Here is a 128,792-nt window from a genome sequence, read left to right on the forward strand (position 1 = left end):
AAAATTCTCTTGTTCATAGTCTTTCTTACAAATATCAATTTTAATTATATTGGAATACCACAAACTCTATTTAAAGCATTTGAAAATAATAATTGAAATATTTTCATAACGAGATGAACGCTCTTTAAGAAAATCACTTAAGAGGTTATTGAACTACCAAAAATGACGAAAACAATAGGATGAAAATAAAATTTTTCTATAAAATATAGAAAGATTGATAAGTAGCCAAAATATATATTGAATCCTATAGAATTGACTTACAAGAAATTTCTGCTGTTATTATGAAAATGAATACAATACATAACCTTGATTACTCTTACAATCAATTATGGATGATTTATGCAATAATATAATATAAAGAACACTTTCCTACATGGTGTGTTGAAAAAATCTATAGTAATCCGCCTCCTAAATTTAATAGTTTTTCACAAAGAAAAAAGTGTTCAAATTAAGAGATGAATTCTATGGCTTCAAATAATTTCGTAGAGCATTATTTAATATTTTCTCAAAAGTCACAAAAAAAAACAAGATACAAACAACCAAATGAGATTATACCCTCTTCATGAAACAATCCACTAATAGTAAAATCTCAATTCTCATTTAGATATGTTGACATAATTATCACGGGTGATGATAAAAGAGTAAAATTTTAAAAATATATCATGAATCTACGAAAAAAAAAAAGAAAAATAGAAAATTAAAAACCTTGTGAAACCCCAAATAAATCAGATTAAAAATATGACACAAATGAACAATGAAAAGCAAACATGGGACAATATCAAAGATTAGTTGAAAAATTGATCTATCTCACATATGTCCAAACAACACATTTGCACTGAGTCTCACCAACTGAACAAAGAACTCTGAAACCCCGCATTCAAAAATTTGTATAGATAAATTTGAAATGATAGATTTATACTATTGAGTTTGAGAAGTATTAAAAAATTGTGAGACCCATAAATCAACAAATCATAATAAGGATCCTTCAGTACAAAGATTAAGGATTCTGGCCTTTGGATAAAGACTCTTATGGCCCTTGGATTACACTCCACATGCTTCCTCTTCCTATTATCATCGCCGGCTCCACTTGCGCACCCATTTTTTCTTTTTTTTTAAATTACTTTGATTTATGTCTATTGTCTATATACTAACACACTTTGTATAGAGTTATAAACAATAGAAGCCAAATATTTTTTCTACTTTCTACAACAATTATGATGGTGTATACAGGAGATATGAGATATATAAGGAATGAAGTAATGCCTTTATTCAATAAACGTAGTAAAGCTAAACAATATTCTGGACAAGAATCCTAGACATAATACCCGAATAGAAAAGAATATGTACAATAACTACAAAAGTCTGCAATTAACAGCTCAAACAACCTTAGTTCATAATGGATATGGATATAATTAAATATTAAAAGATATTAATATAATAGTAAAATATTTTGATTTAAAACAGGAATTCTTCAGCAAAAAGAATCTGACTATAATGAAAGGGATTATTTAAAGTTCAATTTTGGTATAGCAAAACCAGCAAATAAACCAAAAAAGTCAATAACTTGCAAAGACAATTATAGGAATCGTAAATATTTACTGTTTGCAATCAAAACAAATGAAATGCAATAAAAATTTAAAAGACATATCTGAGGACCATCGATCATTGCAAATCAGAATTTAATGATTACATGAGATATAGAGAAAACCTCGGAAATTTGTATGCCCGCAATGGAACTAGGATGGCACGGTTATGAAAGCCAGTCGAGTCTCTCGAAGGCAAGACAGTTTTTTTCACAGCAAATACTATGTATTTGGAACTTTAATTGAAGAAAATAATATTAAAATTTTCCATGCAAATTGTTTTTAAGCCTCATTTGATTGCTTCAAGTCTAAAGCATGTTTCCAAAATAATAAATAGAGAAATAGCTCAAAATAGTCCCCCCCCCCACAAACTATTCATATGTGGCCAATTTAATCCCAAAGCATTACATTTCTTCACTTTAACACCTCGAATATACAAAATCAACCCCAAATGATCCCTCTAATAGAAATTGATGAAAATGGGATATAAAATTGATGCCGATTTAGACGCTTGACTATTGAATATTGATCCCAATTTAGGTTCTAAGGGAAGTTTTGTGATCAAATTCTACGACCGATGAACTAAAATTTGATAAATGTAACACTTTAGGAGCAAATTGACCACATGGATAGTCCGGGATAATTTTGAACTTCTTCCCATAATAAATATTGCCATATTAATAATTGGGTTGGAAACAATTTGCTACTATTGATGATTTCAAACTTCACAATCCTATCAAAAATGAATTCCAATTTCATGTTCAAAATAAATGAAAAAAATTCATTATTTTCTAAAACATATTTTAATCTATAAGCTACTAAAGGAACCCTTGCTCAATAGAGGGCTGATATTTATCCCAATATTAAATTACTTAGTCATAAGATGAGAAATGCTCTTATAGCTTACGCCAAAACTAGGTATAACTCACTCTTACGTAATAAAAAACAAAAAAAAGGAATTATTAACTTTTAAGTATAATAAACATTGTTATTACACATGATATCGTATATAGCTTAATCAATATAATAAAAAGTACTGTAAATCATCTAAACTAAAAATTTCAGCGTTATAAGATAAAGGACATGATCTGCAATAAAACTAGATTTACGAAAATGTCTAATCACCTCTATTTTATGCATATGGATTAGAATCAGATGACATGTTTCTGACAAAAAGTCCAGAACACAAACAAAAGAAACAAGGAAAGAAAAAGTTATGAGATTTCAATATTATTATTCAGCAAAAAGGTTCAGCTTAAAGTGCAAACAAAGGTTTAGTTAAAATTGGCTAAACTAAATCTGGCAAAACTGCAAATAAACTAAATAACTGACCAGAAAATATAAACATATAGATCATGTATACCTAAAAGATGTAGAAAATTGATGGGGGATAAAAAGAGATCGCTGAGTTCAAGGGAAACTCTAGCAATGACGGTATAAGTGGGAAGTTGAAAAGAATTGGTTGAAGAAAATAATAGTGAAACGGGAAATTCAGAGGTAGAAGATAGCTACTGCTTTGTTATTAACCTCTCTGTGCTTCCTTAAATCCAATGTATTACGACTAATCATTGCTATCACTATTTGATGCAAATGTTTTTAGCACCAACATAACCTTAACCAATTCAACAAATAAAGACAGAGAGTATAACTAAGCAATATATTAAAGGAGCTTATAATTTATTAAACCAATGTTCTCCCACTTCAAGGCTTCATCAGGGTGAAAGTCCTTTCTATGCTTCCTTACATCCAATATATAACCCTTAACGAATAATCATTGCTATCACTATGTGATGACAAATGTTTTTAGTACCAACACAACCTCAACCAATTCAACAGATAAAAACATAGAGTATAACTAGGAAAAAATACTAAAGGAGCATACAATTTAATAACCCAATGTTCACCGACTTCTAGCATTCATCAGGGAGGTAGTCCTTTAACCATGTTGGAGCTTGACGATCCCAACGTGGTCTAGGCAGCGCAATAACCTGGAGAATCTATGCCATTGAGATTGACATCAATTCCCGGACCACTTGGGAGAGCGACCATGTCCTCAAAGGTCGAGTTTGGGGTAGGCTTGTCACAGCTTGTTTTCATAAACCCACATGGATTCCCTAAATGGAAGGCCCTACCTCTTAATGAGGTATTGCTATGTTATGTTTTCATTGCAGGAGATCAATCTGAAATTCAGTATGTGCTCTAGCTTTAGAATCATGTGTCATCCGCATTTTTTGTGGCAACCAAATTGGATGCAAGTTCTGATAAAGTTTGTATGATTTTTATGGATATAAGTGAAATGTCAAGTGTATGCATGAGTGAGGTGGTAAGTTTAATTTGTATGCTACTTGCCCAATTCGCTCCAAGATTTTAAATAGCTCAATGTATCATTAGTTGAGTTTAGATAAGTTCTCTAAGTGAAGTGATCGCTAGTAATATAGCTATAGTTTGACAAGGCCGAGGTCATTGACTACAAAATCAAGGTCCCATGGATGTTTACCAACTTGATGTTTCATCCTTTGTTGGGCGCAAATGTTGGAGATTGTGCAGCATCACTATCAAGCTATTAGAGCTAATGAAGAAGAACTTCTTCAATGGTGGATGTCTAACACATACATGAAAATAGTCAAAAATAGCGCACACTATGGCGCACGGCACAGCACACATACTGCTCTATTAGCTTGGTGCGGCATGTGTTCAAAATAACACACGCTATTTGTGCCATATATGAGCAATAGCACATAGCGCAATGTGCAAATAGGGCGCATAATTTTCTACATAGTGCATAATTACAAATTATAATTAAATATATCGACATTTATATATTAATATCATAATTAATTATTAATTAATTAATATCAAACTAATGAAGTATTAAAATTATTATTTAATCTCTAATCTTTAAATAAATGCCTAAGCTAATATAATAAATTGAATTACTTCTTATCCAATCGGTTGGTTCTCCATTAAAAAAAAAACTAATATGAGCAACGATGGAGTTCAAAAAGAAGTGAAAATGGTGTTCGGCTAGTTCTTCTCTGCAATTGCCTATATATTTCTACAATTTTTCTTCTCTTTGGCCTTTCCCTATGCTCTTCTTAGAGCCATCGAACCTTCTAGGGTTTGCTTCATTGCTAATTCCGCTTCACGTGAAGCCAAATTTTGAAAGAGCTGTTCAAGGAAGCTATTTCGCTTTATTTGAAGATGACGTTCCATTTCGATTGAAAGTCATGACAAGAGCTCGCTGCAAAGGTAACAATTTTCTTCTCTTTTGTGCACTTCAACTAAATCTCATAAAACCACTTAATTACAAGATTTATTAAATTTTGGATTTAAAGCAAATTAGAGAAGGAACAAGAGTTAATTTCCTATAGGATTAAAGTTGTCATTTTTTGCTTGTCAAAATTTAGGCTAAATCTAGCTTAAATATACATTCAAACAGCCATTTAACCTAAACAAAATACACAAACAACCTCTCCCATAATCTACCCAAAGAAACCATTCAAATAATCTAAATTTGATAGCATAAACATATATATTTATATATATAACATAATTTTTATAAACATATATATTGTATGCCATGTTTAATATAATTATTTTATATTGTATGCCATGTTCAAGAGTTAATTACTTTATATATATAACATAATTTTTATAATTATTTTATAATTATTTTATATTGTATTACCAACAATGCCTTGAAAGGGGTTTGACCATCATTCTTAGGATGATACTGTTTACAATAGATTGTTATTGTTATGGCCTCGTACTTTATATATTGTCGAGATGATATGTTCTCAACTCTAACAGAGTGAGGTAGAGACGCACCTCACAATTGAGTTCCACAAAATTAGCAAGCTATTCTTCAACAATGGAGGTATTTTCATTCATTTTGATGGCAACGAACCTTCAACCATACACATAGGCAATCAACAACACCAAATGATAGGGGATAAGCAGCAATTGATGAGTTCTACGGCAAGTCCAACATCATCAGGATAAGAGGGTAAGGTACATGTATAAAGCATTATTAACTTAGCAAAATATAAAGGACCCTTATAATCTGTTAACCCATTTTTTACTCACTTCAAGCCTTCCTCAAGGTGATAGCCTTTAGCTAGGTTTGAGCTCGACGAACCCCGTGTGGTCTTGGCAGTACGATGTGATATGGAGAGCCGGTCATTGAGGCTCGTATCAAATATTCTAATAAGATAAGCTTATCATGATGTTGATGTTCATTCTAATGAAAACGAAATAAGTGTTCCAAATATTCAAGCTTCGATATTCTTTTTCTTCATCTTGGAGCACTGGATTTAGTGTAAAATTTGAATGTTGAAGAGAATCTCCGGCAGACTGGGCACGGCCTGTTCAAAGTAATCAACATCGTGTAACCCTCCTATACCTCTAAAACATTGGCCAAAGTTTGAAATAGCAGTCTGATCTAAGCCATCCTAAGTAGTAGCTCATACAATATCGGTCCAACCCTAAAAAAAGGAAATAAAATTTACTCAAATAGTATCATTCCAGATCACCTTCAAAGCATAATTTGCTCGAATATCAATCGCGATAAACAATCTGCATTAGCTTAGTTCTTGCAAAGCTGCAGAGAGAAGAGGGAGCATTAGATAGAAGACGAAAAACCTGAGTAGGGTAGCGTAGTGACTTGCTCGAAGCGAACAAATGAAAAAAAATAAAGACAGCGGCGGAGACCAGGGAGAAGAAGCAGCGGCGGGGGTACCGACGGAGGAAAAATCCCTAAATGGCTACGTTGACGAAGAAGACGACAGCATGTTCAAGCCGACTAGCTGTAAGAGAAAGGTGCAGCTTGGCTGCTTGAGAAGTGAAAGCGAGAGACTGCGCGAGGAAGACATAGGGTAAGGTTATTTTATAGGACCGCACGTGTAATATAGACCATTCGATAAAGATCTAACGGTGCAGGAAATAAGATAAAAACCCGGTATGTTTTTTTTCCCGGAAAAAATAGGGGCATGCCCAATTCATTCCAAAAAAAATGAAAGTTAACAAAAAATTACAATTTTGTAAAAAAATAAAGAAAAACTTACAAATTAAAAACCTCCTTCAAAAAGGAGACGAAAAAACAACAAAGACTTTAAACCTAGCCAAAAGAAATATAGACAACCAAACAACAAGAACTAAACCTCAAACATACCGGCCCAAAATAAGAATTTATACTAAACAGCAATTAGATCACAAACCATCCTTCAAAATCTGCATCTAAATAGCATAACCAGCTCCAAATCATAATAATAGCCAACAAACTTCTGAAATGGCCTCCAAAAAAGCCAACAACAGCACTCCGACCAACAAAAACCATTTTTAAATCTGGAACAAGCCAAAAACAACCACTAAACTCCTGAGAAAAAATACCATGACACCACCAAACAGCAACCAAAATAAACTACCAAACTCCAGAAACAACCTGCCACCAACAGTACTAGGAAAAAAGGGACTTAACAGAACCCAACAGGACATAAGAAAACTCATAAAATAGTCCCAACCTCCAGAACTCAGCATAAAGGGAAAATCTTCAAAACCAACCCCCAATAGATCACTCCTTTGGTTGTTGAATCAACCCTATCAGATATTCTAATTGCCAAATCAACCATCCAAAAATAGAACTAGAAGGCGTCCAAACATCAAAGTCCAACCAAAAAACAAATCCAACAAGAAGAAAAAAACCCATTAATCAACAAGATGTTGAATATGAGGAAAAGCTGTCCAATTAAAGACTTTAGTACGAACAATAAACTTAATATTCTTACAAGTATAGTCCAGGCTTTCAAATTTATTCTCCATCTTTCTGCAGTTTCTCTCTTTCCAAATATAATAAATGGAGCAGCAAGTATAAACCTGAAAAAAATATTTAACATCTTTTGGACCAATCTAAATTCCAAATATGCTCCAAAAATTACTTAATATTCGGCCTGAGCGAAAATAAATTTAAACTAGGAACAAATTTTGAAATGATATAGAAAGAAAAATCACATTCAAAAAATAAATATCTATGATAATCATCCCCAATATTATAAAGAATACAATTTAAAGGCATAATAATATTCCTTTTGACTAACAAACCAGCCATTTTCAACCCATCAATCATAGCCATCTAAGCAAAACAAGATTATCTTAAAGCATGTCTCTTATGCCGAATATAAGAATATCAATCCACCCTAGAAAAATCCTTATAATAAGCATTATAAAAAATCTTGAAATTAGAAAACTTTACCTTATTCAAAGAGTTAACAAAAGAAACCTGATTCTGAATAGAGATACATGAAATGGCCATCGCAATGTCTTTAAGCAAATGCACTAGTAGAACCCTGTAACCATTATTAATCCAATCCCCAACACAATTATTATTATACAAAGAATCATCGTAATTAACAAGAATATCATGAAGAGCTTTCCCTTTAAATCAAGGATCCCAAAACAAAGATAAAAAAGAATTTTCTATAATATTAAAAGAAATATTACTCTGAATTTCCTTTGGCAATCCCACACAGCTCTTTCCAAAATTTCAAGTCCTTCTAAGAGTAAGGTTGCCAACAAGAAATATATTTGAATTTAACCCAAGTAGCTAAAAGACCCAAATTATTCACTATACGCCAAATAATAGAACAACGAAAAGCAAATCTTAAGGCATTAAGATCAAGAATCCCTAGCCCACCAACATTTTTTTGTTAGCAAACCTCCTTCCATGCTATCATATGAATCCACCTAACATCCACTTCACTAAAAAATAAGAAATTGGAACATATTTTCTTGATATATTTAAATCAAGTTTTAGGTAAAGAAAACCCCCTAATCTAGTAAGAGACAACATTTGAAATAGTGAAATTAATAAATTGAATTCGCCCTGCAAAAGATAAAAGCCTCACTTTCCAACTAGCTAGAAGATCAGAGATCTTATTAATTAATTGTTGGAAATAAGAAATTAAAAGCTTTTTACAAGAGATAGGCAAACCAAGATAATAGAAATTATTATGAGTAATAGGAACGCCTAATACATGACTAATACCATTATCCAACAAACAAACTTTAGAAAACATGATAGCGCTCTTATCATGATTAATTCTTAAACATACACTTTATAAAAATAATATAATATATTCTTTAACTTTTCTTCATTCAAGATAGAAGCTTTTTGAAATAGAAGAACATCATCTGCATATAATAAATGAGAAATAGAAAGCTCACCAACTTGAATACCAACAAAATTATCCCCTTGTTCCTTATCATCAATCAAATTAGAAAAAAAAAAAACATTCATAATAATACAGAAAAGATAAGGTGAAAGAGGACAACTTTGATGAAGCCTGGCTAAAGAATTAAAGAAACTATGAAGAGAACCATTAAGCATAATAGAGAAGAAAGTATCATTAATGCAACATTTAATCCAGGAAATAAAAAACTTGAGAAAAACCTTTCTGAGCCAGCCTATTATAAAGAAAATCTCTTGAAACAATGTCAAAAGTTTTATGAATATCCAATTTGGAGCAGAAAAAATGATCTTTGCTTTTACAATTAAAACCCCTTAGTAACTCGGCTGGCAGAATAATATTATCAGTAGATATCCTCTTTTTAATAAACCCAAATTAACTATTATGAATAATAAAAGGCATAACATCCCTTAATCTGGAAGCCAAAATCTTAGCAATAATTCTATCAAAAACATTACAGAGAGATATAGGCTGAAAATCAGAAATATGAGAAGCTTTAGCTTTCTTAGGTATAAGAGTAATAGTTGTTGCTTTTGCTACCCAAGAAAGATAACCTTTTTTAAAGAGATATAAAACAACTTCGCAAAAACTAGGGCCAATGATATCCCAACTTTTCTTAAAAAAACTCAAAACTGAAACCATCTGGACCATGTGTAAAGGAAGAAGATCCAAAAAAAACCACTTTTTTATCTCCTCAAAAGAAACCGTAGCTACTAAAGAAGCCAAGTAAGTCTCAGGAATAGTCTTCCCCACCTAAATATAAAAGGCAGAAGAAAAAATAGGCATAGGAGCACTTAATAAATTCTTAAAGTGATTAACAAAAGCACTAGCAATTTCTTTGGGATCAGAAAAAATACCCTCAGGAGTAAGAATAAGCTTGATATTATTTTTATTTTTCCTTAACTGAATTTTAGAATATAAAAAACCCAAGTCATCTTCTCCAGCAGAAAGCCATTTCGCTTTAGCTCTTTGAATAATTCAAGAAGACAAAAGAGACATATTAGAATTAAGCAGATTATTCACATTCTTAAGAGCCATATTAAGATCCTCATCTAACGGGTTAGCTTGAATTCTATTTAATAAATTAGCCTAATGCTTTTTTAGCAAAGCAATATTGTTAGAAACATCACTAGAAGAAGCCCAAATTTTCAATTTTATCTGATTTTTAAGGGACCGCAATTTGCAATAAAAATTATTAATAAGATTACCAAAATTAAATTTAGCAAATGAATCAATAAGTAAATCCTAGTACTCTGATCAATCATGCCAATAGTTCTTTGAATATCGTAATTTAATTAAGCCAGAATGTTAGCGTATAGCCCCATGTTTAAAATGCGAGACTTCTTTGTAATTTTACATGCGGATTCATATTCACACAAAAATTGTTTAAATAAATTATTTAAGTAGATAATCATATATTAAATTTAATTGATACAATTAAAAAATGTCATTATCTTTTAGTGTAGAATTTGGTAGAGAGTAAACATTACGTAATAATAATAAATAGCAAGCTATCTTCACATATTAGTTAGCTTTCATTATTGTTGCAGTCTAAAGAATTTTCAAAAAAGAGTAAAAGTGTTTTGAGTTTTAGTTTTGTATGAAAATTTAGCATATTGATAGATAAATGAAAGGTGCACAAGTTACACGAGTTTTTATATGAAAATTTGAAAAAGAAAAAAAAACTATAAAGTTTAGCTAAAAGAATTTTACTATGCAGCCATTAATTAAAAATGTTTTGATCGTCCCTTAACTAGGAGGCAGCATAACTACAAGAGTGTGAAGAGTTGGTAGAAAATATTACAAATTCAATTTAAGGTGAAAAGCATTTGGATAGTTGTAGCTAAGAAGGTCCAATGTCAGTGGTCAAGAGTGATTCAATGAAGGTTGTCGGATGATGATGGCATTCCGATGGAGATGGTTTGACAACAGTGGTCCAATAATGGCGATCAAGAAACAAAAGTTTGATGGCAATGGTTGAACTGAGAAGGTCCAACATTGGCAATATGGTAATGGTCCAATGAGGGCAGTCGGAAGGCAAAGGTTCGATAGTGATAGTCAAGCTGTGAAGGTTCAGTAGTGATCGAGCAATGGTCCAGTGGTAGCAATCGTGTTATGGTCCAATGATGTTAGTCAAGTGGTGGTCTGATGTTAGCGATCAGGCAGTGGTCTTATGACAACGATTGAGTGATGGTTCGATAATGATTGAGTGGTGATCTGATGACGATGATTAGGTGGCGAAGGTCTAACAACAACAATCATGCAGAGAATGTCTAAAGGCGGGTAGTCTAGCAATGAAGGTCTGATGATGGTGATCAAGTGGTAAGGATCTAATGGCAACATTCGGTTGGTAAAGGTCTAATAGTAGTGATCAGGAGATAATTCACCTATGAGCGCTTTTGAATATCTATCTAAAGGTTAGTTTCATGTAGAAAGAAGGGGGTGGGTAGTATTTATAATTTTTTAAGAGTGGAATGCTCCAAGAATATGAAGAAAACATGAAATACTCTATCAGATGACTCATATTCATTATTTTTTATCATTAAGAATTTTTTCATCCTTTAAGTGTTTTAGTATTATTGAAATTAAGTTATATTTTGGAACAATGGATTTGTCTCATTGAAATGCTTTATTTAATTATACATCTCAAATCTGTGTTAGGAAAGAAGTGAAACAAAATAAGAAATAGAAAATGGCAGCATAAAAAAAGAACACCAGCATTTATCGTGGAAAAACTTAAAATTGAAAAAAAAAGCCATGGAGCCTCATAACACCTAAAGTGTTGCTCACCCCTACTCTCATTAGCATATCTACATTATTATGGGTCATATCTTCCTCAACATGTTTGCCTGATTATGGGTCTTAAGAATCTTCTAAAGATAACAAGCTGGATGTGCTTCATCATGGTATGAAATTCAACATTCTTGGTTAGATGAATAGTACTCATGTTTTCACTATACAAACTCTCATTCTTTTTCCCCTTGCCAAGTTCAGCCATGAAACTTTATAACCATATCATCTTCTTTATAGCCTTGTTGATAGTAATGTACTCAGCTTTTTGTTGCAAATCTAGGCCTAAGTATTATGATTTTGTTGATAACAAATATTATTATTTCTTTTTTATCGCTATAACTACATATCTTTTTTGTTTGCCCTGCTTACTAACCTTTCAGGTCCACAAGTTCACTTACAATGCAAATTAGTTGATAGGGTAGACTAGGGTTGAGTTTGATTGTAATTTCAATTTTAATGTATTTTGTATCTTTCTTGAGTTAAGTCATGTATCCGGTAGACCCCAAGCCAAGTAATCTTGCAAACACACTCAAGGGAGTGGGTTGGTGAGTTAGAGAAAATTTTAGTTTTTGATTTAATCGTACAGGACAATTAGTCACTACAAGAAAAACGCGTGTTAGCGGCGGACAAAATCTGTCGGAAAATGCCCAAAATCCGTCGGAAACAAGAATTTCTGGCGGAAAATTATTAGACAGTAAGGCACGCGTCGAAAATATGTTACCATCGCAAAATTATCCGTCAGAAGGATTTCCGGCTAAATTCCGGCAAAAAGGCCGTCAGAAATATTTACGGCGGATATAAACTCCGCAGGAAAAATTAAAAAAAAAATTTGAAAGAAACAGCTACCACTTGAAGCCCATGAAGGCCGCCCACATCCAGCCCAGCTGGGCTCACCCAGCCACGGTCAGCTCACCCCGTGCAGCCTAGTCATCTTCTCCCGCGGGCCCGCAAGCAACCCGCCATGCCTGCCACAGGCAGGATTCGAACCCTGTTGACCTCATTTTTGTATGAGGTCACTTGGACCAATCTTGCCCATAAATTAATTCAATTCCCAAATCAATCTAAACTCTAGGATTCTCCTAGATCCAAACCTTAGGATCTACACAGATCTTAGAAATCCAAACCAAAATTCAAGGCTAAAAAGGCAAGTCCTAAAAGCCTTTTACAGCAAATTTTTAAACACTTCAAAAACCAATCAAATGACCTCCGATTCAGAGTCTGTCAGTTGCATACTGATGGGACATGTCTCTGGAGGCAACCCTCCAAATTTGAGCCCATTCTGAGGTCTATAACCTCAAAAACTAAATCAAAATCCAAAGGTTGTAAAACCTTCAAATATTTACAGTCTATGCCATTGGACCTGTCACATAGAATATTCTTACCTTAGAGCTTACACCAAAGCCTTTAGTCACTTCCAGACCATCAATCCTGATATGTTGAACAATAAACTGAATTTTTTGGGACTCACTTCAGCCCCTAGTGGCCATGAGCCCAAAAATGACCAAAATACCCCTATGGGTCTCAAATAGCGATTTCAATCCAAATGACCTCCAAAATGAATGCAACCACCTCCAACAAGTTTCAAATATCAAACCAAACTTGTTGGACCCATTTCCAGACCTTGGGTCAACCTGGTTGACCAAGTCAACCTAGTTGACCTAAGAGGCCCATCAAGGGCCCAAACGGGTGTTTTGACCTAATTGATTTCCTTAAACCTTCAAAACACATTCAACAAACTCAAAGCCACATTTCAAACTTGTTGAGCCCAAAATTGGACCATTGACCCAGTCAAACGTTGACCTGATCAACTTAACCCAAGTCTAATCAAATGAGACCCATTTGAATCAAATCATCCAATCTAACCAAGACAACACGTTCAAGCAATCTAAATCCTTAAATCATTTCCATTAAATGGTTCAAACATACTCAATTTGTTTAAAGTCATATCATAGTCAATTTGACCGAATCATATACTTGAAAATCTTGGTCAAATTTGCATGATTAGGCTTTAATCACTCAAGCCCCTAGTAGGTTGCCTTAGGATCTTTATAACCAGCCATGGACCACCTAGGTGCCACCTCAACAGTCTTGTTGACTGTTTGACTGGTCAAACAGTCAAACTAATCCTTTAAATGGGTCAAACTTGGTCATAGTATCACTTAAACTTAATCCATTCCACTTAGGACCTAACCAACAGCCCTAAAAACCTCTAGAACCTTCCTAGAGCCTTTTCTGGCCTTTGGATCTAGATCCTACAGCTCTAAATCAAACCCATGTGGACTATGGGACAAAAGAGGCTTTCCACCTCACATGTCCTTGTGTCCTTTGATCCACCAGCTTTCCAACCACTCTCAGGACACTTGGCAACATCCAGAGGTGCACTCAAGTGATCCTAGCCGTCCAAGTAGCCTAGGGTTATTTGAATAGGGCTAAAGCAATGAAGTGTGCTCTCATTCAATCCATAGTACTCTCTCACTACCTCAAGCTTTTCCAGCCGAGCTCTCTGCTCATTGAGCCCTCCAACCATCTCCTCAACGCTTCCCCACTCAAATCCTGCCGGTCAAAGCCCTCTCCGGCGAGCTTCCCCGCGATATATATATATATATATATATATATCTTTGTATCCAACAGTTAATAGATGATATAGAATATTATTTCTCTCATCTTTCCAATTCTGTGTCTCGTCTCTGTCGAAGGCCTGTCAAGGCTATCTCACTCAACACTTAGCAAAATATAAAGGACCCTTGTAATCTATTAACCCATTTTTTACTCACTTCAAGCCTTGCTCAAGGTGATAGACTTTAGCTAGGTTTGAGCTCGACGAACCCCGTGTGGTTTTGGCAGTACGATGTGATCTAGAGAGCCAGTCATTGAGGCTCGTATCAAATATTCTAAAAAGCAAGAATAGCGTAACGGTAATCTGTATGCGTGGCTGGGTCCTAATAAGATAAGCTGATCATGATGTTGGTGTTCATTCTAATGAAAACGAAATAAGTATTCCAAATATTCAAGCTTCGATATTCTTTTTCTTCATCTTGGAGCACTGGATTTAGTATAAAATTTGAGTGTTGAAGAGAATCTTCGGCAGATTGGGCACGGCCTGATCAAAGTAATCAACATCGTGTGATCCTCTTATACCTCTAAAACATTGGCCAAAGTTTGAAATAGCAGTCTGATCTGAGCCATCCTAAGTAGTAGCTCATACAATATCGGCCCAACTCTAAAAAAAGGAAATAAAATTTACTCAAATAGTATCATTCCATCACCTTCAAAGAATAATTTGCTCGAATATCGATCACGATAAACAAACTGCATTAGCTTAGTTCTTGCAAAGCTACAGAGAGAAGAGAAAAGGGAGCATTAAGTAGAAGACGAAAAACCTGAGTAGGGTAGCGTAGTGACTTGCTCGAAGCGAAGAAATGAAAAAAAAAAAAAGACAGCGCGGAAACCAGGGAGGAGAAGCAACAGCGGGGGTACCGACGGAGAAAAATCCCTAAATGGCTAAGTTGACGAAGAAGACGGCATGTTCAAGCCGACTTGCTGTTAGAGAAAGGTGCAGCCTGGCTGCTTGAGAAGTGAATGCGAGAGACTGCGCAAGGAAGACATAGGGTAAGGTTTTTTGTAGGACCGCAAGTGTAATATTGACCATTCGATAAAGATCCAACGGTGCAAGAAATAAGAATAAAACCGGGCATGTTTTTTTATCCGGAAAAAAATAGGGCATGCCCAATTCATTCCAAAAAAATTAAAGATTACAAAAAATTACAATTTTGTAAAAAAATAACGAAAAACTTTCAAAATAAAAACCTACAACAAAACTAAGAAACTCCTTCAAAAAGGAGACAAAAAACAACAAAGACTATAAACCTAGCCAAAAGAAATATAGATTAGTCTAACCAAACAACAAGAACTAAAACTCAAACATACCGGCCCAAAATAAGAATTTACACTAAACAGCAATCAGATCCCAAAACCCGAACCAGTCCGTCAATACCATCCTTCAAAATCTGCAACTAAATAGCATAACCAGCTCCAAATTATAATAATAGCCAACAAACTTATAAAATGGCCTCCAAAAAAGCCAACAACAGTACTCCAACCAACAAAAACCATTTTTAAATCTGGAACAAGTCAAAAACAACCACTAAACTCCTAAGAAAAAATACCATGACACCACCAAACAGCAACCAAAACAGACTACCAAACTCCAGAAACAACCTGCCTCAACAGTACTAGGAAAAAAGGAACTTAATAGAACCCAACAAGACATAAGAAAACTCCTAAAATAGTCCCAACCTCCAGGAATCAGCATAAAGGGAAAATCTTCAAAACCAACCCCTAATAGATCACTCTTTTGGTTGCTGAATCAGCCCTATCAGATTTTCTAATTGCCAAATCAACCATCCAAAAAGAGAACTAGAAGGCGCCCAAACATCACAGTCCAATCGAAAAACAAATCCAACAAGAAGAAAAAAAAACCCATTAATCAACAAAGATGATGAATATGAGGAAAAGCTGACCTATTAAAGACTTTAGTACGAACAACAAACCTAATATTCTTACAAGTATAGTCCAGGCTTTCAAATTTATTCTCCATCTTTCTATAGTTCCTCTCTTTCCAAATATAATAAATGGAGTAGCAAGTATAAACCAGAAAAAACTATTTAACATCTTTTGGACCAATCTGAATTCCAAATATGCTTCAAAACTTAATATTCGGCCTTAGCAAAAAGAAATTTAAACTAGGAACAAATTTTGAAATGATATAGAAAGAAAAATCACATTCAAAAAATAAATGTCTATGATAATCATCTTCAATATTACAAATAATACAATTTAAAGGCACAATAATATTCCTTTTGACTAACAAACCAGCCGTTTTCAACCCATTAATCATAGCCATCAAAGCAAAACAAGATTATCTTAAAGCTTGTCTCTTATGCCAAATATAAGAATATCAATCCACACTTGAAAAATCCTTATAATAAGCATTATAAAAAATCTTGAAATTAGAAAACTTTACCTTATTCAAAGAGATAATAGAAGAAACCTGATTCTGAATAGAGATACATGAAATGACCATCGCAATGTCTTTAGGCAAATGCACTAGCAGAACCCTGCAACCATTATTAATCCAATCCCCAACACAATTATTATTATACAAAGAATCATCGTAATTAACAAGAATATCATGAAGAGCTTTCCCTTTAAACCAAGGATCCCAAAACAAAGATAAAAAAGAATTTTATGTAATATTAAAAGAAATATTACTCTGAATTTCCTTTGGCAATCTCACACAGCTCTTTCCGAAATTTCGAGTCCTTCTGAGAGTAAGGTTGCCGACAAGAAATATATTTGAATTTAACTCAAGTAGCTAAAGGACCAAAATTATTCACTATACGCCAAATAATAGAACAAGAAAAGCAAATATTAAGGCATTAAGATCAGGAATCCCCAGCCCACCAACATTTTTTTGTTTGCAAACCTCCTTCCATGCTATCATATGAATCCGCCTAACATCCACTTCACTAAAAAATAAGAAATTAGAACATATTTTCTTGATATATTTAAATCAAGATTTAGGTAAAGAAAGCCCCATAATCTAGTAAGAGACAACATTTGAAATAGTGAAAATTAATAAATTGAATTCGCCCTACAAAAGATAAAAGCCTCACTTTCCAACCAGCTAAAAAATCAAAGATCTTATTAATTGATGGTTGGAAATAAGAAATTAAAAGCTTTTTACAAGAGATAGGCAAACCAAGATAATAGAAATTATTCTGAGTAATAGGAACGCCTAATGCATGACTAATACCATTATCCAACAAATAAACTTTAGAAAACATGATAGCGCTCTTATCATGATTAATTCTTAAATAGACACTTTATTAAAATAATACAATATATTCTTTAACTTTTCTGCATTCAACATAGAAGCTTTTTGAAATATAAGAACATCATATGCATATAATAAATGAGAAATAGAAAGCTCACCAACTTGAATACCAACAAAATTATCCCCTTGTTCCTTATCATCAATTAAATTAGAAAAAAAAAATATTCATAATAATACAGAAAAGATAAGGTGAAAGAGGACAACCTTGATGAAGCCTGGGACAACCTTGATGAAGCCTGGCTGAAGAATTAAAGAAACTATGAAGAGAACCATTAAGCACAATAGAGAAGAACGTATCATCAATGCAACCTTTAATCCAGAAAATAAAAACTTGAAAAAAAACTTTCTAAGCCAGCCTATTATAAAGAAAATCTCTTGAAACAATGTCAAAAGTTTTATGAATGTCCAATTTGGAGCAAAAAAAATGATCTTTGCTTTGACAATTAAAACCCCTTAGTAACTCGGCCTGCAGAATAATATTATAAGTAGAGATCCTCTTTTTAATAAACCCAAATGAACTATTATGAATAATAAAAGGCATAATATCCCTTAATCTAGAAGCCAAAATCTTAGCAATAATTTTATCGAAAACATTACAGAGAGATATAGGCCGAAAATCAGAAATATGAAAAGCTTTAGCTATCTTAGGTATAAGAGTAATAGTTGTTGCTTTTGCTGCCCAAGAAAGATAACCTTTTTAAAAAAGATATAAAACAACTTCCCAAAAACTAGGGCCAATGATATCCCAACTTTTCTTAAAAAAACTCAAAACTGAAACCATCCAGACCATGTGTAAAGGAAGAAGATCCAAAAAAACCACTTTTTTATCTCCTCAAAAGAAACCGGGGCTACTAAAGAAGCCAAGTAAGTCTCAAGAATAGTCTTCCCCACCGGAATATAAAAGGAAGAAGAAAAAACAGGCTTAGGAGCATTGAATAAATTCTTAAAGTGATTAACAAAAGCACTAGCAATTTCTTTGGGATCAGAAAAAACACCCTCAATAATAAGAATAACTTTGATATTATTTTTTATTTTTCCTTAACCGAATTTTAGAATATAAAAAACCCAAGTCATCTTCTCCAGCAGAAAGCCATTTCGCTTTAGCTCTTTGAATAATCCAAGAAGACAAAATAGACATATTAGAATTAAGCAGATTATTCACATTCTTAAGAGCCATATTAAGATCCTCATCTAATGAGTTAGCTTGAATTCTATTTAAAAAATTAGCCTGATGCTTTTTTAGCGAAGCAATATTGTTAGAAACACCACTAGAAGAAGCCCAAATTTTCAATTTTATGTGATTTTTAAGGGACCGCAATTTGCAATAAAAATTATTAATAAGATTACCAACAGTAAATTTAGCAAATGAATCAATAAGTAAATCCTAGTACTCTAATCGGTCACACCAATAGTTCTTGAATATCGTAATTTAATTAAGCCAGAATGTTAGAGTATAGCCCCATGTTTAAAATGTGAGACTTCTTTGTGATTTTACATACGTATTCATATTCACACAAAAATTTGCTTAAATAAAATTTTTAAGTAAATAATCATATATTAAATTTAATTGATACAATTAAAAAATGTCATTATCTTTTAGTGTAGAATTTGGTAGCGAGTAAACATTACGTAATAATAATAAATAGCGAGCTATCTTCACATATTAGTTAGCTTTCATTATTGTTGCAGTCTAAAAAATTTGCAAAAAAGAGTAAAAGTGTTTTGAGTTTTAGTTTTGTATGAACATTTGGCATATTGATAGATAAATGAAAGGTGTACAAGTTACACGAGTTTTTATTTGGAAAAACTGAAAAAGAAAAAAAACTATAATGTTTAGCTAAAAGGATTTTACTATGCAGCCATTAATTAAAAATGTTTTGATCATCCCTTAACTAGGAGGCTTCATAATTACAAGAGTGTAAAGAGTTGGTAGAAATTATTGCAAAGTCAGTATAAGGTGAAAGGCATTTGGACAGTTGTAGCTAAGAAGGTTCAATGTCAGTGGTCAGGAGTGATTCAATGAAGGTTGTCGGATGATGATGGCATTCCGATGGAGATGGTTTGACAACAGTGGTCCAATAATGGCGATCAAGCAACAAAAGTTTGATGGCAATGGTTGAACTGAGAAGGTTCAATATTGGCAGTCTGGAAATGGTCCAATGAGGGCAGTCAAAAGGCAAGGGTTTGATAATGATGGTCAAGTTGTGAAGGTTCAACAGTGATCGAGCAATGGTCCTATGGTAGCAATCATGTTATGGTCCAATGATGTTAGTCAAGTGGTGGTTTACTGTTAGCGATCAGGCAGTGATCTTATGACAACGATTGAGTGATGGTTCAATAATTATTGAGTGGTGATCTGATGACAATGATCAGGTGGCGAAGGTCTAACAACAACAATCATGCAGAGAATGTCTAAAGGAGGGTAGTCTAGCAATGAAGGTCTAATGATGGTGATCAAGTGGTAAGGATCTAATTGCAGCATTCGATTGGCAAAGGTCTAATAGTAGTGATTAGGAGATAATTCACCTATGAGCACTTTTGAATATCTATCTAAAGGTTAGTTTCATGTAGAAAGAAGGGGGTGGGTAGTATTTATAATTTTTTAAGTGGAATGCTCCATAAATATGAAGAAAACAAAAAATACTCTATCAGATGACTCATATTGATTATTTTTTATCATTAAGAATTTGTTCATCCTTTAAGTGTTTTAGTATTATTGAAATTAAGTTATATTTGGAACGATGGATTTGTCTCATTGAGATGCTTTATTTAATTATACATCTCAAATCTATGTTGGGAAAGTAAACCAAGCACTGAAACAAAATAAGAAATAGAAAATGGTAGCGTAAAAAAAGAACACCAGCATTTATTATGGAAAAACTTAAAATCAGAAAAAAAAAAAGAAGCCATGGAGCCACATAACACCTAAAGTGTTGCTTACACCTACTCTCGTTAGCATATATGCATTATTATGTGTCATATCTTCCTCAACATGTTTGCCTGATTATGGGTCGTGTGAATATTCTAAATATAACTACCCATCTTCTAAAAGTAATCTGATGAATTGATACCCAAGCTGGATGTGCTTCTGGATTTGCTTCATCATGGTATGAAATTCAACATTCTTGGTTACATGAATAGTACTCATGTTGTCACTATACAAACTCCCATTCTTTTGCCCCTTACCAAGTTCAGCCATGAAACTTTATAACCATATCATCTTCTTTATAGCCTTGATGATAGTAACATACTCATCTTTTTGTTGCAAATCTAGGCCTAAGTATTTTGATTTTGTTGATGACAAATATTATTATTTCTTTTCTATCGCTATTACTACATATCTTTTTTGCTTGCCCTGCTTACTAACCTTTCAGGTCCATAAGTTCCCTTACAATGCAAATCAGTTTGATAGGGTAGATTAGGGTTATGTTTAATTGTAATTTCAATTTTAATGTATTTTTTATCTTTTTTTAGTTAAGTCATGTATTTGGTGGACCACAAGCGAAGTAATCTTGCAAACACACTCAAGGGAGTGGGTTGGTGAGTTAGAGAAAATTTCTAGTTTTTGATTTAATCGTGCAGGATAATTAGTTAAAAATAAAAAAAAACCTAATTAAGGCATCCTTGATAATTAAGAGTGATTAAACTAATCATGCTATATGATTTATATCACATAGGATGATCAGTTCATATTATGAAAAATAATCGCCAATCACAATTTAGACATTATTTTTAATTTTCAAAATTTATACCTATCATACAAGATGATTTGCATCATCCTCGATGATAGATGACAATCAAGCCTAAATTAATCCAGTGATTAGGAGAGCAGTTATAATAAAATTTAATTTGATCCGATCATATAGGATGATCAATGATGATAGAGAATGTGTATGGGATGATAAGGGATCGCTACCTATCGTATCAGACGAATACCATAATTTTTTTTAGCTAATCATTTAGGAAGATTAACCCCTCATACAAAATAATAGAGAAGTGCATGGGATGATAAGGCGTCGTCGAGTATCATGCTAGATGAAGTTCACTAGTTTTATACTAATCGTCCAAGATGATATTCTAATTGTCCGGGATGATCCGACTATTTCTCTTAAACTAATCGTACGGGGCAATGCAATTTTTACTGGCTGCATTGATATTTTTGAACTAATCGTACATGATGATAGTATTATCTTATTAGACGATCAAAGTGCATTATTAAAAATTAGGGCTTTTTTTGGAGGCTCTCTATTTAAGCTCTCACATTATTATTGAGTTAATCTTTTGTTGTTGGGTTGATCTAAGAGAGTGCTTAGAGAAGGAAGAGATGAGAGCTTTGAGAGAGAGAGAGAGATCATTATGAGTGGGAGTTATGAGAGATTCACAAAGATTTCTCCACCATCTTCGTAGAGCTTTTACCTTAGTTCCTTGGTGGCTCTGGGGAGACTCTCATCAACATCAAATCCAAGGTTCTCTAACTACTTTAGTAGGGAGTAAAAGGATTCCAAGGTTCTCTTCCTACTCTAGGAGTGAGCAAAAGAATTTCCATGTTTTATGCCTACTCAAGGAGGGAGTAAAAAGATTCAAGGTACTCTACCTCATCGGGTCGTTGAAAAGATTTTGTAAGGGCTTCTATGCCTTATTGTAGGGGCAAAAGGAGAAACACTACTTTTTAGTGCAATACCTGGAAAGGAGGTTACAGGTAGTGGGTGTAGGTCAAGTTGACCAAACAACTATAAATCTGCTGTGTTCTTTCTATTTACTTTTCTGCATTTAATTTTTTGCATTTTTCTGTGATTGGTTCTATGTTTGAAATCTTAGTTTTTTGCAATTATGAATTAGTTTTGCTTCCACACAAATTATTTGTTTTAAAATATTCAAAAAGATTTCAAAAGACTTTTTTCTTTCCTTAAGAAAATTTTTAATGACCAATTCACCCTCCCCCTCTTGGTTAGACACAGGCTAGTACATAAAGGTTTAACAACCCTCATGAACTTTCACTTTTGTGGTTGAAAGTGTAATAATCTTCTGTAACTTGAAAACCCAACTAACTTTAATCTTTTTCAAAGTGAAGATATAACCAGATGTGCTTCTCCTACCGTTAAGATTGCTAGTAAGACTAGAATATACATACCCCTTTAGATCAATCCTTGTATCTCCAAAGAAAAGAGCTTCCTCAATTTTTCTTCTCAAGTTCCAGAGAATCAACTTAATTGCCTCCCAATTAAGTTTGTCTAGGTTACTCATAAATCTGCTAACTACTCACACTACTCACACTACATTATTGTATCTAGTCTCATACAGATCATAACATACATAACACTTCCAACTATTGAAGCATATAGAGTCCTCTCAATCTATTCTTTCTCTACTTTAGATATATGTAATTATTCCTTGGATAGTTGAAAATGATTACCCAATGGAATGTAAATTGGCTTTGCTTCACTCATGTTGAATCTCTACAACACCTTATCAGCATACTCAACTTGAGATAACTTTATTATACCTACACTCCTATTACTGTTGATTCTCATATCAAGAATTTTTTTTATTGGACTCTAATCTTTCATTTCAAACTCTTTTGATAACTACTCCTTTAGACATCTTATCTTTTTTATATTTGACCATGTAGTCAGCATATCATCTACACACAAAAATAGAATAATATAATAATATCAAAATATTTTAAAAAATAATAGTGATATGCTTGGCACTTCATGTACCTATTATTTGATATAAACCTATCAAATCTCATTTATCACCATTTTGGTGCCTTTTTTGGCCATAAAGGCTCCTTTTGAGCCTACACACAATATATATTTTTACATGTGATCACATATCCCTAAGGTTATACCATGTACAACTCTTCTTCAATATCACCATGAAGAAATGCTATCTTTTCATCTATCTTCTCTAGATATAAATTCTTCATTGTTACTATGCTTAGTATAACTCTGACTGTAATCATCTTTACCATTAGAAATAAAATTTCAGGGTAGTCCACTCATCTATTTGTTAAAAATCTTTAACTATAAGCTTTGCCGTGTATAGCTTTCTATCATCAGGTTCTTTTTCAACCTGTAAACATACTTATTCTACAGTGCTTTCTTACAATATAGTAGCCCTTTTAAGTCCAAAGTTTGATTCAACTCAAGTAAATGCATCTCATCATCCATGACTTGCTCCCACTTCTATAAATCATCAACTTGAATGGCCTTATTATAACACTCTAGTTCACCACCATCTATCAGTAATAAATAGTATAAGAAAAGAGAACATCTTTGTACTAGTTCTGATTAATTTCCTAACTTCAATAATAGGTGTTTTAAGGAATTCTTTGTACTTCATCAACTTGAGCATGCCTTCTATCTTTATCTATTTGGTTATCATCATCCTATATCTCAACATATTTGGAAGAATCTCCAAGTGTCTCTTTCTATCCTTGTATATTTCATTTTTATTAAATGTAATATACTTACTCTTAATAATATTTTGATTATGATAATCCCAAAATGTATAGTGAAATTCATTTGAGCCATATTCAATGAATATACACTTTATAGATTTTAGATCAAGCTTACTCCTAGATCATGCATCAGCATAAACATAGAATGAATAATCCATAGGTGTCATAAACTTGCAGCCTTACCAATCCAAGCTTTCTCAGGTAACTCCTAGTTTAAAGGAATTGATGGTCTACGATTGATTAGATAAATAATATTATTCAAACTATCTATATCTAAAACTATTTGGGTATACCAACATGCAGCCTCATACTTGACACACTCAGTTATAGTTCTATTCATGTGTTATGCAACACTATTGTACTATGGTATTATCTGATATGAGACATTCCAGCTTTAAATCTATCTCCTTCTAAACCATGGCCTTCCACTTCTTGAAAAACATTAAACATATCTAACCTGTGTTTTAAGAAGTATACACATATCTTTTTATTGTGATCATAGATAGAAGTGATAAAGTATAAAAATATATATAGAAGAAACTATACTTAGACCCCATACATTAGTATGCACTAACTCCAAATTCTTTGACTTTACCTTTGAACTAGTCTTTGAGTAGTTCACTTTCTATTGCTTACCATATACACAATCTTCATAAAAAGTAGATATATAAATTTTAAACTAGGAAGTTTTCTTCTAATAAGAAGTGAATGCTAACTTTTTTACTCATATGACCAAGCCTATGATTTTGGAAAGAGCTTATCCATACTTCATTCATTTTAATGATAAAACTAACTATTATAGATCATGCCATAAGTGATGAATTATGGATTTTTGGCTATGCCATAAGAACTTAATCAATTCATTAAAAATTATGTATAGGCATTGGTTAGTAAACCCGCTGATCAGAGTGTAGTTGGTACCAGATGAGTTTTTAAGAATAAGTTGAATGAATCTTGATCAATAGTTAGAAATAAAGAAATATTAATAGCTAAGTGGTATAATCCAGCAGAAGGCAAGAATTTTTATGAGACTTTTACCACAGTAGCTATGTTAGAGGTCATAAGAGTTTAACATTTATTTTATAGGTTTCAAGTTATATCAAATGGATGTTAAAAGTATTTTTTTGAATGTTTTATAAAATAGGATGCTTACCCCCGAGATTTTAGAATTTTTCATTTCCCAATCATGTTTACAAAAATGAAGAAGACCTTAAAGGCTTTATTTTATTGGAGTAAAGCAAAAATGAAAAGTTTATTCTCTTTGAAAAGTGAGTTATTGAAACAAATAGAGGAACTTCAAATGAAAGAGGAAAATGAAGGAAATCTCTTGGAAGATGAATGTTGGTTACTTAAAGTGAAGGTGGGGGAGCTGAACTCTACTCTTGCTAGGTTCGAGACATGGTGGAGACAAAGAGAAAAGGTGAAGTGAATGATGGAGGGAGACCAAAATTCAAAGTTTTTTCATTCTTTTGCATCGGCAAGAAGGAATTCAAATTATATAGAAAAAATAAAAAAATGGAAACCGTGATATTATGGAGGATCAGCATCATATAGAGAATGTGCTGATTAGTTATTTCAAAGAGAAATGGATAAATGGATAATGCAAGCTTGAAGATTGGCCTAGACCGTGGAGTTCTCTAGATGATGGAGATAGAGAATTTTTTAATAAAGCATTCACTATGGAAGAATTGGAGGAAGTGATCAAGCACAGTGGAAACAATATATCTCCAGGTAATGATGGTATTACCTTTTCTTTCTTTAAAGCTTATTGGGAGATAATTAAGTTTGATTTATGGAATGCTATTAATGCTTTTTTTGAGTCTTTGGTTATGGACTCAAATTGGAAGGAAACTATTATTGTGCTTATTCCCAAAGTCAGTAACCCTTTGGTCCCTTCTAACTTTAGACCTATAAGCTTATGTAATACTGTTTATAAAGTGGCGGCAAAAGTAATTTTGAATAGGATGTCTTCTATCATTCCTAAATTGATATCTAAAGAGCAAGCGACTTTCTTGAGAGGAAGATCTCTATTAGATCATGTGTTGATTGCTTAAGAGGTTATGCATAAATTCAAGCATTCTTGATCTTTAAAGGGTTTAGTTTCTTTCAAAATAGACATGGAGTAGGCTTATGATTCGATGGGATGGCCAACTTTGAGGAAAGCCTTAGAGTATTTTGGATTTCCTTCTAAATTTTCTAGTCTAATTTTGGGATGTGTTCAAGACTCAAAATTCTCTATTTTAATCACTGACAATTTGTCTGATTGGATAGAGGGGAAAAGCAGCTTTCGACAAGGATGTCCCTTGTCTCCATTTCTATTTATTCTTTGTGCACAATTGCTATCCAATGCATTGAAACAAAGAGAGGACACTATTGGAGTTCAGTTGTGCTCTAAAGTTCCCATAATATCCCATTTGTTGTATGCAGATGATGAGATTATCTTCTCGAAAACCAACATGAAGGTAGTCAAGGAAGTAAAATCTGTTTTGGAAAGTTTTTGCGGATGGTCAGGTTTAAGAATTAACTTCAACAAATCTTGTATGATTTTTGGAAAGAGGGTAATTGGTAGAAGAAAGAAGAAGTTAATTGCTCGGATCATGGGGTTCAAAACAACTAAGGAATTGTCTTATCTTGGAGTCAAATTAGCCACGATAAGACTAGTAAAAGAAGATTTATAGTTCATTATTTATAAGTCATTGAAGATGACAAATATTTGGGGAGGAAGGCTGATTTCATTGGCGGAAATGATTTTGTTGACAAAAACAATATTATTATCTTTCACCATCTTTCATTTTACCAATTCTATGGTGCCGCAAAAATTTTATTTGGGACAAATCTAATGGTAGACATGGAATCCATTATGTCAATTGGAATGTCATGTGCCTACCGCTGAATTGTGGAGGAAGAGGGATTCACTCTTATTTAAGTAAAGTAGGACCTTTAAGAGATAAATCAGCTTTGAGGTACATGATAAATAAGGATTCTTTTCTACGTAAAGTCTTCTACCCGAAATATGGAAATGTACTGGAAGATGGAGTTATGTGGAGGACAAGATCTTCTGCTTGGAAGATCATCTTAGATGGAGGTAAATCTCTAAGGCCCATAGTTAGATGGAATGTTGCCAATGGTGTAGATATTAATGTATTTAATGATACATGGATTCTAAACAAAAGCATTAGCAAATGGCCAACTTTTGTTGTTCCACACTATGGAAACAATTTTTCTATTTCAAACTACATTTGATGGAAGATGGAATGTGGAAGCTAATAGCAATCAAATGGGAGGTGAACTTGTTAACTTAATTTCTCAAATTAAGATTAACTCTGAAATAGACGAAGACAAGATGGAGCTGCTGTATCGATTAAATGGAAAATCAATTTCTTCAATGGTCTTTGATAGTTCGGTTAATCAAACCGAGCACAAGCAGTTTTGGAGTTAGATTAAAAATGGAAAATTGAACGCAAGAGTGTAGACTTTATGGTGGAGAATTTTTAATGATGGTCTTCCTACTAACAAGTTTTTGGAATATAGAAGATTGCAAAGGTGTAGCCAATGCTCGAGAAGCTGTATAGAAATAGAAGATAGAGATCATGTTGCTGCTAGGTGTATAAAGCTGAAGGAAGTTATACATCAAATTGATAAATAGGGTTTTCAAGTTCTCGTATTTGAATCCTTGATGCATTGCTATAGTTGGATGTCTAAACAAAGTTCTTTCATGATCAATCTGTACTGTAATGTGGTGTTTTTAACTTGGAAATCAAGGAACATGTTGATTCATAATGGGAGAGAAGATAGCTCTTTGATTATTGGTGCTAATGCAATGAGCTATTCCTCATTTTCTGCTCAAGGAACTAGTAAATTCTTGGGTATATGGGATGCTAATCAGTCTTCAAGGCTGTCCAATATACATTGGTATCCCCTCCACCCGATTGGCTAAAAGTGAATGTGGATGCAGCCTTATTACCTTCTTATAAAGCTGGAATTGGAGGGTATTTCATGATCACAAAGGTATATTTCTCTTGGCTTTTGGTAAACCGTATGTTCACTGGGATATATCTACTTTGGAGCTTTTGGCTACTCAACCAATCAAGGAGGTGAACAAAGATTGGATGTTTAAATACAAGGGAATTATAATTGAAGGAGACAATGCTAATGTTATGAAGTTCTTGCAAAAGACCAAACAAAATGGAGCTTCAAGGTATGAAGATGTTCATTTATTTGATGGATTTGATCAAATTATTTTTAATTGTGTTAATAGAAAGTGTAATAAGTTAGTGGATTATGTGCTAACTATGGTATTATGAGTTTCTTTATTTGGAATGATGTCATCAAGAATAAGGTTCCTCCTCTTTTTATGTCCATGTTAAAGGAGGAATCTATTATAGTGAGTCCTTAGTTTGGTCTTCTTTTCTTTTTTAATGCAATTTGATGCTTTTTCTTCAAAAAAAAAAAAATAAATAAAAGAAAAATAAAAAAACATTTTTACAAGCTTAAGAAAATACTATATGGGTTGAAGTAAGCAAATAGGGAATAATACAATAGGTTTAACAAATATTTTTTAGAAAAATCATTTGTTAAGGGTAGTGTTGACACCTTGTTTCTTAAGAAAGTTGGAGAGTATATACTCATAGTATAAATTTATGTTGATGATATAATCCTTAGATCTATAAATGATAATTTATGTAGGGAGTTTGAAATGAGCATGATGGGTGAGTTGACTTACTTTTTTGGGTTTAATGTGAAACAAAGAGAAGATGGAATCTTCCTTTAATAAAATATATTAAAGAAATTTTAAAGAAATTTGATATTGGAAGTAGTTAGAGTATGAATGCACCTATGAGCCCGACCATACAGTTAGCCAAGGATATATATGGAAAATACATTAACCAAAAGAAATATAAAGGAATTATAAGATCAATACTCTACCTGACTTTTAGTATACTAGACATCAAATTTAGTGTTTTTATTTGTTAGGTTTTAAGCTAATCTTAAGGAATCTCGCATAATTGCTATTAAGAAAATTCTTAGATATCTTATTGGCAACCAAAACTTAGGCATATGATATCTTAGAAATAGCTCCATATTAGACCTTATAGCATATTTATATTTAAATTTTGTTGGGTGTAAAGTAGAAAAGAAAAGAACATCTAAAGCTTACCAATTTGTAGGATAGTCTTTAGTTTTCTTATCTAGTAGAAAACAAAACTCTGTAGCCATGTCCAATCTGAAGCAAACCAAAATGAGCCATTGATCGGTTTTTAAAAATATTTCTAAAACCTTATTTTAGAAACCAGCTCTAATACCACTTGAATTTTAAAAATCTTACTTAATTCATCTAGCAGCTAGGGTTTTTAAATTATAATGAATCATACAGTACAAGCAAGATATACAGTCCTATTAGTTCACAGAAATAAATTTTTTAATTAGATGTTTAACCTGTTCTTTATATTATAATCATACATCATGATTGTATGACGTCCAATTCGATTAGTACAACAAAATTTAACTTTTAAAATTTGTCTCACTCCCCCTCAATGCGTGTGTGCACGATCACCCAATTGCATACACTCTTATGTGGCCAGACTCAACAAATAAAAAATAGTGAAAAATAAAATTACAAACTTTATTTACTTGACATTCCTATTCTACTTGTGTGTGTGTGTGTGTGTGTGTGTGTGTGTGTGTGTGTGTATTATGCACTACTAACATTTCTAGTTCAATATACATAAAGTACCATCAAAGAAGAATAACTCAAGAAAAATATTGTGTTGGTGATAAGTATAAATTCTATGCATTTTATGTGTTATATTTTTAATAAAAATATGTTTTTTAATTATGATGTGCATGAAAAATATAAAGAAAGACACAAAATTCATAATATTTTCCAATTTTTTAACGTTATACAAATCAACGCCGCTGCACCTTCAAGAGCACCGTTAGAGCACTACATATAGAAAATTATGGCGTCGACTTCTCTATCTAGCAGCACCGCAATGTTAAGATGTCAGCTTTGCAGTGCCATATTTTTGTCACCTAGTGTTATAATAGCACAATATATAATTCCTCTTTTCTAAAATTATCCTTCTAATGTCATAACATTCAAAATATAGTAGCATAGTGGTGTGGAAGTTGTAACATCCCAAGGACATGATCTGCTAGTAAAATGTTGCAATTATTCACTAAGTAATTGATCCACATCAGTAAGTGCATGGTGAAATAAGAAAATCAGTACAATAACATTAGCTCATTTGTTGGGTGTAGCGATGATGATCTTTCTTGCGACGTAACACCAGATGCCTACTTTATATTTTTTTATAAATAATCATTGTGTTATATTTGTAGGAGAGTTCATTCACTTAGATAATTTTAGTATAATTCATAGTGCTTCTCTAAAACTCTCTTATGATGCAGCTAAGAGAATTTAAAGAAGTACTTAATACCATCATTAGAGTGTTTGGCTTATGTTTGAGTAATTCTATAAGTAAAAAGGAGTATAGGGGAGATCCATTGAACCATTCTTGTGGTATATATCTCTTTTATTTTCTTTCCATCATGTTATTAATAAAAATGAGTTTGTTTTAATTCTACTCCATATCAAGCCAAATTCTATAGTTTTGTGTTGATGATGTAAGTATCATATGTAGTACTAATGAATTCTCTTTTTCATTAAATGATTAAAAATATATTTTTAATATTACCATATCATAATTTAATGCACATAGTGGCCATATGTATATTTAAAATTAGGTATTATGTGGGGCCTTAATAGAGGGAAGTAAGTATAACTAGAAATATTGAATTAGTATGAGTTATAGTTGTAAATTTAATTTTATTTAAGTGATTGAATCACCACACATCTATTTTTATCTATTATGATAATTGTTGTAAATTTAGTAGACAATATAAGTGTTTGCAAGCGAGCATATCTTCTTCGTGGGATCGATACTCTACTCTATCACTATCTGACTTGATTTGACATGTATACTTACCTGTATTAAGTGGGGCTTTTATAATTTATTATATAAAAGAAAACCTAAGCATTGTTAGGGATTGATAGAGCCCTAAATCATTTTACAATTCTATTGGTTATTCCACAACCCCCATATGTTGGCTAGTTACTTTTTGAAAGAGTATGTATTTATTTTCTTGAGTCTATTTTTGTAATAGGTGTATGTTAGCCTAGCAACCATGCACACACATAAGGGAGATTATAGTTAAAAATTTTATTTTTTTTTAAAGATCATATTAGATGATCTTGTTCATACTATATGATTAGTTCAATTAGAACATAACTAAAATTTCTAATTAAATGTGATAAATTTTTGATGGGTTATAATTAGCTGTACCATATAACCACAATATCATACATGATGATGAGCTACATTTGGTATCCCTTATTATTTAAATCAGGCAATAATTTGAATTTTAAGATATGTTCTAATCATACTATATGAAATAGTTTATCATGTATGATGTTTATAAATCTTGCCTGATTTAATCCCTATAATTAAGCAATCAAATCAGGATTAATTGAGATTGATGATCATATAATTCAATCTTAATTATACTGGACAATCGATAAAGTGACCTTCTGGATGATAATTAATCATCATGTGGTTCATCCAATATGAACTACTATTTGATTGAACTTATTATATTGGATGATCTTGGATCTTACAATAGAGAATGAACTAATTGTAATGTATGATATGCATTATACTATGTGAACATAAGTGACATAATTAAAATTAGGGTTTTTTTAGAGCCCTCTTTATAAAATCTTTGAGAGTATTATGCAAAGGTGAGAGAGAAAGGGTGAGGTTGTGTGGGAGGTTAATGATCCTTGAGGGTTTCAAGGGAGTGTGATAGAGGTTTTTATATGGTTTCTCTAGTTGCCCAACATCGAAGGTTTTCTGGTTGAGTTGGTGTGTCTCTTAAGAGAAGTTCTATGAAAGAAATGCTTTAGGACAAAAGATCGTCGGTGACTCTGCTAGACTAAGGAGGACTCGACGAATCTATATATATATGATAAAGTTTACTTTTCTTAATTGTGATTTATATGTATTAATTTTTTTTATTTTCTACAAAATTCAAAAATAAAAAAATGAACTTATTTTGAGTTATGTAGTTAGTTGATGTTTTTTTTTTTTTTTTTAATTCAAATGCTTCCACATGAAATGAAAATTTTGTTTTTAATTTAAAAGGTTTTTGAAGAAATTTTTAAATAACCAATTCACAACCCGCACCCCCCTCCCCCCCTTTTGCCATGCCCTTTTCATAGTTAGTTGGTTTCATAGCCAATTATTGAACTTTCATTTTGGCCTCTATAACATTTTAAAACTCTAGGTCACCATTTTTACTGAGAATTTCAAAGTTTCATAACTTAAAATCCATAGGGGTTTTGTGTATAATTTTTATGTGGAAACTTGGTTTATATAGCAACGAATTTAACCCTAACCTAAGCCAGGGTTTCCCCTAGAAGATTCACTTATTGTTTTTTATTACACATCTTAGAAAAATGTAGAAAATTAACCCCTCATCCAAATTCATTCAAACTGTATCCATATGATCCTAAGGTATAAATACTTGTGGAGATTTGAATCCATTTGGCCATCTAATTAGCAAACCATAAAATCAACCTAATTTAGGAGCCATAATTAACCTATAAACTTTGACATTTTGTAATTAATTTTAAAATATTCACAAAATCTAAAACTAAATAACACTATATTCTTGATGAACTTTATAAATAAGGAAATTAATCAAAAACCTAATTAAGTACCTAACTTAATTTAATAAGCACCTCAATAATATTTCAAACCTAAATTATGAAAAATCATTAAAAACCTAATATAATTTTGAATGGCTTCAAATTTTGAGAGATCTCAATTTAGGTCATCTATGACCTATATTTGAAATTTCATCATGTTTGGAGTTCATTTAGTCTACCTAATTTCAATTCCACTTTCCTTAATACATAAAAATATTAATCCTTCAAATGAATTTTAAAAATTTATAAATAATTTTCTAAAAATCACGAAAATGTTAATTAAATTGTATTGGATTATGATCACGAAAAAGTTGAATACCTAAAGAATCACTCCAAACCTAAGCATGTTCAAAGCAATACTGAAATGATTCTGATAAAAAATCAAATAAAGGAACTCAACTTATATTGATATATACTCTTTTAATTTATGAATATATTTGAATAATGAAATTAAATTAACTTTATTTCCATCCCACATATTAATATTAAGAGAAAATCACAATGGTTTGTAGATTATATTAAAAAGGAATAAACTATAATTCATGGGTGTATTCATAATAAATTACTTAGCATAATCTCTACATACTTGTAGCACACCTTAAGATATCGAATTCTTAATTAATCAAACTAATATAAATAGACCTTACCTATGTACTTTCCTTGCCTCTTTGGGTAAAGCATTTACATGTCATTTTGTGTTTAGGATTTATTAGTTCCATAGTTTCATTACACTTTGAATTCATGAGCTAACATATTAATGAGAACTTAAATTATAATATAGATATTAAAGCCCAAATGAAATTATTATAAAATGATTAATACATTTCAACTTAAACTTAAATAAAGTGCCTTTAGACCACATTCAATAATAAAAACATTTTAAAAAATGAAACTATAAAACATAATAGGATCACTAAGCCACACATCTTAGCACACACTATAGATTATTTGGTAGGGAAAGCAATTATAGCTTTAGGTTAGGATTGTTGTTTGAATGAAATACTTATTGAAGTTTATTTTTTATGTTGTGAATAATTTATTATTCTAGTGGATGTGTGTGATACTGTTTTGTGCGGATGGATGTTTTATTTTGTTATCTTTATCTTTGTGATGAATATGTGGTTCTGTGATGGTCCTTTATGTTATCCAAGGTTAAGAATGATTTGGATGATTTACCACTAACCAGATATTATGCAGGTGGTCATGCTTATGTAAGATAATGAAAGGGAGGGAGTGCTAAAATGTTTAATAACAAAGTTAACATAATTTTAATGCAGGTTCTTAAATTAACTTATACCCCTAATTATTAAAAGTATGGCCTATATATGGGTTGTTCAAATGTGAGCAAGTGTCTTTGAGACACTATATATGATGTTTACTTTTATTGATATACTTGCTTTCATACCAAATATGCAAGGAGTATATAGTGTCTTTTTATATTTTAAAATGTAATTTAATAAAGAGTTATGAAAGCCTTTTGAATTGGTTTATTTATCCAAGGATAAAGGAACCAAAAATAAAGAAATCTCCTACTCTTCTTTTTAGAGATTTCTTTCTTTTTGAAATCTTTATGAAGGATGATCAATAACAAGGAGACTTAAAAACTAATAAAAAACCCTATTTCTTTATAAAAATGCATGCATCTTACATATGAGTATAAATCCAATTTATTAGTAGTGGAGCTTGGCTACCTTTATTTAATTATAGACCCTGGTTTCTATTATATGGTAGTTGCCACATTGGACATTACACTTTCTTTATTCATTTTCCATACAATGTTTTTACTTTTTGTAAGCACTAGAAACTCCTATTTTAACAAAGTTTCTTCTTTGCATGTACTATTTGGTTGGATTTACACTTTGGATCTTAGGAATAAAAGTTTTTTACTCACAAATAAATAATAAAAATTAGGATTAAAATATATAACAAGATAATCAATTTAAATGTAAGCTAGGATTTTGTTGGGGTATCATAATGCAAATTGAGATATTCTTTTCCCCTATTTACACACCTTCTTGCCTATGGGTAGAAGTAGACAACCTAATCTATTAGGGTATAGTTCTGTCTCAGAGGAGTTATGCTCTTTTAGGATAAAACCTATTTTCTAAGCATTTTTGTAAAAACTTTACATTATGATTATTTTATAGAGTCAATTACTATGCAACACACTAGAAATCAATTAAAATTTTTTAATTTAATAACATTTTTCTTTAGAAATATATTCACCATTCATGAACATGGGCCATTTATGATTTCTTAGATGTCAGCCCATACTCTAAATTCTAAATAAAAATAGTCTTTAAGACTAGGATCGTAGTTTCAAAATGATTAGGAGAAGTCTAGATGGTAGTTCTATCCACGCAGAATTATAAATCTAGAAGATTCAAGCCTTCTTAAACTCTTATTAAGAGTCAAAGACATACGATCCATTTTCTTACTTTACACTTTATTAAACTAGGTTCGAGTCACTACTCTGTAGTGATTCATTTTAGATCTAAGTTTTAAGGAAGACTTATCATCATAATTCCTCATCCTTCAGAAATAAATTACCACAATTCTAAAAAAATTCTAACTTAAGAACTAAATTTCAATTTTAATCTATATAGACCACTATATGATAGACTGGGGTTAATTTTGAGTTTCTCATAATTTAATGCCCTCTATTTTTTGTCCTTTGACTTGAGAAGAATTACTCAACATTGAGTTATCCCTTTGGAAATTCCTATGAGTCACTTCTTTAACAGAGAATTTTCTTAATAACCACTTTCTTAAAATATAATTAAACATAAGAGATTGCCTTTATATGGAATTGGTAACTCTATATTAAAAGAAATCCTAACTTATTCTCAGAAAGTAGGGGAAAAATCTCTTAGAATGAAGATAACCCTTCTAAAACAAATTTTTATCATTAAATACTTTTATAGAATTTCATTTTAATCTCTCTAGATGATGTGATATTTTCTTTGTTGTATTTGATTATAGACATGGAGCACATTTCAATATTCATAATTATTTTAAAATCTTTTGTATGATATTATGTTTGATTCTCAAGATTGTATATTATTATCTTGGTTGTATTTGATTACAAGAATGGAACAATTTCAAAATACCTTTCATAGAATATTATGCTCATCTCTTAAGATGACATGCTATTCCTTAGTTTTTGTTTGATCACAGAAATGATATTTTCTAAGACCCTATTTTTGGCTTGGAATCCATTATAGAATACTATGTTTTTCTCTTGAGATAGTCAATTTCTCAATATAGTATCCAATCAAAAAAGTAGGAAAGAACAACTAATCAATATTATTTTATTTTCCCATAGGTACAAACCAAGAAAGCCAATTGATCACATTAGCTTACTTGTTTTATGTAGGTCTAGCACATTGATTTCCTAATTTGTATAATTTATGCATGACTTATATCAAGAAATTCAACAATAAATTACTTTCATTTGTGATAATTATAAAATTAATGTTGATGCATATATATCATATGTAAAATTTAATATGAGATTTATGGCTTTAGTTAAAGTTATACCATACAAATTTTTAGCTCCTCTTAAAAGGTTGACCAAAAGAAAATTTAATACTTATAAAGTTTTGATGAAGATAAATGATAATGCTTATGAAATAAATTTTCTAATGGATGCTCATATCTGTCTAGTATACATTATTTTAGATTTAAAAAATTTTATCATTGATAAGCCTTATATATCAATGTTCCTATTATAAATAGTATTATCATGCATATTAACATTCATTTATTAACCTCTTTTAACATCTCATTATTTAAGATCTCACCATTCAGGCCAAATTTTTGAGGATTAGAACATCACCACTTTTGTTGGAAGCATCCAAAAGTTCTTGATTCATTGGAAATATTTTTCTCCAATTGAGAATTCATGGCTTACATTCGATGAGTTATATAAGTTGAGCCTATAATTGTTATAATATTATCTAAATTTTTATTCCTTGGATGAGAATCCTTTGAAGCCAGAAGTGCTGATTTAAGGGATCATCATATTCATCATCTTTATAGTCTTAAAGTATATTTTAAGAACCTAATATGTGTGAGCGTGTGTGTGTGTGTGTGTTCTTTATTCATATTGTTGGATTATGTGCCTATATGTATTAGACCGTTTGTTATATTATAAACTATGAGAGGATTCCATACCATTAGAATTATTGATAGTATTAGGTCGTTTCTTATTCCATGGCCTATTAATGGATTTTATGTTATTAGGATTTCTAGTAAGTATAACAATTATGATAGTTATGTTAATGATGATAGGTATTATTCTAGACATAGTAATGATGTTAGATACAAATTTGAGGGTAATTTTAAATTTGGAGTTAGTTTCTTGTAATAGTAAGCACTTAATTGTTACATAACAAATTTTCTTAGGTCTTTTACTCTTCTTATGTGCTTATAGCACCAAGTTTATGAGTTCACATCCCATGGATAAGGACTTCTAAGAAAGGAATAAGATCATAAGATTGATAAACTAGTTATAAGGCTAACCTCAACTTATCCTCATTTCACTACCAATTATCATAAATCTCTTATAGGTTTGATCATCTACAATTTTTCATTGCTTCTATAAAAATAAGACATATATTAAGGTTAAAGATAATAATAGTTTGAATCATCTCACCCTTTTCACATTCTTATTCTTATATTTGTGCTTAATATTACTTGTATATTTATCATTATTAACTAGTAATGATTTTAAATATTATAAGTATAAACATCAAATTGTATTCATCTAATAGTAAATCATATTTATCATTCATAAGTATGTGCCTAAAGAAGGCCCAACAACATAAAAAAGTAATAAAAAATGCAATAAAGATTATAACTACATTCATGAATGTATGTAAATTAATGCACCTCTAACACATAATTTTTTTACTAGATAGAAAAGAATAAACATTATTTATAATAAATGAAATAATATCTAATCATTTCAAGGTAAATAATAAGTAGCCAAAATAATCTTAGAGCACTATGTCACTGTTATTATTGGAATAATAACATTAGGAAAGGAATTAAAGGAAGCACTACAGTGCTGGATGTCACTCCCGTAATACTTCATGTCACTACTACAACATTAAACTTTTAGTATATAGCATTTAGAATATTCTTTTAAGCAAAGTGGAATTGTGGAAGTGACCTATCATGGCAAATATCCAAATTGATTTCATCCCACCTCCATTTAGATTCTCTATTGGAGAAGAGAAGAAGGAGACAAGAGGAGTGGAAGAGGAGAGAGGAAATTCAGAGGTCGTAGCTTAGGATTCATCCTTCGAGCCAGTTAAGAGAATCATTATGCTTGAGATAGGCTCCAAATAGCTTATTTCTAATTTCAATTCAGGCTTTCTATGAAAGATGATGAGCAAAAATGAATTATAATGAGTATAACTAATGTTTCACTTTGTAACTTTTATCATGTCATAAAATGCTATATTTTAAACATTTTTACTACAAGAAATGAAGCTTTCACTAGTTGATTTTACTTTTGTCCATTTTTTAATATTCTTCTATTAAGAGTTGATATCCTGAGATCAATTATAATCCATAAAAAGTCCCAAGATGATGTTTTGAAGCTTAATTGTGATTATTAATTTAAGGGGTGAAGGTTGGAAAAAATATATGTGCATCATTCTCTATACAGTAGTATACCTGCATTTATGATCCTGCTTAGCATCTTGAGTATTTGTTAATTCTATAAAGTTTTTCATATGTATTTATGATCATATCATAGATATTCTTATGTAATTGACTGATAAAGTGCATTGTAAACTCTATTTTGTGGGCCCAACTTTCTATTCTATTTTGCTATATTATATTCTATTTCAATTACTGACACCATCTTCTTTATGCAGGTGTGAGAGGTTTAAGAGATACATAAATGGAAGTAGAGTTATAAGGGGATTCAAGAAGATCTCCTTTACCTATTGAAGCTAGACTATGGGAGGCATAACTGAAAATAGAGTTATAAGTAGGCATCAGGACATGCATATCATTCTTCACATGACTTCATATTCTGCTCATAAAACTAATGTTTTGATAAATAATATAAACATAATTATAAAAATAGTTCCTAAGACTAAATATAATCTGCTACATATGTATAAGTACTAATATGGAGTATCTTTGAAAATATGCATGAGAGTATAACTCCTTTTATTTTGGAAACTAATGTACTTTATTAACCCTATGAAATTATAGAAGATGCATATCTTTGAAAAAGTTCTGATATCTTTTGGAATACTAATATTTATTCATGTTATTTAAATTTACCATTTTAAATCCTTAATTATGAAGTGCCATTAAACATATTGAATATTGCAATAGGATATAAGTATGCAAACTGAGTTAAAACACTCTTCTGTTGATGTTAACATTTCATAAATAATAAAGGGGTTGAGAGAGCGAGGTCATTGGGAGCAGACCGTTAAATGTTTTCATTAAGATATTTTTAGTGATTTTGGTAATCAAGTTATAACGAAGGAGGAGGTGGCTTGCTCTACTATTGCACCGATAAAAGTTGTGTCACAAAAGGTGGATCAACAATCTTGGTTATCATGTTGTCCTAATTGGAAGGGGATGGGCTACTTTTCTAGTATCCGTTTTCTCCTAGAATGAAAGGGGAAAGAATACAGACAAAGATACAAAATGTATTACTCAACATGTATTTCAGTTCAAGAACATCAAAGTTAGTAAAAAATGAGATGTCATCAGTGGGTTTCCTCAGACAACAACAAATAATAAGGGACAACAATATAAGTAGAGATGATCATATTAAATAGCCAAATCATCAACTATAAAGGAATATTTTTTGTAGGATAACTTTAGTTATTAATTGATAAAAGTCAACTCATTATGGGAGATTCGCTTAGGGATAAAGTAGATCCATGGGCCTTGGAAACCAAGAAGACATTGGGTAACCCTAACCAATGAAAATGACCAAGATACCAGGAAAATGTTATGTTAGGATTGATCAAGAGTAGAATCCAAAAAAGATCAACATTCACCTTCTTTTATGAGATGTTATGAAACTATGTCTAAATTGATAGGTTTAGACTTATCTAGCATGAATTAGAGTTTCACCTTGATAACATAGGTCCTCATAATTATTTTAAGTATGACTTCTATTCACCGACATTGATTTACTATAATCAAACTCTAAAATTATTAGGTTTTCATCCTTATTAGGTTACATTAGAGTTTGAAGAGCTCTTGGGGCCACATAAAAATGTAACATACTTTTATAAAAAATATATGATCTATTGAACACATGTGACAATATTCATAAATGGAAACTCAGGATCAGAATAATTATAATAAATTTCTTTCATAACATATAAAAAAGTTTCAAACATATTAACCAATACTTTAATACTGATCTTTACGAATCAGCCCTTACTTCATAATAAGTGCATCAAATTGAGTTAGGTTGCTTCAATTTTTATGTGGAAGCTCCATCCTTTAGAGCATACATAGCACCCTTGAAAAATATAAATATAAGTTATATTTCTTAACATAAAAGCTCATATCTTACAAATTCTCCTTACATTAAATAATTATAGAATGTATTTCCATACAAAAGTGAAAGTAATATTATATATTCTCAACTTCAGTAAACCCAAGATGAAAATTTTATCAATTATTATCAGGATAATTTTAGCATTTCTATGTCAAAATTAAAGCACTAAACACAAAAAAAAATATTGATTATTCTAATGAAAAACATTCTTATTGTACTTTTTATTATTTTTTTTTAGAGTTGGAAAGAAGGCATGTGGAATTCAAGTGTAAGTTAACATATGTATGATGGAAACTGAATAGATAGAGAAACTTATGGTAAAATAGAGTTTTGCATCTATGGATGAGAATCTTGTTGATATAGGTTTATGAGATATTTATGTTGAACATAGCAAGTTAGTTGGTGTCCCTATAGAGTCGTGGTGCAATAGGTATTCTTAGTTTGGTCAAATTTAAAGTTAAATTTCTTAGGCTATCAAAAGGAAAGTTTTCCATTGAGAAAAAATGGGGAGGAATTTATGATCAAAGGTTTGTGTTGTTAGAAAATGAATTGTGATTTTTTTTTGGAATTTGAATTATTAGTTAAACAGTTATACTATTTTTAATCCTATTGGACATAACAAGAAACTATCTCTCTATATTGAGATTTTGGGCAAGGGCACATCAGGGTTTAATAGGGAATTGAGCCTCATGGAAGTTTTTTAGGGTTATGGGGGAATATTTAAGAGAGTATTCATAATGTTGGGATTAAGCAATGTTAGGTGGCTTGAGGCTATATAAAGGAGATGAGAATTGTGTTGGGAAAGAGGAATAAGTATGAGACAAAATAACTAATGACACCCCAAAGCTTGGTTAATTTGACAAAAAGCTTCAACAAAGATTAAAGAAGTCCCCAAGCTTTTCCATATGAAATTCGTACAAGCTAGTAAATTTTATTCCATAATAAAAAGGTATAAAATAAGGTCCTTTTTTATAGGCCTTTTAAAAGTCTAAAAATTTTTAAAAAGCCTTAAAAGTAAATAAATAATGTTATATTGATTGATGAATTATTGAAATACCAAAAAAATAAAAAATAAAATAAAATTTAATGCCTGTAAATATACAAAAACTCATATTTACCAAATAAGGTAAGTGGAGTGGTTCTGAAATAAAATAATTTATGAATATTTTTGCCTCATTGGTTGGTATGGCCCACTTTCCAATAAAGGAACATTACAATAATTTTTTAATTATTTTCCTATAATTTTCATGAGATTATGTGTCTTCTATTGGCTTGTTTAAAGAGTTGTGTATGATGAATGACCTAGATCTTGGTGTAGAGCCTTAGATTATGTAATAACATGCACTTTGACTTTGCCTAATTTTTTTGGAGTCATTAAAACTCCAAATCACAAATTACCTTCTCCATGGTATTTTGATTGTAATATTTTACTTACATGAAGTTTTTCATAATTTTTGTACACTGATGAAAATCCTTAAGAAATTTGTACTATTGGTACATGTGAGCATTTCAGGATCGTCAAGTGTCTGATTTGCTAATTGATTTCATCAATATTTTTTAAATATAATGATTTATTTTATGGATATTTTTTTATAATTTTTGAAGACCAAAATGATTTATTTAAATTTTAAACTAAATTTTGATTTAATTAAATATTAAATAAATAGTATATTATTATATTTTATGATAAATATCTAATGGCACTTAAGAACTTTATTAAAATCTCTTTTTCTCATTTGAGTTCAAATAACATAGAAAAAAGTGATATTAAGAGAGAATTTAGAGGAGAGAGAAGAAAACAACTCAGATTTGGAGGGCACGATGAGATTTTTGTCCGTTGATGTAGTTAAGAGATTTGTTTATCTTATTATAAAGAATCCGTATCCTATTTTTGATTTCAATGATTTTGTGTTTTTGATATTTTTTGATCAAATTTATATTTTTTGATCAAAAAATTGTGAATAACTTTGTATTGACAAAATATTATCCGCGTAACTTTTTATATGTTATAAAAATCATGATTATGAGCATTTTGAATATTTATTTGAGATTTTTCATTAGGTGTTTTTGAGAATACAACACTTCTTTTCCACCCAAAAATTATTTTGACATTTAAAAAAATAGTAGTGTAGTATAATAAAAATCTTAAAAAATCATTTTATATAATTCCTATTATTTTGTTAATTTTCTAAAAATTTGCATTTTTGCCTATTAGGATTCCTTGTTGTCTTTTGTTATGACATTTTGCACATTTTTTAATTTAAGCTCATTTAGGTTTTATTTATTACAATGCATTTAAAATGAATATGGATGTATGATTGAGATTATTGTTATAGTATTATGATAATAATGTGTGTGTAAAAGATAAGTAAAGATTGGTTGATCAATTAGTTGGAGTCTGATTGACATGTACAGGATAGTGGGCTGACGGGCTTTCCTTTAAATAATGTGGTTTGGTATTATCATCTACTAATTCACATGACACTGATTAGAAGTTATAAAGAGATGATTACTGTACTATTGAGCAAAGAGTGTCGACTCTATTTACTAAGATAATTGTTTACTGATACTGAAATAAAACTAAAAAACACTGTGATAACTAAGACTTCTCACTTATTTATTGTGACTACTAAAATGCATATTTTTGAGGCATTAATCTTATTATTATACATAATTATTATTATCATATGGATTTACTATTATTACATTATTCTGCTACTGCTTCCATTAGATTGTTACTATTACTAATATAGATATTGATACTATTTGATATTATTGATTCACTATACTAATATTAAGCATGTGATATGCTGAGCACATAATATAAAATAATTGGATAGTAAGTGTACATTCTGATATAATTTTACTGTATTGATTCAATTTTAATAGTCTTTACTAAAGTTTTGATTGGATTCTTAATATGATTTCTTTAGAGATTTGACACTCATACTATTTTACTGCTTTATAAGTTTCCATACTATTTTATAGATTTTATTATTAATGCATATAAATTTTACTGATACATTGATCATATGAATGTAACTATTATAATTTGACCATTGACATGCATATTGCTCATTTGTCATACCTTGAATTCAGTTATAGGTTTTGGCGACCTATTAGGTTTTTTAAGCTCATTATAGGTGGTCAAATGATTTCAGGTTAGGGCAGGGGAGCAGGAGTATGAGGCTGGTCAAAATTCTTCATGTTTGGTTTATTTTATGATTTATTTTATGGATATTTTTTTATAATTTTTGAAGACCAAAATGATTTATTTAAATTTTAAACTAAATTTTGATTTAATTAAATATTAAATAAATAGTATATTATTATATTTTATTATAAATACCTAATGGCACTTAAGAACTTTATTAAAATATCTTTTTCTCATTTGAGTTCAGATAACATAGAAAAAAGTGATATTAAGAGAGAATTTAGCAGAGAGAGAAAAAGAAAACTCAGACTTGGAGGGCGCGATGTGATTTTTGTTTGTTGATACAGTTAGGAGATTTGTTTATCTCACTATAAACAATCCATATCCTATTTTTTATTTCAATGATTTTGTGTTTTTGATATTTTTTGATCAAATTTGTATTTTTTTATCAAAAATTGTGAATAACTTTGTATTGACAAAACATTATGCACGTAACTTTTTTTATGATATAGAAATCATGATTATGAGCATTTTGAGTATTTATTTGAGATTTTTTACTATGTGATTTTGAGAATACAACACTTTTTGTCCACCCAAAAATTTATTTTAATGTTTAAAATAGTAGAGTAGTATAATAAAAATCTTAAAACATCATTTTTTGATAATTCATATTATTTTGATAATTTTCTAAAAAAAATGCATTTTTGCCTATTAGGATTCCTTGTTATCTTCCATTATGACATTTTGGACATTTTCTAAATTAAGCTCAATTATATTTTATTTGTTACAATGCATTAAACATGAATGTGGATGTATGATTGAGATTGATGTTATAATATTATGATAATAATATGTGCGTAAAAGATAAGTAAAGATTGTTTGACCCATTAATTGGAGTCTGACTGACCTGTACAGGATGGTGGGCCGACGGGCTTTCCTTTAAATAATGTGGTTTGGTATTATCGTCTACTAATTCACATGATACTGATTAGGAGTTATAAGGAGATAATTAATGTGCTGATGAGCAAAGAGTGTTGACTCTATTTATTAAGATAATGGTTTACTGATACTAAAAAAAATGAAAAACATTGTGATAGCTATGACATCTCACTTATTTATTGTGACTACTAAAATGCATATTTTTGAGGCATTATTCTTATTATTGTACATAATTATTATTATCGTATGGATTTACAAATATTGCATTATTCTACTACTCTTTCCATTAGATTATTACTATTACTGATATAAATACTGATAATATTTGATATTATTGATTCACTATACTAATATTAAGTATGTGATATACTGAGCACATAATATAAAATAACTGGATAGTAGGTGTACATTCTGATATAATTTTACTGTATTGATTCAATTTCAATAGTCTTTACTAAAGTTTTGATTGGATGCTTAATATGATTTCTTTACTGATTGATATTATAGATACGATGATTTCTTTAGAGATTTGACACTCATACTAGTTTACTTCTTTATAAGTTTCCATACTATTTTATAGATTTTATTACAAATGCATATAAATTTTACTATTTCTTTACTAATTCATTGATCATATGAATGTAATTACTATAATTTGACTATTGACATGCATATTGCTCATTTGCCATACTTTGAATTCAGTTATAGGTTTTGGTGACCTATTAGGCTTTTTAAGATCATTATATGTATTCAAATGATTTTAGGTTAGGGCAAGGGAGCAAGAGTGTGAGGTTGGTCAAAATTCTTCATGTTTGGTTTATTTTTATTTTTTTTTATACTCAGGATATAATACTTATGATTTGATTGTATAGATCATAAGTATTATATATAATTTTTAGGATTTAATATAGATATGTACATTGATGTTTTAAATTATAGAATAGTTTTTCTATTTATTGCTAATAAATGATATTAGATAGCTCTAGTTGTTATTTATTAAAAGATAAATGAATAATTCTTTCAATTTAGATTCTTGGACATCATAATTGGTATTAGAGACTAGTTATTGAAATAATTGATTGTTATCAGAGCTATAGGAATTGATTGAGAGTTAGATAGAATGGGTAGTATAAGGTGCATTATTTTGCATATATAGTTGCATGTGTGTATTATTTGGATCATTCTAAACTATGCAGGCAAAAAATTTCACCTCTAGTGCCATTAGAAAGTATGATGCAGTTGGCTACTATTATAACACAGGTAATGGGGGAAGCTTAGAGTAAGTCAGCTGGAAGCAAAGAAGAAGAGGGAGATAAGTATTTACAAATATTTCATAAGCTGAAGCCTCCATTATTCAAAGGAGTTATAGGACCTCAAGCTGCAGAAGACTGGTTATTGATGATAGAGAAAAATTTTGACAACATGTAATGCACAAAGAGCAAGAAAGTATGATTAACTATGTTGCTATTTGAAGGGGAGGCATAGAGATGGTGGATTGGACAACAGAGAGAAATTTCAAGGGATAATAAATGCTGATATCACTTGGGATGAGTTCACTACAGTATTAAGGATGTGGTTTGTACCTCTGTTAGCCAGATAATAGATGTAGGAAGCTTTTATTAAGCTAGAGAAAGAACATAAGACACTGATGTAGTATAAGGCCAAGCTTACTGCTCTTGTTAGGTATGCCCCTCACGTGATCCCTACCACTAAATAAAAGGGCTATAGGTTTCTGTAAAGGTTAAACAGAGAGCTGAGATATCCATTAGTGCCTCTATAAATTCAAGAATTTTCTGAGTTGGTGGAGCAGGCCAGATTGATAGAGATTGATTTGGTAGTACAAACATCGATATATGAGGTGGGATCTATATATGATGTTAGTAGGAGGAGTAGATATGAACTAAGTAGAGAGAGAGAGAGAGAGAGAGAGAGAGAGAGAGAGAGAGAGAGATGGTGACAAGAAAAGTAAGTATATTGATTTGAGGGGATTTGTATCAGTAGCATCATCTGGCAGCTACAACAAGTGCATTCATTATAGTCGATAACATATAGGTCAGTGCTACTTATTGACATGGCAATGTTTTCACTATAGATAATAGGGACATTAGTTAGCAGACTGTCCTCAGTGGGGATTTTGAGGAAGAGTTGATGTTGCTGCAGGACAGTCTAGACATACTATAGGATAGAGGACTATTAGGTCAAGAGCATATAGTGAAATATTAACAAATAGGGTGGATGATAGAGATGTTAGTGGTAGTCAGAAGGAGACTATTGCATCATGACCATTTGCACCTACTCCAATGATTCCACATGTGTACAACTTATAGTATGTAGAAGATCAACAACAACCTGAAAGCTCTATTATTAAGAAATTTATTTGAATGATTGAATGACATAGCATATCATGCATAATTGAATGACATGTGATAATATGAACTGCATTACTGTATGATTTTTGATGAGTTTTCATTTTATTTGAGTTTTAATCATACATATTTTCTTTAATATGATTCTGTGTCGAAATCCTCTAAGGAAATGTTGAGAACGATATTTTTTTAAGGTGGGAAGATTGTAATAGCTCGTACATTGACTTTGCCAATTTTTTTCTTGAGTCATTATAACTCCAAATCCTAAGCTGTCTTTGCCATAGTATTTTGATTGTAATATTTTACTTATATATTTTTTTTCATAATTTTTGGACATCGGTAAAAATCCTTAACAAATTCGTACATATCGGTACAAGTGAGAATTTTAAGATCGTCGAATGTCTGATTTGCAAATTAATTTTACCAATAATTTTTAAATAAAATAATTTATTATATGGATATTTTTCTGTAATTTTAAAATAAAAAATGATTTATTTGAATTTTATACTAAAGAATTGATTTAATTAAATATTAAACAAATATTCTATTTAAGATATTTTCTTATAAATATCTAATAGAACTTATGAACTTTATTAAAATATCTTTTTCTCATTTGAGTTAGGATAACAGAGAAAAAAAAGTGATATTAAGAGAGAATTTAGAGGAGAGAGAAAAAAAACTCATATTTGGAGGCCGCAGTGTGATTTTTATCTGTCGACACAGTTTGGAGATTTGTTCGTCTCACTATAAGGAATCCATAGCCTATTTCTATTATCAAAGATGTTGTGTTTTTGATATTTTTATGATCAAATTTATATTTTTGTTTCCAAAAAATATGAATAACTTTGTATTAACAAAACTTTCACCGCACAACTTTTTGAACATTATAAATATCATGATTATGAGCATTTTGAGTATTTATTTGAGATTTTTCTCTTGGTGATTTTGAAAATACAGTGATTTTTGTCTACCCATAAATTTATTTTGATGTCTAAAAATAGTAGTGTAGTACAATAAAAGTCTTATTACATCATTTTATATAATTTTTGGTATTTTTATAATTTAAAAAAAATTATATTTTTGATTAAATAGGATTCTTTGTTATCTATCATTCTAACATTTTGTACATTTTCTAAATTAAGCTCAATTATTTTTTATTTGTGGAAATGCATTAAAAATGAATGTGGATTTGTGATTGAGATTATTGCTATAGTATTATGATAATAATATGAGCATAAAAGATAAGTAAAGACTAGTTGATCGATTGTTGGAGACTGATTGACCTGTATAGGATGGTAGGCTAACGGGCTTTCCTTTAAATATTTTGGTTTGATATTATCCTCTATTAATTCACGATATTGATTGGGAGTTATAAGGAGATGATTATTATGCTGATGGGTAAAAAGTGATGGCTCTATTTATTGAGCAAACAATTTACTGATAATGATACAATATTAAAAAACACCGTGATAGCTTGGACTTCTTACTTATTTACTATTACTACTAAAATATATATTTTTGAGGTATTTTTCTTATTATTATAAGAAATCATTATTATTATATGTAATTACTATTATTATATTAATCTACTACTCCTATCGTTAGATTGTTACTGTTATTGATATAGATATTGATACTATTTAATACTACTGATTCATTATACTGATATTAAGCATGTGATATATAACAACTATATAGTAGGTGTACATTTTGATATTATTTTCTTATATTGATTCAATTTCAATGATCTTTATTGAAGTTTTGATTGGATCCTTTATACGATTTCTTTATTGATTTATATTATGAATATGATGATTGCTTTAGAGATTTGACACTCATATTGGTTTATTATACAGGCTTCTGTACTGTAGTGTTTTATTATTTATAGATTTTACTACTACTGCATATGAGTTTACTATTTTTGCACTGATTCAATGATCATATAAATGTAACTGCTATGATTTGACTATTGATATGTATATTACTCTTTCGCTATGCTTTGAATTCAATTATAGGTTTTGGTGATCTGTTGGGCTTTTTATGCTCATTATATGTGATTAAATGATTTTAAGTTAGGATAGGAGAGCATGAGTGGGAAGCTGGTCAGGATTCTTCAGGTTCTATTTTTTTTTTTTAATTTTAATTTTGTACTCATGACATAATAGTTATGATTTGATTATATAGATCATGAGTATTATATATGATTTTTGGGATTGAATATAGATGTGTACATTGATGTTTTAAATTATGTAATATGTTTTGCTATTTATTACTAATAGATGATATTAGATAGCTCTATTTATTGTTAATTAAAAGATAAATGAATAATTCTTCTAATTAGATTCTGGGGCATCATAGATTATGACGCTATCCTTACCCTTTATCTTGGTGCTGCATAACTTATGTATATTATTGATAATAGTTAAGGACTTAGAGTTCTTCAAAAGAAATCCCTAGGGTATTATAAAGTGATATGAGAATGTGAAAATGAATGAATATGTTTAATGTTATATTAGCATAATACCAAGTGTACTTCTATATAAATATCATAACATTTTATGCACAGTTTTTAACTATTTAACTAGAAAATTTTAACTTAGTGTACCCCATAATGCTTGAAATTAGAGAAATATGCTCCCTATTTTATTTCTTAGATCAATACCATCTATTATACTCAAATCCCATTATAAAGAAGAGACAACATTCCAACCTTAGGCTTTTTTCCATTATTGTATTTGTTGTACCTTCATCTAAGTTTCTTTACTTAAGAAGGACTAGCCTAGTGAATTTGGAGATTTCTTCATTCATTGACAACTTTAAAACACATGTTTTATTTTTTCTAGTTTCCATCATGTATCACTAATTAATCCTTTTTAATAGAGATCTACATGTAACATGATATAATATCAAAGAGTGTGTTTTAATACTTAATAAAACATATGCGTGAACTTTATTACAACTTGTTCTATTTGTGATTAGCATGATTCAAGGGCATCAAAGATTATGTTGTTCGATCATCATTCAATCATATTCAAACATTATTTAATGAATAGGAAAAGATCATGTCTTAATTAGGAAAGTGATTTTACTCAATTTGAATAAGGTACAATTATGTCTTTAAATATAGTTTGAGTAAAGATTAAATTTATTCAATCATGATATGATCATTATTCTGTTAATTTGTAAACTTATTTGAATATGGTTTAATTCATGTTTAAAGAACAGTGAAGTTTTACAATAACAAAATATTTTTTTCTATATATATTAAGTATCATCATTCTTGTATTATATGAAGCATAATAGAAAGAAGACATACAAGCTAGCTAGATATTCACTTAAAAATGGACCAAATGACTATCATTATGTATCAAGAAATGTTTTTTCTTAACAATCTCATTTATATTATATACAAAGTGACTAAGGGTAATAAGAAATAGTTTAATATAAATTAAGAGGTGGTATACCACTTTCATGAAGCACTATTAACTCTTTAGTTGAACTATTTATGGATGATGATCTTAATTTTTTATGGTATAAAATATCCTTATCCATTAAACATTATCCCCCTATAAGTTTGACTACTAATCTTAAGAAAATTCTAATTGCACTTATTTATATAAATGAGGTTGATGCAAGATCGATAGGCCCACCATCTTTCATTGGTGTACATGATAATATGAAAATTCTAAATGCATAAGTGATACTAAGGATGTTCAATCAAAAAGTAATAATGATTGAACGGATCCTTCAAAACTAAAGTGTCTATTAGTGTTGTTAACCCCAATTTGTGATATTTGTAATTAACAAAGAACTAAATTCTTTTAATTATTTATATACCTATGACTAAAATCAACAATTCATGTCAAGAAAACATGTAAAGAGCTCCCAACCAACAAGGTTAAATGCTTAAAAATACCTCAGATTAAGTGGATGCTAATTTATAACCACCATGCTAGACTTTGTCCCCTATTGAGTCATACTTATGTAATTTTTTAAAAGCAAAGAGGAGTTGAAGTAAATGTTATATCTATATGTCATGACAAGAAATTTTAATTTAAGATAAATAAATAAAAAAATATATATGGTATATTTGTTGCTTTTCAGAGACATTCTCATTGAGATTACAAGTAAAAAAATAATAAATTCAAGTATATTCAAGATAATTAGCCATGCATGAGATCACTTTTATACATTGGATAGAAGATCTAAAATCACCAATAAGTTTAACCATACTTATTGGATATATATTCAAAGACAAATTCATAACCTTAAATTCTAAAATAAAGACAAAGATAATTACATCAAATATTAAGATAGACTATAATATTGATGGCAATGGTGAAGTAACCTAAAGAACTGTAAAAATGATTTAGGACTCCATCAATTCCTAAACAATGCTTAGGTTTTTCTTTGATATAAAAACTATTAAAACCCTAATTAATATATGTAAGTATACGTGCTAAATCAAGTAATATAGTGATAGAGTAGAGTATTAATCCCCCAATAAGAATGCTTACTTGCAAATACTAATATTATATACTAAAATTACAACTCATCCTACTTAATAAAAATAAGTTTTTAAAGAGATTCAATCACTTAATTTAAAATTAATAAAAAATCAAATTAAACATTATTTGGATAAAATATTTTAGATTGATGGAATATAAATATAATATATTTCCTAATGATTCTCTATTATATTGATGCTATTCAGAACATATACATCACCAACCACTTAGTTAAGCATGAAGAGATTAAGGACAGATTAAACCCTTCCAACCTCAATACCAGTCTAAACTCCCATAGCCTATCACCCTACGAAAATCTTAAAAGAGTATGTAAAGCGTGTTTTGTTAAAACCCCCTCATTTAAATTTATCTCTATAAATTTGGTATATCACAAGTACTATACATATACCTACATCATATCAATCCAAAATACCTCATTTTGCCTGATTTCCTAATCCTAGGCTCCACATTATACCTGATATTAACTACACATATGACCACTATGTATATTAAATGAAGACCTAGTATATTAAAAATATCATTTAATTATTAAGTATGAGAGTTAATTAGTACTCCATATTCTATTTATACCATCAATTCAAAATTAGAGAATTTAGCTAGACATGAAAGACAAGTGAAGCAAACTCATTTTTATTAATTATATAAAAGAAAGAAAGTACAAAAGATATTATATCACTAGATTAGTTCAATAATCTCCTTTACACTCTCCATTAACTTACATAATTGCTTCCATAAATATTGACCAAACATTCTTATAAAGTGGATCTACTAGTTTCAAAACTTTTATAGTTATCACTCATAAGGAAATTATAAAGAAGCACTGTGAAGACTGAAATTAACTAAGTGTCTGAACTATCTTACTAACAATACAAATGAATTATTTATATAAAAACATAGAAAATGGATTCTCGCATTGCGGCGCTTGAGACACTTATGTCACGGATCCCATAAAATGTACCAATGTGACATCGATGAAGGATTTCCTCTACTGCAGCGCTTGTTGATGTGGACCAGCTATTTTGTGAATAAAAACATCACTTCAATAACATGAATGGTTACAACTATAACACTTTAATGCTTTTAACGATTAAGCATTGTAGCGTCCATATGGCACTCTCCTTAGCTTGGCAGTGCTAGAAATTGGTGCTATGATGCTGTGCAGATAGAGACTAGGCTTTACAGTTCTAACTCCTACGACGCTACGATACTGTTAAACAAAGACTAGGCACCACCATGTCCATATTGGGCACTGCAGTGGTGTCAATGATGGCACTGCAGTGGTTTAGTGTAATATGTTGTGATGGTCTACCATACTTGAAATTTTTACATATTTCTTATATTTTCCTGCAAAATCATAACTAAAATAAAATATTTTCACTAGCTATTTAAATATAAAACATAATATTATTTATACTCATCAAATCCTCTCCAGCTTAAACTCTTGCTTGTACTCAAGAAAATAAAATTTTTGTAATTTTGATTAAGTGCTTAATCAAAATAAACAAATGATAATCTAAATATAAGATAATGCATCACTATATAGAATTAGTAAAAACGAGCAAGTCTATATTTCTAGTTTGGAAAAATAGTAATAGTTAAGCTAATCAATCATTCTAGTTACAAATCAATTTGAAATTATAATTTATAGATTTAATCATTAACTTTTAATTGATGAAGTGATAAATTGAGTTTTAATGATTAGATATGATTGTAGTTAAAATTGTAATTTTATTAGTTCACTACCTCTTGTATTAGCTATCCTATCGTATCCTTTATAATTTCTACATAAGATTGTATTTCCAATTTAAGCTTTTAATGATACTAATTTTTGAATGTAATAATCTTTTTCTTTTTCTTTTCTTTTGAGAATTATTTTATAGTTTTTTCTTTTATAGAGTACATTATTAATGAATTTGAATATCAGCTTCTACTTTACACCTTCATATAATCTTAATAATTTTAATGTAAGGACTTCATGACATTACTAATTCCATCCTCAAATTAGCTATGATTTCACATTTTAATATACTCATATCAAATTTATAATACTAATTATTCATCTTTCAATTTTAAAAGATAATTTCATAAAAGGTATAACTTATAAATTCAAATTAGGATAATAGCTTAAATGATTGAAATTGAATGAGTTAAGTTTAATTTTTCTAACCTATGAAGTATAAATAAAGTTCATTTAAAATAAGATTTAGGATTTTATTTTTATCCTAAATTTATATCATTTTTAATTATCATGTTAATAAGGGGAAATTAAATAATCAGAATATAAAAGTAATTGGAGGACAAGAAAAATTTAAGCATGAAGGAAAATTGCTAATCTGTAAATAAACACATAAACAAATGCTTCAAACATATGCTTTTATAAGAATGATAAAAGGTGGATAAAACATATGTTGAACACAAACATGATATAACATTTATAACATAATAAGTACTAGCATAACACATACATGGGTTACCTCCCAGAAGCGTTATGTTTTAAGTCTTCAGCCATACTATACTAATTAGTTATTTTCAGAATAAACAAATTCAATTATTTCTTGCAATTTGTCAATATCTCCTCCTGAATAAGGTTTCAATCTATGGAAAATTACTTTAAAGATATGCAAACTTTTCTTATCTTATATTTCCATAACCCAATAGAGAAATATTTTTATAATAGTGAACGGACCAGACCACTTGGATTTTAATTTTTCTGGGAATAGCTTAAGTCTAGAATTAAAAAGTAAAACATTTAGACCAGGTGAGAATTCTTTATTAAGAAGTTTTTTATTAAGATATTTTTTACTCTTTCCTTGTAAATTTTTATGTTTTCATAAGCTTCATTTCTAATTTCTTCTAATTCACTCAATTGTAGTAGTCATTTTTCTTCAATACTTCCAATTTTGAATTCAATTCTTTGACTTCTCAAAATGCCTTATACTCTAATTCTACAAGAAGATGATAAGCTTTCCCAAAAGGTAATTTATAAGGAGTCATACCAATTGGAGTTTTTAATATAGTTCTATAGACCCATAATGCATTACCTAATTTTATTTTCTAATTTTCTTATTATAACTAACAAAAATTTTCAAATATCCTCTTAATTTCTCTATTGGTAATTTTAGCTTAACCGTTGGTTTTGGGATGGTAAGCAGTAGCTATCCTACAGAAAATCTCAAAATTCTAAAAGATAGTTTCTATTCTTTTATTGCAAGAATGATGCATTCCATCACTAATTGAAACTCTTAGCATCCCAAATCTAGAAAAAATATTTCTTTAAGAAATTAGTCACAATTTTAGCATCAACTTTACACACCTTCAATCCATTTAGAAACACAATCCATGATAATGAGAATACATTGGTTTCCATATGATGGCACAAAAGGTCCCATAAAATCTAATCCCCAAATATCAAATATTTATATTTCAAAAACATAATTCATTGGCATTTCATTTTTTATAGTAATATTACCTACACTTTGGCACTAATCACTTATTTCGACATATTCCTGTAAATCCTTGAATAGGGTAGGCCAAAAAAATCTTGATTGAAGAATTTTAAAAGCAGTTATGAATCCTCCAAGATATCCCCATTGTTTGAGTCATGACACTCACTAAAAATAGAATTTATTTCTTCATCAGGAACACATCTTCTTATGATTTGATCATTGCAAGATTTAAATAAATAGGGTTCATCCCAAAATTAAGATTTGGTTTCATGCACAAACTTATTTTTTCGAGATGCAGATAATTCATGAGGAGGTATTACACTTACAATGTCAGTATACCATGGAGATTTTTTCAACTGGAGAGCAAATAATTATTCATCGAGGAATTGTTTCATTAATTTCAACATCAACTAATGAATGTTGTTCAAGTATAAATAGATTATCAACAATTTTATTTTAAGTGTCCTTTCAATCAAAAAATTTTACATTAAATTCTTATAATAATAAAATCCATCTAACAAGTCTTGGTTTGGTGTCTTTCTTTATCATAAGATATTATATGACAATATGATCAATATAAATAATAACCTTGGGTATTGAAATCAAAACACAAAAATAATAGGTAACAATTCTTTTTCAATGGTTGTATAATTAGATTGAGCAGAATTCAAAGTTTTGCTAGCATAAAAGATAACATAGAATTTTGTATCTCTCTTTTACCCTAGAATTGTACCAATAACAACCTCACTGGCATCACACATCAGTAAAAAATGTAAAGACCAATCAAGAGTAATAATAATAGGTTTAATAGTCAAATGATGCGTTAGAGTATTGAAATCTTTATGACATGTAGAGTCAAATATAAAATGAATGGCTTCTCTAACAAATGACATAAAGGCTTCAAAAATTTAGAGAAATTTTTTATAAATCTTCTATAAAATCATTATGTCCTAAGAAGCTTCTAATCCCCTTAACAGAATTGGGTGGAAGAAGTTTTTCAATCACCTGAATTTTTGTAATGTATACTTCTAATCCTTTCCTAGACATCTTATGCCTTAACACAATGCCTTCAGTTACCATGAATTGATATTTCTCCCAATTTAGCACTAAATTAGTTTTAACACATCTTTTTAAAACATTAGTTAAGTGTTCTAAGCATGAATTAAATGTTGTGTCAAATATGGAGAAATCATTCATGAATATTTTAATAACCTACTCAATTAAATTTGAAAAGATAGACATCATGTATCTTTAAAAAGTAGGAAGGGCATTACATAAACTAAAAGGCATTCTCCTAAAAGAAAAAGTTCCATAGGGACATGTGAAAGTAGTCTTATCTTGATCCTCAGGTGTAATAAAAATTTGATGATAACCAGAATATCCATATAAAAAGTAATAAACTGGATGCTCTGCCAAGCTATGAAGCATTTGAATAAGAAATGGAAAAGAAAAATGATCTTTTCTAGTTGCTTTATTTATTTTCTGATAGTTGAAACAAATCTTCCAACCTGTGATAGTTCTAGTGGATATCAATTCATTATGTTCATTAAATATAACAGTCAATCCTCAATTAATGAGACTAACCAAAGAACTATCAGAAATTGAGTAGATAATACCACCGCCTAACCATTTAAGAATATCTTTTTTAACAACATATTTCATGGATGGATTAAATCTTCTTTGAGGATCAACTTTAGGTGTAGAATTTGCTTCCATTAAGATTCTATGCATACAAATTGAAGGATTAATTCATTTAATGTCAGCAATAATCCACCCAAAAGATTTTTTATAATTTACTTAAATCCTTAATCAATTTAATCTCTTGATGTTGTTATAGATTTGCAAAAATAATTATAAAAAGAGTGAATTTATTACCCAAATATACATACTTAAGATGGTAAGGTAAAGTTTTAAGTTTTAAAGTTGGGGCCTCTTCAATAGATGGTTTTAGAAATTTATCTAAAGATGAAGTTTCTAGCAATTTAAAATGTCTTTGATCCAACTTTCTTCTCTAGATTTTATTTCCGTGAGCCCATTAGATGTATTTTATTCTTACTCATCTTCTTCTTCCTCAATCACTTCTCCTTTCAATAATTTTCATTGAGATCTTCTACTAATATGTCCTCTAAATCCACCCTAAAGCAATCTTCATTCCTTTCTTGAGAAAATTTTATAGATTTCAATACATCAATTTTCACCTCCTGATCTTAAACTCTCATAGTTAATTCTCCCTTTTGAACATCAAAAATAGCTTTCCTTATTGCTAATAAAGGTCTTCCTAAAATGAGAGGTATTTCCTTATCTTTTTTCATGTCTAAAATAATAAAATCAACAGGGAAAATGAATTTATCAACCTTAATAAGAACATTCTCTATTACTCTTTTTGGATAAGTAAAAGATCTATCAACCAATTAAAGAGTAACAAAAGTAGGTTAAATCTCTCCTTTATCTAACCTCTTAAAGATGGATAAAGGCATTAGGTTAATACTAGATCCTAAGTCACATAAGGTCTCCCATAAAATTTATCTCCAATAGTTAAAGGAATGGTAAAACTCCTAGGATCCTTAAGTTTTTTAGGAAGTTCCTTTTTTAAAATGGCACTGCATTCTTCAATTAATGCCCCTATTTCAGAATCACAAATCAGTTTTTTCTTAATCAAAATATTCTTCATGAATTTAGTATAAGTGGGAATTTGTTCTAAAGCTTCAAAGAAGGGAATTTTAATGGTTCATTTTTTAAACACTTCTAAGAACTTTGAGAACTATTTATAAAGATTTCTTTTGATCAACCTCTCAGGGAAAGGGGGTGTGGTCTCTCAATAACTTTTTTATAAATCTTTTTAGGTTCTTTAACAGGCTCATGTTGTTTAGAAGGGTTCTTGTTTTCTTGTTATTCCTCTATATCATCCTTATTTTGGGGTTCGTCTTTCTCTTTATAAGGGTCTCCTATCACTTTCCAACTTCTATGTTTGATATTATGATATTGTTCTATCAAGTTTTGATAATGAATCAACCATGCTAATTTCCCGTTTTGATCTTCAATTTTTTTTTTAAAAAAGCATTAATTAATTATTCATTTGCATTCCTAACAGGAGAATAATATTTGTTGCGTATCTGATTCTCACAAATAGAATTTTGATAATTGCAAACACTTCTGTTTTACTACGACTGGCTTGCCAACTAACATTTCAGGTTCACAGGATCAAGACTGTAATTTGAACTAGCTCAAGATTGGGTAGATTAGGTCTGAGTTAGCTTGCAAACATTTTTATTTCTTTAGTCTATTTGTAATACTTGTGGTTTTTATTGTTAAGTAACCCTGCACACACACTTGAGTGAATTTTTTTTGTCTGATTTAGAGTTTTTTTATTTTGCTAACATCATCCGGGATAATAAAAAAATTATCCTAGACAATGGATCAAAAATAGAAACCCTAATTAGGGCATCCTGGTTAAGGAAAGCGTCATTAAGTATATCGTCCTACATGATATTTGTATCGGACGGGATGATATGCTCAAATCATAAAGAATTAGCCGCCATATCTATTTAGGAAGTTTTATTTTTTAATTATCATCTAGGACATCAGCTTGGACGTTTATGCCTAAATTGATCTAGTGATTAAGGAAAGTAATTAAGACTGATTAATATGATCATATCATCCTGGACGATATCAGGATCGACCAGGATGATCAGTTCAAAAACCTTGATTGCTCCTGGATGAAAAAAATTATACATCATCTGTTCAGAGTGATGCTCATGATGATTTTGCACAAATTTGAACTAATCGGCCAGGATGATCACGAGATCGACCTGGATGATCAAGTCACTTTGTTTTTGTCCAGACTCCCAACTAGGGCAATGTTCAGGATGATATTCCCTGATTTGTACTAATTGTATAGGATGATATAATAACATCCTGGACAATATGAACAAAACATCTTCTAATCATCCTAAGTCGTCAAAGCTGATCGTACAGGATGATAGAAATATCATCCTGGATGTTAAAGTCGATTCTTGAAAATCTATATAAAGGAATCCTATTTTCTCAAGCTCAAAGGATCCTTTGCTACTATCTTGGCCTGAGAGAGCCTAGAGGAGAGGGAGAGAGAGGGAGGAACTTATGAGGGGTATCACAAGGGTTGCTCCAAGCAAGGTTCCAAGGCATCTTCTCCAATCATCGTTCCTTATTCTTGGAGGCTCAAGGGAGGTATTCTTCAACAATTGATCGAGGTTCTTTGACTGCTTCAGGAGGAAGCAAAAGGAATTGGGTTCTCTGTCGATTTCAGGAGGAAGCAAAAGGAGTCGGTTCTCTACCGCACAGGGGTTGGTGGAAAGAAGTTTTTGTAAGGGCTTCTCCACCTAGCTGTGGGTGCTAAAGGAGAGACACTAAGTTAGTGCAATACTCAGAGGGTGCCTCTGAGGAGTGAACGTAGGTCAAGGTTTGACCGAACCACTATAAATCCAATGTGTTATTTCTTTTTTTTTTTTTACTTACGCATTTAATATTCGCACTCATTTTTTTTATGGTGGATTGTGTTTTGGTTTAAGTTCATGATTTGATTAAAATATTTTTTAAAATATCAATTCACCCCCTCTTGGTTAGCCTCGGGATTAGTTCATAAGGGCTTAACATCCCCAACGATTTTTCAAGTGGTATCATAGCGGGATTCATAAAAATAAGTTTTTGAAAGCTTTTTGAATTTTGATTCATGGCTAATTTTGGAAATCATAATACTATGAAATCTATTACCTGACCACCTTTATTTGATAATATTCCTTTTAATTTTTAGAAAACTCGTATGTCTAGTTTTTACAATCTATCAATTATCGCATGTGGATGCTTCTTAAAGAAGGCTATTCTCCTCCATCTCGTGAACTTAATGGCATTAAAACTAAAATTTCTTTTACTAAATGGACTTTTGATGAAAGAGATTTAGCACAACTTAATGCAAAATATTTGAACTATTTTTTCTGTGCTTTAAAATCTGAAGATTATATGCATGTTTCAACTTGTACAACTGGTAAAGAAATTTGGGATAGATTATGTGTAACTTATGAAGGAATCAATGAAATTAAATAATCTCAACTAAATATTCTCTTGCATGACTATGAACTTTTTCGTATGAAACCTTCTGAATTAATTCTGAAATGTATACAAGGTTTACTCAAATTGTCACCTTATTGCATGTCTTAGGAAGAGAACTAACTAATTATAAAAAAGTAAATAAAATTTTAAGATGCTTGCCTTCTTCTTTTGATGCTAAGATCACTGCAATTTCTAAATCTAAAGATTTAAACACTTATTTAATTGATAAATTACTTGGTTCACTCATTGCTTATGAGCAAGGGGTGAACAAAAGAAATCTTGATGCATGTGAGAAGAAGAAGGAGAAAATGGTGGCACTTAAGGCCAATGACTCAGACAATGATTCTTCCAGATCTGAGAATGATGATGTTGCCTTTATCATTAGGTAATTCAAAAGTTTTTTAAGGAAGAAGCAAAAAGACCATCAGAAGTGGAAAAGAGGTAAGGGTAGCAAAAATTTTAAGAATTCTAATGATACAATCTATTTTGAATGCAGGAAGCCTGGACATGTTAAAGCTGATTGTCCTACTCTTAAGGAGCACCCAAGAAAGGAGAAGGGTGAGGAGAAACCCAAATACAAGAAAGATAAGAAGCAATCCCAAAAAGCTTTCTAGGTGGATTCTACATCTGACTCCTCTGAGACTGAAGTAGAGAAGGAAACCACAAATATATATTTAATGGCCGATAATCACCACAAATAATCTGATCAAGAAGAGGTATTTGAACCAACCTATGATCAATTAGTTGAAATTTGCAAGAAAATTTATGCATCATATAAAAAACTTAAGAAAATGTATGCTAGTTTAAAATTGAAATTTTTAAATTTGTAAAAAAAGAATGAAATCCTTTTAAAAGATAACTTCCAAATCGATAGCAATCACATGGCTTTACTTGATGAATTTGATGCATTAAACAAAAAGCATAACGAATTATCTGATGCACATGATTCTCTAAAGTCATCCCATGCTGAGTTAGACAAAAAGTTAACAAATCTCAAAGCTTCTGAAAATAAAATCACTGCATGCATTCCATAACTTTAAAATGAAGCACAACTACTCGAATAGAATAAGAAATCCTTTTTCTGGTGTAAGATGTTTTTCATGTGGCATGCTAGGACACATCTCACACACTTGCATCATTCATCATAGTACACATTGGGTGTGGAAACCCAAATTGCATGATTCACTGTATAACACACATGCATTGCATTCTTATTTTCATAAGAAGGGACTCAAATATATATGGGTTCCTAAATCTGGCATTTGATTTTTTTATAGGCTTGCTCTCATAAAAGGCCTCGTGAGAGCATGTGGTACCTGGACAACGGATGGCCACGACACATGACTGGAGATGCTAATCAATTTGTTTTGCTAGAGGCTAGGGCTGGAGGCAAGGTCACTCTTGGAGACAACACCACTTGGAAAGTGGTGGGCACAGGTAGAATTGGAAACTCCAAGAACCTTTTGATTGAAAATGTTTTGCTTGTAGATGGACTGAAACACAACTTGCTCAGAATCAGTCAGCTATGCGATAAAGGCTTCATCATAAAATTCATGGAAAACACTTGCATCATAAGCTTAAATAATAACACTATTTTGTAAGGAAAGCGGATCAATAATGTTTACATACTTGATTTAAATTATATTGAATGTGCTACTTTATTTTTCTTAAAAATTTCTACTGATGATTCTTGGTTGTGGAATAGGAGATTATGTCATGCCAGTATGAAAACCCTTAGGAAAGTGTCCCAGAAAGACCTAGTTAGACGTGTCCCTAAGCTTAAGTTTTCAAAAGACCACCTTTGTGATGCCTGCTAATTAGGAAAATAAGTCCACTCCAATTTTCACTCCATTAAGGACATTAGCACCTCTAAACCTTTAGAAGTCCTTCACATGGATTGTTTTGGACCCATTAGCACTGCCAGCTTAGGAGGAAAAGTCTATGGATTTGTGATTGTCGATGACTACTCGAGGTTTACTAGATTAGATTTTTGTCCCATAAGAATGAGTCTTTTAATGAGTTTAGAGCCTTCTTCACTTAGATTCAGAAAAAGCTAGGTTGTGAGATCTTGACCATCCATAGTGATTGTGGGGGATAGTTTGAAAATGAGAGATTTAAAGACTTTTATGAGGACAATGGGATTAGTCACAACTTCTCATCTCCTAGGACCCCTCAGTAGAACGGACTAGCTGAAAGGAAGAACCGGACCTTAGTTGAAGCCGCTAGAGTCATGCTTGCTGAGTATTCACTTCCAAAATACTTTTGAGCAGAAGCGGTAAATACAGCTTGTTATGTGTTTAATAGAGTGAATGTTAGAACCAAACTTGATAAGACACCCTATGAGATCGTTAAGAGTAGGACACCCAATCTTTCCCACCTTCATGTCTTTGGTTGTAAGGTTTTTATTCATAATAATAGGAAGTTACACTTAGGAAAATTTGATCCAAAATTTGATGAAGGAGTGTTCTTGGGATATTCTAGTATGGGGAAATCCTTTAGGGTGTTCAATAAGAGGAATTTGGTGGTAGAGGAGACTACCCATGTAGTGTTTGATGAATTTGATCCTAAGAAGAGTAGAGTTGAGGATGAAGATAAAATTGGAGAGAGTGAAAATTTGGAGAAAAAGGCAGAAAACCGAGTAGATGAGATTACCCAAGGAATAGAAAATGAAAAGCAGGAAGAAAGGGTTAAGCCTTCACACACCTTGCCTAGAGATTGGATATATTCTTTAAATCACCCAAAAGAACTGATCATAGGAGACCCTTCTGAAAGTGTTAGGACTAGGCATGCACTTAGGAAGGAAGTGAACCATTCTGCCTTTATCTCAATGACTGAACCCACCAACATCAATCAAGCCCTTTCTGATGAGTTTTGGATTTTAGCCATGTAAGAGGAGTTGAACTAATTTATTAGGAATGATGTTTGGGAGCTTGTAGAAAGACCAAAGGGATAAAGTATAGTTGGAACCAAATGAGTCTTCAAGAATAAAATGAATGATTCTAATGTGTTGGTTAGGAATAAGGCAAGAAAAGTGGCTAAGGGGTACAACCAAATAGAAGTAGTTGATTTTGAGGAGACCTTTACCCCTGTAGCTAGATTAGAAGCCATTAGAGTGCTATTAGCCTTTACATGTTATAAGTGATTTAAGCTTTTTAAAATGGTTGTTAAGAGTGCCTTTTTTAATGGGGTAATAAAAGAGGATGTGTTTGTAGAGCAACCCCCAGGTTCTAAGAATTTTTAATTTCCAAATCATGTCCTCAAATTAAAATAGGCCTTATATGGATTAAAACAAGTACCCAAAGCTTGGTACGAGAGGCTTAGCACATTCTTACTGGAGAGGGAGTTTTTTAAGTGGAACATGGACACCACCCTTTTTCTGAGAAAAGTAGGAGATGATTTACTCATTATTCAGATCTATATCAATGATATACTTTTTAGATCTTCAGATAAAAGACTATGTGGTGAATTTTTTAAAATAATGAGTAAGGAGTTTGAGATGAGTATGATGAGAGAATTGTCATACTTTTTGGGATTTAGCATAAGACAATTAAATGATGGAACCTTTCTAAGTCAATTAAAATATATAAAGGACATCTTGAAGAAATATGAAATGGACAAAGGAAAGCCAATTAATACTCCCATGACCTCAAGTGTTTAGTTGGACAAAGACCCAAATAGAAAATCAGTTAATTAGAAGTACATATGGATGATTGGATCTTTACTTTACCTGACTTCTAGCCAACCTGATATTATGTTTAGTGTTTGTCTCCGTGCTAGATTTCAAGATGATTCTAAAGAATCCCACCTGATTGCTGTTAAGCGAATCCTTATATACCTTTAAGGAACCCAAAACTTAGGAATCTAGTACCCTATGCACAACACTTATTTTGAGATTATTGGATATTCTGATTATGACTTTGTTGGATGTAAGGTGGATAGAAAAAGCACTTTAGGGACCTGCCAATTCATAGGACAATCTTTAGTCTCCTGGTCTAGTAGAAAGCAAAACTCAGTTGCACTTTTCACTGCTGAAGCTGAGTACATTGCTTTAGGAAGTTGTATGACCCAAGTCCTTTGACTGAAATAGTAAGTTCTGGATTTAGGATTACCTGTAGGCACAATTCTAATCCTTTATGAAAAAACTAGTGCCATATGCTTTTCTAAGAATTCTATCCAACATTCAAGGACCAAGCACATTGCATAAGACATCACTTCATTAGAGACCATGTGACCAAGGGGGACATTGAGCTACACCATATTGCAACTGAAAATCAACTGGCTGACATCTTTACTAAACTACTGGCCTTTGACACTTTCAACACTTTAAGAACTAGATTGAGTGTGATTGACATAAATGCATGAACTTGATTCCACTGATTTTTTGATTTGTTATATGTTGTTTATTTTTTCTTTTGTTTATTTTTGTTGTTTTTATTGCTTTATTTTTCGTATGCTTTAAATTCATCATTAAAATTGATATTTTATGCCTTATTTTTATTTTTTGAAAATTTGTAGTTAATCTTTTACATCTCTTAAATAGTTAAAAAGGGAAACACCGTTGAATTGTTTTTTTTTCTCTAACTTCCTTTAGTGGTGTAATTTTCTTTTCCAAACAAAAGTCTATCTCAAATCAACAACTAGACTATGCAATTAAAATCTTTTCAATCTTATTACAGTAATCTATCTTATATATATATATATATATAATATTCAAAGTCTTTATTTTACATTCAAATGTTTTGAAATCTTGTCATTGCATTTATCATATGATTTTTTATTCTATTTTGTGATTCATTCTTCCTTATATTAAAGAGTGAGTTTTCTCTTCTCTAATATCTAGAAGATATAATCATAATTGAGAGTTTTTAGGAATTTTGGAAAAGGTACCTAGCTTGCAAAATTAAATAAAAAAAAGTGGCCAATGATGCCAAAATCAAAAGATGCACAAAGAGCACCAATTAAATTGACAAGAGGTATAAAATGAGCCCGTCAAAAGAAAGCTCCTTCCCTTTCAAAATTTTTAAATCTTAAAAGAATTCATGTGTTACTTGATAATTTTTCAAAGGCTTGATTTTGGGATTCTTGATCGTAACTAATTACTTTGATATATTGTGTTATAAAATATTTTTCTGAAACCAAGTCTTGAATGGATTTCTTTTTCATATCCAATTGATTTTTCAGATTTAGATCTTTGTTTTCAAAAGAAAGTTTTACCCTGGGAGAAGTCTGAGGTAGAGATAACAGGATCGATGGTGTTACTAATTTTTCTGATTCTAACGATCTTAATTCATTGGCTTACAAATATTTAAAATCAATCACATGGAAACTATGTCATAATTCATGCCTTGATAAAAAAAATCCTTTGTTTGTTTGACTTTTGCTTTGTGTATGTTTTCCTCCTCCTTTTTGAGATGTCAAAAGGCAAAGTAGTGTGTTCTGAAATTTGAATATTTCATTTGCATTGCTTCCAGTTCATTATTTCTGCACTGCTTCTAGTTCACTATCTTCATTGCTTAGATTTTCTTGTGTGTTTGCCATCATCAAAAAGGGGGAGATTGTTGCGTATCTGATTCTCAGAAATAGAATTTTGATGATAGCAAAAACTTCTATTTTACTATGATTGACTTGCCAATTAACATTTCAGGTCCATAGGATCAAGACTGCAATTTGAACAAGCTAAAGATTGGGTAGACTAGGTCTAAGTCAGTTTGTAAATCTTTTTTTTTTCTTGAGTCTATTTGTAATGCTTGTGATTCCAGTTGCTAAGTAACCCTGCTAACACACACTTGAGTGAATTTTTTCTATCTGACTTAGAGTTTTCTGATTTTGCTAACATCATTCGGGATGATAAAAAAATTGTCATAGACAATCGATCAAAAATAAAAACCCTAATTAGGGCATGCTAGTTAAGGCATCCGTCATTAACCAAATTATCTTGGACAATTTTTGTATCAGTCGGGATGATATGCTCAAATAAGAAATAATTAGCCACCAGATCTATTTAGGAAGTTTTATTTTTTAATTATCATCCAGGACATTGGCCTGGATGATAGGGTTCAACTATGCCTAAATTGATCTGGTGATTAAGGAAAGTAATTAAGGCTGATTGATACGATCATATCGTCCTGGATGATATCAAGATCGGCCAGGATGATCATTTCAAAAACCTTAATTTCTATTGGATAACAAAAATCATACATCATCTGTTCAGAGCGATGATCATGATGATTTTGTATAGATTTGAACTAATCAGCTAGGATGATCGTGAGATCGGCCTAGACGATCAAGTCATTTTATTTTCGTCCAGACTAACAACCAGGGCAATGTTCAAGATGATATTCCTCGATTTGTACTAATCATACAAGATGATATATTATCGTCCTAGATGATATGAACAAAAAATATTATAATCGACCAAAGTCGTCAAGGCAGATTGAGCTTAATTTATACTGATCGTACAAGATGATAGAAATCTCATCCTGGATGATAAATTCAGTTCTTGAAAATCTATATAAAGGACTTTTGTTTTCTCAAGCTCAAAGGATCATTTGCTATTGTCTTTACCTGAGAGAGCCTAGAGGAGAGGGAGAGAGAGGGAGAGAGAGGGAGGAACTTGTGAGGGGGAGCTTATGAGGAGTTTCACAAGGGTTATTCCAAGCAAGGTTCCAAGGCTTCTTCTCCAATCATCATTCCTCTTTCTTGGAGGCTCAAGGGATGTCTTCTTCAGCAATTGATCGAGGTTCTCTACCTGCTTCAGGAGGAAGCAAAAGGAGTTGCGTTCTCTGCCCGTTTTAGGAGGAAGCAAAAGGAGTCGATTCTCTACCAAACCGGGGTTGGTGGAAAGAAGTTTTTGTAAGGGCTTCTCTGCCTAGCTGTGGGGACTAAGGGAGAGACACTAAGTTAGTGCAATACTTGGAGGGTGCCTCCGAGGAGTGGACGTAGGTCAAGATTTGACCGAACTACTATAAATCTGGAGTATTATTTTTTTTTTTTACTTACGCATTTAATTTTTGCACTCATTATTTTTTATGGTGGATTATGTTTTAGTTTAAGTTCGTGATTTGAATGAAAGATTTTTTTTAAATACCAATTCACCCCCTCTTGGTTAGCCTCGGGACTAGTTCATAAGGGCTTAACATCCCTAATGAACTTTCAATATTGTCCAAAGATTCCTTCCTATTCCTTTCATGATATATTTTGTTCAAATTCTATGGGGGTAGCATTGCGGTGCTATACATCTTCGCTTAGTGACGCTATATCTCCAAAGATTATTATTAATATTTAATTCATCTAATTTCTTAAAAATAATAGCAACTTAAGCAATGAAAATGGATAAAGGATCATTTTTATAGACTCCTACTAATATCTTAAGATTCACCCTATCAACATGACATTGAAAATTATTTGTTGCATTTTCTTAATTATTTCATAAGCATCCTCAAAAGGTTTTAACATCAAAGAACTATAAAGTCTATATAGGTTGTTAAACCTATGTAAATGTCCTAAGCCTAACCAAGATGGTGGGGGGGGGGAGGGTGAACTGGTATTTTAAAATTCTCTTGGAAATTAATAAAAACCAATTTTAATATTTTATAAGAAAATAATTTTTCAATCATAGAAAGTAAAATGCTAAAAAATAAAAATGCAAAAAAAAAAAAAAAACCCACAAAGATTTATAGTGGTTCAGTTTAACAAGACATACGTCCACTCCCTGAAGACTCCCTCTTCAGGTATTGCACTATTATCAAAGTGACTCTCCTTTTTCTCCCACAACAAGGTGGAGAAGCCTTTATAATTTTCCTCTCTTCCACTAATTCGGTGTGACAGAGTACTGTCATCCTTTCACATCCTCTAAGTATCGGCAGAGAACTATCATCCTTTCATACCCTCCAAGTGTCAGTAGAGTACCATTATCCTTTTACACCCTCCAAGTGTTGACAGAGTATCAAATCTTCATCAAAGATCTTCTCTCGAGAAACTAGAAAAGAAGAAAGGAAGAGAAGTAACCAAATTACAAAAGAGATTCTTACCTTTAAGTAACATTGTGAACCCTTCACACTACACTTGCAAGAACTTTCTCTCAAACACTCACCCAAAATACTCTTTCACTTGCTCTCAAAGAAATCAAGAAGAACTTTTTTTAAGTCAATTTCTAAGGACTATATATATAAAAGATACGAAAAATTATACATAAAACTAAAATTTTCCATTTTGAGTGTATACGATCGTACAATACAATTGTAAATTTTATGTACGAACAATTTAAAAATTTCTTCATACAAACTTGTATGAAATATTTTTATACACGATGATTGTCCAGTACAAACCATGTTCGTACTGTATGAACGGTTAAGAAAATTTTTCTGGTTCATCGAAACAAAAAGATGCCCCACATGTTTGTACTCTGGACATCGTCTGTACGAACTATGTATCCTACAGTATAATTAGTTCAGAAAATTTTGATGTTCATTGGGATGAAAAGGAACCCATTCTTTCATACTATGGACGTCATCTATATGAACTATGTATCGTATAGTATGATCAGTTAAAAAAAATTCAAAAATTATCAAGACGAATAGGGACATATCTATTTTATACTCTAGATGTTGTTTGTACGAAAAAGGCTCCATATAATATGATAAGAACTTAGAAAAAATTTTCTTCTCTCAATTCATTTAACTGCTCATAGGAGAGAATAATTAAACAAATCATCCCGTGTGAAATGAAATTGTATAATACAATTAGTTTAAAAAATTACAAATTTTAAACACTCCCCTAGTGTGTGTGTGTGCACAATTATTCAATTATAATCACACTCTCTCAGACTCAATAAAATAAAAAATACAAACTCCATTTACCATGAACCATAATCTAATCTGATTTGAAGTCTTCAATTATCTAGAGTATGATTTACCTGAAATGTTAGTACACACAAACAACAAAAGAAATATATCAAAAATATGTTAGGAGAAGATGTAATTAAAATAATAATATTTAGAATCATAAAAAATACACATGTTACAATAATCTCAACAATAAAAAAAAACTAAGTTGTAATAATATCAACAAGAACCTGCAGTTGTAGCATCAATTATAACTCCAAGGGACCTACCAATCAATTATAAAAAGTTTGAATTTTCAATCAATCGAGTAAGGCATAATGAGGGTACTTTTTAAACATCTCCTTGAATCTCTCTAAACTCTTATAAATTGATTCTCCTTCTAATTCAATAAAAAAGTAATATCATTTCCAAGTTTGGTAATCTTAGAAGGATATGAGAGAAGTTAGAGAGAGAAGCTCAGGGATTTTGAATTATTTTTCAAATTCATTTCTTCATCTTTGAGTTGGCAAGTTTTTTGCTAAATATAGAGGATCAGCTGTCGGCCAATAACGGCTGAAATTTTATGCCTAAGGTAGAGTATTCGTCTGTCTTCATCATTCCACCGAAGCCTATGATTACTCTGAAATCTTTTCGAACAAATGCTCCTCTAGTAATCAGAGAACCAATTGATAATAAAATGCATTCGCCACCTCCGATTGCTGGTAAAGGAAAGAAGATCATGGAAGATACCAATGTGAATACTCCTATTGGTGTTCATAGAATTAGTTATATGGAATCATCTTCGTCAGACATGAAGCTATTCGTTAATAGGTTTGCTAATGCAAAACCTATTTTAGTTGCTAAAGGTGATCTAGTTGTTCAAAGGATTGCGGCTCGTCCATCAAGTATTTGTGATATTTCTGCTAAGAATGTTTTTTTCAAAAGAAGCTCAAGTTTGAGTTGATGAGATGAATAAGCAATGTTCTGGGAATCCTTGGTTAAAGCATCCTTATATTAAGGTTAATATACTAAACGTTGAATCCTGCTTTTCTAATGATGGTTCTGCGGTTAAACTGTTTGAACTGAATGTTCAAACCAATTTAATGAATCCCCAATTCTCTGTGGTTCTGAAAGTTTTTGGTAGATTTATTCCTATCCAAGTGATAGTGGAGGAGTTGAGGCATCAATGGCGATAATTTAGAAAGTTTCACTTGACTGTTCTTGGCTCGAGTTGGCTACTCTGTTCTTTTTTTCTGTGGAATCAATAGAGAGTGTCTTGTCTGGTGGTCCTTGGTTTATGAATGGTCATATTATTGGACTTGATAGGTGGATTCCTTGTTTCAATCTGAATTCTCTTAAGGGACTTTCTTCTCCGATATGGATTAGATTGCCTAACCTCCCACTCTACTATTGGGATGAAATCAATGTGTCTAGAATAACTTCTATGATTGGTAAACCTTTATTAATTAATGGTGACATGTTTAAATAGGGAAGAAGGGAGTTTGCTAGAGTTTGTGTTCGAGTCGAGCTTGACAAACAACTTCCATTGGGTGTTTAGGTGGAAGGAATGAATGGAAGATTTTTCCAAAAAGTGGAGTATGAAAAGATTTCTTCCTTTTGCTTCAAGTGTCGAAAGATTGGACATTTGGTTGATGCTTGCAATGTACTCATGAATGGGGAAGTCAATAAGGATATGGGAAAGGCTCCTGAACAAAGCAAAGATGTTGAGAGAAGTAGAGATATCGATATCAAGGAGGATTCTTCTTATGGGCCATGGTTATTGGTTAATAACAGAAGAAATAAAAGACAGAAAGTTGGTTACCTGAAGAAAGAATTTGTTTCAAAATTTGAAGGCGTATTTAAAGCACGGTTTGACAATGCTTTACTGAGTAAACCGATAAAAACTACAACAACTGAAGAAATGGTGGTGCCTTTGAGTGGGGAAAAGGCTCTAAATGAAGCTAATCGATTGAGTAAGGATATCAGCCCTATTACTGATGTGGTTTTAAATGCTCCTGTAGATGAGGTTTTGGCTTTCATGGGTGAAAATACATAAAGTTATGTGAAAGCAAATTTTCATTCCAATGAAGAGGATGATCTGTTAAGTAAAAAAATCTTGAATGAATTGAATAATGCTGTTGGGAAACCTATACAAGAGGAACTGATTTATGTAGATGGGAATTCTGCTCAAGATGTTCCTTTATTGCCTAGTATTAATCATTGCCCTTCTCCTAAATTGAAATTATTTGAAGAAAATCAGTTTGAAGATCTGAATTCTATATATATGGAAGATGTTATTTTAAACAAAACTAAGCAGTTTACTAGAACTGAGGTAGAGGAAGGTTAATTGGTGGATTCGGTTGATCATTCTTATCATGCTAAAAAGGATGGCTTGGCTATTTTCAGTGAAGGGGATCTATTGGATTCCAAAGGTGATCGATTTATTGGCTTAGGGAATGTTGTGGCTGGAGGACATAAACCGAAGCTGGCTAAAGAATTAAGGTCTCTTGGGCCTTTGAAGTCATCCTCTAAGCAAAGCAAGATGAATGTGATAAAGAAAAGGAGTGGGGGCCTTTCCCCCTTCTTGGCAAAATGAGTACACTAGCCTTTTGGAATTGTAGGGGGTGAATAAGAAGGAAGCCTCCTTGTATTTGAAGGAGTTTGTTAGGGAGTGGGATATTCTCTTTGTTGGTATTGTTGAAACAAAAATTTCATCTATTTCTAGAGATTATTTTGATAAATTCATGGGAGTGGGTTGGGATTTCTTGCTTTTCCCTTCTATTGGGATGTCAGGAGGTATTTTGGTTTTATGGAGGTCTTCGTTGGCTTCTTTTACTTTGTTGGAAGCTTTAGCTCAATGTGTTGTTGGGGAGCTGAAGATTTTTAATAAAAGATTATGGGTAGTTTCTACTGTCTATAGTAGCAGAGACTTATATGGTAGAAGAAGGTTATGGGATTATTTGGAGCAACATTCGAGGTCTGAGATACCTTATGTGGTTGGGGGAGATTTCAACTGCATTCTTTCTCAAGATGACAAAAAAGGAGGAAAGAAATTCTCCTTTTCAAAAGGCCCATTGGAGATGAAAGGTTTTATGAATAAGTCTGATTTATATGATATTGTAATTCTTGAACCTAAGTATACCTGGTGCAATAAAAAGAATGGCACTGTTCATATTCATGCAAGACTAGATAGATGTTTATTGAATTCCGAGGCATTGGAATTAATTCGTCAGGCTTCAATTAGGCATCCATCAAGGGTTGCTTCAAACCATTATCCTATTGTGTTGAAGATCTTTATGCAAACTGATTGTAGTAGGAGAAATTGGAGATTTGAAGATGTTTGGTTATCCTACCCGACTGCAGCTTCAGTGGTGAGCAGATCATGGAGTCAATGGGCTACTGGGAATGCTATAGATAGTTTGAACAAAAAGTTTTCAAGGACACTAAAAGATGTGCTCTCAGTGGAAGGAGACTATGGTGATTCTTATTACTAAAATAAGTTTTCGTTTAACTCCTGTTGATTTTTGACCTATTAGTCTTCGTCTTTCTATTTATAAGATTGTTGCAAAAGTTCTTTTAAATAGATTGTCAAAGGTGATTCATTATTTGTTTTTGATGTCCAAGTGGCTTTTATTAGAGGAAGGAATTTATCAAATCATGTTCTTCTTGCATAATAAATGTTTCATAAATTTAGATTTTCTAAATCTAAAAAAGGGATTGGTTGTTATCAAGGCTGACATGGAACAAGCATATGATAATATGGCATGGGATACCCTTAGACAATTTTTGAATTATTTTTGGGTTTCCAAAGAATTTTTCAAATCTATTAATGGAATGTGTGGTTGATCCAGCATTTTCAATTCAAGTTAATGTTGCAACCCATGACCCCGAGCTTGAGATTTTGATGATGCCAAATAATGAGTGTTTTGGAAAAACTTTTCATGGAATATTATTTTATTTGCTATTTTCCTTGAGCACTAACATTTCAGGAAGATCACAAGTGACTCAAGAAGAAAGGAAGACTCAAGACCGGGTAGATTAGGAGTATGAGTTAAACATATATTTTTTCTATTTATTTTATTTTTTACTTTATTGAGTCTAGCCACAAAATGCGTAAGAGTAAGAGCAATCATGCACACACACAGGGAGAGTTGTTTTTTAACTGTAAATGTAATTAAAATCTTCTCTGGAGATCGTAACTGTACGATTTTAATATTCGGTACCGTACGATCCAGGCTATGTGAACAATTCTGTGAATGATCGTACTGTACGAATTACCTTCTACTGTACGATATGTTCTGATCCAAAACCTAGCCGTAGTTTAGTTTAAGTAAGTGATTTTTGCGCCGTTCGTACTGTACGAACATGTTCGTACTGACGATCTGTTTTTAAATACTTACTTAAATTAACCCGTGATTAGTGCATGTAATCCAGCCTTATTACAATTTGAACATCGTACTGTACGAACATGATCGTACCATACGATGACAGAGACGAAGTATGATCATCCAGATATCGTCCGACGATCTCTTGGTTTTTGTCACATCGTACTGTTACGATAGTAATGCGTACCATACGAATGACAGAGACGACATCCGACATGTCCAGACCATCTTGTAGAATAACATTTGTTGGATCATACCGTACGATATTATATCGTACATTACGAATTGTTTTTGAACTGTTCGTACATCTTCGTACCAGGACGACGTCTGTTTATGAAGATTGTATGTACGATGTGAATCTACTGTACGACAAATAAGGCTACTTTTGAATTCAGAGTTTTTTGAGCCTTTTTTTGATATCAATCAGTCCTTTTCAGTAAGATTAACAGAGGAGAGTGAACGTGGTTAGAGAGGGATTCCAAGGGAGAGAGCTCTAGAGAATTCTTGAGGGTGTGAGAGAGAAGGAGAGGTAGTAGGCGTTGTGAGGGATAAGAGTGTGAGGAGATCACACGGTTGTTCCAAGCTTGCTGCATCTTGCTCCTCCTGTGGCCGAGAAGGATTTGAGGGAGGATCTCCAAGGGAAAGGCTCGTCTACATCCGTTACCTCGAGGTTCTCTGCCTTCTCCAGGAGGGAGAAACGAGAAGGTTCTTTGCCATCGCCAGGAGGGCGAAAACAGAGGTTGGCACTCCGCCACTCCGGGTTGGTAAAAGGGAGGTTTGTAAAGGCTTCTCCGCCTTGCGCAGGGGCAAAAGGAGAACTATTTTGATAGTGAAAATCCCGGAGTGGAGGACTCCGGGGAGTGGACGGTAGGTCATATTTTGACCGGACCACTATAAAATCTTGGTGTGTTCTTTCCTATCGTTATTTATGTTTTACTTGCTTTAATTTTTCATATCTATTGCATGTGAAATTTGTGAAAGCGAAAAATTGCTTAAAATTTTGTTATAAAATTTCAAAAACAACAAAAAATTAGAACTCTTGTTTAGGGTTACTTTTATTAAGAAAAAGATTTCTACAATTCACCCCCCTCTTGTCGTTTAGTAATTTCAGTTAATGGGACTGGTTCTAAGTGGATTGAGGCTAAAAGCAGTTTTAGACAAGGATGTCCACTCTCAACTTATTTGTTCATCTTGTGTTCACAACTTCTTACAAATAGTTTTTTTGTCCAAGGGAAGAAATTTGGGTTTAAAAGTTGTTTCTTCAGCCCCTAAAATTTATCATCTCCTTTTTGCTGATGATATTCTTATGTTCTTGGAAGCAAAAATTTGTCAATTGAGGAAAATCAGGAAAAACATTTCAGACTACTATCGATGGATGGGTCAACAAGTGAATGTTCACAAATCTTCCATTTTTTTGGTAAAGCTGTGGAAAATAATAAGAGAAGAGCGATTTCTAAATTCATGGGATTTAATGAAGTAAAAGAAATGCATTACTTGGGTATCAAGATTACTTTAAGGAGATTGATTGCCTCAGATTTTCTAAAACTGTTGGAGAGATCGGCTTCTAAAATGGAAGTTTGGGGCAACAAGTTTATTTCACTTCCTGGAAGATTGGTGCTTGTTAAATCGGTTATTCTAAGCATTCCTTTGTTTTATGTATCCTTATCCCTCGTTTATTTAAGCATTTTGAAGAACTTTGAGAAGATGTGTAGGGAGTTTATATGGAACAAGAAATATGAGGTTACGGTTTGCATTTTGTTTCTTGGGAAGAAATCTGTAAGCCTATTTATGCAGGAGGAAGAGGAATTCACTCAGTTGTTTCTATGGTGAGGCCTTTAAAAGTAAATTATGCTTGGATTTATCTTAAATATCTTGATTCTATTCTTAATCAATCACTATTTATGAAGTATGGCATGAATGTTTGGAGTGATATGCACAGGCCGAATGCTTCTTCTACTTGGAAGTTATTGTGAAGTGGAGAAAATGCTTTTAAACCATGTGTAAGATGGAAGATTGGACCTAGTTCTTCTATGAACATTCTTAATGATATTTGGATTTTAGACAAAGTTTGGATAGGTGGCCTACTTTCATCACTATATATAGAGGAGACTGATTTTCCTCTATTGGGGAATTTTATTACCAATGGAGCTTAGAATCTGGGAGAGTTAGAGAAGTTCTTTGTTAAAACATTGGTTAAAGTAATTATTAGTACCATGATACATTCTAAACTTTTGGAGGACAAGCTGGAACTAATTAATAACTTCTATGGGAATTCAATTGCTGCTTTGGCATACCGAGTAGCTATAGATTACTCTGTTCTAATCCAGAGATGGAAATGGTTGAAGGAGTTAAAATTAAATCCTCGAATTGATGGCTTTTGGTGGCGGCTGTTGAAGAACGCAATTCCCACTATAAATTTTTTGCTATATAGGAAATTGCTGAACAATAATATGTGCCTTAGGGGATGTGGGATGGTAGAGGATAAAGAGTATGTTGCTGTTAAATGCTGTAAGTTAACTCAAGTGATTGCCTTGGTGAATCAATGGGGCATTTGTATTCAAGATTTTTTATCTTTGCAGGATTGTTTGGATAATCTGAGAAGGTTATCTAAAACGAATCTTTTCATTACAATTCTTTATTATTCTTTAGTCTTTTATTCATGGAAGAGTAGAAATAAATTGATACATGATGGACATGAGTTTGTATTGGGAGAAATTGTTTCTAATGCTATTAGCTTTGCATCAATTTCATCTAAATGTAATCTATTTTCGGTTCACTAGGGTGCTAACTAGCTTTTAAAGCTGACTTCATCTTATTGGCATCCCCCTCCGCCTGAGTGGATTAAAGTCAACATTAATGCAACTTTACTTCGTTCTAATGATGCTAGGGTCGGTGGTGTCTTCAGAGACCATAGAGGGAGATTTTTGTTGGCTTTAAGGTGTAAATGTTTGCATTGGGATAGTGCTTATTTGGAATTATTGGCTTTTCATTCGTTGAAGAAGATAATCAAGGATTGGATGTTGGATGCTAAAGGAATTATTATATAAGGAGATAATTTGAATATCATCAAATATCTTCAAGACTCGGTTGCAAAAGTTGGTCTTATACCCAATAAAGATGGATTCAAAGACTTTTCCTTTCTTAAAGATTTTGGGTATTTCTTATTTCATTTTGCAAATAGAAATTATAATAAGTTAGCTGACTTTTGTGGTAACTTTTCTTTGAAAGGTGATTTCTTGTGGGAGAATTTGAATTGTAATAAGGTTCCTCCAATTTTCTTCTCTTTGTTAAAGGAGGAAAGTGATAGAATTACTATTACTTAGTAGTTTGTAATAGGTTTCTTTTATTTTAATGCATTTTGCAGTTTCTCAAAAAAAAAAAAAAAAAGGTAGGATATACTTTCCTAAAAATTTAAGAGCCAACTCATTACAAGTGGTAATAGAGTTTGGGGGTAAAGAATTTAACCACATTTTTTCCTTGTTTCTTAGAGAAAATGAGAATAATCTAAGTCTAATGGCATCATCATGAAGACCATTATACTTAAATATTGTATAAATTTCTAAAAAACTTGTTAAATGTTTGTTAGGATCTTCGATGGGAGTTCCCCCAAATTGATAATTATATACCATTTGAATGATTGTAGGTTTTAATTCATAATTATTATCTTGGATATTAGGTCTATTTATGTTCTGATGAATGTTGTTTACCATAGGATTTGTAAAATCCTTAAGTGGTCTAGAATGATCTAAGTCTTAAATAGAGCCAGTCTTTTTCAAAATCTTTTTTGTCATTCTAATTTTAGAAAGAATTTTCTCAATTTTTTAATCAAAATCTAGCAATGGCTTCCTTTTATGGTTTCCAAGCATGCAAACGCAATTATATAATCAATAGAATAAAATAAAATAATAAAAGAATATAGTAGGACTAACTATGCAATTGATTCAATAATATATTAAAACTTCAAATAAAACAAAATCCTCTAGCAATGGTGCCAAAAATTTGATGGGGGCAATGGAGTAACCTACAAAATTATGAAAATGATTTAGGGCTCTATTAATCCCTAAATAATGCTTAGGTTTTCTTTGATATAAAAATCCCACATAATATACACAAGTATATATGTTGAATCAAGTAATATAGTGATAGAGTAGAGTATCAATACCATGAGAAAGAATATTTACTTAAAGATACTAGTATAGTCAACTACAATTATAATAATTATCCTACTCAATAAATAAGCTTTGGTGGAGATTCAATCACTTTATTTAAAATTAATAAAATTTTTAAATGAAACACTATTTGGATAAAATATCTTGGATTAATAAAATCTATACAATATGTTTCATAATATTTTTTTTATGCTAGTTCTATTCAGAGCATATGCATCACTGACTGCTTAGTCAAGCGTGAAGAGACAAAGGATACACTAAACCCTTACAACCTCAATATCACTCTAAACTCCCATAGTCTATCACCATATGAAAATTTTAAAAGAGTAAATAAGCATGTACTATTAAAACCCCCTCATTATAACTCATCTCTATAAATTTGGTATATGTCAAGTACTATGCTTATGCTTGCATCATACCAATCCAATATACCTAGTTGTGCCATCTTTCCTATTCCTAGGCTCCACATTATACCTGATATTAACTACACATATGACCACTATGTGCATTAAATAAAGACCTGTATATTAAAAAAATCATTAAATTATTGATGAATATAATGCATTAGTATTCCACATTCCATTTACACCATCAATCCAAAATAAAAGAATTTAGCCAGACATGAAGAATAAGTGAAGCAAATTCATTTTCATTAATTACACAAAAGAAAGAAAGTATAGAATAAATATCACCAGATGAGTTCAATGATATTCTACTATACACTCATTCTTAAACTTATAGAATTGCTTCCACAAATATTGATCAAACACTCTTTTGAAGTAGATCTAGTGCTCCCTAAATTCTCTTAATTGTCACTCCTAATAAAATTACAGAGAAGCACTATGAAGAATAAAATGAACTAAGTGACTAAACTGTCTTACTAACATTACAAATGGATTATTTATAGATAAATACAAAAAATGGATTCTGGCGCCATGGCGCTCGAGACACTTGCGGTGTGGTGCCCATAAAATGAACTAACTCTCCAATGCTAAAAAATTTCCTCAACTATGATGCTTGCTGACGTAGACCTACTGCTTAGTAAATAGACATGTCACTAGTAGAATGTGTCCTAAAAGGTTACAAATGTAGTGTTGCAATGCTGCTGGCAGCTAAGCGTTGTGGCGTCCCCGTGGCACTCCACTTGGCTTGGTGGCGTTGAAAATTGGCTCACAAAGATGTGCATATAGAGATTTTGTGATGTTGCTAAACAATGAATGGGTGCCTCCATGTTCATAATGGGTGTTCCTGCGGTGTCAAGGATGGCGTCGTGACAGTGTAGTGTCAGACGTTGTGGCAATTTACCATACTTGAATTTTTTCACATTTACTACATTTTCCTTCACAAACACAACTAAAATAAAATGATTTCATTGGCAATTTAACATATAAAATATAACATTATTTATACTCATCATATATTAATTAGTGTCAATGAGAATGTCATAAAAAGGCTTATCAATGTTATGAGCAAGCTATCACATGTATAAGATGAACCCTTGAAGCATTATTTTTTTGGTAGTTATCATTGTATATGGTTATACTACAAAGAAATTTTGGTGACAATTATTGATCCCCAACAAGATATTAATGGATGTTTCAATATTTTTTTTGCCATTTTATTTATATTCAAAGATTCAAAAGTACATGACTCCTAATATTAAGTATGGGTTGAACATTCTTGAATGCATTATGAAGGTACTTTTCATGTAGTAATAGTGAATGTTTTCAATACTTAGATATATTCATAATATCTATAATGGTTGACTAAAAAACTAATAAGTCATGGCTATTTTTCATGACCATGTTGAGGGAATAAAAAAGCCTAGTGAAAAACTTAGTGTTTATCTTCGCTAGACACAACTATATCACCAATGCATTTTCAATCATTTCCTTAGAGGTATACAGTGGAGCTTGCGGTCATTATATGGGAATGAATACCATGGAAAAACTCAATGCCAATTGTTATCATGAGGAGTATCATAGCTTAGGTATTTTAATAAAATACATGTCAAGAACTCATCCATAATATCTTATCTTGAGAATGAAGTTAGCTTTGAGCAATGGGCTTGTACTTTCTTCCTTGGAAACCTATATAACTTGATGACAACTAGGATTTCTTAGAGTTTTAACAGTATCAGCAAAATCACACATTCCTATCTAGTGTTACATGGTTAGAATTATGGAGTCATATTATAGCAAGAAAAAAAAAGACTTTTAGCAAAGAAAATTGAAGAAGCATTGAGAAAACTCTCGAATATGGCTCAAAGGATGATCATATATCCCATTAATCAATTTTAAGTGAATACCTTTGATGATGATCATAATGGTGATATTGATTGACAAGGACAAGTATAGGTCGAAATTTTAATTTTAGATGTCTCTCGTATGAACATATATTGGTAGCAACTCGGGATCGGGTTATTAATTATTAAATAATATATTCAAATTTCTATACACATGAATAAGGTTACCCACATATAAATACATATCAAATTAGAAAAAAGACATTTGAGAGAATTCTGGATGAAATAAAGACATTTGTCTAAGAGTGGCCGTCCAATGAAAAATAGAAGGCCTTCAAAGAGAGAAGGATGCATTCTCATATAGGTGCAATTGATGTGAAGTTTGAAGTCATACTTAAGCTACTTGTAGGGTCAATTGCCAACCACTTCTATACGAGTTATTTTCTTATATCAATTGTAATTCTTAAACTAATGTCACAAAATTGTTATGAAATAATGTAATGCTTTTTATTTTAACATGTTATGAATAGTAGTTGACTCTATTGTAACTAAATTTGCTTTCATGTCCATTGTGATCACTTTTTGTTATATTTATCTTATTCAAGCCTAATTCGAACCATGTCCTATTCTAACTCTAGTCAATCATTATTAGACTCATGTTCAACCGAATTTTATATGTTATGTCTATCGTGATGACTCTGTTAATTCTGTCAGATTCAAATCTTATAATCAATTGCGTTATAGCTATTGTAATTGCTTCAATTATTACACAATACTGTTTATATAACCCAAACCTAATTCTAACATTGAACTAACATTATTCAAACATGTAAATCAATTATTTTATAAGTTTATCTAACAATTTCTTATTCGGATCATGTTCAAATCTTGATGAATTTTTTTTTGGGCAAGGGCAATTAATATTTGATTTGTGTTTGAACAATAACTGATCATGACCATAATATCTATTATATGATCTTAATCTTAATCGAATTATATTCAAATCAATTTTAGTCATGACGGTTTAAGAAAATAATATGTAATCCGAGCAAGGGTAATTTGATTTTGATATGAATAAAACTTTTAGATATATTTTCCTAAACATAAAACAGTGAGCACATTTTTTCCAATTTTTAATGTTGTAAGACATAAAATCAAATTTCCCTTTAACAATTTTTCCTTCTCAACAAAATATTGAAAACCTTATGATTTCTATTTTGAAAAAAAATAAAACATGTGTTATCATGCATTATATATTTCGAATGAAAAATCCTATATAATATCTTATGATTTGGAGATTTCATGTAATATATCATGATTTCTCTGAAGAGAAAAGAATCAAAATGATGAGGAACCCAAATTATGTAAAAATTCTAATTTAATTCCCAGGCCTTTGAAAAGGACAAAAAAATTGCTACCAGCAAAACTAATGAAAATTAGAGTTAATGATATTAAAAATGAAAGTTTTTAAATATATTTTTCATTTTAAATTTTTAATAAATATAACTTTCAAAATGTTGTCAATATATATAATATATAATGTAGATTAACATTCATCGTTCCTCAAGAAATTGTCCACTCCTATTTATCATGTTTCTATAGGAGTGTAATTGAGGCAAGTTGTTTCACAAGCAGGCTCAAGCTCGACTCATTAACGAGCTGGTGAGTTAAACTTTGTGAGTCATGAGCTCGAGTTTGAGTGCAGATTACAACTCGTTTGATGAGCTTGGGTTCGAGCTAGATCGAGCCCAGCTCATTGGCTTGCGAGCAAGCTCGTATCCATATTTTTTATATTAAATGTAATAAAAAATATCCATCCTCAAATTTCTTTTGATAAAATATTATAGTTTTCTAAGAAAATTAATTTAAAAGGTTTTTTTTTTGGAAGAAAAACGTAAAGCTTCTGCATTATTACATCATTTGAAGCACTTATAACCATCTATCATTAAAATGAATGATAAAAAAAACTAATACATACCCTTTCAACATATTTCAAACTCCACTCCACCTCTGGTGAGCTATCTAAGCCTTCTCCCTGAGCTGCCTTCGTAATATCTTATCCGGCAGGTTACCAAAGCCTTCTCCAATAAGCTACAAGGGCCTTCTCCAGAGTCAAGCTACCATTAGCCGCGACAATAACTTTTCCACAAGCTACCAAAGCTTTCCCCATCGAGCTATCGAGTCGAGCTCAAGTTTTTAAATATCTTGATGAGTCGAACTCGAGTTCAAGCTTATTTTATTTAACGAGCAGACTCAAGTTTGATGTGACTCATGTTGACTTGACTCTTTTATCACCTACACTCCGAGGGGTTAATCTTCACTCTTCCTCAATGCTAGGCAAATTCTTCGCCTGCTCTTCTTCATCTCTTTTAGTTGAGGAAGCTTTATCAAGGTGAGAATTTGGAGGATATTCTGATGCATGCTACTCCTAAGAAGGTGGCATCATTGCTCATTCCTTCTCCAACCTTGTGCTATAGCCCCACTCAGCCGCTTGCTCAAGGGAAGCTTACACATACTCCATTAGTTCTCCATTAAATAAAGCACCAATTTGATCAATGAGACTATTCTGATTCTTATGAAAAGAGTCTAGGGACTAAATCAAGATTTTTACATAATCTAGAACAATTTTGGTCTTTCACAAATAGTCTGGATATCATTTTAATCCTTTTTGTTTTCTTTCACTAAAATAACATAATAAGAACCTTATTACAAATCATATTTGATTGCTTCTGAATACAATTTGTAACATTTCTTACAACTCCCATTGAGATCTATTTGAGGCCCCTTAAGGCTTGGTTAGCCAGCTTGCTGCCGAGCCTGGCGAGCACAATCAGCAAACTTTTTAACTGCAGATGCGCACTTCAAAGGATCCTGGAGATGTTCCTTATAACATTGCAGGCAATCGTCTCTCTCATTCAAGCAGGGCATAGGTTTCTGGTAAGGTAGCTTAAACTCCTTTTCACGTAGTTCCTTTGCCCTCTGAGTTAGCTCTTGAACCATGTTAGTTTCTTGTTTCTCTAGCTTCTCCACAACCTTTTCACTCTCTTGGAGGGCAGACTTGATAGCCTCCAACTCTGCAATGGTAGGTGAGGAGGGTAAGGGAGAGCTCATTGGAAATGGAAGGAATATAGGGGTCTGCTGAGGCCATTTTCCAGGAGAGCTGCTTTTCTCAGCATCTGAAGTTGGCTTTGTCTTGCCCTGTGGCTGCGGTAGTTGGTCCTGTGAAGCCTTTGGTTTGGTTTTTTTGGACCTTTTTGGTTTCGTGTTATTGCTAGTGAGTTGACGGATAAGGTCTGTACTAATTTGAATAGTAAACGATTCACCCATTGGCTAGTTAAAAAAACCTGAGAACATTGAAACATCAATTGCTCGTGTAAAATGAGAATAATATGAAAAAAAAGATGAAAATGACAGAAGCTGAACAAATGATTTTTCAGGCTTTAACCACTGGGAGGAAAATTCACAGGTTGCATTCTAGCATATGATGGAAGATTTAGGAAAGAATAACAAACATAACAATTGGACTTTAAAGTGTTGGTCCCTGCAAGCAAAACAATGACAAAGAGAAGGCAGCACTACAACGTAGTAACAGAACAAGCCAACTTACGGTATTCTTGTTAATCAACAAATGACTGCTTTATTCTACAGACAGCAAAACATAAGAAAACAAACGATCTTGAGAAGGGAATCATCCTCCCAAATGTAAGAACAACATACTAACGAGTCTTTATTTCACTAGGTGGAGTTGGCTATCTTTTTCTATATTATGTCCTATTAAGAGTCAAATTCTCATTTAAATCTAATAAAAAAATAACATTTTTAATACTTTCTAACCCAATCTTTTTAGGCCTACATCTACCTTTTTTAATATAAGCCGATCCAATACATCTTTCTTCGGAGGGTCATCAAAATGCAAATATTTTATGTAACCAAATCATCTAAAGCGATTCTCTAATTTTATCTGTCATTGGAGCTACTCCAACCTTTTCACATATATACTCATTTTGCATTTTCTCTCTAAGTGTAAAGCCACTCATGCACTTGAGCATTCTCATTTATGTAATACTAAACTTAATTTTATGCTTCTCTTTTAATGGCTAACATTATGTTCTATAAAACAATACAAGTCTCACCATCTTATAAAATTTTCCCTTAAGTTTGTGGGTACTTTTCTATCACACAACCGTCGTGATGCATTCCTCCACTTCAACCATCCAACTTGAACTGTACTAATAATATACCCTTCTATTTAGGCATCGCTTTGAACAATAGACCTGAGAAATCTAAAATGTGCACTCTTTTAAATAACTTGATCACCTAATGCTAAAATCTAACCACTAGATCAATTACCGCTAAAATTACACAACATGTATTTAGTTTTAAATCTACTCAAACAACAACTTTCAGCTCTAATATAATACCCAAAATTTTGGTCCAAAAAGGTAAACATACAAATTTCCCCTATTTCTCTCACATATAGAAAGTATCAAAAATATTTTCATCAAATTTGATATTGAATTTCGAATAATTTTGGTATCAATATATCTTAAATGTCTATGAATAGGTATCTTTTAAATAACTATTTAGTATTATAGTTAATAAATAACAATTAATTGATAACAATTTATTAATTGTTACTGTAGTCTCCACTAATCTTGACATGCATGGGCTGGATGGAGATCAGACGGCTAGAATGTTAGTGGAATTGTAGTGGAGAATGCACTATCTTATAATAATATTATATATTAAGGTAAAGCCCTAGTAGACCTATAAGTCCCCTTCATTACTTTCATTTGCCCATCACCTGGAATTGAAGCAGCGGGCAAGCAAGCTGAGTAATAGTAGAGGATTCGGCTGCTGGAAGTTGGAGAAACCAAGTGCTGAATCTACGATTAGTGTTGGAGAAGCTGTAGTTCAAGAATGCATAAATTGTGGATTTCTGTCACTCTTTTTGAATGATGAATGTGGAAATCAGTAAGGATAATGGAGGAAAAGCTAAATGCATGTAAGGGTATTGTTGTTTGCTGAAAGTAAGTAATAGTTACAGCTGCAATTTGCTGAAATAAAGGGGTTGTTGAAATTTGTTTGCTAAATGTTTTACAAAAAGAGAAGTAAATGTGTTGTGTTGAATGAGGAAGTTTAGTGAATGTTGTTTACAAAAGGAAAAGAAGAAAGAATCGGGATACCGAGGTGAGATACCCAAACAAGGTAATAAGAATTAATAAATGTTTTATTATCGCACTCCATCTTCATTATATTTATGATCACATGTATTCTAGTTTATTTTTGTTATTTGAATGAATATGGTTGTTTATGTATGAATTTGTTTATGTAAAGGATAATCTTTAGCAATGTAAATGATTTAGTAGGCATAAAAGGGTAAATATTCATAAAGCGCAAGTAAAGCGCAACTAAAGTGCAAGCAAAGGGCACCTAAAGCGCACCTAAAGGGCACCTAAAGGGCACCTAAAGCGCACCTAAAAGGCAACTAAAGGGCAGTTAAAGGGCACCTAAAGGGAAGCTAAAGGGTAACTGAAGAGCAGCTAAAGCGCAACTATATCATCAAAAGCATATGTCAGTAGCTCTAAAAAGGATGACTATATGAAAAGTGAAATAAGTTATATATGGGGGATAGGCCCGCACAAGTAAAGGCGAAAGACCTGATGAGGTAAGCCTACACTCTTAATTCTAGAAGTTGAGAAATTTGACTCAACCCTGAATGAGAGAACAACTTCCATTCTAAAAGTTGGGAAATTAGACCTAACCTTTAATTGGAAAGTTGAATGGTGCAAAAGCTTATAGTCATTCTATAACTTATTTAAAGATGTGGAATAGTTTTGGTAAGATAAATAATACTGCTAGGCACTTTCAGGCTCAATATGACATTTCAATATGTATTTTAATTATATTAGCATAGTTTGGTATTTCTTAATGGTTCATTATTATTTCTTATATCTTACTTGCGTATTTCATTGAGCCAAGCTCATTAGCAGTGGTTGTACTGCAGGAAAGGGGAATGAGCCCTTGGGACAATAAAAAGAGGTGACCGTTCTTTTGATGTAAGAACGTTTTGGGGTGCAAGAGATCTAAAGAGAGATCTGAATGCTAGATGTAAAGACTTTTGGGTATGTGAATGAATTTTAAAAGTTTTAGTAGAGCTCTGCATTTGTTTTAATTATGTTGAGGTTCAATAAGATATATTACATGCTTCCTGTTGTTAAGTATGGAGTTTGATACGTTGAAATCTTTCTCTGTTATACTCCAGTTCGTGGTAGAGGGTGAGTCAAACTGGGGTGTGACATCTAAGGTCTAAAAGTTGGAGTAGCTCCAGTGACAAATAAGATTAGAGAGTCTCCTTAGATGATTTGGGCACAAAAAATATCAACCTTCCGATGATCATGTTAGGAGAGTAGATGTATTAGATTTGGCATATGCTAAGAAATGTAGAGATAGACATAAAAATACTTGGTTAGAAAATATTAGAAATGACCTTCCTTTATTAGATTTAAATGAGGATTTAACTCTTAACAGGACAAAATGGAGAAAAATGATTCATGTAGCCGACCCCACGTAGTGGGATAAAAGGTTTGATATTGTTGTAGTTGTATACTCTGAATGCAGTACAATATGAAAACTTATTATATTACTAATGTGGATCTAAGATAAGGGCTTAATTCTTACACTAAAAGGCCTACATCAATACCACCAGTCAACACAATCAAGCTATAAATTTCAAAGAAAAATATTAAAAGTACACTAAATTTCAAAGGATTGTGAGTTTGCAGCCTGCAATGGCAAATTAGAAGCAAATTAAAAAAATCTACTAAAAATTCATTTCTTTATAAAATAGATTGATAAAAAATTCTCTATATTTGCATCAAATTCTCCTTTTTAGAAAGAATTCAAAACACTTCTAAGGCATGCACATAAAAATCAATTAAAAAAATTCTTCAAGAATTATCCAAGGGAGTATAAAAAAAATTTCAATCAATCTTATCGTAGTTCTTTTGAAATTTGAATTATGAATTAAATTTTAACTGAATTTTTTAATCAAGACAAGATAGAGATCATTGCTAATTTCAAATATCCTAAAGATTGTAACTCTCTCCGTCTACTAGAAATTTCATCATGTTCATTTGCTTGATAACCCATAATGCCTCAAAATTGATAATAAAGTAATGGACTCTAAAAGGCTTAGACGATTCACATCTGATTTAAGGAAAGGAGTTCCTCAAATTGAAATATAAATAATTTTATGAGTTTGCAATACGATGAGTCTATAATCCAAATAAGACACCCGATTGACAAATCATATTAGGTAATTTGGGATTTGCCACAAAAAAATAAGGAATAACTCAATATCACTTCCTTAAAGACACAATCATATAATGTGTCTTCTAGTTGATGCTCAATGACTTCATAGGGTAGCTAGGGCATAAAAAATTGGATGGGCTAAAAATACAACCAGTCTTAAGCAACCATTAAAAAAACGGACGAGGCGTTCGCATTCAGTCGCGCTTCAAGTCGAGGCGGAAGTCATGCGTATCGGGGCTTACGCCTCGAACCATCCAGTGAAGCCTACGATTTTTTCGCACTAGGTGTACGCATTAGAGCGTAACACCTCGAGGCAGTACGAGGCACTGCTTCAAAATTTTTTCTTTGGTATATATGTAAATACGATACAGCCGATTCGTGTTCGCGTATAGGATTAGGGCTTCCTGTGAGAATTGAAAGGTGAACTGGAGGCGAAGCCGTGAGGGAAAGAGACGAAGCCGTGAGGGAAGGAGACGAAGCCGTGAGTGCAGGAGACAAAGTCGGAAGGAGACGACACAGGAAACGAAGCCGAAAGCAATAACGGTTTCGAAAGCAGGAAACGAAACAGAAGTTGTGAGTGCAGGAAATGTTCAGGCCTCGATTAGGTCGGAAGAGCAGGTGAGCGGTGTTGTGGGCCTTGACTTTGACATGCAGTAATGAAAGCTTGAATAACTCCTGATTCGGCTTTCTTTCATTCGTCTGCTCAATACATGCTCGCTACTGCTAGGTAACGCTAGGTACCGAGCAAGTATATGCTCGGTACTGAGCATCACATGCTCGGTACTGAGCATCACATGCTCGGTACCACTAGGTACATGCTCGGTACCGAGCCAGTATCGCTCGATACCGAGCAGTATATGCTCTGTACCAACCTGTACATGCTCAGTACCGTTAGGTACATGCTCGATACCGCTCGGTATCTTTCCATACAAACAATTTACGAACTTTAAAAACAAGCAGAATTTCAAAATTACTCTTACAATAAAATTTTGTTCCGGGGGCGCTGCCCCCGAAAACCCCCGCAGGGGGGCTGCCCCTTGACCCCGCGACCTGACCAGGGAACCCTGTCAGGGGGAAGCCCCCCTTAGACCCCCGGCAGACCGGTATATTGTTGTATTCATGTTGTCCTATTATTGATTTTTTATGTTTATTATTTAATATTTCTATAAATTATTAGCATGACTAGTGGAACAAGGAAAGATCCTGCATGGAAATATGAAACTCAAGTTGAAGTGTCAGACGAATGTGCAAAGAAGGGATATGTTTACATGAAATGTAATTTCTGTGAGAAACGCATAATTGGTGGCTTTAAGAGGTTGAAGGATCATCTAGCCTGCACTCATGTCAATGTGGAACCGTGCGCAAAATTACCTGATGAGGTGAAAAGGAATGTACAGATTATTTAAAGAAGTTTGTCACTACAAAGGAGGTCACACAAAGAAATATGGAAGAGATGATAGGAAACTCTTCTTACTATGGATCACAGCATGAAGGTTTAAGTACTGGAAGCCATCTAGTTTTCTTCTGACCGAGGTAGTCAGGGGCCCATGGATAGATTTATGCTAAATATTGATAACGAAGAAAACATAAATACTCAGGATATTCTGCCTGCTACAGCTACAAAAGAACTCAGGAACAGAGTTTGTTTGGATATCGCCAGATTCATCTATAAAAATGGGATTCCATTTAATGTCGTTAGGAGTCCGTCATGGATTAATATGTTACGATCTGTTGGAAGCTATGGAAGAGGACTACAACTCCCAAGCATTATGAGCTGAGGACTTGGATGCTGAATGAGGAGGTTAAGACAACTTCAAAAATAATGGATGATGTTAAGAAGACTTGGATTGAGACAGGAGTGACAATAATATCAGATGATTGTTCAGATATTCGACATAGAAGTATTATTAATTTCTTGGTCAACAATCCATATGGAACAATTTTTTTCAAATCAGTAGATGCTTCAAACTTTGTAAAGGATGCACAATTATTGTTTAAAATGTTGGATGAAGTTGTGGATGAAGTGGGAGATGCCTTAGTAGTACAAGTTGTTATTGATAATGCATGTGCATACAAAGCTGTAGGGAGAATGTTAATGGAGAAGAGGCCTCACCTTTACTGGACTCCTTGTGCTACACATTGTATTGACTTGATGCTTGAGAGGTTGGGACAGTTGCCTCAACATAAATCAGCCATATTGAAGGCCAAAATTCCGTTAGTAAGGTTTATTACACATCATCTTGAGGTACTCAGCTTGATGAGAAAATACTGGACAAAGAAATTATTAAGACTTTGCTGTTTACAAGATTTGCTACTAGCATATTTTAATATTGCAAGAGATTCAAGGAGTTAAGACAACCTTTGGAAGCAATGTTTGCTTTCTGAAGAGTGTGGGAAAAAGTTCATGAGCTAATAAAATAAGAAAAGGAAAACAAATAAAAAGATTGTTATGAAAGAGATTCAATTTTGGTGGGCGTATCAAATTATGCTTTGAAGACAACACATGACCATTATATAGGTGCTTAGAATGGTTGATGATGAAGTGGGCCCGACTATGAATTTATTTTATGAAAAGCAATGAATGGGGCTAACGAAGACATTGCAAAAAGAATTGGGGAGAGTCAAAAAAAGTGCTACAAGAAATATGGGATATTAATAGATGAAAAGTGGGATCGACAATTACAATCCAACACTTACATGCTGCTGCGTACTATTAACCCGTCAATTTCAATTATTGGATTAAGGATTTTCCATGTTGACAAGAAGGGTGAAAACTTGTTGCTATGCATGTTTGACAGACTCTTTCTTAAGAAGACTACATCAAAGTGAATGAATCAACTTGAGATTTTCATTACAGAATGAAAATGTTTTGGATTTAAGAGCCAGCATAAGACATTGCTACAAAACACGATCTCCGCTGATTATGATTATAGTTTTGATGTTATTTATAATTTTAAGTTAATATTTATGTTCAAGTTTTCTACTCAATCAATATTCAACAATACTATGTTGTCTTCATGTATAACGTTGGTGTATCAGTCGACGTCAGTTTGGGAGATGATGTTCAGAAATTGAAAGTTTTTTGCAGTTTAAAGTTCTTAGCCTAACGTGTCGGGCTTCTGTATGCGAGCATAATTGGAGCATCTTCAATCAAATTCATACAAAGAGAAAAATCATTTGGCGGCAGATCGAATGAACAAACTAGTTTATGTTCATGTTTAACAAAAAACTGAAAGATAGACATCCTAAATTGCAGAATCAAGAAAATATTGAGAATGAAATTGACCCTTTGCTTGTTGATGAGTTTACAATCTGATGATGAATAGGTTACTCCTAAGAATGCTGATGTTTCTGAAGTTGAAGCAGAAGGAGAAACTCATATCAATGAAGAAGATAATGAAATAACTACCCAAGTATATAAAAGAAAGAAACAAAGTGAGATTGGAGCATCAAAAAAATTCAAAGGTATTCTTAAATATAATGAATTATTTTGTATGTTACAATTGTTTCATTTTAGAGCTAATGAAATATTAACTGATATAGGAGATAAAAGAAAAAACGTTATAGATGAACTGGAGTTTAAGGATGACTTTGACATTAATTATGAAGATTATTCTGAAGACAATCAAAGTGACGATGGGCCTGCTTTGGGTCTTGATCCTAAGGGGATGTTCTATTTTTAAGTGAGTTTATTTTACATCTTGTATTCTAGTAATATTATATTGAAACAAATCTTCAAATTCATAGTTGACATAATATTTTGTTATTTCTTGTCATTATTTATAATTTTAAATTAATTTATTTTAATCATTTTGAGGCTTACGCCTCGATCTGCCTCGAGGCTTACGTCTCGATTCCCGATTTCGCCTCTTAAAACCTTGGTCTTAAGCCAAGCTAAGTTTTCTTGTGCCCATGGCCAACCCTAAACATAAGGCATAGAAGGAGCTATTTTCAATATTATGAGAGGCACAAATAGGCCTCTAAGCTACATCTCTGAGCATGAGAGACTTAGATTATTAACCCCAAGGGCTAGTCAAATAAGGTCCAAGGATCTACCAAGAGCAACCAAGACAATCTTCAAAACTACTAAGGGTGGCTGAGGCCACACCATCCATCACATAATCATCTAACTTGATTCCAAAATCAAGTAGGGTGCCCTTCTTTTTAGTCGACTAGGAAGCCTTCGATGATCTTATAGGTCTCTTATTAGTAGGTAGGTGAAGAACAACCTTTGTCAAAATGCTATATCTATGAGCAGCCACACCAAAACCCTTGAGCAGAATGACGAAGATGCTATAAGGGGGTTCATCACCATCTTGACATCCCCTCCCACTGTAAATCTTCAAAGTGCCAAAGCAAACCATTTGAATTCTTCAATACTATTTTCACCCTTGCTCTCTTCTCTAATAATGAAGACACTATTTCCCCCATATTATTCATTGTCACGGACTATCACCATTAGAGTTGTTTTGACTCCAAAAGGTCAATTTACTTTAGGGACTTAGAGACATGAACTAAAGATTAAGTTGAATATATAATTCAAGTTATTTAACTAGGTATGTCCCAAATAGATCATAATTATTTGACCACTGCCCCAAAAAGTATACTGATTATCAATTAAAATGCTACAAATCCTGAAGATGGCATAACATTGAAGTAGCACTCTGATTGAGGCAAGAGGTGCATTGATTCATGACTACCTATATAGGCACTGTTAAATCTCAATCTCTCATTGTCATATTAATCCCACGGCTACAAGGAGAGATCCGTGGGAAGCCCGCCTTAATCATGTTGAACACCTTCCATAGATGTGTAGTTGATTTAGGAAGAGTTATATTTCATTATTCTATAGTTATTTGTTTCCTTAGTAAACATCTTGTATAAATTTATAAATAGGGATCATAGTGTATGATAAAATTCAAAATTTTCCCTCTCAACTCTTGATTTTCACACGGTATTAGAGCCAGGAAATGAAGTGGAAACCATCGGAGCCTAGCGGGATGAAGCCTTATTGGACGGAGCCTGAAGCCGGAGTTGGACGGAGCCTGAAGCCGGAGCTGAGCCTCGGTCCTCCTCTACGGGAATGGAACTTGTGGTAGGAGAATCTAGATCCTCACGGGACGAATGAAGGTCGATCCTCCTTTACGAGACGAAGCTGCCGGAGCTTGCGGGACGGAAGACCTAGCAGGATGGAACCTCCTTTCTGTCCTAACTCATGCAAAAAGGTTGAAGCCTCCTATTTAAGCAGCTCGGTCCGACCTGCCGGCTTTGAACCAGCGACCTGATCAGGCTTGAGATTTGATTAAAACTCAATTTATTTAATATCAGCCTTTATTGCTGATATACTCAAATCAGCCTTTATTGCTATTATAATACCGCAATGTCTGAAGAAAATTCATCCCAGAGTTTTGATCAAATTGAAGATTCTATGATACACCAAGAACGAGGTGATCTCCAGAACACGTAACCTTTCTATCTCAACGGGAAAAGCTACCTAAAGTGGTTTTAATTTGTAAAGACCTACTACTTAAACGGGAAAGGAAAAACATAACACCTCCTCGAAGGAGGACCAAAAGGAGATCCTAATTTTGAGGCATGGGATGAAGTGGACTCCTTGATTATGTCAAGGTTGTGGAATTCCATGACTCCATAAATTAGCGATACCTTTATGTCTCTTTCCGCTGCAAAGGACATATGGGATGCTGCTAAACAAACATTTTCAAAAGCTCGGGATACTGCTCAAATCTTTGAGATTAAATCAAGGTGGGAAGTACAAAACAAGGAAGCAAGACAGTGACAAAGTATGCCACTCATACAAAACCTATGGAAAGAACTTGATCGCTACAAATGCATAGAGACCAAATGTTCAAAAGATGCTTCTATCCTAAAGAACATTATTGAAAAAGATAGTGTTCATGATTTTCTTGCAGGACTAAATATAGAATTTGATCAAGGGTTCAGATCATTGGAAAAGAGGAGTCATTATCACTAAATGAAACAATTGCTCTCCGTGCTGAAGAAAGCCGACGAGGAGTAATGCTGGAGCCAAAGGTTGTTAAAAGATAAGCAATGGTGATGAACAGAGAAGCACCATAGAAGGAAAAAGGTAAAGACTTCTCAAAATTTAAATATAAAGACTCACTTTGGTGTAACTATTACAAGAAGTTAAGACATACAAAGGAGACATGCTGGAAAATACATGGAAAGTCCCCCTAGTAAGGAGTGCAATCAAAGAAGTGAAAAAGGGAGCACATCACATGCAAACAATACAACTAGTCAGCCTAAACCAGAAACACAGTCCAGCTTCAATAAAGAAGATATTGAAAAAATAAAACAACTTATGGTATCCCTTGAAAAACCAACTGCATCTTCATCTCTTGCACTTTCAGGTAAGTTTCCTATTTCCATTGATTTAAGTGTCTCTAGAAATCATTTAAAAGGATTATGGATCATTGACTCAGGAGCCACGGATCACATAACACATTCCTCTACCCACTTCATCAACTATACTCTTTGCCCAAGTGACAAGAAAATCATAATTGTTGATGGTTTTCTTGCAAGAGTAGAAGGCCAAGGAGACATACCCTTATCCCCTTTTCTTACTCTAAAAAGTGTGCTCCATGTACCTCAATTATCCACAAACCTCATATCTATACAAAAACTTACCAGTGACCATAATTGTCAAGCACTTTTTAACCCTGCCTGTTGCTTATTTCAAAACAAGGGATCAGAGAAGAAGATTGAACTTACTTAGGAGAGGGTTGGACTGTACTACCCGGAATAGCTAAACAAATCTAAAAATAATTACTCTATATTATCTCTAGTTGACAAGAAATCATTATCTGGCTTCATCACTATAGATTAGGATATCCATCTTTTGATATCCTAAAACATATGTATCCAAATCTATTTCAAAAATTAGAAAATGAACATTTTCATTGTGAAACTTATGAGTTAGCCAAACATAAAAGAGTTTTTTATTCAAATAAAAATAAGAGATGTGATAATCTTTCTATCTTATCCATAGTGATAAATGGGGACCCTTAAAAATCCCAAACATCTCTGGGGCACACTGGTTTATATCGTTCGTTGATGATTGCATTCTACTCTCTTAGATCTATCTCCTCAGATATAAATCAAAAGTTAGCATCATTCTTCCCTTTTTTCACAACATGATCTAGAATCAATTCGGGGTAAAAATAAGGAAATTTCGTCATGAATCTGAACCATCTCCTGAAATCAAGGTAAATACAAATTCACCACCCCTTTGTACCCCATAACCAACTCTATTTCCCTCAATAATTTTTATCCTCACACAAAAACTTCGTAGTTATACTAGAAAATATTCATATTCCTAATAATGTTTTTGTGGACTTATACGATGAAAATTAGAAAAATGTAATGAAAGAAGAAATGAAGGCCCTAGAAAAGACTAACATGTGGGAAATCACAAACCTTCTAAAAGGAAAAAAAAACCTCAGCGACAAATGGGTGTTCTCTGTAAAGTACAAAGCTGATGGCACACTGGAAAGGTACAAAACAAGACAAGTGGCGAAAGGGTATACTCAACTACATGGCATTGACTACCAGGAAACATTTACACCTGTTACCAATATAAACACTGTCAGGATCCTACTCTCATTAGCAATTAAGTACAACTAGCATCTGGAACAACTAGATGTAAAAAATGCATTCCTACACGGAAACTTGAAGGAAAAGATATTTATGGAGATACCACCAAGATTTAAGAAAAAATCTGGAGGTAACAAGGTGTGCAAGTTAAGAAAAGACCTATATGAGCTAAAACAATCATCAAGCGCCTAGTTTGGAAGATTCACAAAATTCAAACTTATTAATGGGTATCGATAGAGTCAAGGGAACCATACATTATTCTTTAAATACTCAAACTTAGGGGGAGTCGCAATATTATTAGTGTATGTGGATGATATTATCTTAACTGGAAATAACGAAGAGGAGAAAGTTAGTTTAAGGAAAAGTCTTACCGAGGAATTTGACATCAAAGAACTTGGTAGACTAAAATACTTTCTCGGAATTGAAGTAACCCACTCCAACAAAGGAATCTTCATTTCACAACAAAAATACATTAAAGATCTTCTGAAGGAAACATGTAAATTAGCTTGTAAACAAGTACTAACACCAGTAGAACCAAATCTTAAACTGGGGGAAGCTAAAGAAGATCTAGATGTAGATAAAGGGGCTTACCAAAGACTTGTTGGGAAATTGATATCCTATTCCAACACAAGACCAGATATCGTATTTGTTGTAAGCATGGTCAGTCAATTTATGCAGAATCCAAAGCAAGCTCATATGCAAGTGGCAGACAGAATACTGCACTACCTTAAATGAAACCCAGGAAAAGACATTCTCTTTAAAAGAGATCGCGGAATAACCCTAGAAGCATACACTGATGGTAATTATGCAGGATCACCAATAGATAGAAGATCTACCTCTGGATACTGCACATTTCTATATCAAACTTTCATTCATTCTATCTATTTTGGGTTTCACACTAGTTTTTCTTTTTATTTTGCACTCTTTAGTCATTCGATATGATTGGCTTGGTTTGATAAAGCCCAAAAGTTCAATTACAAACTTGATCATCCAAGAACCTGGTTTGATAAAGCCCAAAAGTTCAATTACAAGCTTAATCATCCAAGAACCTTCCTAGGAGTATCCATCCTCGGGAAGATGCTGCCCGCTGCCCTCTTTTAGTTGGTTTTGTGTGTGTGCAGGTGCGCCTAAGAGCAAAAGATTCAATAAGCACAAAGCGCTTAAGAATTACAAGCTCAAAGGATGTGGTGCGCTCTTCTAACATAAACATTATGGACACAACAATCAGTGTCCTATGTGGTAAATTTCATTAATCAAAGATACAAATGTAATACAATCAAGTTTACAGACAAAGCTTATACAAATAAACACTGAAAAAAGAGTGGCATCTGAAATAGATATAGGTTTTCTATTTTACAAAGAAATTCATGGGACATGACCACATGCAATTACACTTTTTTAGCTAAAACATAATTATATAAATGAAAATCATAACTGCAAGTTTTGTAGGAACGAACAAGCAAAGATAGTTGTTGATACTTCATGTCTTCTGGAAAAAAGTTGCAATATGAGACAGCTCATTGGATGTCCCACCACGCATTCAAATATTAATAAAATCAACTTCAACTAAATATAAGAAGTATAAATAAGCTTTCATGATAAAAAAGCACTCAACTATCTTGATTCTTCTCAGAGTATTCTTACCCCTAATCTCTTGCAACTACATAATCCATTTCTCCACATTGATAACTCAAAGTTGTCTTTCTATTCATATGTTGATTGTTTGTGAAGATTAAGGAAAAAAGAATGTTGAATGTGGTTCCCAAGGGAGGCTTTCTTTCAGGCAAACTGTCTTATACTTCCTTTTTTTTTGAAACTTGCCGTTTGCATTAATATAATAGCAAAAAATACAACTAAGTATGCATGGATCTATCCCTATCTTCCATCAGCAAAATAAAAAAAAGTTCTGAAAAAAAAAAATGCACAACCGTCTTATACTTCTTGGGGATTATTAAAAGTTAACTCTTCCTTTTGGCTTCACTCGCCAATCTATGCTCTAGTAAAAAAAAAACAAGTAATTAATTGATAAAAGTGAATGTTATGACTGGCTTGATCAATATTGTTGAATCACATGAGCCTGGTTGGCACTAGGATTTTGATAATTAAAAGTATTATCGGTTACACCAATAAAAAGTTGAGTTTTTTTTTTCTTTTTTTTTGAAAGAAGATGCCAATAGCATTAAAATAAAAACTTATTACTACCTAATAAGGAAAAACTAAACCATCACATTCCTCCTTTAAAAAAAGATAAAAAGGAGGAATATTAACACAACTAATATCATCCCAAATAAAATCGCTAAAAATAGCATAGTTAGCACACAAATCTACTAACTTATTACAACTCCTATTAGAAAAATTAAAAACAACTTGATTGAAGTCCTTTAGAAAAGAAAGATCCTCCTCCCGCAAGTGATTAGGCTTCGAGTTGCTACAAGTACTTGAACTTTGAAGAAATTTGATAATATTGAAGTTGTCCCCTTCAATAATAATATCTTTTGCTTCCATCATCCAACCTTGGACGACATTCTTCAAAGAGCGGATTACCGTCATCTCTAATTGAGCTACATCCCAATGTGAACAACTAAAACCAAAAGCAAGCAAGAATCTCCCCTTCTTATCTCTGAACACTCCACCAATACCAGCTTCATTAGATTTTAAGAAAGAAGCATCAATATTAACCTTTAACCATTCGGGTGGAAGAGGGTACCAAGAAGAAAACAACTGAGATTTTTTATTAACACCCCAGTTTTTCGAATGTATATAAAGCAAGGATGATGCCGAAGCAAAGGAAATAACATTCATAGCAATAAACACCGAACTATCCTCCTTTCCACCATGAATACCTTTATTCCTAATCTTCTATGAAAAGAAAACTGTTGTACAGTATAAATTAGCAATGAAAGGATTAGTATAAGAAAATCTTCTCATATTTTCAGTGCAATTCACAAAGGAAGAGAAAATCGGCACTTGAAAACCCCAATTATTAAGAACATTTATAACAAGAATAAGTTTGGAGCATTCAGCTGCTATATGGCTAACACCTTCAACCGCAAAGCATCCTCTTGGACGACCATCATTATCCAGTAACCTTCTATACACTAAAAAAGCATTAGACAGAATGACATTATTAAATAAACGTCACCAAAACAGTTCCACTCGAGGTCTGACCCGCTGCTTTTTAATCCAACACCAATACATATCCTCATCAAGACTTTCATCCAAAGCTTCTTGGACCAACGCTGCAATAGTTTTACCAGAATTATTCGTTTTAGCTCCACGCTATCCATCATTGATCTATAATCAATTGGAACCTGCTGAATCAGATCAACCAAGTGTTTGCCAAAATATTTTTCAAGTTTGGCCACATCCCACAATCTATTTAAGATAAAGTTGTTAAGGCCATTACCCACATCTTCAAAATCAGCAACAAAAGTAGGCCATTTATCAATCCTCCTATCTAAAATTCATACATCCTTTAGAATATTAATCAACTCTGCATTTGAAAGTAGCCACCTTAAAATTGGATGTAGAAACAAAGCACCATTAACAATTATCCTCCAAAAAGCCGAACTACTTCTCTTAATTTGAGTGTTCCAGACATCTCTCACATATTTTGCAGCCAAGGTACAATTACGTAGAGAATTTGGTTTATTAATGAAATTTCATGTGAATTTAGCACGAATGGAACCTACTTTAGAAACGGCAAAGTGTAGGCCACGTTCACCCCTGTTTTTTGCTTTGCATAACACCTCCCAAGCAATATAATGAACACCTTAATCAAAAGTTGAGTTGGGCAGAAAATTAGTTTCATATTAACATTGTAGGTAGCACACAGGTGACCGAATTAGGATGAGCACCTCTAACTTCGATTTTGCTAATATGTCGATAATAACAAAAATCTTTATTTTCATTTAGGATGCTATGATTAAAGTCAATTGTATTCTCGCAATCTTCATTGAAATGTTTAGCAAAATTTCTCATCCACTTTTGTTGAATATCCTCTTCTAAAAAAATAATTTTTTATCTTAATCCTTAGTGCACATCACCTGAACTAAATTCTTACACTCTTTTCTCTCTTTGTTTGATTAATTTATACATATATCTTTCGTCCTTCTTAGTATATAATCTATTATATAAATCATTAAAAGCTAAATTTTTTGCATCATATATTACTTTTATAGACTCCTTACGAGCTTCTTTGTATATTTCCTAATTATCATATTTTTTACATCTAAACTAATTTTTATAACAAATCTTCTTATTTTTTATCTTTTCTTGAACATTTCGATTCCACCACCAACTATTTTATTATTATAAATTTTTCCCTTTGATACTCCAAGCACATATTTTTGAAACATTTATATATTACAAGATAATTTTTCCTACATAACATTAACTTCCCCATGCACATAAAAAATTTTAAAATCTAGAATCTAACTCTCCAAAATATTTTTGTTAATATTCTTTAAATGTTCTCATTTAATTTTGGAACAACATTTTACTTTATTTTTCATATTATGCCACTTCATCTTAATATCTAAAACTAATAAGTGATATTGGATACATAAACTTTCACTCTGAATAATTTAACAATCTTTGTAATCTAAACGAACTATTTTTTTATAAAAAAATAATAAATCTAAATTTTACTACATCCATTCTTATAAGTGATGAGATACTCATCTCTTTTCTTAAATAAGATAATAGCAATTATAAAATCATAAGCTATAGAAAAATCTAATATGATCTTACCCAGTTGCATTAGTCGCTCAAAACCCATAGCCACCATACATGCTTTTAAAATCATTTACCACTCTATCAACATGTCCATACTTAGTTCATTTTGAATAATTATTATTACTTGTTTCCTATAAAAACAAAAATAAAAATATATATATATTAATTGTGATAAGTTATCTTTCAAAGCAAGGAGAACTGAATTCAATATTAATGCTCTAAAATCTTCCACTACTTATAATATCTTTTAATTTTTTAAAAGGCACCAATTTAACGCCAGCAACCCCCCCCTCCCCCTCCCGCCTCCTTTATGTGCCTTAGACATTTTAAATTGGTATCAGAGATAGTAATTAGTAAATAGTTTTAAACATCTTAAGTAGATTCTGTCATAGCATAACTTGAAAATCGAATCACTTCATAAGGGTATTCTATTACCCGTCCGCCACTTTTCTACAATATCTAGTTTGATTCCTGAAAAATTTCTATGTCCACTTTTATTCAGTCTATTGATTACAGTGCGAAATTTAGAATAAGTAGGGAACATGGGTACACACCATATATTAAATAGAAAATGATATTAAAATTGAACTTCCTTTTACTAAATGGAGTTTTGAGGAACGAGGCTTAACACAATTAAATACAAAATGCTCGAAACGCTTTTATCATGCACTTAATTATGAAGATTTCATTTGTATATATGTTCAACTGGAAACAAAATATGAGATAGACTATGTATTATATATGAAAGTATAAATGAAGTCAAGCAATCATGTTAAAATATTTTACTTTATGACTACGAACTCTTTAATATGCAACCTAATGAATCTATATCTGATATGTACACTCGCTTTACAAAAATCAATACTTCCTTGAATGCCTTAGGTAAAAGGATCAGCAAAAAATGTTAATAAGATTCTTTGAAGCCTGCTCGAGTCTTGGGATGCTAAGGAGACAACAATTTCAAAATCTAAAGCTCTAACTGCTTATTCTATTGACAATTTGCTTGGATCACTAATAGCGTATGATTGAAAAATTTGCCAAAGGATTGCAAATACATGGGATAAGCAAAAAAGAAAATATGATACTGCAGTAGGCTGATGATTAAAAAAGTAACTCTGAAGAAGGCGGAGATGATAATATAACCTTCATGACTGGACAATTCAAGAATTTCCCAAGAAAGAAATAAAGAAGGCATGTCAATAAATGGAGAAAAGATAAAAAAAGGTAAATAAAATTACTATTGGCCTTCTTTGTTTTGAGTGCAAAAAGACAGGTCATATAAAGTTGGATTGCCTCAATCTAAAAAATCAGCACTAAAAAAAAAAGGTTGAACAAAAACTAGATATAAGAAAAACAAAAGAAAGTCTCAGAGTGCCTTTTGGGTAAACTCAGACTCTGAAACATTAGAGATGGAAGCTGAAAAAAAATCACCAATTTATGCTTAATGACAAAAGATAATTCAAGTGACACGGATAAAGATCAGGCATGTGATTTTACCTATGAAAAATAACTTTCATTTTCTGAGCAATTGCATGATAGCTCTAGGAAATTAAAGAAAAAAATGTTCATATTTAAAAATATAGCTTACTGCACCTTTAGATGAGAAATCTGATTCAGTAAGCAATCTTATATGTTTGAGTAATGAGAATATTACATTAGTAAATAAATATACAATTTTGATTAGTGAAAAAAATGAATTAAAAGAAAAAAAACTGCATGCATATTGTACTAGATAGTGAAAATAAAGCACTAGAGGTTTAAAATTTACAGAAAAATGAGGATGCTGCATTTGTTAAATTAGGAATACTTAAATGTGCTAATGAATGCATAAGAAAGGAAATTATAGAATTGAAAGCACATGCATATCACTCATCAAATCACGCATGATCTATTAAAGCATTGCATAAACCATCTTCTCTTAGGAGGAAGAGTCACTCATCATTTAAACTAGCTTATTCATTTTAAGGAGTAGAGTGTTTCTCTTATGGAATGATAGGACTCATAAGATGAGTATGCCTTATAAAGTTCATTGTAGCACACAATATGTCTAGAAGCCTAAGGCCTTGTGTGCACAGTATAGCATGTATTCATCTCATAATATAGCGGGACTCAAATCTACTTGGGTTTCCAAAATTACAACTTAATTTGCTCTGTAGATGTACTTTCAAAAGGGGTCTGGTGCTTGTAGGGGTGTAAATGAGTCGAGTTAAGAAATGACGCTATCGAGCTCGGCTCGTCAGTCAGAACGCCAGTTCGAACTCAAGCTCGAAAGGCAAGCACGAACTCGAGCTCATCCCATTATAAATGAGGTCGAGCCGGCTTGCAAGCCTTGACGTAGGTTCGCGTCGTTCCCACGTTCCGCAACCGCGCCGTCTGCGCGACTGCCAGTTCCAAATAGCTAGTCAACGAATTCCAACACACATCATGTGCGATATTTTTTTAATTATGCACGGGATTTTGAATTCCAGAGTTGGATAAACAACAAGAACAACAACAACAATAGGACACAATGGAGAAAAATGATTCATGTAGCCGACCCCACGTAGTGGGATAAAGGCTTGATGTTGTTGTTGTAGAGCTGGATAAAAACTGAAAAAAAATGCAAAGGCAAGAAAGCTGCAGCTTTGGAATGGGCCGAAGAAGAAGAGCTGACGAAAGAAGAAGAATATGCGGAAGCAGCAGCTTTGGAAAAGATAGGTCGCAGGCTTAAAATGAAAGCTGCACATCAAATTAATATTTTATATGCTTTAATGCTTAAAAGTTGTACACATTCACTTCCTTGAAATGAAAACTACAGCCTTGCATACGTTAGATTAATATTTTATATGTTTTAATGCCTTAAAAGCTATACACATTTAATGCCTTTAAATAAAAATTGCAGCTCAAATTATTTTAAACTATTGAAAAAAATAATTATTTAAAATACTAATAGTGATTCGAGCTGACTCACGAGCTAACGAATCGATCCTCATGAAGCTCAAACTCGAGCTAATTTAACAAATGAGCTCAAGCTCGAGCTCGGGCTCGATAAGCTCGAGCTCGCGAGCTCGTTAACTAGTCGGGCTTGAGCCGGCTCACGATCCGAACGGGCCAGCTCGGCTCACTTACACCCCTAGGTGTAAGCATGCAGTACTTGAACAGTGGATGTACACAGAACATAACAAGTGACATAAAGAAATCATCACACAGGAGGTCAGGAGTGGAGGATGAGTGGCCCTTGGAGATAACACTACTAAAAGAATAATTAGTACAGGAATAATAGGTAAAACTGATAGCTTTACTATTGAAAACGTATTATTGGTTGAATGTTTAAAACATAATTAACTCAATATTAGCAATTATATGATAAAGGACTAGATGTTAAATTTTATTTTAATAAGTGTCTATTTTTGTTGAATAATAAAATTATTTTAAAAGACCTTTCATTGAACAAAGTTTATATAATTGACTTGATAACATTAATGAATCCTTGAAATATGTTGTTTGAAAAAAACTGTATATGATGCTTAGTTGTGGCATAGAAGATTGTGTGATGCAAGCATGTAAAATACTTAAGAAAATTACTCACTTAGACCTAATTAGAGGGGTATTGAAGTTAGATTTCACCGAGAAACAATTATGTGATGCATATTAACTAGGAAAACAAGTCGAGTCATTTTTTTTACACAACTAAGGATATCATTACCTCTAGACCATTGAGGCATTGCATATGGATCTTTTTGGACTGATTATTACTGTCAGTCTAAGAGGCAAATCATATGGATTTGTAATAGTAAATAATTACAATAGATTCACTTAGATAAAATTTATAGCAAATAAGAATGAGGCCTTCGATGAATTTAAAATTATCTCTGCATGAATTCCAAGAAAAAATGGATGTTCTATCTCCACCATTCACAATGATCTCAGAGGAGAATTTAAAAATGAGGAACTTAAAACATTTATCATGAGATATGAATAGAACATAATTTTTTGGCACCTAGAACCCTTTAACATAATGGGATAGCTGAAAGAAAGAATAAAACTTTAGCTCAGACTACTAGAGTGATGTTGAATAAATATAAGTTGGCGAACTATTTTTGGGCAAAAGCTATAAATATTGCATGCTATGCATTTAATAGAGTAAATATTAGATCCAAGTTAAATAAAACCCCTATGAACTTCTTAAGGGTATGACACCAAATCTTTCTAATTTGCATGTTTTTGGGTGTAAGTATGGTGTTAAATAATGGAAAATCAAATTTGATAAAATTTGATACAAAACCTAATTAGTAAGTACTTCTAGGATATTCCTCTATAAGAAAAACCTATAGGGTGTTTAATAAAAGGTCATTGGTAACACAAGAATCAATTCACATTATATTTAATGAGATCAATATGGTTTTTCCAATTAGAGAAGAACAAAAAGAGGATGATGTCACTATTAAAATTGAGAAAATAAGCTTATAGGATAGAGATATGAATTAGGACTCATTACCTAGATAATAAAGATATGGTTCTAGTCATCCTAGAGAGTTGTTTAAAAGAAAAATTTACAAAAGATAGAGCTAGACTTGGCCTTAGGAAAAGATTAGCCACATTGCATTCATTTCAATGAAAGAGCCCATAAGTGCAAATCAAGCATTAAAAGTTTAATTTTGGATTTTAGCAATGCAGCATGAATTAAACCAATTTACCAAAAATGTACAAAAGTTAGAGCCTAGAGCGACTAATTAGAGTGCCATAGAAATAAAATGGGTATTTAAAAATAAATTAAATGATATTGGATTTCTAAATAAGAATAAAACAAGAATAGTAGAAAAAGAATATAATTAAATAGAAGGAATTGACTGTAAAGAGACTTTTGCACCCATTGCTAGGTTAGAAGCTATTAGAGTACCATTTTTGGATGTTTTATAGGTTTCAAGTTATACTAGATGAATGTGAAAAATATATTTTTAAATTAATAAATTAAGGAAGATGTGTAAGTAGAGCAACCACCTGGATTTGAGAGAGTACCACTTACATATCATGTTCACAAACTTAAAAAGGCACTATATGGACTAAAACAAACACCTACAACATGGTATGATAGGCTAAAGGAATTTTGGATACCAAATTATTCATTAAGAATATAAGATCTAATATCTTAATAATCCAGATCTATATGGATTATATTTTACTTGGATTTTGTTTGGATCGACAAATAAAAAAATTTGTAAAGAATTCTCATCAAGTATTAGTAATGAATTCAAATAAGTATAATGAGTGAGTTTACATATTTCTTAAGATTTAATAAGAAACAAAAAAGTGATAGAATCTTAATCAAACAAAATACATTGGAGAGATTATTAAGAAGTTTGAGATGGATTGTAAGAGTATGAATATCCCCATGAGCCTGAGTATACAATTAGATAAAAATCCAAGTCGCAAACCTATAGACCAAAAGAAATATAAAGGTATGATAGGATCGCTGCTTTACTTGACTATTAGTAGACTAGATATCATGTTTAGAAATTGTTGCTATGCTAGAGTTTAGATAGAACTTAAAGAGTAACAAATTAAAGCAATAAAAAGAATTCTTAGGTATTATAGAGACCCCAGTTTTAGGCATCTAGTATCCTAGAAAGAGTACATTTTATTTAGTTAAATACTCATACTCAAATTTTATGGGATACAAGATAGATAGAGAAAGCACTTAAAGATTGTGTCATTTTACACGACAACTTTCAATTTCCTAGTTTAGTAGAAAGCAAATCTTTGTCGCCCTATCCACTGCTAAGGTAGAATATATAGCTATAAGAAGTTGTGTTGCACAAGTATTATGGATCAAACAATAACTTCTTGATTTTGAATTGCATGTGGATATAATCCCCATAATGTGTGACAATACTAGTGTTATATGGATCACTAAAAATTTAAGTCAGCCCCCAAACATTAAGCATATTTACATTAGATATCACTTCATTAGAAATCATGATAAAAAAGGGATGTGGATATTCACTTTTTGGATACTGAAAATCAATTGCCAGACATTTTAACAAAGGGATTTCATTTTGAGAGATTTAGCGCACTTAAAATTGGATTAAGAATAATTGATTTAAGTGCATAAAACATTAGGTGAAATTATGTTTGTGTTGTTATGGGGTGTGTTATGGGTTATGTGTTTATATATTTGTCTCTTATTTTTCTCACAAATGTTTTTGTGATTACAATCTATTGATGTTCTGTGTGCATGAAACAAAAGGTCCTAATCAACAAAAAATATAAAATATTATGTCATATTGTACTGTACGAACCTGACTTGTACTATACATTATACGGAGGTCAACATGATTCTCGAGGTTATTACTACAAATTTAATGATTGGAATGAATAATAATTGTACATTGCACTATACGAGCTCACTCGCATTGTATGATGCATGTTGAAAAATATGACATTTGCAATATTAACAGCCTAATACGAATCATTATGGAAAATCGTAATATATAAAAATCCATTTAAATTGGAAAATTTAACTTGTAAAAAAAGTTCAACCAACTTTACGGAAAGGATGATCAAAAGTCAAAGGCCATATTGTCCCATATTGATCGGAGTATGCGATTTGACCAGTCTTCGTACAAAATTCGATAGGATGATTTGGCCTGTTCTGATTGTATTGTACGATGTTCGATCAGACTATAAAATTGAATAGAGGCTATAAGAAGAATTCCCTTTCTATGTTCAAACCACACTTGTCAGCATTTCTTACTGTTAATACAATACACCTAAGCTCTTAAATGGCAAGTAAGAGAGGAAAGATAGTTAGCAGCGCCCTGATGAAGATGTCGAAGTAAATCAATGATATCAAGAAGCATCCATAATTGACTCAAAAGTATTAAACAAAGAACAATTAGGATATCAAATACTAGACTTATTCGTAGGCACTACCTTACACATCATCTCTCTAGTTTTTCTATATCACACTGAACTTCTTTTACAATTTTTTGCCGATCTTAGAATCACAAGTGATATAACTTTTGTGCAATCATTTGTCTGTTAGGGCCACTTGGATATAACTAACCAAGATTTACACGAGTACCTATATGTTTCCAACAGTGGTATCAAATCCCATGATATTGCAGTTATCAAACTTGTAATTTTCTTTCTGGCCATAAACTCTGGGAGGGAATATTTAAGTAAATAATGGTTTTTTATCACTTCAATAAAAAAAAAAGTTAGTCGTCATAAAAAAGAGGAGATTTTGAACTCCATGAGCCTGGTGGACATTAGGGTTTTGATGATTGCAAAAACTCATGGTTATACTAATTAAAAGTTGAGTTATGTGTGCAAGAGATTGGTATCTTAGTAATATTGTAGGTAGCACACAGATGACGGAATCAGGATGATGACTTGATAAAGCTAATGAGTTCAACATAAGGAAAGTCTGTTAAAGTAAAGAAGATCAAAAAATAAAAAGTGAAACAATTGTATTTCCTATTTATTTTATTTTATTTTTATTTTCATGAAATTTTCAAACTATAGGCATATAGTGGGTTCAACGACCAAGCGCACACACATTAGGGCTGATAAAAATTAAACAAAGTTAATCAAAACACTTGACATTTGATAAATTGTACTGTACGATCAAAATCGTACTATACGGTATGAATGATATTTTCATAATTTATGAAAGTCAAGTAGCATTAATTAACTAAAATTAGAAATTAAAAAATTTGCAAAACTAATCATACAATACGATATATATTGTATTGAACGATCAGCTATTTCGAATTTAAACCGTTAAAATTCTAATATTTCTAAAAATAGATAAATTCAAAAGATGAATATATTCATATAGTAGGAAACATAATTTCTTATATTGGCATATACCTTTTCGAACATAATTTCTTGTATTGGCATATACATGAAAAGGTTGGAGTAGCTCCATTGGAGATAAGATTAGATAGAGTCTTCTTAGATGGTTTGGTCACATAAAACGGCAGCCTTCCAATGTCCTGGTTATGAAAGCAGATGTATTAGATTTGGCTTATGTTAAAATAGGTAGAGGTAGACCTAAAAAAATTTGGTTAGAAAATATTAGAAATGACCTTTCTCTATTACATTTGAATGAGAATTTGACTCTTAATAGGACAATGGAGAGAAATGATTCATGTAACCGACATCACGTAGTGCGATAAAGGCTTGTTGTTGTTGTATTTTTTACTTTCTGTAATTTTGCTTATTGAATTTACTTTATCGGCTTATTTCTGGTTGAAATATTATTGATGATTTAAAATATATACACATACATACATAAGTTCGTTTTGAAAATCTTGATTACTTACTTTTCTCAAAACAAATATATATATATATAGGCTAAGTTGTTTTTTAAAACAGAGGGAACTGAATTCAATATTGGTGCTATAAAATCTTCCGCTACTTATAATATTTTTAAAATTTTTTAAAAGACGCCAATTCAACCCCCCTCTTGTGCCTTGGACACTTTCATCGATCCCAAGGGATACCACACCATATGTCACTACAAGTACAATCATGATGTTTCCACATATTGTGGTCATATTCATTTCGGCTTCAAAGACAAAGCTTTGGATATTCTCTGTTCTGCTGATAGATTAGACCCATGCGAGACCCTCTTTTAGTGTTCTGTAATTAACCTTTGAGAAATTAGCAGATAGTGATTCTAATGTTCCTGATCATAGGCGACTCAAAGGCATACGCCTAATTACTATATAAAGAAGTCAGGCAAAACAAAAGAAATGATCTTTTGAGAAGGATAATTGCAGTTTTTCATAGTTTCTTCTCTTTAATAAGAATAAAAATTTGAAAAGAAGTAAAAAACTCTTTGGCCTAAGTGAAGGAATTATGTAAAGCATGTTTCTGCAGATGCATTATTCTTTGTTCTGGCTAAATCTTTTTCTGGCGTAAAAGAACATAATTGGCGTAAATGAAGATTTGAAGAGTAGAAAGCACTCCCTTTGAGCTTTGAATATGATGAACCATTTATTTTAGTACTTCTGCACATTCATAAGAATAACCTTATTTTTTCAACAGGTATGTCAAGATTGAAATATTTAGTAATGCCTATCATCAGGAATTATCAAGCCAACTAAACAAACAGAAATTAGATCACCAAGATAAACTTTCAAAAAAGCAACGCTCACCCATCCATTATTTAAATAAGTCCTTCAATAACTTATAGGCACCTTCCTTAGGGAACAAGTCCGGCAATATGATAAAATACCCAAGTATGGCAACTTATAATCACCAAGTTTATTTCTCAAATTACCAGATTGTTTTCTTGGTTGCAATTTAGTAGACTTGTCACCGTTCTTTTTATTGATGGATGCTAGGCATTCTCCTACATCAAAGTAGACCGGCTTTAATTGAATCAGTTGCCCGAATCATTGAATTAACATAGATGGCAGGATTCTCCTTATACAACCATAACTCACTGGGTACCACCTTTTATAAAAAACAAAATAAGCATGTCCAGGCATCGCAATCTATCAGCCACAGTCCCCCACCAAAAATAAATAAGTAAATAAATAAAATTAAATCTTCTAAATGTGTTCAGCTCCCGTAGTCCAATAGTTTTTTAGAGAAAGCTCCGGCAAGTCATGTTTATATTAACTAATTTATATTGCTTCCAAAGTTTTTTCCAAGTCTTATCTAGCGCTCAGATTTATTAAACATCACGTAATATTGTTTTATATTATATGTGAATTATTCATATAAGAATTAAGAAAATTGTCATATCAATAACCCATCTCTCTATATCCATGTCTAATACTTATAGTAAGACTATTCCCAATATATCCCAAATATTCATAAACATTTCGTCCCAATCCTTTAATTTGAATATTCACAAGTTCTATGGCATCATACGGTTTGTTAGATTAAGCTACTTACAAAATAACAAGAGTAAAAGAACAAAGTAGAAAAGAAGCAATAGCATATCTACGGCCACAAAATGCCATTGTTCTTTCTCAAATCTACTCAATAACTTAGTTTGTACAGCATGCACGAGTCTTATTCTCAACAATCCTCATCCACCCATTGAAATTGATTTAAAATGCATAAAATTAAGTTCAAATATTCTATGAATTTAGGAAACTAAATGGGTTGGAGAGAAGGCTTAGGATGATTGATAGTTTAGGATTTATACTTCGAAATTCGGGTAAGAGTCATACTAGAAATGGTGTAGGTGTGATTATAGATAAGAGTTTGAAGGATAATATTATAAAAATTAATAGAATTGGAGATAGAATTATAGTTTTAAAGATTGTTGTTGATGCTAAGATTGCTAATATTATAAGTGCTTATGCTCCTCAAGTATCTTTGGATATGAGTTCAAAATTAAATTTTTAAATGACTTAGAAGAATTAATACAAAAGATACCTCTTAAAGAAAGAGTTTTTATTGGAGGAGAAGTAGATGATTTTAAAAGAATTTACTGTGGCCATGGGTTTGGAATGATAAATGAAGGTGACAAGACCATATTAAATTTTTGTTCAGCTTATAATTTTTTAATTGCTAATACCTTATTTAAGAAATGAATGAGCATTTCATCACTCATAAAAATAGATATAATACAACTCAAATTGATTATTTTCTTATAAGAAAATTAGATCGTTTAGATTACAATGATTATAAAGTTACTCCGAGTGAAAATTTATATACTCAATATCGATTATTAGTTTTGGACTTTAAGATAAATGGACAGAAAATAAAAAATAAAGTAAAACGATAGGATTAGATGTGGGTATTTAAAGAATATTAACAAAAATATTTTTGAGAGTAAGATTATAGATATTAAGATTTTGGTTGTGCATGAGGGTGCTAATATTATGTGGGAAAAAAATGACTAATAATATTAAGAATATTGCAAAAGATGTGCTTGGAGTTTCAAAGAGAAAAGCTCCTAATAGTAAAAATATTTGGTGGTAGAATCCAAATATACAAGATAAGATTAAAAATATGAAGATTTGTTATAAAAATTGGTTTAAATGTAAAAACTTGGATAATTGGGAAAGATATAAAGAGGCACGTAAGGAATCTAAGAAAACAATATGTGATGCAAAAACTTTAGCTTTTAGTGATTTATATAATAGCTTAGATTTTAAGGAGGGAGAAAATTATACATATAAGCTAGCCAAACAAAGAGATAGGAGTAATAAGGATTTAGTTCAAGTGTATTAAGGATGATGATCAAAAAGTACTTTTCTTAGAAGATGATATTCAAAAAAGGTGGATGAGATATTTTGTTAAACTTTTTAATGAAGATTGTGAAAATACAATTGACTGTAGTGACCTTAGTGCCTTAAATGAAAATAAAAATTTCTATTTTTATCGACGTATTAGTAAAACTGAAGTTATAGAGGCTTTAAAGAAAATGTAGTGTGGAAAAGCTGTTGGACTTGATGATATTCCAATAGAAGTGTGGAAATGCTTAGAAGATGAAATAATTTCTTGAATTACTAAACTTTTTAATACTGTTTTGAAGACTAAAAAGATGTCAGATGAGTGGAGAATGAGTGTGTTAGTTCCTATTTTTAAGAATAAAGGTGATGCACAAGATTGTGTGAATTATAGAGGAATTAAGTTAATGCGTCATACTTTAAAATTAGGGCAGCGGGTTATGGAGCATAGGTTGCGGTGTGATACTAATGTTTCACAAAATCAATTTGGATTTATGCCTAGTAGATCGACTATGGAAGTCATACATTTATTAAAAGGTTTGATGGAGAAATATAGAGAATATAAGGAGAATCTACATATGATATTTATTGATTTAGAAAAAACATATGATAAAGTTTAAAGAGAAGTGCTATGGAGAGTTCTTGATAAGAAAGAAGTTAATAATGCTTATATTCAAATCATTAAAGAGATGTATGCAGGAGATATTACTTGTGTTCAAACACAAGGTGGTTTGACCAAGTATTTTCCTATTTAAGTTGGGTTACATCAAGGATCATCCTTAACCCCATATCTTTTTGCTTTAGTCATGGATGTTCTCACTAGACATTTGTAAGAGGATGTACCATGGTGTATGCTTTATGCTGATGATATTATTCTTGTTGATAAGACTAGAGAGGGAGTTGAAGTTAAACTTGAATTATGCAGGTCAACCTTAGAGTCTAAAGGTTTTTGCTTGAGTAGATCTAAAACGAAATATATGGAGTGTAATTTTAATAGTAATAGAGCTCGTGAGGGGATTGTGACTTTGGGTGATCAAGTCATTAATAAGAGTACACGTTTTAGATATTTTGGATCTATTGTTCAAAGTGATGGTGAAATAGATGGGGATATTATCAGCAGAATTCAAGTTGGATGGTTGAAGTGGAGGAATGCATCGAGCTTATTGTGTGATAAAAAAGCACCCCTCAAACTTAAGGGAAAATTCTATAAGATGGTGGTGAGGCCTGCAATGTTTTATGGTGTCGAATGTTGGCCATTAAAAGAGAAGCATAATACTAAGTTTAGTGTGGCAGAGATGAGGATGCTCAGGTGGATGAGTGGCTTTACCCTTAGAGATAGGATACGAAATGAGCATATACGTGAAATGGTTGGAGTAGCTCTAATAGAAGATAAGATTAGAGAGAGTCGCCATAGATGGTTTGGTCACATAAAACGATGGCCTTCCGATGACCCGATTAGGAAAGTAGAGGTATTAGATTTGACTTATGTTAAGAAAGGTAGAGGCAGCCTAAAAAGACTTGATTAGAAAATATTAGAAATGATCTTTCTTTATTAGATTTAAATGAGAATTTGACTTTTAATAGGACACAATGGAGAAAAAGTATTCATGTAGCTGACCCCACGTAGTGGGATAAAGGCTTGATGTTGTTGTTGTTGTTGTTTTAGAGATGAGGATGCTTAGGTGAATGAGTGATTTCACTCTTAGAGACAATGTAAAATGAGCATATACATGAAAATGTTGGAGTAGCTCCAGTAGCAGATAAGATTAAAGAGAGAGTCATCTTAGATTATTTGGTCACATAAAATGTCAGCATTCCAATGACATGCTTAGGAGGGTAGATATATTAGATTTGACCTATGTTAAGAAAGATAGAGGTAGACCTAAAAAGACTTGGTTATAAAATTTTAGAAATGACCTTCTTTTATTAGATTTAAATGAAAATCAGACTTTTAACATAATACAAAGGAGAAAAGGACTCATGTAACGAACTTCAAATAATAGGATAAAGGATTGATGTTATTGTTGTTGTTGTTGTTGGAAGAAGTTCAATAAAATAATAAAAAAAAGTTCTTGGGCGCCACAAGCACTGAAATACATAAACTAAGACTAAAAAATAGCTTATGTGATGTACAGAGGGAATCAGAGCATTGCGTAAACCATTTCGTAGGAGAATCTTATGTTCCTAAATTCATTACTTTGATCTCGCGTCACAAAAATAAAGCTCTCCAAATTCTGTTCGCTTCAAAAACATGTCAGAGCAAAACCTATTGCCAATATAAATAAGGAAGTAACTATCTTTGACAGTAAACGACACTTCTGTAGCCCTCACACCATTTATCAGATATGCTGGCCTTAAAATTCTCATAATACAACGGAAAAATCTTTGGACATCATTTTGAATCTCTATAACAACATCCATAGAGCAGTGAAAACACCTAAAGCAAAGCAACAGTGATAAAATTAAGGACTATTTAGACATTATTTGGAGCAGCTATAAAATCTTTATTCTTTCTTTGTAATAGACTGAATATCAGTGTAGCACAAAGGCTCAGACAAATACAACAAATCTTAGCAGGTCAACTTCAAAAAATCAGCAAACTAGACTAACATGCTAATATGGCATTCATCCATAATTATACTCTATTTCCTTTAGGATCTGATGGACCGGAGGCTAAGTTAGTGGGCCCCACTAGGGTGGGCAGCGAGCAAGAAGAGAGAGGAGGGATTGTTTAGGAAAGTTTTAATTACAATTAGGAGGGGATTAATTAGGAAAAGAAATCTAATTTAAATTCAAATCTAATAGGGAATTATTTAAGGAAAACATAGGGAGTTAATATTCAATATATAAGGAGGAATCAAGGGGGAATTATTTAGGAAAATTTTATTTACAATTAGAAGAGAATTAATTTGAGAAAGAGATCTAATTTGAATTTAAATCTAAGAGGGAATTATTTAAGGAAAGGAGGCTAATTTGGGTTGGAATTACGGGAGCCTATTTAAGACTAACTATGGAGTGATTTAGATTATGTTTGATTTTGCTAGAATTAGTTTTGCTTAGGTTGAGTGGGCTTTAGCTGACGGCTAGAGATTTGGAAGAGTCAGATCTTCCTCTCCAATTGAAGATTCAACTATATCTTGTACTTTTCTTCTTAGTTCTTTCAATAAAAAAAGATTTATTGTGTGTTATTCTTCCTAAATTTCTTGTGTTGATATATGGTTTTGCTGAAATTACATCCACTTCCTATCAAATTGGTATCAGAGCAATTCGTGAGTTGAAATAAAAATTGCCCTCACTGAATTCTGCTGCATTTTTTCTCCATTCTTACTTATTTTTTGTTGTTTGGAGGCGATATTGGCATCCAAGTTGTTGTTTTTTGTTGTTGGAGACTAAATCTGTGTACCTATGGAAAGAAAAAAGGTAGAAATATTGGAAGATGAGATCAAACGAAAGAAATCGGAGTTCGAGAAAAACATTTTAGAGAAGTCGGGTAGAGGGTAGAGGGTATAGGGAGAGGCGTGAGGGGTTTGGGCATGAGCGAAGGTTACTAAATTTGAAAGGAGAAGGGGGAATTTTTACGAATGGTATGGGTATGAGCGTAAAAGGGGGAGATCAAACGAAAGAAATCGGAGTTCGAGAAAAAAGTTTTAGAGAAGTCGGGTAGAGGGTATAGGGAGAGGCGTGAGGGGTTTGGGCATGAGCGAAGGTTACTAAATTTGAAAGGAGAAGGGGGGAATTTTTATGAATGGTATGGGTATGAGTATGAGTGTAAAAGTGATGATCGGCACATTTGGGGGCAACCACTCCCTTCGGAAATGGGACATTATGGAGGAAATAGGGGGAATGGAGGAGATCCGAGAGTAAGGAAGTTGAAGATGCCTATTTTTGAGGGAGATGATGCACATAAGTAGAACTACATGGTGAAAAGATAGTTTACCGTTAATAGGTTGACAGAAGAGGAGAGATTGATGACCGATGGAATATGCTTGGAGGGAAAAGAGTTGGCATAATACCATTGGAGAGATACGAGGTGGCCCATACGAACCTGGAGGGAGTTTAACATAGGAGGAGACTTCTATGAGCATTTTTTCCTCTAACACAAGAGGGGGCAGTAGTGGAGTACCTTGAGCAGTTTGAGCACCTAGCCAGCCGATTGGACCTGCTTCTAAAGACTATACTGAATGGAAACTTTATAAAAGGGCTTAAACTAGAGATTTGGTAGGCAGTTAGAGTGATAAGGCCTTATGATTTGGAAGAGGTTATAGAGCTAGCCCAATTAGTGGAGGAGCAGCGACACCTGGAGAGAGAGAGGCTGCAAGTAGCAACTTAGGAGGGTAGTACAGGATGATCACTATCTTTTTGGCATCCAAGGAGCCGACACCGGGTATTTTTAGAGAGACCCTAAAGGAGAAGATTGTAGGAGGGAGCCCGGGGGAAACTTCAAGAAGCTTATAGAGATGGAGTAACAAGATAAGAGCGCAAAGAGGTTGTGTTTCAGACGTGATGAGAGGTATAAACTAGGGCACAAATGTAAGTCCGTACTCTTCAGGTTATCACCATTTGTGATGGCGAGAAAATTGAGGGAGCCGTGTGAGAGGATGAAATAACATTTTTTTTGTCTTTCCACCTTACATATAAGGTGGCTCTTTGGGAGGGGAGTATTGATGGATCAGTGGCTGAGCCAATGGGCCACACTAGGGTGGGCATTGGGCAAGAAGAGAGAGGGGGATTATTTAGGAAAATTTTAATTACAATTCAGAAGAAATTAATTAGGAAAAGAAATCTTATTTTTTAATTCAAAATTATGAGTGAATTATTTAGGGAAAGCTTACATGAGTTAATATTAATTATATAAGGAGGAATCAAGGGAGAATTTTTTAGGAAAGTTTTAATTACAATTAGGATGAATTAGTTAGAAAAAGAGATCTAATCTAAAATCAAGTATGAGAGAAAATTATTTGGGACGAAATTAGGGGAGCCTATTTAAGGCTAACTATGTGGAGATTTCATATTATATTTGATTTTGATGGAATTAGTTTTGCTTAGGTTGAGTGGGCTCTAGCTGACGGCTAGAGATTTGAGAGAGCTGGATCTTCCACTCCAATTGAAGATCTAAAAGTATCTTGTGTTTTTCTTCTTAGTTCTTTCAATAAATAAAAGTTCTTATGTATTATTCCTAAATTTCTTATATCGTTTACTGATTTTGCGGAAATTACATGCACTTCGTATCAGGATCATACACCTTGACAGAAGTTCCATGAAACAACAAAAAAACTGGCTTTGGTAAACTTCTTACATATGAATTTTCCAAGAAGCTCAGAGATTTGCTGTATAAACAAAACTGTACCCTTAGAATGTATGCTGTAACAAAAACCAACTAAACCATCAACAAAAGTAGAGATAGCATCAAAGTAAACAGCCCACAAAACACAACTGAAAGTAAGATACAAAGCTACCTCTCACTATCCTTAAAGATTCCTTATTTTTTGTTAAGCGGCCCAAGCCTCTCCATGTGCGACCTGCATATTCTCATTCACTTATGAGATTCTCATCAAACTGAAAACGACATCTGATCAGCACCAATGTCAACATCAATAACGAACACTTATTAACTCATAGGAGAAATTTCTTTATCCTGTGAAATGGTTCTTTCTTTATCTCGTACACATGAACTGAAACCCAGTTATTATGAAAGCAATTTATTAGTGAACCAAGAAACAATACAAGCAAGAATTTTGAATTGTAAAAATATCCACCCTTATAATATGAGCTTGTGTTCAGAAGCCCTCTATGGTAATGGCCAAGGCATTGTCTATTAGAGGTCTGCATGACCAATAAATGCATCATGTTTCAGATTTCTATGTGGGAAATTGTACGAGGAAGAAAAGAGCATGACTAATCAGAAGAAGCAAGATGCTAATCAGGTCATTTCTTGTAGGAACTAGCCAAAATTTTCTTGGTTCTTGAGTTTGGAACCACATGAAGGTGTAGATTGTAATTCAAGAATATCAAAACATTGAGGCTTCGTTTGTTTGTTTTTTTTTTTTTTTTTTTTTTTTTTTTTTTTTTTTGTGCTTTTGTAAAAGGTAGTTTTAAAAAACATTAGTTATGAAAATGGAGTTTTCTAATGGAGAAACATATATAAAAAGCTTTCTCAAAACTGCAGAAAAATGAAAAATGGAGTTATTGGGAACGTGATTTGACGAACCAAACAACAAAAAAAAAAAAAATTTCCTCCGTTTCCAAACGGAAAAGGCAAAAAAACGCTCAAACAAACAAAGCCTGAGTTGGATCCACTTAGTTGTAACAGGGCATTCAATCCAAACTATATGCCAGTAATCCATGTATTTTAATCTGTAAGAATAATAAAAAGTTATAAAATTAAACAGTAAACCATAATATAAGTGAATAAAACTATTTTTGGTTAAATGATACCCGACTTGAACAATGTAAGGTTATTTAGAAAGATCAATGGTGGCAAAGATCTTTGTTTATGTGTTATTATTTATTATAGCCATCAAATAGCCAGACATCTAGATGTTAGCAGTTTTGGTCAACAACTAGAAATAATCAAAATAGGACATAAATGGCATTTATAAAATTAGTATTTAAAGATATAGAGAACCAAACAATTGTCATTTATTAATAACATGACATTGTATGCTATAGGTCAGACAACTAAATAAAATTTAGGGATTGATTGGGATAAATTTTATTTTCATTTTTATTTAATTTAGAAAATAAAAGCGAAATGATACAAATATGTTTGCATACTTATTCTTGTTTTTTTAATGCTAAAACAAATTGATTTGTTTTAAGAACACAAAAAATAACTTTTGAGGTATTTTTGATATTTAAACACAATTCTTTTTCATTGAAACTTGACTTCCAAGTCCCAACGAGGAGGGAGGGAAAGGAAAAGCCAAACAAAAAGGGAAAATGGGTGTTGTTGAACCCTCGATGACTGGTGACAAGGAAGATAAAGTCTAAAAAGGTAGGTGAAATTGAATAGCACCAAGAAAGTGAGGAGCTCAAGAGGTTTAGGTTAGGAAGAGGGATGAGAAGCTCGTCCTCGAGGACGGAAGTAACGTGCCAGCATTAGCTACTGAATCGTGCATGGGGAGACCTTCATCCATCCGATTCAGGGCAAAGCACAAGTTCATTGTTCACCTGGAAGCTAAGGATAACATGATATAAAGAGTAAGAAAGAGGAAGATAAGTGAGATAGAAAAGGGAAAGAGATAGATAGGTCGGGTGGTGGAGGATGTTAGTGGGAGTAGAATCGGGCATCATCCTTCTAGATTGTGAAAATGAAAAGGAGAAATGACAACAAAACTCCTGAAATCCATCTACTTTTTATTATTTGTTATTTATTTAAATATTAAATATATAAGCTAAACAAGTATATTATTATTTTAACCTAGAACATAAACAAAATAAATAAAAATACAAAAGCTTAACAACTATAAAAGTTTTTTTGGAGTGAAAAATGGAATTTTCGGTTGGAGATGCTCTTGATCACAGCAGATGCTCTGAACTGCCATTACTAATACGAGGGTAAGAGCGCAGGGTAGGTAGAGAAGGCTAGATCGAGTGCTAAAAGTTTCATCAAATTAATATCTAGCGAAGGTTTTCTCCGCTCTCTCTAACTCACTCACGAGCAATAAGCAGAGATCAAATGCGAGGTTTCGCTTGCAGGGTGTGGACTGTTTACCGTAACTGCTATAATCCTCACAGTTGTCGTGGCTATCCTTTCAACCTTCATCATCTTGCCCAAGGAAGATTATGGGAAGATTCACGGTCTATTGCATGTCTTTGTATGTAAGAGATTACCAAGCAAATTTCATGCTTGGTTATTATTCAGCGTTTATCTTCATGCAGACATATTTATGATTCTTGGAACCATGTCCATTCAAGTCCTTGATAGTTGGAGCTAGCTTTGGAATTTGCTTTGTATGCCGTTGCACATAGAACAATAGTATCCTTGAGAATCCGAATATCCCAAAGTCTCTGGAACAAGAAGAGAATCTTCTTATAATTTCCTTAGGCATGGTGATTGTTGCGTCCTGATATTTTCACGGAGATAGAGAAATATAAAGTTTAATGTCTTAGCTTTGTACGAATATCCAGCACACAATCAAATAAGAGAATATTGTTATAGTGTTTATAAGATATACCATAATTTTTACTTGGAAACTCTTGAAAAGGAGAAAAACCACGGAGCCTAACCCAATTTGAATGAATCAACTAGTGCTTGCAATTGATTACAAATGAGGCTCTTCCTTAGGAGGAAGGAAGGTCTTGGCTCGATGTAGCAAATATACATCATATAGAGTGCATTATATGGTGGAAGTTGAAAGAATCAATGTTGATTGTTCATTTAGGTGGCAAGACCACAGTCGGCGAGCGATGTAGGTCGGAAGGACTGTAGTCGGATGGCGATGGTCGGAAGCACCGTAGGCGGACGACAATATTCGGAAGGACCATTGTGGGGTGATGGTGGTCGGAAGGATCATAGTCGGCTGGAGAAAGTATCGGAAGGATCTTAGTCTGCTGGAGAAAGTGTCAGAAGGATCGTAGTCTGCTGGAGAAAGTGGTGAGAAAAGACCGTAGTTGGTGATGGTGGTTGGAAGGACTGTAGTCGGCGACCAGGAGGTCGAGAGGACCGTAGTTGGATGACGGTGGTCAGAAGGACCGTAATCGAGGGGCAATGGTGGTCGGAAGGACTGTAGTTGGCAGGAGAAAGTGGTCAGAAGGACCATAGCTGTGGTTGACAAACAAGTGGAAGTCTGATGGTAGTCGGGAAGAACTCTGGTGGAGGTCGATGAGCGGGTGGAACTCCGTTGTTGATCGACGAATAGGAGGAAGTCCGATGGAGGTCGGGAAGAACTTCGGCGATGGTCTAGGAACGAGCAGAATTCTGGTGGTGGTCGAGGAGAACTCCGGCAGTGGTAACGAGGAGAGAAGTCCGACAGTGGTCGGGAAGAATTCCGGCAGTGGTTGATGAGCAGAAAGAAGTTTGGCGGTGGTCAACGAACATGTGAAAGTTTGACGGTGGTTGACGAACATGAGGAAGTATGATGGTAGTCGGTAAGAACTCTGACGATGGTTGACGAACAGGCGAAAGTTCGACGGTGGTCGACGAACATGCAAAATTCTAACGGTGGTCGGGAAGTAGTTGGCGTTGGTTTAAGGAGCAGATGTTCAACGGTGGTCAATGAGCTGGCGGAAGTTCGACGGTGGTCGACGAATAATCAGAAGTCCAATAGTGGTCGCACTACAGGAAAATCAATGATTTCCGGGGAATTTTCCGGCGGCTTGCCGGCGGTCACGTTTCTGATGGCTTTTCGGTGATTTTCCGGTGGTTTATCCCCACGGAAATTTCCGGCGGCTTTTCTGGCGGCTTTTTCAATTTTCCGACGGCTTTAAAAAATTTAATGAAAATGAATAAAATTTAAAGTATTTTTAATGATTTAACAAAAAAATTATTAAAAATTATATTAACTATTTAATTAAATTTTTATTTTAAAATTAATTAGTTAGTTAATTTTTATTTTATATTAAATATATATATTTTTTAATTTTAAATTAATTAGTTACATTTTTTGTGTAATTAAAAATTATTGATTTTCAGTCGCAATATAGTTTAAATAAAAACAATTAAGGAGATTAACGCATTTACATCTTCAGAAATTTGGTCGGTCGTTGGAATTTCTTCCCGAACGACCAGCGTTCGAATCTCACCGCACGCGCAGTACGCGCGGGGGAGCTTGCCGCGGGAGCGACAGAGCTGCGGAGCCGGGGGGAGTTGCCGCGGGAGCGGGCGCAGCGCCGTGGGTGTGGGGGGGCTCGCCGGGGCAGGGTTGGGGGGCTCGCCGGAGCAGCAGGATTTTTTTTTTTTAATTTGACCGGCGGTTTAAGACCGCCGGCAAGCCGCCGGAAAAAACCGCCAGAATTTATTTTCCTACGCCGTTTTTTCCGGCGGTATTTAAACCGCCGGAAAACCGCCGCTAAATTACAAAACCGCCGAAAAAGACTCAATTTTCATCGAAAAAAGTCGACGGAAATGGGCGATTTTCCTATAGTGTTCAAAGTCAAGTATCAAGAAAAATTCAAATTTTTAGAGAGAGAAAATTCAAATTTTTTGAATTTTTCTGTTGGCGGCAACGCAGGCGGAGATGACTGGCTTGGCGGCGGCCACTTCAGGTGGTCAGTCGTCGGCACACATAAATCCGAATAGATCTTCGATGATGTCTCAATCGTCGAAATCAGAATTGATAAACAATCAATGACCTTTCAACGGTACGTTGGTAATCAGAGAAAATTACTCTGATCGTATGGAAGTTTCTTCACCAGTTGTCGGCAAGGGCAAGTAGATGATTATGGATTCAATTATGGTAACTCTTGCATCAAATCTGAAGGGAATTTCAAATGATTTTGATGCTTCATCCTCTGGTATGAAGATATTTGTCAACAGATTTGGCAATAACGGTAATTCTAAGAAAATAGAACCTGTGATCATCCATGAGAAAGGAGATAGCATCAAAGATGCTTGTGGAATTGTTCAAACAGAGGATAAAGAGTTGAATTCTGCTCCTATTAAAAACGTTGTTAATCCTTGGATTAAACGTTCTCATATCCCGATGAACATGCCAATGGAAGAATCCTTTTTGTCTGAGGACGGCAAGGCAGTCAAACTATTTCAGCCTAAGATGGTAGAGAATTCTGAGAAACTACAATATTCAATTGTGGTTAAAGTCTTTGGAAGAGCTATTTCAGTTCAAATTATAGCAGCAGAATTGAGACGTCAATGGTCTCAAATCAGAAAGTTCCATCTCACTATACTTGGTTCAAGCTGGATGTTGTGCTCCTTCTTCTCACAGGAAGCTATGGAGAAAGTGATTACAGGTGGACCATGGTTTGTAAATGGTCATATTATTGGGCTAGACAAATGGAGTCCCAAATTTGATACAAATTCCCTTAAAGGCTTAACGTCGTCAGTATGGGTAAGATTTCCAAATCTTCCATTGTTTTCTTGGGATGAGATCAATGTAGCAAGGATTGCATCATTGATTGGAACTCCTTTGTTTATTGATGGTGATATGTTCCAATGGGGAAGGAGGAAGTTTGCAAGAATTTGTGTTCATTTAGAACTTGATAAAAAATTGCCAATGGGTGTTTGGGTGGATGGACTAGAAGGTCGTTTCTTTCAAAAGATTGAGTATGAAAAGATCTCAACCTTTTGTTACAAGTGTGGAAAAATTGGGCATCTAAGAAATATTTGTATGGAGGAAGATAGCTCAAATTCTAGCTGTCCTGTTCCAGCTGTCAAAGAAAAGGCTGAAGAAGTTTTTTATGCTCCTAAGGAAGACAAGTATGGACCTTGGGATGTCAATTATAGAAGGAATAAAAGAGTGAAAGCTATTTATCAGAAGAAGGAAGTGGAGAATAAAGAAGATGGAAAATCTTCTATAAATCAAGTATCAACTAAAGTTTCAAATGTGACACAAATTGAAGGTGGCATTACAGATGACTCTGTGAAGAACAAGGTAGCAAAAGTTGGTGAAAATACTTCTATTAAAGTTGGAGTAGATGTGAAGGATTCTACCTCTATTTCTGAGGTAACTTTTGTTCAAAATAATATGTTTAAATTGTTGGAAGAAGTAGAGGTTGAAGATTCTGCGCTAGGGAAAGCAGCACTGGTTACTCATATTGAACCTGAAATGGAAGATGGTGAATTCTGTAATTCTGAAGAAAACAGTAAGGATGAGAAGAGGATTTCTGTGTTCAACGAAGTTTTGGCTGATGTTAATTCTATAGAATGCTGTAATTCAAGCTTGGGTATTGCAATTCTTGTTTCTCAAAAACCAAAACTTTTGAATGAACTCAAGCACTTGGGGCCCTTGAGCACTTCATCCAGATCCAAAAAAACAGATGGTAATGCTAAAGGTAAAAGTGGGGGTCCTTTCCCCCATTTATCCAAATGACTTCATTAGCATTCTGGAATTATAGGGGGCAAATAAGAGGGAAGCCTCCCATTATTTAAAGGAGTTTGTGAAGGAGTGGAATGTTTTCTTTGTTGGAGTGGTTGAAACTAAAATCTCTTCCTTAGAGAGATTTGAAGTGAAAAAGTTGTTGGGAGATGATTGGGACTTTTTTATGTTTCCTTCAGAAGGTGCGTCTGGAGGTATTATTGTTTTGTGGAAAACTAATATGGTTAAGTTTTCTTTACTTAATGCTTCAAACCAATGTGTAATTGGGGAGTTAAGCATTTATAACAAAGGCAAGTGGATTGTGTCTACAGTATATGGAAACAAAAATCCTTTTTTAAGAAGGAGGTTGAAGGAGGACCTAGAGAAGAACTGTGATAAAGAGATCCCTTTGGTAGTGGGGGGGGGGATTTTAATTGTGTTCTTTGTCAAGAAGAGAAGAGGGGTGGAAAGAAGTTTTCATTTACTCAAGGGCCACAAGATATTTTAGCTTTCAAGAACAGGAATGATATTCATAATATTGGAACGGTGGGTCCAAAGTTCACATGGTGCAACAATAAAATTGGAAGTGCTCGGATCCTTGAAAAGCTTGATAGATGTCTATTGAATGCAAAAGCTTTGAATGAAATTCAAAATGTTGTGGTAAGACACTTAGCCAAGATCGCATAAGATCACTATCCCTTAATTCTCAATTTGTTCTATGATAAAGCTCAACATAAGGGTCATCTTAAGTTTGAAGATGTTTGGACATCTTTTACGCCGTCTAAAGCTGTAGTTCTTAATGCTTGGAACAAACAAGTGACTGGAGATGCAATGGAGGTCATTAATGTGAAATGTAAGAGAGCTTTGAGAGCTCTTCATTTTTGGAGCAAGGAAAAACTGAAGAACTTTCAGCAAAATAAAGAGGTCTTTAAAAAGGAAATTGAAGAATTACAGATGGAAGAAACCGTGGGGGGTGGTCTTTCTAATGATAAACTGCTGCTTTTAAGGACAAAAATTCATGATTATAATGTAAATTTGTCATGTCTCGGCACTTGGTGGAGACAAAGATCAAAATTGAAGTGTATACAGGAAAATGATACAAATACCGAATTTTATCAGTCATTTGCTAATGGCAAAAGAATTGGAAATTTGATTTTTCAATTGAAGGATGAAGGAGGGAATTTGATAGAGAAGTAGAATGAAATTGTAGATATTTTAATGAATTTCTAATGCAAGAAATGGAAAAGTATAAGCTGCAATTTTAATGATTAGCCTATGGTATTGAAGACCCTTTCTGAACAAGATTGTAAAATACTATATGAGGATTTCTCTTTTGCTGAATTAGAAGAAGTTATTAAAAACTGTGGATCTAACATTGCTCATGGGCTAGATGGTATTACATACTCATTCTTCAAATGCTATTGGTACATAACCGATAATGATGTTTGGAAAGCTGTTAGGCTTTTTTTTTTGTGACAGGGATGCTTTGTTCCAAATTGAAGGAGTCATTGGCAGTTCTTATTCCTAAAGTGATTAATCTAGTTACTCCATCTGAATTCTGTCCCATCAGCATGTGTAATACTTTATATAAAGTTATTGCCAAAATTTTATTAAACAGATTATTGAAGGTGGTTGGGAATCTTATTTCAGAAGAACAAGCTGATTTCTTAAGAGGAAGATCCCTTTCAAATCATATTCTTTTAACTCATGAATTGTTGAATAAGCTTAGGTATTTGAAATCAAAGGAAGGATGGGTGGCAATCAAGCTTGATATGGAACAAGCCTATGATAGTATGGCTTTGCAAACATTGAGGATGGTATTTAAAAGCATGGGATTCTCTAGCAGATTTTCTAATCTTTTGATGCAATGTGTGGAACATCCTGAATTTTTTATCATGATTAATGGTAACATTTCTAAGGGAATCCAAGCTAGGAGTGGATTTAGACAAGGTTGTTCACTTTCACCATACTTGTTTATTCTTTGTGCTCAAATTTTGTCAAATGATTTTTAGCATAAGGGACGAAATTTGGGAATCAAAATTTTTACAAATGCTCCTAGAATATCCCATCTTTTGTATGCAGATGATATTCTCTAGTTCTCCCAAGCTTCATTGAACAGTATGAGGAAATTCAAAAGAATTATATCAAATTTTTCCTCCAGAAGAGGACAATCTGTTAATAAACAGAAATCAACAATTCTGTTTGGAAATTTTGTTAAAAGGAAAAGGAGGCATGCTATTTCAAAACTTTGGGAATTCAAAGCAGTGAACGAATTGAATTACCTTGGAATTAAAATGGCATTAAGGAGATTGGTTGTTACAGATTACAACTACATTCTTGAGAAGGTAGCTTCAAGTCTTAATGTTTGGGGGAATAAGTTGATCTCCTTGGCTGGAAGAATTGTCTTAATTAAATTGGTATTGGCTGCACTATTGATTTTTGTGACTACTCACGCTTGGATTCGAGTGAGTATTCTTAAAGAAATGGATAAAATGGCTAGAAATTTTTTATGGGATAAACAAGGAGGAGCACATGGTTTACATTACCTTTCTTGGAAAAAAATTTGCAAAAGCGGGAAGGAAGGAGGACAAGGAATTCACTCGGTGGAATTTATGGCAGGGCCTCTAAGAGCAAAGTTTGTGTAGAGCTTCTTAAAGAATGAAGAAACATTACTTAATAAAGCTTTGTTGGCAAAATATGGTCCTAAATTTACAGAGCTGTTGACCTCATTTTTTGTATGGAGGTCACTAAGACCCTTCCACGATTCAAATTTTAATCCTAGACATCCTAGGGATCCACTTCTAGACCTTGGTAGAGATCGCTTTTCTAGATAAGACGACTTAGAGACCGTACTTTCCGAGTCCCATTCAGTGATCCCTTTTACATCCTATAGATCTCAAACACTCAATATTTCAAATCAATCGTCCACCCTTGATCAATCTCAATTTTAAATCATTCCTATATTTAATCCACTTTCAATTTCAATCTTGATTCCTTACAATTGGTGACCAATCTCTGAATCTCAACTCCATGTCCAATTCAAGTCCATATTATTAATCTAAACTTTTCAATTCACTCCAAAGCCAGAAGTCTTTAAACCACCTCAACACTTAAGGCCCTGTCACTAAACACCCTTTTCAGAGCATTTTCTTTCACCATCTCAAACCCAGTCAAATGGCCTTTGATTCGGGGTACACTCTCCAAGATGTGATAAGACATGTCTCTAAGACTACCCTCCAATTTTGAGCTCATTCTGAGGCTCTAAACCCACAGAATTTGGAATTAAAATTCATAAAGGCTGTAAAACTTGCAATTATTTCTTAAGCCTATGCCACTGAGCTAACCCTTTTGAGATCTTGACCTTGGACCTTTATTCCAAGGCCTTCCATCACTTACACAACTCCTTGAACTTTCACCCATTGATTCAGCAGTAACTGCATTTTTTTCAGACCCATTTTTTGACCCATAGTTGACCAATAAGGTCAAAATTGACCAAAACACCCCATGCGAGCTCACATGGGATTTCAAACCAAATGAGCTCAAATTAGGGATGCAACCACCATATATAACAAATTTCACAATGGCATTTCAATCTTCTTGAACCATTTCCCAACCCTTGAGTCAACCTGGTTGCACCAAGTCAACTGTGTTTTGAACCCAAGGGGCCCTTTAAGGGTTCAAACATGATGTTTTGACACGCAAATGGACCCCAAGACCAATACATTTAGTCACCCCAAACCACTTCCATGACCTCGAAAAAATAAATATTTTCCCATCTTTAAACTGTTGCCAGCCCATGATACCCAGACCCTGGGTCAACTGGCTGACCAAGTCAACCCAGCGTGACAAAAACAAGGCGCACCTCTGTAGGGAACTCAAAAGGTAGGCGATTGTGTGATCAACTCTTGACTTTCCCAGGCCCAGGAAACCACCACCTCAATTGGTTCTTCAAATGCCTTTCGAAACCTGTCCAGCCCAGCCCCGACCTTACCATTGCGGTCTAGCCTAAGCTTGAAAACTCAGTCAACCGATGGTTTGACCCAATGGACATTCCTTAAGCTTCAAATAGAACGCATTTCAATCTATTATAAACCATCTTTTCTGATCAATTATCTTCAAAACCCTTAAAATCATTCTATTCAAAGCTTGAAATTTCTACAACCCAATCTTTTGAGTCAACCCCCAACTCTGGTCTTGACTGAGTCAAACCCTCAATTCTTCGGTCAAATTTGTGATGGCATTTGTTCCCATCCTCTCTAGCTTCGAACTTTTGAATCTTTGACACCTTGATTTAAACCATTCTCAAAGTACTTATCTCCACACTATCCCATAGCTGCCACACTACACCAATTTTGACCTGGTTGACCTTTGGTCAAATCCAAGTCAACTCGAGAGCCTTTAAGTGCCCTCTTTGAATTGCGAGTCAAACCCTACCCAGTGTGTGACCTCAAGAGTGTGAGATTTAGGCTTGGAGGCTTCTCCAACCTAATGCCCTTGACCCCTCCTATTGCCACATTCAGCACCCAGTTGGACCAGGTTGAAACTGGTCAAAAATCGGTCCAATACCCCTTAAAAACACAATATCTTTTCTTTATGCGATCAAAGCTCCTGCATTAAACCCCTCCTTCCCTCCCTATATCAGCAGATCAAAATGCTCCCTTTCTTACATTTATTATCCCTAATTGAGTGGCTCTGTTTAAGCTGCCCCTCCCAAGGGACTTGGCTTAGCCTATTTAGGCAAATTGTTCCCTTCCCACTCATCCAAGTCCCATCCAATAGGAGCCCAAGGCGTGTGTCCAGCCCTCTTCCGCAGCCTTCCAGACATTTCCCAGGAGACAGCTTAGGCTATACTCTGGAGAGCCCAGAGTCCAATCCCAGCCATTCGTGGCCTGGGGCGTGTGTTGAATAGGGGCGAAAAAGGGCTTAATGATCACAGTACCTCTCTAAACCCTAATCATCTCTCCACTTACTCAGCCCTTACAAGCCCGCCCAGTTCGTTTTGAATCCCCAGAAGGCTTCCTCTTACCCTCGGCCCACTAACAACAACCCAAGCCTCGTTGACGTCCATACGCTGGCGAGCGGCGATGTATCTCCGGCGAACCCACCACTTAGGACCGTTCCGCACTGGAGACGCCGATCCAGGCGCCGTTCGAGGCTTGGGATTATCGCTGGGAATCTTTCACTTGACAACACAAGTCTCACCTCCCAGAATTTCGAAGCATCAACCGCGCACACCTACTAATTCCCTAAGAAAACCCACTAGAGATCTAGGTCACATTAGTGAACCTAAATAAGCTGAAGGAGATTTTATGTGCACGTTTTCTAGTGGGATTATTAGACTAAAAAAAATCCTTTCCCCACTATTCTCAGTTTCACTGCCTCTTAACTCTCTGTCGTGATAAAATTTCAAACGATTTTGGTCCACCCGAATTTCAGCACAAGCAGGGGAGAACGACACCAAAAAAAGGCGAATCTAGGGCCAGACATTCGCAGAGTTTGCGCTGACAGCATGTACGTTCTTCCCACCAAATAGACGTTGATCGACGATCAACGTGTCCTAGGATCTTGCCCGCCTGATCCGCGCTTTGTGTACTCCGCGCCGTTAGTATACAGGAAGGCTTTAGCGTGTTCGAACGCCGACTCTCGGCCCGCCGGACACCGCTTTCAGAGGAGACGTCAAGCGCATCAGTGACCATTACGAGACAGAGACCGGGACTCGAATCCTCCCCACCCGTTGATGCTTCTCCTTGGCACGCAATGCAAGCAACCAGCAATAATATATATATATATATCGTGAATCTTCAGTCTCGATATGGGACTACAAACACCTCCAGCGGTTAAACTCCCAACTGGTCCTGTCCACGCGCCGCTTGCACGTGGTGTGAAGTTGAAAATCGCAGTGCGAGAAAGGAGAAGCAGAATACTACATGTCGCCAGACGACCGCGCGTGTCCCCTCGCCGCTCCGCCGCTTATACCCGCATCCCGCAATCCCAGCGCGCCGCGTTTCTGGGGGACCGGTCCGTCCCAATAATATATATAATAAGAGATATATATAATAGTTTAAATTTACTGAAACTTAAACAAATCACAGTAAATCAAAATTATATAACAAAAATTAGTATAATATATCAAAAACTAAGCCTCTTTACCGCAGGACATCTCCATCTAAGACTTTAAATATTTAAATAATAAAAATCAGTTTATTTTGACTATTATTTTTACTGAGGTAATTATAGAGAATCAGAAAGATGTATCTCCACTCTTAATTACATCTATCTATACAAATTTCCTCTTTTATCTAGAAATTTGGCATGCTGTTGTGATGTGGTGCTCCTTGGGACTGGTCTCTTAGCGAAACATTTTCAGTACTTATTGACACTGAGGTTATTGAAGGTATTTCGAATCATTGGAGTATTTAGTTCCCCCACTTTTTTCTACCTTTACTATTGTAATTAAATATTAACTATTTAAAAATAATACAAGAATTTAAAACTATTTATTATTTCCAAAACATT

At 32.8% G+C, this 128,792-nt stretch overlaps 2 protein-coding genes and 1 long non-coding RNA gene across 7 annotated transcripts; 1 reads left to right on the forward strand and 2 right to left on the reverse strand.

Annotated features, from left to right (window-relative positions):
• Nucleotides 1–5,444: 5,444 nt before the first annotated feature.
• On the reverse strand, nucleotides 5,445–6,436 carry LOC114578538. The gene is made up of 2 exons (XR_003699535.1): nucleotides 6,225–6,436; nucleotides 5,445–6,067 (listed from the first exon to the last, which is right to left on the reverse strand). It is a non-coding gene; the product is annotated as an uncharacterized LOC114578538 (long non-coding RNA).
• A 62,900-nt stretch (nucleotides 6,437–69,336) lies between these two features.
• Nucleotides 69,337–72,133, forward strand: LOC110093946. The gene is made up of 5 exons (XM_020819015.1): nucleotides 69,337–69,570; nucleotides 70,267–70,665; nucleotides 71,026–71,187; nucleotides 71,261–71,330; nucleotides 71,433–72,133. The coding sequence occupies exons 1-5, from the start codon at nucleotides 69,337–69,339 to the stop codon at nucleotides 72,131–72,133; spliced, it is 1,566 nt and encodes a 521-aa protein (XP_020674674.1).
• A 9,892-nt stretch (nucleotides 72,134–82,025) lies between these two features.
• On the reverse strand, nucleotides 82,026–116,127 carry LOC110093947. Of its 5 annotated transcripts, XM_028691777.1 has the most exons (5): nucleotides 116,061–116,127; nucleotides 115,761–115,976; nucleotides 115,601–115,665; nucleotides 106,976–107,100; nucleotides 82,026–82,782 (listed from the first exon to the last, which is right to left on the reverse strand). In XM_028691777.1, exon 5 carries the CDS (start codon nucleotides 82,763–82,765, stop codon nucleotides 82,235–82,237), a length of 531 nt encoding a protein of 176 aa, XP_028547610.1. In that variant the 5' UTR covers nucleotides 82,766–82,782; nucleotides 106,976–107,100; nucleotides 115,601–115,665; nucleotides 115,761–115,976; nucleotides 116,061–116,127; the 3' UTR covers nucleotides 82,026–82,234. The 5 variants fall into 5 exon arrangements, with proteins under 5 accessions (XP_028547610.1, XP_028547611.1, XP_020674675.1 ...); XM_028691778.1 differs by lacking the exon at nucleotides 115,601–115,665; XM_020819016.2 differs by lacking the exon at nucleotides 116,061–116,127 and having other exon boundaries at nucleotides 115,761–115,999.
• Between the last annotated feature and the right edge of the window lie 12,665 nt (nucleotides 116,128–128,792).

This window comes from Dendrobium catenatum, unplaced genomic scaffold (assembly GCF_001605985.2).
Source record: "Dendrobium catenatum unplaced genomic scaffold, ASM160598v2 original_scaffold_68491, whole genome shotgun sequence".
NCBI classification, from domain to species: Eukaryota; Viridiplantae; Streptophyta; class Magnoliopsida; order Asparagales; family Orchidaceae; genus Dendrobium; species Dendrobium catenatum.

What these genes read in the sequence shown, in the direction of transcription:
- LOC110093947 (XM_028691780.1), bottom strand. Translation starts at nt 82,765, where the DNA reads ATGGGTGAATCGTTTACTATTCAAATTAGTACAGACCTTATCCGTCAA.
- LOC110093946 (XM_020819015.1), top strand. Translation starts at nt 69,337, where the DNA reads ATGCATTCGCCACCTCCGATTGCTGGTAAAGGAAAGAAGATCATGGAA. An exon ending in GTGATATTTCTGCTAAGAAT is followed by an intron (nt 69,571 to 70,266) that starts GTTTTTTTCAAA and finishes TTTTGCTTCAAG; the next exon opens with TGTCGAAAGATTGGACATTT. An exon ending in GTGGGATATTCTCTTTGTTG is followed by an intron (nt 71,331 to 71,432) that starts GTATTGTTGAAA and finishes TTGGGATGTCAG; the next exon opens with GAGGTATTTTGGTTTTATGG.